General features: G+C 44.3%; 4 protein-coding genes and 1 non-coding gene across 9 annotated transcripts; 4 read left to right on the top strand and 1 right to left on the bottom strand.

Annotated features, from left to right (window-relative positions):
- Positions 1 to 14,525: 14,525 nt before the first annotated feature.
- Positions 14,526 to 27,686, bottom strand: LOC132836232 (zinc finger protein 229-like). Its single transcript, XM_060855570.1, has 2 exons — positions 27,610 to 27,686; positions 14,526 to 18,561 (listed from the first exon to the last, which is right to left on the bottom strand). Exon 2 carries the CDS (start codon positions 18,547 to 18,549, stop codon positions 17,503 to 17,505), a length of 1,047 nt encoding a protein of 348 aa, XP_060711553.1. The 5' UTR covers positions 18,550 to 18,561; positions 27,610 to 27,686; the 3' UTR covers positions 14,526 to 17,502.
- A 13,334-nt stretch (positions 27,687 to 41,020) lies between these two features.
- On the top strand, positions 41,021 to 51,151 carry LOC132836258 (zinc finger protein 239-like). 2 transcript variants are annotated; one of them, XM_060855616.1, is made up of 4 exons: positions 41,021 to 41,086; positions 42,780 to 42,969; positions 48,310 to 48,416; positions 50,047 to 51,151. In XM_060855616.1, the coding sequence occupies exon 4, from the start codon at positions 50,155 to 50,157 to the stop codon at positions 51,043 to 51,045; it is 891 nt and encodes a 296-aa protein (XP_060711599.1). In that variant the 5' UTR covers positions 41,021 to 41,086; positions 42,780 to 42,969; positions 48,310 to 48,416; positions 50,047 to 50,154; the 3' UTR covers positions 51,046 to 51,151. The 2 variants fall into 2 exon arrangements, with proteins under 2 accessions (XP_060711599.1, XP_060711600.1); XM_060855617.1 differs by lacking the exon at positions 42,780 to 42,969 and having other exon boundaries at positions 41,046 to 41,086.
- A 5,537-nt stretch (positions 51,152 to 56,688) lies between these two features.
- On the top strand, positions 56,689 to 116,816 carry LOC132836114 (zinc finger protein 239-like). Of its 3 annotated transcripts, none has more exons than XM_060855391.1 (2): positions 56,689 to 56,812; positions 111,701 to 116,816. In XM_060855391.1, the coding sequence occupies exon 2, from the start codon at positions 111,773 to 111,775 to the stop codon at positions 112,292 to 112,294; it is 522 nt and encodes a 173-aa protein (XP_060711374.1). In that variant the 5' UTR covers positions 56,689 to 56,812; positions 111,701 to 111,772; the 3' UTR covers positions 112,295 to 116,816. The 3 variants fall into 3 exon arrangements, with proteins under 3 accessions (XP_060711374.1, XP_060711373.1, XP_060711375.1); XM_060855390.1 differs by lacking the exon at positions 111,701 to 116,816 and adding an exon at positions 67,828 to 68,740; XM_060855392.1 differs by lacking the exon at positions 56,689 to 56,812 and adding an exon at positions 105,590 to 105,639.
- LOC132836113 (zinc finger protein 551-like) lies at positions 75,402 to 78,269 on the top strand. Of its 2 annotated transcripts, none has more exons than XM_060855388.1 (2): positions 75,402 to 75,881; positions 77,090 to 78,269. In XM_060855388.1, the coding sequence occupies exon 2, from the start codon at positions 77,192 to 77,194 to the stop codon at positions 78,155 to 78,157; it is 966 nt and encodes a 321-aa protein (XP_060711371.1). In that variant the 5' UTR covers positions 75,402 to 75,881; positions 77,090 to 77,191; the 3' UTR covers positions 78,158 to 78,269. The 2 variants fall into 2 exon arrangements, with proteins under 2 accessions (XP_060711371.1, XP_060711372.1); XM_060855389.1 differs by lacking the exon at positions 75,402 to 75,881 and adding an exon at positions 75,993 to 76,008.
- On the top strand, positions 103,063 to 103,135 carry trnar-acg (transfer RNA arginine (anticodon ACG)). The gene has a single exon. It is a non-coding gene; the product is annotated as a tRNA-Arg (tRNA).
- Positions 116,817 to 144,179: the final 27,363 nt, after the last annotated feature.

A 144,179-nucleotide genomic window follows, 5' to 3' on the forward strand; every position in this document is an offset into this window, starting at 1 on the left:
CCCCTTTACATAAGAGGTCATAGGTGTGTAGGTATACAAATCTCTTCATATTGTTAGGAACATAAATAAGGAGCCAATGGCACGAGCATTGAGATCAAGATCATCCAAAACCTTCATCAGTAAGCCACCGATTTGTTCAACATGCCCGAGTTCCAACTGCTAAAGCAAATCTTCGCCCATCTTCAGGAAGGCACTGGAACAAGAGGTGGTCAAAGGAAATGTTTTAAAGACTACTGAAGGCTTACCTCAAGGAATGCAGCATAGATACTGACACCTGGGAGATCCTTGTTCAGAGGAAAGTGAATTGGAGGAAACTCCCCTACACAGGGACAGGATTCTTTGAGAACATCTGTCAGTACAAGAAAGTAAGGAAAAGGAACTGGAGAAAGAAATGCCAGCAATCTCAAGGCCAAGGATCGCTTTGACTCGGAGGCGCCTGCCAAACCTGTGGTCAGAGATATCACCCTAGGATCAGGCTCTTCAGCCACACAAGGACCCATAGGACCCAGGACTGATGATAGAGAATTTCCCAAGGGGAGTGGTGGTGGTGGTGGTGGTGTGGGGGGGTGGGGGAGGGAGTGCATTCAGACTCAATGGTGACTGATTGCCGATGATGACAATACAGGGTATGCTCAGTCTAATGAATTATAATCTGACCTTCGATACAAAGTTTACATTTAATCAAATGCTGTACACTAACAGGTCAAGAAAATGAAACAGCTGTGGTTGGGAATTCTTGTTAAGGGCTACCTCTTACTTGTTCAACATTGGAAGCCTGGACGCTTAGAGTCATAGAGATGTACAGCACGGAAACAGACCCTTCGGTCCAACTAGTCCATGCCAACCAGTTATCCAAACCTAATCTAGTTTCACCTGTCAGCACCTGGCTCATATCCCTCCAACTTCTTCCTTTTCATATACCCATCCAGATGCCTTTTAATTGCTGTAATTGTACCAGCCTCCACCACTTCCTCTGGCAGCTCAATCCATACACGTATCACCCTCTGTGTGAAAAAGTTGCCCCTTAGGTCTCTTTTAGATCTTTCCCCTCTCATTCTAAACCTATGCCCTCTAGTTCTGGACTCCCCCACACCAGGGAAAATACTTTGTCTATTTAACCTATCCATGCCCCTCATGATATTATAAACCTCTATAAGGTCACTCCTCAGCCTCCGATGCTCCGGGGTAAACAGCCCCAGCCTTTCCCTATAACTCAAACCCTCCAACCCTGGCAACATCCCTGTAAATCTTTTCTGAACCCTTTCAAGTTTTACAACATCTTTCTGATAGGAAGGAGACCAGAATTGCACGCAATAATCCAACAGTGGCCTAACCAATGTCCTGTACTGCTACAACATGACCTCGCAACTCCTGTACTCAATACTCTGACCAATAAAGGAAAGCATACCAAACACCTTCTTCACTATCCTACCTAACTGTGACTCTACTTTCAAGGAGCTATGGCCCTGCACTCCAAGGTCTCTTTGTTCAGCAACACTCCCCAGGACCTTACTATTAAGTGTATAAGTCCTGCTAAGATTTGCTTTCCCAAAATGTAGCACCTCACATTTATCTGAATTAAACTCCTTCTGCCACTTCTCAGCCCTTTGGCCCATCTGATCAAGACCCCATTGTAATCTGAGCTAACCAGAGTCCTCTCAGCTGTAAGTCTAAAGCAATAGGTTGTTGCCTTCACACAGTTCACAAGCCCATAATGCACTTCTTTGATGAATAAAGCTCAGTAGTGTCACATGATGTTACCGTGCTAAGACCTGTGTTATACCTATGTAGAATAACACAATACTAATGAAGACACTTCAGTTCTATGATCATAACTCAACTAAGTCAATCCTAAAATATTAATTTCCCTACTAATCCTAAAACTGTGTGTGGAATAAACTGATACCTAGACTCTCTGAGAAAAAACTCGGGACAGACTTAGGAATTTGACAGTTCCACCTGTTTCAGATTTGGAGACGGAGTTACTGTACAAGAAAATCTTTGAAAAGGGTGGTTATTCCTTTAAAAAGAACCTGAATCAATCATTTTATTAACACAGATGTAGTCTCCGGTGAAATATTTAAGAAAACCATTGATAAAGTAAGCGCAGATGAAATTGAAGATATTAAACAATAAAGCTTTGTATTTGGAAAATTTATGAATTTGTACATTACACTATTGTGTTCATTTTCTGAAACATAGGAGGGCATGTCTGACCACCTGATTGAAATTTTGAAGAGGTGACCAGATGTTTGTTGATCAATGCAGTTGATTTGCAGGGTTCTGCATTCGAGATGGATCACAATGGTAAAAGCCTGTAGGATCCAAAGAAATTTGGCTAACAGATCCAGAATTGGCAGGAAGCAGGAATGAGTGGCAAGGAATGTTTTTGTGACTGGAAACTTTTAACAGGTGAGGTTCTGCAGGGGTCAGTGTTGGTGCCCTTGTTGTTTGTAGTGTACATATAAATGATTTAGACTTGAATGTAGGAAGGTTGGTCTGTAATTGGATAGATGATACAAAAATTGGTGGGGTGGCAAAAAGTGAGCAAGATAGCTTTAGAGGACAGGACAATATAGACAGACTGATCAGAGGCAAATGGAATTCCACTGGTCCCTTAAGGTAGCAGGAAATGTTGGTAAAGTGGTTAAGGCAGCATATGGATACTTGTAATTATTAGACAAGACATTGAGTTTAAGAACAAGGGTGTTATTCTGGATCCTGTGTTAAGCCACAACAAGAGTATTGTGAGCAGTTCTGGAATCCACATTATAGGAGGGAAGTGATTGCATTGAGAAGGTGCAGGAAACATGTTACCAGGATGTTGACTGGGCTGGAAAGTTTCAGTTTTGAAGGAAGATTGGATAAACTGGGATTGTTTTCATCACAGCAGGGAAGACAGAGGGTAACATTCCCTTTAAATCTCCCACCCCTTACCTGAAGTCTATTCATCCTGGTCACGGATCCCTCCCAAAAGGGAGAAATTCCTTCCTGTCTACTTTATCTATGTCCCTCATCATTTTATCCATCTCAATCATGTCCCCCTCAGTTTCCTCCGCTCCAAGGAAAACAATTCCAGTTTGTCCAATCCCTTTTCTTAGCAAACTCTTTTCAGAAAGGGGAACTATAACTGGTGGGATGCCACAGGGATCAGTGTGCTGTGGCCACAATTATTTCTAATGTATAAGGTCATAAGGCTTTTACAGCAGAGACAAAGGCCCTTTTGCCCATTCTTAGTTGTGCTTGAGAAGATGATAGTGAGTTGCCTTCTTGAATCACTGCAGACCATTTGGTGTGAGACAGACCTACAATGCCACTATGGAAGGAGTTCCAAAATTTTGAGCTAATAAAACTGAAGGAATGGTAACATATTTCCAAGTCAGCACAGGAGAGGAACTTGCAGGTGATAGTGTTACCACATAGCTAAATGCTGTTATCCTTCTAGAATGTTGAGGTTGTGAGTTTAGAAGGTGTTGTCAAAGGTGTCTTGGTTCCCTTATCTAAGGAAAGATATACTGGCACTGGATGCAATCCAAAGAAGGTTCACTATATTGATCCTGAGGATGGAAGGATTATCTTTTGAAGACAGTTTGAGTACATTGTGCCTTTTATCATTGGAGTTTAGAAGATTAAAAGGAGTAAAGATTCTTAGGGCCTGGAGGATGAACACGTCATCTTCCGCCTTGGGATTGTCCAACCACATGGGATCAATGTGCATTTCACCAGTTTCCTCATTTCCCCTCCCTCCATCTTATCCCAGATATAACCTTACAATTCTGCACCACCCTCTTGACCTGTTGTACCTGTCCATCCTCCTTCCCAGCTGTCCGCTCCACCCTCCTCTCTGACCAGTCACCATCACCCCCACCCATTTATCTCTCTACTCTCTAGGTCCGCAAGCCTCATTCTTGATGAAGGGCTTATGTCTGAAACATCATCTCTCCTGCTCCTGGGATGCTGCCTGACCTGCTGTGCTTTTCTAGCACCACACTCTCTTGACTCTGATCTCCAGCGGCTGCGTCCTTACTTTCTCCTTCTTAGGGGGCTAGACAATGTAGATTCATAAAGTTTGTTTCACCTTTGTGGGAAGGTCTAGGACTAGAGGGCATAGTTTCAGTGGAAGGAGTGACCCAGTTAGGCCAAAGATGACAAATTTCTTCTGTCTGAGGGTTGGGAATCTGTGAAATCCTTCACCATGGAGGACTATAGTGATTGGGTTGTTAAGTAAATTCAAGGTTGAGACAGACATATTTGTAATAAGTTAGGGAATCCAGCATTATGGGTAAAATGCAGGAAAGTAGATCTGTGGATTGTCAGATCAGCTGTGATCTAATTGAATAACAGAGCTGCCTCACTTGTTTAAATGGCCAATGTCTGCTCCTATGTCTTCTGACCTAATAGAATAATGTCTGCAGGGAATAAAAACTCTTGTGAACTTTCTCCAATTGACTTTTAGCAGAGACTGAGTTGAAGGTACAGAGCTGGGTGGGAAAAAGAGCTATGGAAACTGGATACCTTTCCCCAAAGTAACTTCAGATGGGATTTTTCTGTGCAGCCTGTTTCATGTCCTGGAGTCACCTTCACAAAGCAGTCTTACAGAAGTACTGGATTAATGCAGGGCTATTGTGTTTGCTGAGACTGTGGCAGGAGTTAATATTTGACACCAACTGTCCCAGATTAATAGAATCCAAGTGAAATGCTCACTCACGAAGGGTTATGAACAGAAATAAGCCAGTCTATGAATCCGGAGGGTTGTGGCAGGTTGCAATGGCTGTAAGAATAAAGAGAGCACTACTTGGCAGCAATATGGAGATGCCTCAGGCTCACATCAGGATCAGGAAAGAGGTGGAGAAAGGCTCCCTCGTGCAGAGAAAGGGACAAAACACCCCTGCTATTTGCAAGATCACTAAAGAAATCCAGGAGAAAATGAGAAAGAATATGGAGAAACCAACAGATAACTGACAGCTGGCCCATGCAGGTGTGATGGTCAAGAAGGCACAACAACATCTTCTTCCTCAGGGGGCCCAGGAAATTTGGCATGTCCATAATGACCCTCAGCAACTTTGACAGATGCACCATTGAAAGCACACTAGCCGGGTGCATAACAGCCTGGCATAGCAGTTGCTCTGCTCAGAACGTTAAAAATGACACAAGGTCATGGGCACAGCCCAGATCATCATGGAAGCCAGCCTTTCATCCATGAACTCAATTTACATGACCCGTTGCCATGGAAAGGCTGCCAACATCATCAAATACCCATCCCACCCTGGTAATGATCTTCTACAATCTCTTCCGTCAGGGAGAAGATATGGAAGCTTGAACACATGAACCAACAGGTTTAGGAACAGTTTCTTTCCAGCTGTTATTAGACTGATGAATGGAGTCTCTAACTTCAAATAATGCTGATCTTGCTAAGGTTGATCTTACTTAGTGCTCACCCTGTGCGATGTAATTTGTATGTCCTTGTTAGCTTTTTCATCACCCAATGATCTGTATGCCCTTACTTACTATGATCTGCCTGTACTCTATGAAAACAAAGCTTTTAACTGTATTTGGGTACTCATGACAATAAATCAATCGATCAATCAATTAATCAGACTAGAAACAATTATTGAAGTAAAACAATCTCTTGTCAGGAAATCTCCAGTCAGAAAAGCAGCAACATTGAAGAAATGTTGGCATAATTAGTAGGAAGGTGAAACTTACTTTCCCATGAGAAACTGGGAAAAGCACTGGGCAAGATAATGTCAAAACCAGCAAAGACCAAGCACACTTTCTTTATGTTATCTTTAACTTTCTTGCTTAGCCATTGTTGTTTCCATGGAATATATCACAGTTGGGAGGAATTGAATATCTCTTTAAACATTTACCACTGGTCATCAACTGTCCCACCATTTTGTTTTCCTGTTCAGTCCATTAGGACCAAATCTGTCCTTTTGCCTATGTATTTCCATTGTTTAACTCCAAAATGCTAGTTGACACTTCAGTTTATCATCCTCAAACTGAATTTGAAATTCTAACATGCTATGATCACTGTTCCCTCTTGGATCCTTTACTATGAGATCATTAATTAATCCAACCCCAAAGTAGCCTGTACCCGAATACATTCAAAGAAGTCTCCCTTGAGACAACCCATAACAATTTGTTTAATACAGTCTACACCCATACTAAAATTAGGTTGAATATTACTGATAGGAATATAACGGGACCATATTGAAAAGCTGCGGGTTTTTGAGAACTCTTGTCTTTGAAGTTGGGTTTTCTGGAGATCAACGCAAATCCCCAGACCCGAGCATCAAAGACCAAGACCGCCCTGTGATGCAGAAAGGCCCCATCTGTAAACAAGGGAAATCAATGGCAGGTTGTTTACCCAGACTGAGAGTGTTTTGCTGGAAAAGCACAGCAGGTCAGGCCACATCCAAGGAGCAGGAAAATGTATGTTACGGGCTGGAGTCATTCAGCAGGAATCATCAAATTCCTATTGAAGGGCTCTGGCCTGAAACGTTGATTTTCCTGCTCCTTGGATGCTGCCTGACCTGCTGTGCTATTCCAGCAACACACTCTCAACTCTGATCTCCAGCATCTGCAGAACTCACTGTCTCCCTGTTTACCCAGACTGCCTTGCATTGCAGAATCAGTGATTGGAGCTCAGTAGGCAGAAGCAGGCTGTGGTCTGAGCATGCTCAATGTCACTTATGGGGAAAATCTGAGGAGGGGCAGATGGTTCAGTTAGTGGGAGGCAATTGTGAGGCAAGATAGAACTGGAAACCACGGCACTGGGTTCTAGCATCTTTATCAACTCTGTGGAGGCCTGGGCCACGAATAAGAGCCTACTGTACCCATACTTACCCTGCGGGATCACTGAGGAATCAAAGTGAATTAACGAGGTGGGGTTTCCTCCCCAGGGAAAGCCCACATTATCCAAGCAACCTTACCCCAACCCTGTCACAAACCAGGCCTTGTTATCACATAGTCTGCTCTTACACCCACCCATTGTTCACCATTAACAGTCCCCACTAATAGCTATTTATCCTCCTAGCTGGATTGTTACCCATTCCTTTGTCTGTCCAACTGTTCTTCTCCCTCTTTTGCCTGTATTCCCATCTATAGTTGACCTTTATTCCCTCCGATCACCCTATCTTCTCCATCTAACCCAACATTTTCCTAGCTACCATCAGTTCTGAAGAAGGGTCACTCGACCCAAAAAGTTAACTCTGATTTCTGTCCACAGATGCTGCCAGACTTGCTGAGCCTTTCCAGCAGTTTCTGTTTTTACTCAGGCAACCGTTTGTACACCATCATGGGAAAGGAAGTGGAGTGAATATCAGGGCAAATAGGGAGCCATCTTGGTGAGGGAACTGGCTGTGGGCGAGGCTTAAGAGACTCTGGGAAGATAATCTTTGAGTAATGGGAAGTTAAACTATTTCCCATTTATTGGCAATAGGCATCACCTCTTGTGAGAGGAGAAAAAAAAATTAAGAGTCCTGAGGGGTCTGTTTCACACAGTATGTGGAATGACCTGCCAGAGGAAGTTGCAGATGCAGATAGTCACAACATTTAAAAGAGGTTTGGACAGGTACATGAATCGGAAAGGTTTCGAGGGATATGAGCCAAACACAGGCAAATGGGTCCAATTTAGTTTGGTAAACTTGGTAGGCATGGAGAGTTGGACTGAAGGGTCTGTTTCCATGCTTTATGAATCTGTGACCTACTGAATGATGACAGGATGAACCTTCTCTCTAAACTGGTCCTAACGATTCTGCCTGTTCATTTATGAAAACCTGGAACTTTTGTTCAAACCGTGGCTTTTTGTTTGCCCAGTTATTCCTCTTTGTGTAAAAAAATGAGGTCTGCAGATGCTGGAGATCAGAGCTGAAAATGTGTTGCTGGTTAAAGCACAGCAGGTTAGGCAGCATCCAAGGAATAGGAAATTCGACATTTCGGGCATAAGCCCTTCATCAGGAATGAGGAGGAGCTGGAGGAGGAGCGCCTCATCTTCCACCTGGGAACCCTCCAACCACAAGGAATGAACTCAGATTTCTCCAGTTTCCTAATTTCCCCTCCCCCCACCTTGTCTCAGTCGGTTCCCTCAACTCAGCACTGCCCTCCTAACCTGCAATCTTCTTCCTGACCTCTTAGCCCCCACCCCACTCCGGCCTATCACCCTCACCTTGACCTCCTTCCACCTATCACATCTCCATCGCCCCTCCCCCAAGTCCCTCCTCCCTACCTTTTATCTTAGCCTGCTGGACACACTCTCCTCATTCCTGATGAAGGGCTTATGCCCGAAACGTCGAATTTCCTGTTCCTTGGATGCTGCCTGACCTGCTGTGCTTTAACCAGCAACACATTTTCAGCAGTTATTCCTCTTGAATCAGCCCTTGAATTGTTTGTGCAGTCTGTGATCATGATCCTCCACTTCCATGACAAATGTCGAAATCTTTACTCCAAATCCACGAAATGTTATCTGTTTTTCTCTTGGAGTTTGTCAAAATCGAATTTCCAAATAAGAAAGAGTTTGAGCCAATGAGGGGAGACCCAGGTTCAGCCCCGCCCCGCCCCTCCTTTATTTCAATTGATTGGAGGACCAGCTGCAACGGGCCGGTCCTCCAGGCCTGCCCCATCCTCCTATTGGTCTAAACCCGCCATCAATCATTGGAGCGGTGTGAATGGAATATACGCAATGCGGAGGCTGAAGCAGGTCGAAGTTCCCGGCACATTTTTGGATTTAGAGCTGTATTAAAATCCAATGCAAGCTTCGAACGCCGAATAAGAAGTCACCCATTCCAGGTTGTGTTCGGCCAGTGGCAAGTTTTGACCCTTAGCGGCCGTCTTCCCGTGAACGGTACGTACGCGGGAGCCATCTTTATAAAGGACAATGTGCTGCCTGGTCGCCATCTTTATAAAGGACAATGCGCTGTCTGGTATGTGTGATCGCCATCTTTATAAAGGACAATGTGGATGAAGGGCTTATGCTCGAAACGTCGAATTCTCTATTCCTGAGATGCTGCCTAACCTGCTGTGCTTTGACCAGCAACACATTTGCAGTATGTAAAGGCCGTCTTTATTAGCACAATCTGCTGTCTGGGGGTGTGATAGCCATCTTTATGAAGGAGCAATGTGCTGTCTGGTGTGTGTTCGCCATCTTTATAAAGGAGCAATGTACTGGAAGAGTTCAGAGTCATCACCTACCTTTGGAGCAAGTAGGACTTGAGAACTGTCGTTCTGAAGAACGGTCATTGCACCCGAAGCGTTAACTCTGTTTCTCTCCACAGATGCTGACAGACCTGTTGAGTCTTTTCCAGCAATTTCTGTTTTTGTTTCTGGTTTCCAGCATCTTTGTATATTCAGTTCTTTGTATTTTTTTGAACTCAAGTTTTCTAGCTCAGAGATAGGGACAATAACACTGCACAATAAGGACCCTCTTGTATTTTGTGGTATTTTCAAGTGCTTATCTAAAAGATTCTAAAATGACTCTTGGTTACTGAGCCAGGAGTCCTGATAGCCACAATCCATTTTTCTGCTTAAAATCCCCCTGCTCCTTAACTTATGTTCTTGGTTATTAACCCTTTTACAAAGGGCAAATATAGGGAAACGTTTTCCTATTTATGTACCTCAAATATTGTACACTTCATTCAAATGGAGCAACAGGAATACAGAGTGCTGGGCTAATGGTAAGATTCTTGATCCCCCATGTAAATGAGCAGAGAGATCTTTGTGTCCATGTACATAGATCCCTGAAAGTTGTCACCCAGGTTGTCAAGAAGGCATATGATGTGTTAGCTTTTATTGGTTGAGGGATTAAGTTTCGGAGCCATGAGGTCACGTGCAGTTGTACAAAACTCTAGTGTGGCCACACTTGGAGTATTGCATATAGTTCTGGTCACTACATTACAGGAAAGATGTGGAAGCTTTGGAAAGGGTTCAGAGGAGGTTTACGAGGATGTTGCCTGGTATGGAGGGGGAGGTCGAATAAGGAAAGGCTGAGGACTTTTCATTAGAGAGAAGAAGGTTGAGAGATAACTCAGTTGAGATATACAAGATGATCAGAGGTTAGATCGGGTGGACAGTGAGAGCCTTTTTCCTCAGATACTGATGACTAGCATGAGGGGACAAAGCTTTAAATTGAAGGATGATAGGCATAGGACTGATGCCAGAGGTAGTTTCTTTACTCAGAGAGTAGTAGGGACATGAAATGTCCTGCCTGCAGCAGTAGTAGAATTGCCAACTTTAAAGGGCATTTAAATGGTCATTGCCTAAACATATGGATAAAATGGAATAGTGTAGGATGAATGGACTTCCGAATGGTTTCACAGGTCAGTGCAACATCGAGGGCCGAAGGCCTGTACTACACTGTAATGTTATATGTTTTATGTTCTATCCCACTCATCCTCCTTTGCTGTAAGGAAAACCCATCTAATTTCATCATAACTGAATTGTTCCAGCCCAGGCAACATCCAGGGAATCTGTTCTGCACTCTAATGCAATCAAGTCTTGCCTATAGAGTGGCAACCAAAACTGCAAACAGCACTTCAACTGTGAGCTAACTAATGTAATACACAATTCTATGATAACTGGGTGGTATGGTGGCTCAGTGGTTAGCACTGATGCCTTACAGCACCAGGCACCCAGGCTCAATCCCAGCCTCAGGTAACTGTCTGTGTGGAGTTTGCACATTCTCCATGTGTCTGCATGGGTTTCCTCTCACAAATGCAAAGGTGTGCAGGTTTGGTGAATTAGCCATGCTAAATTGCCCATAGTGTTCAGGGATGTGTAGATTAGGTGCATTAATCAGGATAGTACGCATCGGGTATGGCAATGGGTCAGGGTAGGTATCTCTTTAGATGGTCGGTGTGGACTTGTTGGGCCAAAGGGCCTGTTTCCACACTGTAGGGATTCTAATTCTAAAAACCTCTTGCTCTTCAATTCATTGCCATGAATAATGAAAGCAAGTATCCCATATGCCTTCTTTATTATCTTGTCATCCTGCCACCAGGGATCCTCTGATCATCTGTACTTGCTAGTATTCAACATGTTTCTTGCTTAAGTAGTCTTCCCAAAATGTATCACCTCACATTTCTCTGGATTAAATCCCATTTGCCAAAGTTAAGCCTGTCTGACTAGCCCAGCTATATGGCCCTGCTTTTCTTATTGCTACTCCACCAATTTTCATGCCATCTGTAAACATACTGATCAGACCTCCTACAAGCACATGGAATAATTTAATATAAGTGGTCCCACTCTAAAAGAGGAGCAGGAGCAATGCGACACTGATATATGTTTGCATTAGTCACTTAGTCTGGCAGGATAAGTAGACAGCGCTGTTGACAAGGAAAGAATTGGGCAGGACTCTTCATCAGGCTGGGGATGGGGAAGGGGGCTGAGAAATAAATGGAGGAGAGGGGTGGGCTGGGGGAAATGTTTGTGGGATGCCGATAGGTGAATTCAGCTAGTAAGTGATTGTGATAGGTCAATGGGATGGGTGGAGTGAACAGGTGGGAAGCAAGATGAACAGGTTGGTCAGGTCAAGAGGGTGGAACTGAGTCGGAAGGTTGGATCTGGGATGGTGTAAGAGGGAGTGGAGAGATTTGGAAACTGGTGAGTTCATTGTTGTGACTGTATGGTTGTAGGCTCTCCAGGCAGAAGATGAGCTGTTCCTCCTACAGTTTGCGGGTGGCATTGTTTTGGTGGTGAAGGAGGCCCAGAATGGATATATCATTGGGGGAGTTGAAATGGTTGGCCACTGGAAGGTGGCGTTGGTTGGTGTGTACAGACCAGAGATATTGCCTGAACTGTTCCACGAGTTTGCGCTCGGTCTCTCTGATGTAGAGGAGACCACATCGAGAGCAACAGATGTAGTAAAAGGGGTTTGAGGATGTGCAAGGAAACCTTTTGCTGGATTTGGAATGATCCTTTGGGGCCTTGGATGGAGGTGCAGGGGGAGATTTGGGCCCAGGTTTTGCATCTGTCACGGCAGTAAGAGGAAAGTGTCAGGTGTAGAAAGGAGGTTGGTGGGGAGTGTGGACCTAACGAGGGAGTCACAGGGAACGGTCCCTACGCAACACCGATAGGAATGGGGAGCGAAATATATTTTTGGTGGTGGAAGTGATGGAGGATGATGCGTTGGATTTAGAGATGAGTGGGGTAGAATGTGAGGACCAGAGGGACTCTATCTTTGTGGTTGGGGGTGTGGGGTTCAAGGGCAACGGTGCAGGAAATTAAAGTGAAGCGGTTGAGGGCAATGTTGATCACAGCAGAGGAGAAATCATGGTGCTTGAAGGAGGAGAATATCTGGGATGACCTGGAGTGGAATTGCTCATGCTGGGAGCAGATACAGCAAAGGTGGAAGAATAGGGAGTAAAAGATACTGTTTTTATAGGAGTGGGAGAAGGTATAGTCAAGATAATGAAAAGCATCCTAAGTTTCATTAATAGAGACATACAGGATAAGAAGCAAGGAGATAACATTGAATTTGTCTCAGACACAAATTTGGCCTCCGCTAGAGTATTGTGATCAGTTCTGGGTGCCATACTTTAGGAAAGATATTTGGAGAGAGTGCAGCAAAGAGACAATAATGTGGGTTCTGTTCGCCGACCTGGGAGTTTTTGTTGCAAATGTTTTGTCCCCTTTCTAGGTGACATCCTCAGTGCTTGGGAGCCTCCTGTGAAGCCCTTCTGTGATGTTTCCTCCGGCATTTATAGTGGCTTGTCTCTGCCGTTTCCAGTTGTCAGTTGCTGTCCGCTGCAGTGGCTGGTATATTGGATCCAGGTCGATGTGTTTGTTGTTAGAATCTGTGGATGAGTGCCATGCCTCTAGGAATTCCCTGGCTGTTCTCTGTTTGGCTTGTCCTATAATAGGAGTGTTGTCCCAGTCGAATTCATGTTGCTTGTCATCTGCGTGTGTGACGAAAGGGGACAAAACGTTTGCAACAAAAACTCCCAGCTCGGCAAACAGAACCACAACAACGAGCACCCGAGCTACAAATCTTCTCCCAAACTTTGAAAGACACAATGATTCTGTGGATAAGATGTTAGGGTTATGAAGTTAGATTTAAAAAGCTGGAACTGCTTCCTTTGTGGAAGAAATATAATAGAGCATATTCACTTGTGAAAGGATCGAGACCGAGGTGGAACGGATTTAAATGAATTGGAAAAATAAACAATAGTGTATGAGGAAAATCTTCACACAGTGAGTAGTGAGAGTTCAGAATGTGTGGTGGAGGCTGGTTCAATCAATGGATTTCAAAGGGATTCAGGATGTTAACAGAAAATTAGGAATTATATATAGAGCAGACAGGAGCATAGTATGAGGTGCCATGCTTATTTGGAGAGCCAGTTTTGACACAGTGGGATGAATGGCCTCCTTCCGTATTTTATTTATTCTGTGCTTCTTTCAACCCACTGTGCTCTCTTTCTGTAAGAGCAACTCACTGAATCCCACCGCCCTGGCTTTCCCCCTCCAATGTTAAGACCATAAACCCAGTCTCTTTGAAAGCTACAACTGAATTTGCCTCCACTACCCTATCAGGCTGTATGTTCCACATTCTAACCACTCACTGCATAAAGAAATAAAGCATTTTACTTGTCACCATTGCATCTTTTGATAATGGACTTAAATCTGTTCTCAGTTCTTCCACCAGTTGGATAATTTCCTTCCACTCTACTCTGTGCAGGCCCCTTCTGATTTGCCATTTAACTCGATAGTAGTGAAGGCCGATCTGTTCAGTTGAAGCCGGGTCTTTGTCTCCACAAGGTCTGTATGTAGCTGCTCCTGCCAATATGGTCATAGGTTGGTGCATCTGCAGTAGGTGGATTGGTGAGGACGAGGCACTTCTTTTGGTGCCTTTTGTTGCAGGGTCAGTCTGGTCAAAATGCCTTTCAGGATTCCAACACGTACTTCAATAATAGCTGTACTGCCCTTCTGTTTGTGTTGGACATCAAGTCTTCTATTCAGAGTACTTTCAGTGCTGTTGCCACCCTTGGTGCTTCTTACAAATGGTTTTCAACAAGGAGGAGAATGGATTAATCAACCTAGGAAGAGTAGCAGTCAGCACTTCCCCCGGCCATGTTTGACTGGGTGTTCTGAAATTTCCTATGGTTCACAATCAGTGTGCAATTTTCACAGGACCATTTCTTTGTGACTGTCTATCATTGTGTTACCACCACAGGGACATAACTTATTCCGAGTTGGTAATGGCGAAATCGGGGACAGTAAGGTATAATTCCTTAAGTCTATGATCCTATAGGATGCAAATACCAATTTTGGCACAAGCCTCTCAGCATTCACAAGGGGAATTTTTACGAGGTTGACTGGGCAGTGTGTATGTTTGTCATTTTCACTGCTACATGGTCTGTCCAGATATATGCTTTTTGATGTTTCTAAAGGTTATGGAGAAAATTATCTAATATGTAGTTTGGATTTCAGTCCAGGGAGAACACATGAAGTAATACTTCAATTCAGGTTGGCGGAAAGCATGAATACTTAATAAGAATTGCTATTTATTACAAACAAATAGATTCCAATGATAAATAATTATTCCACCAGGATAACAGGGTATTGGCGTTGTGTGTATATGTATGTGCATGAGATGTTTGTTATGACAGATGTCTTCCTAATTATTTGCTACTTGTAATGCCAGTTTTTACTACTGTAATGAACACTTTGCATACATGCGGTTTCTACCCTCCCATAATTTGAGAAATATTCTCCAAGACACCCAAAGTGAATTGTGAATCAACTTCAGCTAACAAAAGTTAAGGATTGCATTTGATCACCGGGAATAGCTTACAACATGCCAGAAAAAGTGGTCAGCCTGATTATTTGAAAGTATTACAGTACATTTGTTATCAAAGTTAAGGCACATGGAATTGGAGGGAATTTACAAAGATCAAGAACTGGGTAACCAACGGAGAGCAGAAAGTAAGAGTAAATGGGTTGTTCTCAAGATGGCAGGCTTGGTTATGTTATGGAGTTGAAAGCAGGTACTGTACCTTTTGAGAGAGAATGTTGTTATGAACTGAGAGCTTACAAGCACCTGTCATATGACTAGATGGCAGTCCCAGAGTGTATTGGGAAATTGAAAATATGTAGCATTTGGTTGTGAAATGGATATCTGAGTTTAGGTTGCTGTTTTGACAAGAAGTCAAATTTAAACTCTTGATTTAAATTATGCCCCAGGATACTAAAACCCAATCGAGTTTGAATTTACTGTTTTGCCAACATTGAACCAACGAGACAATCCAATGTTGGGGGTATAAGAATGCAGACAGTTTGAAAATTGGTCAGGCAGCAACTGCCGTAGAGAAAGAAACTCATGGAGAGCTCATTGCACGTTAAACATCTTGCTCAAAAGAAATGAGTAAACACTCTCCATCAAAGATACCTGTTCATGTGAAACATACTTGGAGTAAAAAGAAAGATGATGACCCAGGGGAAGCAGCAACCAGAGGAGTGAAGACGACAACAACTGTGAGGTTTTGAAATTAAGTTGATGTAGTTTTAGTAAGTTTCTTATCGGTTATTTTTATAGAGTTGGAGGCAGATAGTAAGCAATTAAGAGAAATGGATGGGGGGGGGGCTTAGAGTTGTGAATAGTGGTTGTTTAATGTTCGCTTTTAGAGTTAAAAAAATAAATTTGTTATTTTCTTTAAATAGTGGAATTTGGGAGTTGTCTGCCAGTCATACTTTAACAGATTGAGGCATGGTAAGCTTTTCTGGGTGTTTGGTTTAATTATCAGAGGGATTTACCTCTGTGTCGTTCCAGTTACCATCTGGTTACCACATTTGGGGACTCATTAGCTCAGTTGGCTGGACAGCTAGCTAATGATGCCAATGATGAGAGTTGAATTCCTGCACCAACTCAAGTTACCTTGTAGATTGCACCTTCTCAATCTCACCCTTTGCCTGTGATGTGGTAACCCTCAGCTTAAACTACAAGTCATTTCTTTCTAATAAGAGAGCAGCCCTATCGTCCCCGCCAATGTTTTTAATACAAAGCCAGCTCCCAGCCATTCACAATCAATAAAAGTGGCGGGACCGATTGTATTCGGAGACAGTGAGGACTGCAGATGCTGGAGGCCAGAGTCGAGAGTGTGGTGCTGGAAAAGCACAGCAGGTCAGGCAGCATCTGAGGAGCAGGAGAATCGATGTTTCAGGCAAAAGTCCTTCATCATGACCAACTGTGTTCCCTAATTTACTGATGACACCAAAATGGATGGCAATCTAAGTTATGGAGAGGGTGTAAGGAGGCTTCAAGAGGACTTGGAGAGACTGAGTGAGTGGCCTAGAATATCTCACACAGAACATGGACGGAGTGAGTGTGAAGCTATTCACTCTGGTTATGTTTAAAAAAAAACAAGGTGGTAGAATATTTCTCAGATTTGAGGTTGGAAACTGCAGGTGTCCAAAGTGTTCAAGACAGTCCTAAAAACTGACATTACGAGGAGCAAACAAATAGGAAGACAAGTGGTATATTGGTCATCATCAAGAAGGTCCAGTGTACCTTTGTCACAGTCCCAGATGGTGTCATTGGTGGCTCTGATTCAGGATAGCTGCAAGGGCAGAAACCTGACTGGAGAGATTCAAATGAGGTAGGCTGGAGTAAAAATGCTAAAGGAGTTCAAAATCAGACTGCCTATTTTTAAAAGGTGAGAGAACAAAGTTTTTAAAAGGACATGAGGGACAATCTTTTTTGATACAGAGAGTGGTTTGTGTTTGGAATGAACTGCCAGAGGAAGAGGCGGATGCAGGTACAGTTACGCCATTTAAAAGAGACTTGAATGTGAACAGTAAAGGTTTGGAGGGATATGGGACTAGTTTAGTTTGGGAGCATGGTTAGCATGGACTAGTTGAACCAAAAGGTGTATTTCCATGCTGCATGAATCTATGACTGTGGAAAGGAAAGGGAGGGTGGAGAGAGGGATATAGTTTCAAAGTACAATGGGGCCATCTTTATTTCTTCAGGAGAGTGTGGATATTGGAGGTTTCGGAGAGATTGATACTGATAACTGATCAATGAACATGGGGAGGTTGGGTTAGTGTGAATAGGATCAAGGGAGGAGAAGGGGATCTGATGGACAAGGTGCATTCTGATAGGGCATGAGGAAAGATTGGAGGGCAACTGGAGAAAGATGTGAATTTAATGTTGGGACAAAGAAGAACTTTAGAAACTCTATGACCCAGTGAGTTTGTACATAAGAAGAGGGAGGGAGCTGATCACATTATCTCAGTTTTAGTGACAAAACAAATCTGAATAAGCTCCTCACATGTTGTTGTTAGAAGTGAAGATGGAGAGATAAGGGAGAGAGAGAGACCCCTTCAAAAAGTAATAACTTGTGTTTGAGCCATTAAAAAGATTCAACACGCCATATACTGAGCACAAAATTAATTTGACTGTCTCCAAAATGTTAACGGCTATAACTGGGCTGGAGTTTAGCATCATCAGTAGAAACAGACCCCAATGAACATGGTTCAGGCCTGGATTTGATTAACAGCAAAATCCAATCACTGTGGTTTCTTGTGAACTTGTTGATGCGTCAGCAGATGCGATGACTGAGTGAATCCCTTCCCACACTGGGAGCAGGTGAATGGCCTCTCTCCGGAGTGAATACGATGGTGCATCAGCAGGCTGGATGACTGAGTGAATCCTTTCCCGCACACGGAGCATGTGAACGGCTTCTCTCCAGTGTGCGTTCGCTGGTGTACGGTGAGTTGAGATGACTGCCTGAACCCAGTCCCACAGTGAGAGCATCTGAACGGTCTCTGGTCAGTGTGAACCCTTTGGTGGGATGTCAATTCCTTGGAGGTTTTGTAGCGCTTCCCGCAGTCCGGGCATTTAAAAACTCTCTCGTCGGTGTGAATGCGCTGGTGGGTCAGCAGCTGGGATGACTGAGTGAACCTCTTCCCACAGTCTGGACAGGTGAACGGTCTCTCCCCGGTGTGAACTCGCTGGTGTGTCAGCAAATTGGAAGAACAAGTGAAGCCCTTCCCACAGTCGGAGCAGGTGAACGGTCTCTCGCCTGTGTGGCTGCGCCGATGCGTTTCCACCTCAGATGGGGATTTGAATCCCTTTCCACAGTCACCACATTTCCACGGCCTCTCCCCACTGTGTCTGCATTTATGCTCTGAGAGGTCGGATGGTTGGCTGAAGCCCTGTCCACAGATGGAACATGCGTACAGTGTCTCCCCCATGTGAGTGCTTTGGTGTCTGTGCAAGTTGAACAACTGAATAAATCCCTTCCCGCATTTGGAGCAGGTGAACGGCCTCTCCCCGGTGTGACTGCGGCGATGAGCCTGCAGCCATGACGGGTGAATGAATCCCTTCCCACACTCGGGGCAGGTGAACGGCCTCTCCTCCGTGTGACTGCGCTGGTGGATCTCCAGTTGGGACGGGTGACTGAATCCTTTCCCACAGTCCCCACATTTCCACGGCCTCTCCCCAGTGTGACTACGCTTGTGTCGCGACAGACCTGATGACTGGCTGAAGCCTCGCCCACACAAAGAACATTTGTATGGTTTCCCACCAAGGTGAATGCTACTTTTTCCTTCCATGTTCCATAGTACCTGAAATGACAGTTACTTTGAATCTCTCAGCTCCAATTTCGCCATCCTGTGACAATAATCTAAGGCAGAAGAAAGGGAGCGAGAGACAATCCACGTAAACATGAAGGCAGGCTATGAAACAGAGCCTAACATTTTGTGGGGTCTGCTCTGGGAAGAGTCGCCCAATTATCATTAAACATTAATGTCCTTCAGGAAAAGAAACCTGCCACCCAGTCTGTGCCTACAGTGTTAGGGCTGTCCCATAACATTACAGCATAAAAATGGCCGACAACAGCCGCAACAAGTTTTGCGGTACATGTTTAACAGAAATTATAAAGTGGGAGAGGCATTTATTTAACGTGTTCTCAGAACAGAGGACAATAGCGGTCTGTTTACTACAGTCAGATTGAATGTGCAACATTCTTTGCTATCCTAAAGATAAGAACATTTCATACAAGATAGTTAGTTATTTTAAGTATTTTTCTAATCCATTAGTTATAATACAAGTAGGTTTTAATTAAGGTTTGTCAACATGATTATAAATCTAAGATTATTTTTATAGGAAGATATATGAATAACTAAAATATTACTAAAGTTAGGTTTGCAACTAATAGGGTGGGGCCTCCCTATCTCTTATCAAGGACAGCAACTATGAGAATTGGAATGGTGAGAAATAAGACCATAAGACAAAGGAGCAGAAATTAGGCCATTCAGCCCATCAAGTCTGCTCTGCCATTCAATCATGGCTGGAAGTTTCTCAACTCCATTCTCCTGCTTTCTCCCTGTAACCCTTAATCCCCTTGACAATCCAGAACCTATCTATCTCTGTCTTTAACATATTAATGACCTGTCCCCCACAGCCTTCTGTGGCAGTGAATTCCATAGATTCCCCACTCACTGGCTGAAGAAGTTTCTCCTTATCTCCATTCGAAAGGGCCTTCCCTTTACACGAAGGCTATACCCTCGGGTCCTGGTCTCTCCTACCAATGGAAGCATCTTCCCAACATCCACTCCATCTAAATCATTCACTATTCTGTAAATGCCTATTAGATCCCACCTAATCCTTCTAAACTCCACCAACTATAGACACAGAGTCTTCAAACATTCCTCGTATGTGAAGCTCTTCATTCTTGGGACCATTCTAGTGAACCTCCTCTGAACACGCTCCAAGGCCAGTACATCCTTCCTGAGATATGCGGCCTAAAACTGTGCACAATACTCCAAATGTGGTCTGACCAGAGCCTTATAGAGCCTCAGACATACAAACTTACTTTTATATTCAAGTCCTTTCAAAATAAATGCCATAATTTCATTTGCCTTCCTAACTACTGACTCAACTGCAAGTTTACCTAGAGAGGATCCTAGACTAGAATTCCTAAGTCTCTTTGCACCTCAGACTTCTGAATTTTCTCCCCACTTAGAAAACAGTCCATACCTCTATTCTTTCGACCAAAGTGCATGACCTCACACTTTCCCACGTTGTACTCCATCTACCATTTCTTTGCCCACTTTCCAAACTTGTCCAAATCCTTCTGCAGCCTCCCTGCCTCCTCAATGCTACCCGTCCCTCTATCCATCTTTGTACCACCTGCAAACTTAGCCAGAATGCCCTTAGTTCCTTCATCTCAACCTCATAGGAGACTTACAAAATAGCAGGCGCAGACATCATAGTTGAGAGATATGAGGTCACAAGCAACCATGGAAAGTTCCGTTCCTCACATACCAAAAGGGACCCATTCAGGTCATAGCAACAAGATCACTATTGAATGATGTGCTGGGAATCCAATCACAGTTGAACAACCCAGCACTAATTAACAAATAGTATACATGGGGAGGGAATAAGTGCTGCCATGTTAATATTACAAGAAAAATGTATAGAAGTTATTTTACTTGAAGTTGAAATTAGACTGTCATTGACTTCTGATCAGAGCTGCAGATTAAGAGGGTAATTGAGCCCTCATGTCGAGGCCCAATTCAGGGGGCAGTCTTTGACCTCTCTTTGTATTGCACCAGTGGAATATATGAATAAAATTGCCACATACCTCAAGCTCTGCTGTCTCCTGATCTCATCTCTGGAAAGATTTGCTCCAACACATAGGGATTTGGAACTTAGGAACAGGAAGGCATTCAGTCTTTCGAGCTCTGCCATTCAATAAATGATGACTGGTCTGTTTGTGGTTTTAATTCCAGTCTCCCATCTGGCCTCAAATGCACTTGTCTATGAAAGATAAATTTAAAGACCCAAGATCCACTGTCTTTTGAGGAAGAGGATTGCATACACAAGCCTCCATGAGAGACAAAAAATCCTTGTGTCCAATTTAAAAAGGAGACCCCTTATTCTTAAAGTAGTTCTAGGCTCCCCAAGACAGGAAACATCCTCATGGTATACACTCTATCCAATCCCCTCACCTTTTTACATGTCTGTCATTCTTTTAAATTCTGTTGGATATAAGCCTAACTGCTGCTTAACCTTTCCTAAAAGCAACCTTCATCTTAGAAATGAGACAAGTGGTCCTTCTCTGAATTACTTCAAAAGTAAATACATCTAGTTCCAAATAAGGAAAGCAAAACTGTTTGCACCCACCAGATGTGGTCCCATCAATACCCTGTACAGCTGCAGAAAAATCACTCAGGTGGCATGGTGGCTCAGTGGTTAACACTGCTGCCTCAGTGATGGGAACCTGGGTTCAATTCCAGCCTCAGGGGACTGTGTGTGTGTGTGTGTGTGTGTGTGTGTGTGTGTGTGTGTGTGTGTGTGTGTGTGTGTGTGTGTAGTTTGCACATTCTCCCTGTCTGCATGGGTTTCCACCAGGTGCTCAGATTTCCTCCCACAAGTCAAAGATGTGCAGGTTAGGGTGAATTGGACATGCTAAATTGCCCATAGTATTCAGAGATTTGTAGGTTGGGTGCATTAGTCGGGGGTAAATATAGGATAATAGGGTAGAGGAATGCATCTGGGTGGGTTACTCTTCGGAGGATTGGTGTGACCTTGTTGGGCTGAAGGGCCTGTTTCACACTGTAGAGATTCTATGATTCTAATTCTTCTTTTCTAACAAACACCACACCACTTGCTTCCTGATGACTTGCCAGACCTGCATACTAACTGTAGGAGATATGTACCAGGACACCAAGATCCCTCTATACTGAAGAATACTACAATCTTTCAGTTCTAATAGCATTCCAGTTTTCTATTCTTCAAAGTGGACAAGTTCACATTTAGCCTTGTCACAGCCTTGGTTCAAACATGGACAAAAGAGCTGAATTCCAGAGGTGGACGAAAAGTCACTGCCCTTGCAATCCAGGCCACACTTGATCCAAGAGCCCGAGCAATGTGAATCAGAGGAAGTCTCTCCACTGGTTGGAATCATACCTGGCACACAGGAAGGTGGTTGTGGTTATTGGAGGCCAGTGTTCTCAGCTTCAGGGCATGTCTGCAAGAGTTCCTCAACGCGGCTGTCCTAGGCTCAACCATCATCATCAATGCTTCATTGATGACCTTTCCTCCATCATAAGATGAGAAGTGGGGATATTCAGCGATGATTGCACAATACCCAGCACCATTCGCAACTCCTCAGATACTGAAGCAATCACAAGATCTGGACAATGTCCAGGCTGGGTCTGAAAAGTGGCAAGTAACATTCAAGCCACACAAACGCCAGGCAATGACCATCTCCAATAAGAGACCGTCATCCCTTGACATTCATTAGTGTCACCATCACTGAATATCCCACTATTAACATCCTGGGGATTACCACTGAACAGAAACTGGACTGGTCATATAAATACAGTGGCTACAAGAACAAATCAGAAGCGAGGAATACTTGAGTGAGTAACTCACCTCCTTATTCCCCAAAGCACGTCCACAATGCACAAGTCAGGATTGTGATGGAATACTCCCCAGAAGCCTGTATGAGTGCAGTTCTAACAACACTCAGGAAGCTTGACACCATCCAAGACAATGCAACCTTTTTGACTGACACCACATACAGTCAATAGCAGCAGAATGCACAGTTGACAAAATTCACTGCAGTAATTCATTTTTAATAAGGCTCCTTAGACAGCATCTTCCAAACCTACAACCACTGCTATCTACAACAAGGGCAGCAGATATTTGGGAACTGGGAATATCTGCAAGTACTCCTCCAAGTCACTCACCATCCTGACTTAGAAATATATCATCGCTCCTTCAGTATTGCTTAGTCAAAATCTTGGAACTCCCTCTCTGAGTGCATTACAGGTTTACCAACAGCACTTGGGTTATCGTGGTTCAAGAAGGCAGTTCACCACCACTTTCTCAAGGAAACTAGGGATGAGCAGTATATGCTGGCTGACTGAGCGAAGCCCAAATCTTGTGAATGAATGAAAAATATATTCCATCTGACAAATTTCTGCCCACTCACTCAACTGCTCATGACCATTACAAGGGCATGGGTACAAGGAGATCACAGTTGGAGACTTGTATAATCAGGGTGTGGTGCTGAAAAGACACAGCACCACACTCTCAACTCTGATCTCCAGTCCTCACTTTCTCCTTATATATTCAGGGGTATGTGACTTTTCAAACGGACAGGCAGGAAGCAAAGGTGGTGTGGTAGCTTTGTTAGCCGTGGGATGGAATAAGTACAATAGCAAGAAAGGATCTTGAATCGGCAGGTGTAGAATCCATATGTGTGGAGGTTAAAAACTAACAAAGGGAAGGCGGTACTGGTGGAACACAGGAATTAAGAGCAGGAGAGGTAATTCAGCCCTTCAGCCCTGCCCCACCATTTAACATGATCATGGTTGATCTTACCCTGGTCTTCATTCTACTCTTCTACCTGCTCCCTGTATCCTTTTACCCTTCTTTTCAACAGAAACATACCTATTTCTTTCTTGATTAATCCTACCTCCATTGCTCTCAGGGGCAGTGAGTTCCACAGGTTCACAACCCTCAGAGAAGTAGCTTCTCCTCATTCAGTTTTGAAGCTACCTCCTCTCACTCTGAGAGTATGACCTGTTGTTCGACACAAGGGGGAACATCTGATCAACATCCACTTGATCAATCCCCCTTTAGCATTTTATGTACCTCAATTAGATCCCCCTCATTCTTCTGAACATCAGAGTGTACAAGCCCAAGCTATTTAACCACTCATTGTACAACAGCCCTTTCATCCCTGGAATCGACCTGGTGAGCCTCCTCTGAACTGCCTTCAGTGCCACCACATCCTTCCTCAATTAAGCAGACTAAAACGGGACAAAATACTCCAGGTGTGCTCTCACCAATGCCTTATGTAACTGTGAGAACACTACTTTAAGAGGATCAGTCTGTACGTCCCATTACAGTAGCTGCGCTGCAGGTCAGAGAATGCATCAGGGGATAATGACAGCAAGTGTATTTATTGTGGGTGTCTTTAATCTTCTCACACATTTGGAAATCAAATTGGAGAGGTAGCCACAAGGACATATTTATAGAGTATATTCAGGACTGTTTCTCAGGATGATGTGTTGTTTCTCCAAACAGGGATCAAGTTATTTTGAACCTGGTAACATGTAACAAGGCAAGTTTAATAAATGATCTTAGAATAAATTATTTCCTCAGGATACAGTGATCAAAATTTTCCATTTTCTTTCTCTTTCTTCTCGTGAATGATAGACAGCAAAATAAAATTAATCTGGTGGGACTTCATCGACTCTGGCCTCTAGTCGAGGAGAGTGTGTGTGGGAGAATCCAAGTGATGGAGAGGTTGGAGTGCCATAAATCATTAACCTCCACTGCCTAGGGTAGCATGGGGATGTGAATACCATCAGCTCCAAACTCTATCCCAAGTCACATGTCATCCTGACTTGTCTGACATCCAGTACTGGCTGAGCAGAAAATTCCTCCAATTAAATATCAGGAAAACTGAATCTGTTGTCCGTAGCTCCTGGTGGCAACGCCACTCCTGGCCATTGCCCTCACACCTCTCCCTGGGCAGTGACTCCCATCTCTCACCTTGGCAACTGTCCAAGGTGGATCAGATGGTTCACAACAGCGTCAAACCACAGATCATCATCTTCTTCAGCAAGATCTCCCATTTCCATCTCAACACCATCACCTGACTCCACCCTCATTCCAGCTCTGCTGCTGCTGTAGAAACTCTCGCCTCTCTCTCAGATGAAGGGATGCTTACTCAATTAACTTAAGACACGATGATAATTGGAAACGTAAATTGTGAAGAGGGCATAAGGAGATTGCAATGGCGATTATGTAGGTTAAGTGAATGAACAAATATTTGGCAGAGTTAGATCATTCACTTTAGCAGAAAGAATAGGGAAGTGATATTTATTGAAATGCAGACAGATTGCAGCATCCTTAAGCAGAGAGGGATCCAACCACACCAAAACTTGAATCACGAAAAGGTTAGAATGCAGGCGCAGCAAGTAATTTGGAAGACAACTGGACTACAGCTTATTATAGCAGGGGAATGGAATAAAGAAGTGGGGATATTTTGTTACAGGTGTATAGGGCCCTACACACACAAAAAAACAGTATTGTGTTTGGTTTGGTCTTCCAATTTTTAAAACAGCATAAAGATTTATTTGACTGGAAGAAGAGGTCTTTTCATGAGGAAATGTCTGACAATATATAAGATCCTGAGGGGACTTCAGTAAGATATTGACTCTTATGAGAGAGACTAGAGCTAGGGCACAAATTCAAAAATAAGAGTTCTCGCATTTAAGACAGAGAGTCATAGAGATGTACAGCACAGAAACAAACCATTCAGTGCAACCCGTCCAAGCCGACCAGATATCCCAACTCAATCTAGTCCCACCTGCCAGCACCTGGCTTATATCTCTCCAAACCCTTCCTATTCATATACCCATCCAAATGCCTCTTAAATGTTGCAATTGTACCAGCCTCCACCACTTCCTTTGGCAGCTCATTCCACATATGTACTACCCTCTGTGTGAAAACATTGCCCCTGAGGTCTCTTTTATATCTTTCCTCTCTCACCCTAAACCTATGCCCTCTAGTTCTGGACTCCCCGATTCTAGGGAAAAGACTTTGTCGATTTACCCGATCCATACCCCTCATAATTTTGTAAACCTCCATAAGGTCACCCCTTTGGCGAGAATTGATTTTTTAACTCGAGGATTGGAGATCTAACGTAGTCTCTTCCACAGAGTGCAGTTGAGGCAGGGTCATTGGATACTTTTGAGGCAGAGGTAGATTCTTTTATTTTGGGCCTCAAATACAAGTCCTGAATATAAATAAATATAATCTTAACACAGGGCGGAAGTGGGTACTGCAGATGGTGGAGATAAGAGTCAAAATTAGAGTGGTGCTGGAAAAGCACACCATACTCTTAACACAGCTTAGACCATAAAACTATTGGACATAGGAGCAGAAATTAGGCCATTTGGCCCATCGAGTCTGCTCTGCCATTTAATCATGGATGATAAGGTTTTTCAACCCCATTTTCCTGCTATCTCCCCATAACTTTTGATCCCCTTGGCAATCAAGAACCTACTTCTGTTTTAAATATACTCGATGACCCGGCCTCCGCAGCCTTCTGTGGAAAAGAATTCCAAAGATTTGCCACTCTCTGGTTAAAGACATTTCTCAAGTCCGTTTTAAAAAGAGTCCTCTCCTTTCTCTAAGGTTGTGCCCTTGGGTCCTTGTCTCGCCTGCTAACGGAGACATCTTTGCAACATCCCCTCTGTCCAGGCCGTTCAGTATTCTGAAAGTTTCAATCAGATCCCCCCCCATCCTTCTAAAATTAATTGAGTACAATCCCTGAGTCCTCAAACATTCCTCATATGATAAGCTTTTCATTCCTGGGATCATTCTCATAAACCTCTTCTGGATCCATTCCAGGGTCAATACATCTTTCCTGAGGTATGGGGCCCAAAATTGCTCACAATACTCTCAAAACCTCTGGTTTCAGCAAAGGGTATAATCTAGAAGATGGCGTTGAGGATACAATCAGATCAGCAATGGTCTTGTCAACTAACCAGAGAGGCAAAAGGGCAGCCTTACGCTCCTAATTTGCAATAGTACCATTACTATCTAGTTCTACTCTTCATACTTTTGGAAAGATGATGTTCATTGAGAAGGTGCAAAGATGGTCGGACTAAAGAAATTGAAAGGACAGTTAGTAAAATATACATGACAAGTTTAGATAAAGGTAGATAAAAAGTTTTTTTCCATTAGGTGATGGTACAAGGATTGGATTTAACGGTTTTTAAAGGAGAATTCCATTTACCTTTCCTAAGCTATGTTGCCCAGACCTCAACAAACTTAAGGGTGGCTCACGTCCTGGTGGTAATATCACTCAACCATTAATCCAGAAACTCAGCTAATATTCTGCGGACAATGGTTTGAATATCACCACGGCAGATACTAGAATTGAATTCGACAAATAAAAATCTGGAATTAAGAATCTACTGCGACCATTCCCGATTGTCAGAGAAACCCAATCTGGCTCACTAATGTCCTTCAGAGAAGGATCATTCTCACCTGGTCTGGCCTATGCTCCAACTCTCAACTTGCCCTCTGGGCAATTAAGGATGGTCAATGAATGCTGGCCTAACCTGCGACGCCCACCTCCTGCGAGTGAATGAAAAACAAGAAAGTTTATCCGGGTGTGATCTAAACAGGGTTGGAATAATTTGGAGTATTCTCTCGTCACAGGACACCTGAGATCCTTTCCCACAGACAGGTTTCCTCCACTGTCCAAGGTCTGTAATTCAGGTCCTAGAGGATCAAGTGTCTTTATCAGAGTGTTTTAAACAAAAAAAAATTCGTTCACAGGATGTGGGTGTCGTTGGCGAATTCAGCATTTATTGTTCAGCTGTGTGTAAATGCTCTTCCCCTAACCCCTCCCTGTAAAAAAAGAGAACACATATGGGGTCCTGAACCTTATTGCCCCCAATAAAGATGGCAGCCACCAAGGCGCCTTGCTGAACACCGCCCCCGATAAAGATGGTGGCGGTCACACGGTCTAGGCCAGTTCCTGCTGCCCAGCTTGGGCGCAAATTTGAAACGAGTAGTTTATAATTCAGAAATACATGACTCAATGGATTATTTATAAAAGGTCTCTTGCATACCCTAATTTCTGCTTCATTCTTCAGCTCAACTTTACCCTTCACCCGTTTCCACCTCCTCCGGCATTTGCGCCCGCCCGTAATCCATCACAACAATATCGCACGTGATCGTGGCGATAGTCACGTGGTTTCGGATCGTTTTTATCCGCCCCCTCTCATTCGTTCTGATTGGTTGGAGGACCAGCTGCCTCGCGTTCGGTCCTCCAACCTGCCCCTTGTTCACTGCCATTGATTGGAGGACCAGCTGCCCCGCGTTCGTTCCTCCAGCCTGCCCCTCATTCACTCTCATTGGCTGGAGGACCAGTTGTCACCGTTCGGTCCTCCAGTCCCGCCCCTCATTCACTCCCATTGGTTGGGGAGCCAAACGCTGTCGCTGCTGGTGAAAGAATCTGGCAGCACCTGTGGAGGTGAATCAGAGTTAATGTTTCAGGTCTAGTGACCCCTTCCTCAGAACTGATGGTAACTCGGAAAATGTCGGTTTATATGCAGAAGATGGGTGAGGGGTAAGGGGTAAAGGGTAGTTGGGGATAAAACCCAAAGAGAGAGAGACAGAAGTTCTGAGAAAAGGTCACTCGACTCGAAGCATTAACTCTGATTTCTCTCCACAGATGCTGACAGACTGTGTTATCACAACAATAAAGGTGTTCGACTCTTTAGAATCACGGAAAGACCATTTAAAAAATTTCATCAAATTTAAGACCAAGTATTTCAGGGAGAACAGTGCGACTAATGTGTTGGGAGGTTGACAGAGGACAGGGTGTACTCCATACACTAGCAAATAAAAAGCTTAGAAGCAGACTGTGAACACCTTTATTGTTGTTGCAACCTCCTTTGTGTCCTTTATGTTATTCTATTGTGATGGTCTTTGAATCACACCTGAAATGTGGAGCTCATACCATCCAGAAACATATGAGTTCGAAGCTTTGACAAAGGGTCAGTTAGATTCGAAACGTCAGCTCTTTTCTCTCCTTACAGATGCCGCCAGACCTGCTGAGATTTTCCAGCATTTTCTCTTTATGGCTGAGAGGATTGTTACCTTACCTCCACGTTTCCACTACCAAGAAAACATCTACCTCTGCCTTAAATATAGTCAATGAGTCTCACTGCCTTTTAAAGAAAGGAATTACAAAGGTTCACATCCTTTTGCAAAATGAGATCTTCTAATCTCTATTGTAAGTGAAAGACCCTTAATTCTAAACAGTGACCCCCTTATTCTAGGTTTTCTCACAAAAGATTTTTATAGGTGCATCATAGAAAGTATTCTTTCCGAATGCATCACAGCTTGGTATGGCAACTACTATGCCCAGGTCTGTAAGAAACTACACAGAGTTGTAAACACGGCCCAATCCATCACCCAAGACAATGTTCTATCCATTGACTCCATCAATACCTCTTGTTGCCTCAGAAAGGCAGCCAACATAATCAAAGATCCCTCCCATCCTGGTTATAATCTCTTCCAGCTCTTCTGTCAGGCAGAAGATACAAAAGCTTAAATACATGTACCATCAGATTTAAGAACAGCTTCCTCCATGCTGTTATTAGATATCTGAATGGACCTCTGAAATTTCAAATTTAATGTTGACCTCGCTCTATGAGCACCTTCTCTGCAGCTGTAACATTGTATTCCTCACTCTGTTCTATTACCCTTGTACACTTTGTATGTATGATATGCTTGTATTGCATGCACCTAGGTACATGCAACAATAATAAATCAAATTATTAAAAATCTCTACAATTGAAAGATAACCTTCCTACTTTTGAAATCAATTCCCCTCAGAAGCAATGATAATATTCTATTAACTTTCCTAATTACTTGGTCTACTTGTGTTCTAACCAGAAGGTCCATTTCCAGTACAGCCTGCCCTAGAGGTGTTACATAACATATCGAACAGATCGACTGAAGCTAATTTAAAAGGGGCCTATGATGCACTGGTTGTGTTCCTACCTGACTGTTTAAAAGAAGTACCAGGTTCATGTCCCACTACAGGATGCGATGGGCAGTGAGTTGTATTATAATATGTTCAAACAGATTTAAATAATATCATTCTCCAAGAAATGGGACACTCAGCTACCTCTTCATGACAGAGTTCTGCAATCTCTCAACACATAGATAATACACTTTTCTATTTTTCTTGCCAAAATAGACAACTTCACATTTTTCAACATTATTCCCTATTTACCAGACCTTAGCCCACTCATTTAACCTATCCACATCCTTATGTAGCCTCCTTATGTCCTCTTTAAAGTTTACCTTCCATAGAGAAGATGGTTGTCATGAAAGTGCAGCAGTTGAGGGGACATTTAGCGTTTGGCAGTTTGGCTGTGATTCCATCCTTCCTCAGCAACTGATGGCCTGCTTCAGCTCAAGTAATGAAGGGTCCTTCTGCAACTCAGCCAAGACAGAAAGCTGATGTAGTTGTGAGGAGATAAGAAGTTGTCTGTCTCATGGGGGTACAGTTCATAAGTGTTCTGTCACAGGGGAAACTTTGATCATGGTAGGACTGAGTGCCCTCTGATCCCATCATACATAGCACATAGATTTCCACCGTCACAAACAGTTTGGATTTCTAAATATGGTTGACCCAGTGTTTATTTGCACATTTATCTCTTTATCTTTTGTACAACTGACTGGCTCCTTTCAAGGGAATGCAATGTGCTAGCTATTAGATTTCTGTTGTGCATCAGGTAGACTTTGATTTTTGTTTCAATAACAGATTTCATCCTTGTGGAGTAGGTCTCAGACCAGTCTTTGCTGTGGTTCCAATAGTGTTGCTTCTACTGTTACAAATGATTACAAATGATTGAAATCAATGACTTCCAAACTTTATTAATACAATGTGAATGGATGAAACTTTTATTGATGTGCCTGTAAAACAATTCACTATGTTGTTTCATGTTCCTTAATAATTTAATTTCACCACAGAGATGCCACTAGATGGAATGTGCAAGTCCTGAAAAGTTGTCAACACATGTTAATTAGCACTTTCTTATTGGAGATGTTAATTCGAGGAACCTTTCAGGGACTAATTAAAGATTCTGTACCTACGAGGAACTTAGGATTGAAGTAAAACCACATAATTTTATTGTAAATGATGTCCTGATGAGAGTTCTCAATTTAAGGAGAAATATCACTCAAAGTCCTTTTTAAAGGGCAGCCCTCAAACTCAGTGTCACGTCCAGGATATCACATGCAAATATCACCTTTATCAATCATGGATGTGGTTAACAGCAGCAATAACAGCAGAATCCAAGCTCTGTGGTCACTTATGGATTCGCTGGTGTCTCTGCAGATGTTCTGCACTCTGCTGAGTGAATTCACTCTGCACTCTGCTGAGTGAATTCCATCCCACACACAGAGCAGGGGAATGGCTTCTCACCACTGTGGGTGCATTGGTGTTCTTTGAGGTCGATTGAATGTCCTCCTGCAGGAGGTGCAGCAAAATGGATTCTCCTTAGTGTGAAAATGGTGGTGTGACTGGACGGCGAGCAATGGCGAGAATCTCTTCCCATACACAACACAAGTGAATGGTTTCTGCCACCCAGTGTGAAATAGCTTTTGTTCAGTGAGCATATCTGAAGATCTGAAGCACTGTCCACAGGTTGTGCAGCTGAATGGCTTCTCCTCAGTGTGAACTTGCTGGTGTGAACAAAAGTTGGATGACCAGCAAATCCCTTCCCGCACACCGTACAGGTGAATGGCCTCTCCCCAGTGTGAGTGCAACGATGGATTTCCAGATGGGATGAGTAATAAAACCCTTTCCCACAATCTTCACATTTCCATGGTTTCTCCATGGTGCTGGTGTCCTCGTGTCACTCCAGGTTGGATGCTTCGTCAAAGCCTCAGCCATACACGGAAGATATGTAAAGTTTATGTTTATTCACATATGGAGATCCATCCTGAAAGCTCTTTGAAGAGACTTTCCAAAAATTCATCATTGTTAGCCCAGGAGGGAAATTCTGAACAGAGAATTACAGTTGCCCCTGGGACTCTGTTCACTTAAATCTGGAAATCAGTGTCCCTCCTCCCCGGGTTGAAATACAAATAAATTGTGGGGTTTTGTTTTATCCTTTTAAGAAAATTTTTTACAAGTGATGATAAACAAATTATTTCTGAAATAGTTCTTAGGCTGCAGCTACAGCCAAGATAGTGGCCGCACATGCGCGCTGTGGACCAGCGCTTCGGATCTGCACGACACATGTCTTAGCTCCCGAGTGATTGACAACGTGCGGAGGCCAATAGGAAAGGGGCAGTGGATCGCCCAGGAGCAAGTGGTCCTCGAACCAATCAGAGTGAAAGAGGGGCGAGGCCAAGTCAGTGATTGGAGCATGGGCAGTGGGGCTGCTGGACCCGGAAGGAGGAGGTGGCTTGAACGTCCATAGAGTGAGGTGGTCTTTGAGGGAATGGGAATTGGGAGGTTTCAGGACTAGATGAGCAGAAGTTTAGAAGAACATAGCAGGCATCAGGAGGTGGAGAAATCCACGTACGTTTCGGGTATGATCCTTCTTCAGGATTGGGGGTGAGGAGAGCTACAGGTAAAAGGGGAGAGGGACGGGATGGTGAGTCAGTGATAGGTGAACACAGGTGATTCTTGAACAAGGGCCTCTGCCTGAAACGTTGACTTTCCTGCTCCTCGAATGCTGCCTGACCTGCTGTGCTTTTCCAGCACCACACTGTCGAACACAGGTGGAGGGTATGACCTTCTTGGTCGCTGAGAGGAATGACATCCAGTTGGTGGCTGGAAAGAAGGGAAAAAGTGAGTTCTGCAGATCAGAGTCGAGGAGTGTGGTGCTGGAAAAGCACAGCTGGTCAGGCAGCATCCGAGGAGCAGGAGAATTGATGTTTCAAGCATAAGCACTTCATCTTCATTCCTGATGAAGAGCTTATGCTTGAAATGTCGACTCTTGTGCACCTCGGATGCTGCCTGACCAGCTGTGCTTTTCCAGTACCACACTGTTTGGCAGGAAAGAAGGGTCGTAAGTGGAATCGAAGGGAGGAGAAGGGGCTGGAACAGGAGTCGGGAGATGGGAAGTACCCTCCATGTATGTTCAACCAGGCTGTAACTTCCACCTGTGTTCACCTATCACTACCTCACCACTCTGCCCCCCTCCCCACCCAAAAACTCTCTCCCACACTCCCTTTATCTGCAGCTCCCTCACCCCCACACCACAGTCCTGAAGAAGAATTTGACAAGGTTCCTCATGGGACACTGGTTAGCAAGGTTAGATCTCATGGAATACACGGAAAACTAGCCATTTGGATACAGAACTGGCTAGAGGGTAGAACACATGGTGGTGGAGGCTTGCTTTTCAGACTGGAGGCCTGTGACCAGTGGTGTGCTGGGATTGGGGCTGGAACCACTGCTCTTTGTCATTTGTATAAATGATTTAGATGTGAACATAGGATTTATAGCTAGTAAGTTTGCAGATGACACCAAAATTGGAGATGTAGTGGACAGTGAAGGAGGTTACCTCAGATTACAATGGGATCTTGATCAGATGGGCCAATGAGCTGAGGAGTAGCAAACTGAGTTTAATTTAGATAAACATGAAGTGCTGCATTGTGAAAAAGCAGTTGGTAAGGTCTGAGGGAATGTTGCTGAACAAAGAAATCTTGGAGTGTAGTTTTGTAATTCCTTGAAAGTAATGTTGCAGGGAAATAGGATAGTGAAGAAGGCTTTTGGTATGCTTTCTTTTATTGGTAAGAGTTGGGAGATCATGTTGCGGCTGTACAGGACATTGGTTAGGCCACTTTTGGAATATTGCGTATAATTCTGGTCTTCTTCCTATCAGAAGGATGTTATGAAACTTGGAGGGGTTCAGAAAATATTTGCAAGGATGTTACCAGGATCAGAGGATTTGAGCTACAGGGAGAGGCTGAATAGGCTGGGGCTGTTTTCCCTGGAGCGTCAGAGGCTGAGGTTTATAACATCATGAGGGGCTTGGATAGGATAAACAGAGAAGGTCTTTTCCCTGGGGTGGGGGAATCCAGAACTAGAGGGCATAGGTTCAGGATGAGAGCAGAAATATATGAAAGGGACTAAGGGGAAATGTTTTCACACAGAGGGTAATGTATGTACGGAATGAGCTGCTGGGGAAGTGGCGGAGGCTGGTACAATTGCAATATTTAAAAGGCAACTGAATGGGTATATGAATAGGAAGAGTTTAGAGGGATATGGGCCAGGTGATGGCAGGTGGGACTAGATTGGGTTGGGATATCTGGTCGGCATGGATGAGTTGGTTCTGTGCTGTATATCTCTACGATTCTGAGTTATACCCGTAACATTGACTTCACCTCCTGATGCTGCCTGGCTTACTGTGTTCTTCCAACCTCCTGCCTGTCTATTTTAGATTCCAGCAACTGCAGATTTTTTTTGGTCTCTAACTAGGTTTTGGGAACACCCAGTGTCAGCTGTCCACACAAGGATGAGAAACTTCTGGAGCTGCATTTGTACCAAACTGCCAGAACGTCCTTTTACATGGGATTAGAAGGGCGTGATTTACATACAACAATCGCAAACAAAAAGAAATATTTATTCATACTAAGACAACAAACTGCACATGCTGGAAATCTCAAATGAAAATAGAAATTGCTGGAGAGACTCAGCAGGTCTGGCAGCTGTCAGTTGTTCTGAAGAAGGGTCATGGACTTGAAACGTTAACTCTGCTTTCCCTCCAGCGATTAAATAATAGAGTACGGAAAGAACCATTCGACCCATTGTGTCCACATCAACCCTTTGTAGAGTATCCCACGCAGACCCAGCTCCCCACCCTATCCCCATAACTCCACAGTACAGAAAGATCTGGATGCCCTGGTGCATACAGACTCCCATAGCTACCTGGACTACACCACATCACCCCCTCCTGTAAAAATGCTATTCCATACTCCCACTTCCTCTGCATCTGCTGTATCTGCTCCCAGGAGGAGAAATTCCACTCCAGAACATCCCAGATGGCCTCCTGTTTCAAGGACTGCAATTTCCCCTTCCGCAAGGTCAACAATTCTCTCTAGCACATGTCCTCCACTTCCTGCGTCTCTGCCCTCAAACCCCATCCCTCCAGCAGCAACAAGGATAGAATTTACCTGGTCCTCACCTTCCACCCCACTCATCTCCAGATCGAGTGCATTATTTTCTGCCATTTCCACTACCTACAGTCAGACACCACCACCAGAGAAATCTTTCCCTCCCCACCCCTCTGCAGAGACCAGTCCCTTCGCAACTCCCTCGTTAGGTCCACTCCCCCCACCAGCCCACCCTCTGCTCCCGGCATCTTACCTTGCCACCAGAAGAGGTGTAACACCTGTGCCCACACTTCCCTCTTCCTTTCCATCCAAGGTCCCAAAGGATCCTTTCATATCTAGCAGAGATTTTCTTGCACATCCAAATACCTCATCTACTCTGTCCACTGCTCTTGATGTGGTCTCCTCTACAATGGGGATGCCAACTTGTGGAACGTTTCAGAGAACATCTCTGGAAAATGCAACAAACAACCTCACTGCCCTGTGACGGACCACTTTAACTCCCTCTCCCACTCTGCCAAATCTTGGGCCTCCTACACTGCCAAATCCTAGCCACCTGACACTTGGAGGAAGAATGTTTAATCTTTCATCTTGGGACCATTCAGCTACATGGCATCAATGTCAATTTCACCAATTCCCTCATCTCCCCTCCCCCCCAACTCATCCCAGATCCAATCCTCCAACTCAGCACCATCCTCAACACCTGTCCTACCTGCCAATCTTCCTTCCCACCTAACTGCTCCACTTGCTGCTCCAACCTACCACCATCACCCCCCCTCACCATCTGCATCTACCTATTGCCTGCCCAGTTATCTTCACCCAGCCATATTCTCCCCCTCTTATGTATCTATCAGCCCCCTTCCTCCCCACATTTTTGAAGAAGGGCTTATGCCTGAAACGTCAATTCTCCCGCTCCTCAGATGCTGCATGACCTGTTGTGCTTTTCTGGTGCCAGACGTTTCAATTCTGAGCATGAATATCATGGAAGGTAGTACTGAAGAGCAGAAGGAGCAGAGCGTATCTCCAGATTGCTGGAGTTAGCAGGATAGATAGACAAGGGGCTTAAGAATTTAGGTGGTTACGGATGCTTGCCGGTATGAGCCGAGGCACAGAATACAAGAGCAAGAATATTAGGCTGGAACTGTATAAAACACTGGTTGGGTCACAACTGGAGTACTGTGTGCAGTTCTGACTACCACCTTTTCGGAAGAATGTGATTGCACTGTAGAGAAAGGTACACCAGGTTGTTACCTGGGCTGGAGGGGCTCCGCTATGTGGAAAGATTGGATAGGCTGGAGTTGTTTGCCTAGATGCAACAAAGCACAGTGGCTCAGTGGTTAGCACTGCTGCCTGACAGCGCCAGGGACCCAGGTTCGATTCCAGCCTCGGGACTGTCTGTGTTGAGTTTGCACATTCTCCCTGCCCCTGCGTGGGTTTTCTTCGGGTGCTCTGGTTTCCTCCCATAATCCAAAGATGTGCAGGTCAGGTGAATTGGCCATGCTAAATTGCACCATTGTATTAGTCTGGGGGTAAATAGAGGGTTTGGGTGGGTTACTTTTCGGAGGGTCGGTGTGGACATGTTAGGCTGATGGGCCTGTTTCCATACTGTAGGGATTCTAACCTAATCTAATGGTTGAGAAAGAACCTAATGGAGATGTATAAGATTCTGAGCACCATAGATTAGATGGATAGGTAGGTACAAGTTTAAGAGGTGGAAGGTTAAGACGAGAGTTGAGGAAAATTTGGTGGGAGTGTGGAACTCACTGCCTGAAAGCATGATTGAGTCAGAAATTCTTCTGAGCAGCATTTGGATATCCACTTGCATTTCCATGGCCTCCAGAGCTATGAGGCAAAGGCTGGAAAATAGGGTTGTGTAGTCAGATCTTTGTCAACTTGCACAGACATAAATGGGCCAAATGGCCTACTTCTGTGAAGTACAGGTCTATGATTCAAACACAAAGATGTTGTTTTCTACATATGGAGTGGATTGTACAAGATGTTTGCTGAAGTTGCAAATGGCATTGGTAAAACTAAATTGAGGGCACTATATATACTTTTGGTTCTTTCTGTTAAGAATGGATATAATTAGATTAGAAGTAATTTAAAGGGATTAATAATAAGCATGAAGGCTAACGAGAAAGGGTTGGACAGGATGGGCTTGTATCCATTGTCATTTGGAAGAATAAGGGGGCAATATGCAATCCAGGTGGATACTGAAAGGATATTTCCCCTTATTGGAGAGACAAGGTGACCAGACATTGATTAAAAATAAGGGGTATCTTTTAAGATGGAAATGAAGAAGACTTTTTTTTCTCTCAGAATGTTGTTAGCGTGTGGGAAATCTTGTGCATGGTGAAAAGTGGTGCTAAGGTCACTGAATATATTTTAGATTACATTAGATGGATTCTTGATTTTTTTAATTTCAAAACTACACTTCATTCAAAAGATCACGTATAAGTACAAAGGTTCTAAATTGGTTCAATATAGTCTTTGCAGAGACAAAAAAACACAAATGTTAGGATTTTAACATTTCTCAGAGCTTCACAAATAAAGCATTTTATTCTTATGCAGGAAACTATGTTCATTTTGAGGCAATGAGAGGGTCTGACAACTGAACAGATGATCGTCATATTTTGGCAGAAAGATCTTAGACAACAGTCTGTTCCCACTGCATTTTTGGTGACAGCTGTCCCAAGTGTTAGTGCCTTCACACAGACTGCAAAACCCGGCTGAGGTCAGCTGTTGATCAAGATAGTTAAAAGGTATGTGATACACCCATCCTGTGAAAGAACAGGTTAGGGGATGAGTAACATAAAAGTTGAAGAACTGCAGATGTTGAAAATCAGAAACAAGAACAAATTGCTGGAAAATCTCAGCAGGTAAACAATTTCAGTGGAAGGGTTCTGAAGAAGGCTCATTGGATCATAAATTTTAACTCCACTTTCTCTTCATAGGATGTTGCCAGAAAGCTGATTTTTTTCCAGCAAATTCAAAAACTCAGCAAGACCTCTTTGGAACTTTTCCTTCCCCCACATTTGGGGACATCACAGGCATCAGCACACCTGAGTGCAGTGGGCCACCTTGTCCTGGGAGAATTCCCCCTTTTAATTTAAAACATATACTTTATTCATAAAAAATATAATTGTATATATAAATAGTCACAAACACAGTTGGGTTCTGTACAATATATCAAGGAAACAAACAAACATTGGAGTTTAACTCTATGCAAAGGACTGTATTTACATGCATTTGAGGCACCAGAAGGGTCTGATAACTGAACGGACCCCCCATGTAGCTTCAGCAGAAAGATGTCAGAGAGTGGTCTTTCCCCACTGCACAATGGTGGCAGCCACAAGCTTCAGTGCATCCCTCAGCACGTAGTCCTGGATCTCGGAACGTACCAGTCTACAACACTCGGTCGAGGTCACATTCTTGTTCTGGAAGACCAATAAATTTTGGGGAGACCAAAGTGTCTTTCACCGATTTGATGGTCCTGTAGGTGCCGTCGATATTTTAGGCAAAATTGAGGACTGCAGATGCTGGAAATCAGAATCTAGATCAGAGCAATGCTGGAAAAGCACAGCAGGTCAGGCAACATTCGAGGAGCAGGAAAATCGATATGGGTGGCACGGTGGCACAGTGGTTAGCACTGCTGCCTCACAGCGCCAGAGACCTGGGTTCAATTTCCGCCTCAGGCAACTGCGTGGGTTTCCTCCGGGTGCTCCGGCTTCCTCCCACAGTCCAAAAATGTGCAGGTTAGGTGAATTGGCCATGCTAAATTGCCCGTAGTGTTAGGTGAAGGGGTAAATGTAGGGGAATGGTTCTGGATGGGTTGCGCTTCGGCGGGTTGGTGTGGACTTGTTGGGGCGAAGGGCCTGTTTCCACACTGTAAGTAATCTAATCTAAAATTTCGGACAAAAGCCCTTCATCAGGAATGAAGGCAGGGAGCCTCCAGGGTGGAGAGATAAATGGGAGAGGGTTGGGGCTGGGGAGAAGGTAGCAAAGTGTACATTAGGTAGATGGGGGTGGGGATGAAAGTGATAGGTCAGAGAGGAGGGTGGAGAGGATAGGTGGGAAGGAAGATTGGCAGGTAGGGCAGGTCATGAGGATGGTGCTGAGCTGGAAGGTTAGAACTGGGGTAGGGTGGGGGGATGGAAAATGAGGAAACTGGCGAAGTCCACACTGATGCCCTGGGGTTGAAGTGTTCTGAGGGGAAAGATGAGGCGTTCTTCCTCCAGGTGGTGAGGGAGTGGCTTTTGGTGTACGTCCCAGGCAACAAGCATTACAGCAATGTGTCCTGCATCATGGAGCTGTTCAGGATGACCATCTTTCTCCAAACTTCTCTTGCAAAGGCACATTCCAGAAGAAGATGTATGATCGTCTCAACCCCTGCACAGCTGCTTAATGGGCAATGTGTGGTAGGGCATACAAGAAAGATCTCATAGGGAGGTGCCCTTCTTACCCAACCAGGCGATGTCTTGGTGCTTGTTAGAAAGTTCTGGTGATTAGGCACTCTCTCCTTTTTCCACAGGGTCTCAAAAATGTTACATACAAAAGACAATGCAGCACTGGAAAAGGCCCTTCAGCCCTCCAAGCCTGCGTCACCATATTTTGCCCTTCCATACTAAAACTGTCCTTACTTAGAGGATCCATATCCCTCTATTCGCTATATATTCATGTATTCGTCCAGATGTTTCTTGAATGTTGCTATTGTATCTGTTTCTATCACCTCCTCTGGCAATGTGTTCCAACCACTCACCACCCTTTGTGTGAAAAACGTATCTCGCACATCTCTTTTAAACTTCCCCCCTCGCACCTTGAACCCGTGTCCCTTCGTAATTGACCCATCCAGTCTGTGGAAAAAAACCTCATACTTTCTACTCTATCCATGCTATTCACAATCTTATAAACTTCTATTCGGTTGTCCCTGAACCTCCTGTGTTCCAGTGAAAACAAACCCAGTCTATCCAACCTTTCGTTATAGCTAAAATCCCCCATACCAGGCAACATTCTAATAAACCTTTTCTGTACCCTCTCCAAAGCATTCACATCTTCTGGTATTGTAGTGACCACACCTATACGCACTATTCCAAGTATGGCCAAACTAAAGTTCTATAAAGTTGCAGCATAACTTGTCTATCCTGATACTCAATGCCCCTTCCAATGAAGGCAAGTATGCCATAGACCTTTCTTGCTACCTTATCCACCTACACTGCCACATTCAGTGATCTGTGGAACTGCACTCATATCAATACTCCTACGGATTTTGGCAGTTGCTGTATAATTTCCACCTGTAGTTGAACTTCCAAAATACATTACCTCACATTTATTTGAATTAAACTCCATCTGCCATTTTTCTGCCCATGCCTCCAATTGATACATATCTTGCTGTATCCTCTGACAATCCTTCTCACTATCTGCAACTCTACCAATCTTTGTATCATCCACAAACTTACTAATTAGTCCAGCTGCATTTTTCTCAAATCATTTATGTAGATCACAAACAGCAAATGCACCAGCACTGATCCCTGTGGAAAACCACTAGTCACAGCATTTCGTTCTACCGCTACACTCTGTCTCCTATCACTAAGCCAGTTCTGTATCCATCTTGCCAGATCATCCTTGATACCACATGACCACCTTTTCTACCAGTCTGCCATGAGGGACCTTTACTGAAGACCACGTAGGCAATATCAATTGTTTTTCACTCATCATCTTCGTCATCTCAAAAAACTTGATGTCTCGTCATCTCAAAAAACTTGATGTCATGCTGACAACTTCCTGATGGACTTGTGGTGAAAGGAGTTTCTCTTTGCAAATGTCTCCATGAAGGACAGGTGATACAGAATGGTTCGACTACTCAGAGCATTCCACAGCAACGAGGCCAGTCCCAACCTTTGCAACATCAGGGACAGTAAATTCAGGGAATGTGATGGCAGAGTGGCATTATCTCTAGATCATTAATCCAGAGGCCAATCTTCAGAACCATTCTTCTGAAATTGTTTTCCTGCTGAGTTTTTCCAGCAATTTCTGGTTTTGGTAGTGAATGTGTTACTAAGTATCTCTTTAAATCAGCCCTTGAATTGTTTGTGCATTATCTCATCATGTTCCACTGTTTCGGTAACAAATATTGGAACGTTTGCTTCAGCCCCACAAACCGAAAAGCCCACTTTACCCCCAAGGTCTGACACAAGTCAGATTTCCAGACAAGTGAGGGTTTTGGCCAATGGGGAAATGAATCCAACTCAACCCCGCCCCTCATTCACTCCGATTGGTTGGTATACCTGTAACGCATCCCATGCTCCGGTTCAGCCCCCTATTGCTATTGGTCGGGAGGCGCCGACAATCACCTGAGCCCTATTGTCTACCGAAACATGCGCATTGACAACAGGTGGGTGTTTCGAGCATGCGCGTTGTGAGGTCTGGCCGTGGAGAGACGTTAGTTTGTCAGATCGGCGGGCGGTAAGGCGGGGAGGGGCGGGAGAAGGGGAGGTCATCGTTCGGCTCTTTGGCTCAGCGGGAAACATTCATAAATGTCCAGTGCACGTCTCAAACCGCATTAGAGGGCCTATCGGCCTAGGCCGAGCGGCAAACAGATGCACGCTGCCCGCGGGAGACAAGGGGCCCAGCGAATGGCCAATATCTCTGGGGGTCGGAGAGGAGAGAGCGATGAGGGGGAGGTTTGAGCGGTGCGCATGCGCGACACATCCCAATGATATCAGATTGGGCGTGTCCGGCCCCTGTGACCACGTGACCCGGGGGGTATTCTGAGACAGAGCCACATTGAAATTGAGACACAAACTCATTCCTCGGTCCACACAGGCTACCAGTACTCCTAAGCTTCTGTGCCAGTTATCCCTTTCCGTCCTTTGTGGGCGGTGACTCAGTGATTAGCACTGCTGCCTCACAGTGCCAGAGACCCTGGTTCATTTCCAGCCTTGGGTGATCTGTGTGGAGTTTCCACATTCTCCCTGTGTCTGCATGGGTTTCCTCTGGGTGCTCTGGTTTCCTCCCACGGTCCAAAGATGGCAGGTCAGGTGAATTGGCCATGCTAAATTGCCCATAGGTGAGAAGCTTAAGGTGGATTGGCTAGGAAAAAATAGAGGGTTTTAGGCATAGGCAAAGCAGTGAGTCATTGGGTCGAATGGCTTGTTTCCACACTGTAGGGATTCTATGAGGTGGGCCTTCATGGAGTATGCTCCGGGAGATGGCGGAGCAGAAGTAGACCATTTGGTCCATTGAGTCCACTCTGTCATTCAATGAAATTGTGCTTGATCTCATGATTTTCAAATCCAACTATTTTGCCAGACTCTTAATATTCCTTACCAATTAAAAAGTCTCTCTCTCTCTCTCTCAACCTTGAGTTTTCTTAATGACCCAGCCTTAGCAGCTTTCTACCATAAATAGTTTCCCTAGCTCTCAATGCTGTGAGAGCAGAAGTTCCACCTCCACTGTCTTAAATGGGTGACAAGATTGTCTTCTGGTTGCAGACTCTCGTGATCTCTTCCTATCACCTTGTTACAGAGGTCAACAGCACAGAAAATGACCCATCAAGTCAATGCTAGTTTGTTTTTAAAACAACCTAATTCTTAAACTCATTTTCCAGGTCTTGTCTCATAGCCTTGTATGGTTCTTATCTAAACATGTTGTAAATGTTATAAAGGTGTCTGACTCTATGATCCTTGCAGATGTTAAGTATTAGATTCCCACCATCTCATGAAGTTAAAGTCAAGCTCTCTTAAAAATCTACATGTTACGATAAGGTGTCCCCTCATTCTTCTAAACTGGAATGAGCATAAGTCCAATCTACTCAACCGCTCTTAAAATTAAAATTCCTCCATATCTGGGTTCAACCTAGTTGAAGTTCTGTGGACTGCATCCAATGCCAGTTTATTTTTTCTTGAATAAGGGGACCAAAACCATTCACAGTATTCAAATTGTGGGCCCGGAAACATCAGGAGAGAATGTTGGGTATACCTATTCTGGACTGATTGGGATCAATTTTATGAATTGCTTTTACAGGGGTTAGAAGGGAAGAATTGACATGCAACAAACCTGACATATGCATCATATTTAGTTGCCATTGTTACTCAAATAATCTGGAAGTAGACATTAGAGTTACGTGTGAGCATTAAAATTTATTTTACTCTTTCAGGGGATGTGGGGTTAGCTGCCAATCCTTTTATTGCCCATCCCTGGTTTTCCTTGAGATAGTGGTAGTGAGTTGTCTTGCAGAACCACTGCTGTCCAATAGTTATGGGGTGCACCAACAATGCTGCACAGGAGTTCCAGGATTTGGTCCCAGCGTTGGTGAAGGAAATGCAACATAGTTCCAAGTCAGAATGGTGAGTGGCTTAGAAATGTAAAAGATTGGAGCAGGAACAGGCCATTCAGCCATTCAATCCTGCTCTCAATCAAAATAACTGTTATTGATCATCCAATACAGTACCTGGTTTGTGCTTTATCCCCATACCCTTTGATCCCTTTAGCTCTAAAAGCTACAGCTAACTCCTTTTTGAAAGTGTTCTATGTTTTGACCTCAACTGCTTTCTGTGGCACAGAATTCTGCAAACTCACCACTCTGAGTGAAAATATTTCTCTTCACCTCAGTCCTCAGGCTTAGTGGGGAACTTGCAGGTAGAGATACACATTGATGGTACACATTGTTGTTATTAAGTTGTTGGTGGAGGGACTGAATGTGGATGTAATCTTAATCAAGCGAGCTGCTTTGTCCTGGGTGGTGTCAAGCTTTGGGAGTATTGTTGGAGAGACAACCATTCAGGGCAAATGGGAGGATGCCATCATACTCCTAACTTCTGCCTTGTAGATAAGGATTTGGGGAGTCAAGAGGTGAGTTACTTGCTGCAGGAATCCTTGCTGCTGTCCTCCTCTTGTCACCAGTGTTTATGTGGCTAATCTAGTTCATTGTCTGGTCAGTGGTAACCCCAGGATGTTAATAATTTGGGAATTTAGTGATGGAAAAGCCATTGATTGATTGTCATGGGGAATGGTTAGATTCTCTCAATGGATATGATCATTGTCTGACAGGTTGAGTAGCACAGTGTTACTTGCCATTTGTAAGCCCAAACCAGAATATTGTCCAGGCCTGCTGCATTTGGACATAGAATGCTTCAGTATCTGAAGAGTTGCCTATTCTGCAAGCATGTTGACATCTGATTTTTTGATGGAGGGAAAGTCATTAATGAAGTAGCTGAAGATAATTAGATTGAAAAGTGACCTTTCCTGGCATAAGGACTTGTAGCACAGTGACAGGGTCTTTAATTCCAGGCCACTGGGCCTAGATTCAAGTCTCACCTACTCCAGAGGTGTGTCATAATGACTACACTAATGAACACCTCCAGCTCTTGTAGTTCAGTGGTAGTATCCATATGTCTGAAGTAGGAGGCCCGAGTTTAAGTCGCAGCTGTGCTAGGGGTGAGTAATAACATCTCTGAACAGGTTAATTTAAAAATGTCTGCAGTTGAAACTGCTGACCTCCAACAGTGATTGTCTTCTCATTTGCTAGCTACTAGCAGCACAGAGTTTCACTTGATTCTCACTGAATCTTGTTTTTTGAGGGCTCCTTGAATTCATGCTTGATCAAATGATGCCTTGCTGTGAAAGGTAGTCACTGCCTCTACAGACCAAAGGTATTGCCTGAGTCCTTGAAATGTCTCTGTAATCCTTTTATGATTAGCTACAATGTTTTCTGAATCCATGTCATCCAAAAATTCAAACATTTGCACACCTGTTAATTTTCCTTCTCGAGATTCTTACACGCTTGTAGTAACTGCAATACATCAACTTCTGTGAACAGCCACGATTTATTTCGGCAAGTACCAGCTTTTGGAGGATCACTTAACGCTCTTCGCAATGTTTGTGGAGTGTGTCAAGCGAGGCTCTCTGAATAAGGGAACCGTCCTCCCATTATGCAGGGTTTTACATCGCAGTCAGTGATGCAGACAAAACACCATCCCGCTGATGCTACCCCATAGTCACATGCCAGCTAAAGACAAAGTACCAAAATTAGATTATTTCTAGAAACAACATGTGGTTAGGTTATTCCTTAAAACAGAGTACCATTATCAGAAAAACACCCCTTCCCCAGAACATCGAATTTCTTACATGTCAGCAGAGCAAATTAACCCTTTAACATCTCATGCCTCTATCAAATCTCCCCTGCACCTCCTTTCCTTGAAGAAAGACAGTCTCCGATTTGAAAAATGTGTTGCTGGAAAAGCGCAGCAGGTCAGGCAGCATCAAAGGAGCAGGAGAATCGACGTTTCAGGCATACGCCTTTCCTGAAGAACTTTTCCAACAACACATTTTTCAGCTCTGATCTCCAGCATCTGCAGTCCTCACTTTCTCCCAGTCTCAGATTCCTCAACCTAATCTTGGAACTAAAATTGTTCAAGCCCTGCTGATATATCTCTACTGCATCCTTTCAAGGAAACTTCCCACCCTTCATGTTGTTTGCTGATCATGGGCTTGTGCAGACCCAGATGGTCTGTGTTGATGTGTTGTGTGATGGCATTGCGTGATTCTTCAAGTGACTACTTCATGCACCAACAGCTGCACAATGATATCACTGCATTCTTTGAGCTGTTTCTTCAACTGAGTTCTGACTCCAGGGCTTCTGAATCCTTTCCTGCAGTAGACTGCAGCAAGATATTTAAATATTCAAATTCTTTCAGATGCAAATCCTTTGTCCATTCATCTTCAGTTTAGAGCGTTTGTCAGTAGGCTCTGTTATCTGTGACATGTTCCATATCTCCAGAGCTTGTGTAATCTCTTTGCTGTACTTCTGAATTTATGTCCATCTGTTGCTCTGTTTCAAGTTTTTCATTCCTGGTCACCTCTGCCTGATCTACGTCTAATAATGGATGTATTTTAATTCTGTTCAGTATTTCACCATTAATTCTGCTGATCTTGTATAAATGAGGTTTCTCTTGCTATGCATCCCCTGACAACTGCTGGTGTACCAGATTTGTTTTCCCATTGTACGAGTGTAGGACAGTACAGTAAAGGAACAGGCTCTTTTGGCCACAATGTCTGCACCAACCCGATGCCACTCTACACTAATCTCGTCTACCTGCACATGGTCTGTATCACTCCATTTCCTGCCAGTTCACATGTCTAAATGCCTCTTAAATGTTCCTATCATATCTACTATCACTGCTCTTAAGCATGTTCCAGGCATCTATCACCCTTTTGTGTGGGGACAAAAAAAAACTGTGCGTCACACATCTTGTGAAGGAGGTTGGCTAACGTGGTGCCACTGTTTAAGAAAAGTGGTAAGGACAAGCCAGGGAATTACAGACCAGTGAGCCTGACGTCGGTGGTGGGCAAGTTGTTGGAGGGAATCCTGAGGGACAGGATTTATGTGTATTTTGAAAGTCAAGGATTGATTAGGGATAGTCAGCATGGCTTTGTGTGTGGGAAATCATGTCTCACAAACTTGATTGAATTTTTTTTGAAGAAGTAACAAAGGATTGGTGAGAGCAGATTGGTGGACGTGATCCAAATGGACTTCAGTAAGGCATTTGACAAGGTTCCCCATGGGAGACTGGTTCGCAAGGTGAGATCTGGATTACAGGGAGAACTAGCCATTTGGATACAGAACTGGCTCAAAGGTAGACACAGGGTGGTGATGGAGGGTTGTTTTTCAGACTGGAGCCTGTGACCAGTGGAGTGTCATAAGGATAGGTGCTGGGTCCACTACTTTTCGTCATTTATATAAATGATTTGGATGTGAACATAGGTACGTTTAGTAAGTTTGCAGGTGACATCAAAATTGGAGGGGTAGTGGACAGCAAAGGAGGTTACCTCAGATTACAATGGGATCTTGATCAGATGGGCCAGTGGGCTGAGGAGTGGCAGATGAAGTTTAATTTAGATGAATGCGAGGTGCTGCAGGGCAGCACGGTGGCACAGTGGTTAGCACTGCTGCCTCTCAGCACCAGGGACCTGGGTTCAATTTCCGCCTCAGGCGACTGACTGTGTGGAGTTTGCACGTTCTCCCCGTGTCTGCGTGGGTTTCCTCCCACAGTCCAAAGATGTGCGGGTCAGGTGAATTGGCCATGCTAAATTGCCCATAGTATTAGGTAAGGGGTATGGGTGGGTTGTGCTTCGGCGGGTCGGTGTGGACTTGTTGGGCCAAAGGGCCTGTTTCCACACTGTAAGTAATCTAATCTAATCATAACAGAACTTAAACAATTAGTGGTAAGGTCCTAGGGAGTGCTGCTGAACAAAGACCTTAGATGCAGGTTCATAATTCCTTGAAAGTACAGTCTGAGGTAGATAGGATAGTGTAGAAGGTATTTGGTATGCTTTCCCTTATTGGTCAGAGTATTGAGTACAGGAGTTGGGAGGTCATGTTGCGGCTAATAAGGACATTGATTAGGCCACTTTTGGAATATTGCATGCAATTCTGGTTCTTACTATCGGAAGGATGTTGTGAAACTTCAAAGGATTCCAAAAAGATTTACAAGGATGTTGTATTGTTCGAGGATTTGAGCTATAGGAAGAGGCTGAATTGGCTGAGGCTATTTTCTCTGGAGTGTCGGAGGCTGAGGGGGTGACCTTAACGAGGTTTACAAAATTGAGGGTCTTGGATAGGTTAAATAGACAAAGTCTTTTCCCTGAGGTGGGCTGAGTCCAGAACTAGAGGGCATAGGTTTAGGGTGAGAGGGGAAAGATAAAAAAGGGACCCAAGGGGCAGCTTTTTCACACACAGTGGTACGTGTATGGAATGAGCTGCCAGAGGATGTGGTGGAGGCTCGTACAAAAAGGCAAGTGGGACTAGATTAGGTTGGGATATCTGGTCGCCATGGACGAGTTGGTCCAAAGGGTCTGATTCCGTCCTGTACATCTCTCTGACTCTATCTTTAAACTTTCCCCCTCTCTCCTTAAACCTATGCCTCCTAATATTTGACATTTCTATCCTGGGAAAAGACTGATTAAATACCCTATTCATGCCTCACATAATTTTATATATTTATATTAAATTGACCTTCAGTCTCTGACACTGGCAAAAACAATCCAAGTTTGTCCAACACAAACGAGAACCAGGTTGCTGGTAAAGCTCAGCAGGTCTGGCAGCATCTGTGAAGAGAAATCAGAGTTAACATTTTGGGTCCAGTGACTCTTCTTCAGAACTGTTCTGAGAAAGCATCACCGGACTCGAAACGTTAACTCCAAGTTTGTTCAACCTCTCCTTTGGTAGCAAAGACATTCTAATGCAGACAACATCCAGGTAAACCTCTTTTGCAGTTTCTAAAGCCCCCACTTCCTTCCCATGGTGTGGCAACCAGAACTGTACACAATACTCCAAACGAGGCCTAACAAAAGTTTTGTATAGCTGCAACATGACTTGCCAACTTTTATCCTCAATGCTTTCCCTGCCACACACCTCCTTCACTACTTTATCCACTTTTGTGTTGTAACTTTCAGGGGACTATGGACTTGCATCCCAAGATCCTCAAATCAAATCAAATTTACTGTATACCTGTACTTTCCTCTGGCATTTGACCTCACAAAATGCATCACCGCAGACGTCTATTTTCATAGTCAGGCATTGTTTTGACTGTGCTATATTCCATTTGGCTGCAAAATTCTGCATTTTTTTTTTATTTCCTGCAATTCATTCTGCACTTGGAGTGTTAATCTTGTTTATCTCTCCACAGTTACCAGCAGATACTGCCCATCCACAGTTACTCGTGGAGAAGATGATGTTTGATTATCTTAAGTCACTGCAATCCATGTGGTGAGGGTGCTGCCATAGTGCTGTAGGGTAAGGAATTACAGGACTTTCATTAAGATGAAGGATCAGCAGGTCAACAACTAAATTGTATTTTTATCAGACTTTTAATGGAATAATATTTTCTAAGGCATTTCACATGGGTTTTACAAAGCAGTGTTTGACACCAAGCCACTCCAAGTTCCTGTGCAGCCCAGATGAGATATTCTGAATCCAAGCACCAGGTAGGCAGCACAACCATTGGGACTCTTTATCCTGGTCAGAGAGAACAGTGTCTGTGCCTCTAACTGTAGTGTCACCAATTACAACAACATTTATCTTCTCCCCCCACCACTTGAATGGCTTCCTGCAACCAGGTGCTGCAGTCAGTCGGCTCATCCTCCCTGCAGTCCCCATTCCCATCCACACAGGGAGCAAAACTCTTGAATCTGTTGGACAAGGATAGGGTCTGAGGCTCCTGCAACTCTACTTCTTGGATCCCTCCATGTGCCTCACTCAGAGCCACGCCCTCCTGTCCCTGACCACTGGCAAAATTTGCGTTAGTCAGTCTGAGGGTGTGACTGTCTCCTGAAACACAGCATCCAGGTAACCCTGATGTGTCGAAATGTTTGAAGGTCAGACTCCAGCTCATCGATCCTGAGCTGCAGTTCTTTCAGCAGCCAATATTTAGTACAGACAAGGTCATTGGGAGCCACAATGTGAACAGTCTAGTTCAGCCTCTGAGAGGAATGGAGTTGCTGGCTCAGAAATGGTCATAGAGTCATAGAGATGTACATCATGGAAACAGACCCTTAGGTCCAACCCCTCCATGCCGACTAAATATCCCAACCCAATCTAGTCCCACCTGCCAGCACCCGGCCCATTTCGCTCCAAACCCTTCCTATTCATATACCCATCCAAATGCCTCTTAAATGTTGCAATTGTACCAGCTTCCACCACATCCTCTGGCAGCTCATTCCATACATGTACCACCCTCTGCGAGAAAAAGTTGCCCCTTAGGCCTCTTTTATATCTTACCCCTCTCACCCTAAACCTATGCCCTCTAGTTCTGGATTCCCCGACCCCAGGGAAAAGACTTTGCCTATTTATCGTATCCATGCCCCTCATAATTTTGTAAACTTCTATAAGGTCACCCCTCAGCCTCCGAAGCTCCAGGGAAAATAGCCTCAGCCTATAGCTCAGGTCCTCCAACCCTGGCAATATCCTTGTAAATCTTTTCCGAACCCTTTCAAGTTTCACAACATCTTTCCGATAGGAAGGAGACCAGAATTGCACGCAATATTCCAATAGTGGCCTAACCAATGTCTTGTACAGCCGCAACATGACCTCCCAACTGTTTGTTACTGAGATTGAGACTTTGATCTTCCCAATATTTACAGGTAGAAAATGTCTGCTAATCCAGTAGTCGATGTCAGACATGTCAGGATGTTGTGTGATTTGGAGGGAACTTGGTGGTGGTGGTGTTCACATTGGCTTTCAGGTGCTCTCACTCAACTGAATGAGAGTTGTGATTTTTTTTCTTCTGAAAAGCAGCTTTCACAGTGATTTTGTTTTCCTTGTGCAGCCTCAACCTACCAGATTCATTCAGCCCCATTTCACAACATGCCCTTGTGTTTTGGTGGGTTCTCTCTCACTCCTTCTTTCTGTTATGTCAATTTCACAGGATTTTGAACAGGGACAATTTGCAGTTGGGAGTCTTGAATCAAACATCCCATCAAGATATTTGAGTCATTCAATTGAATGTAACCTTAAATGCCATAGAATTTTGAACATGGAAGAAAATAACACTATTCACCAGTGCAGTCACACCGAGGAGCAACTGTTGAAGTGTGGTGTCAGAGAGGAGGGATTCAGTTACCAACCTGAGCTGGACACTCATCAATATACTCACACAGGGGAGAGGCCGTTAACCTGCTCTATATGTGGGAAGGGATTTGCTCGATTATCTCAGCTGATGGCACACCAACGAGTGCACAGTGGGGAAAGACCTTTTAAGTGCCCAGATTGTGACAAATGCTACAAAAGCTCTGGGGACCTGAAGTCTCATTATCGTGTTCATACCAATGAGAGACCTTTCAGGTGCTCTCAATGTGGGACTGGGTTCAGGGGATCATTCCAACTCACTGTGCATCAGCGAATTCATACAGGGGTGAGGCCATTCATCTGCTCCATGTGTGGGAAGGGGTTCACTCAGTTATCCCACGTATTAAGACATGAGCGAGTTCACACTGGGGAGAGACCTTATAAATGTCCAGATTGTGAGAAGTGTTATAAAAGCTCCGGGGAACTGATGTCCCATCAACGTGTTCACACTGATGAGAGACCCTTCAGGTGCTCTCAGTGTGGGACTGGGTTCTGGCTGTCATCTGAACTCAATATACACCAGCGAGTTCACACTGGAGAGAGGCCGTTCATCTGCTCTGAGTGTGGAAAAGGATTCAGTCAGTCAACCCAGCTATTCACACACCAGCGAGTTCACACTAGGGAGAGACCATTTACCTGCTCTGAGTGTGGAAAGGGATTCACCCAATCATCTGACTTGCTGATTCATCAGCGAATTCACACTGGAGAGAAGCCGTTCAATTGCTCTGAATGTGGGAAGAGATTTACTACATCATCCCACCTGCTGAAACACCAGCGAGTCCACAAGAAGATGCCGTGATGGGATTTTGCGGATAGTTGTATCCTGAATGAACTGTTTGTTGGGATCTGTTTTTGCTGATGTTAACAAACTCCAGTCCAGTTATAGGTGTTAGTATTCTGCATAGAAGTCAAATAAAGTAATTTTGTGTTAAATGCTGTGTACTGAATCTTTTTAATATCTGTATCAAAAGTTAGTTTTTTTTAGTGGGCTTGTTTTCTTGACTTTTTCCTCCATTCTTGCCTCCAACAAGAGGTTTATGGAGCTTCTTTGTTATTAAGATTGAACACGGAATGTAAGATGTACAGCATGGAAACAGATCCTTCAGTCCAACTTGTCCAGGCCGAGCAGATATCCCGACCCAACCTGGTCCCACCTGCCAGCATCCAGCCCATATCCTTCCAAACCCTCCCTATTCATATACCCATCCAAATGCTCTTTAAATGTTGCAATTGTACCAGCCTCCACCACTTCCTGTCTAAGTTACTTTTCTAACCCTGACCTTGGTGCAGCAATCAAAATTTGAATTGTGCAAAATTTGTGGATATACTTTGAGCTGTTGAAGTCTCTGCTGTGTAGTTCCCTGCCCAAAGCACTCCATCTCTCAACATCAGGGACCCGAGTTCGATTCCAGCCTTGGGGGACTGTCTGTGTGGAGTTTGCACATTCTCCCTGTGTCTGAGTGGGTTTCCTCCAGGTGCTCTGGTTTCCTCCCATAAATACGATGATGTGCAGATTAGCTGAATTGGCCATGCAAAATTGCCCCTAGTGTTCAGGGATGTGCAGGTTAGATACATTAGTCAGAGGGAAATGTAGAATCATAGGGTAGTGGAATGGGTCAAGGTGGGTTACTCTTCAGAGGGTTGGTGTGGACTTGTTGGGCAAATGGCCTCTTTCCACACTGTAGTGATTCTATGATTCTCTATCTCTCCATAAGATGTTTCTAAAATTTTTAATTGTGCTTTTTTCCATTGGTCCTAACATGTGGCTGTGGAGTTTTGATGACATGTCCCATTGGGATATTTTACTATGGTGAATGTGTGATATAAAGGGAGAAATTAATTTGGAAGTGATGAATAGCAGCAAGAATGTTAGACTCTAACCATTGTAATCACTTGTGAATTATTTGGTGATCTAGCAGGTTCTCCTGAAGTGACTTTGGCTTTTGACTCTTACTGAGAGCTAGTTCAGACCAGGAGTATTTCCCTGAAAACTTATGTCTGCTGAACTCCAGCTTCACATCCCACATGGGAGAAGCTGCCAGAAAAATGGACTTGTCTCCAAATTAATTTTGATGAGCTTTAGCTATGCTATAAATGTCATAGATATTTGAAGGGTCTGGGATTTCTCTGTCCAGAACACACAGTGCTAACTTAAGTAGCTTGGTTCACTTCACTCGTAACCGAAACATAAATGAGACAGTTTACTAATTTTAACAATTATATTATGCAATATGTTTTGTAGCAGCTACCTGGGTGCTAAAACAGAGAGAGATTGCTAACTTGGCCAAACAGCAAGTGATGCTGGGTATATTGGCCAAGTAAAATGCTGAAATCTCAAAACACACACTCCAGATATGGTGCAAACACAGCAGACAGATGCTAATTAGCATAATGTAAAAGGCAACAATTATCCTGGACAAATATACCCCCAATAAATTTTCCACTAAACAAGTGAGGGCACAGACAGGAAGGCATTAGGTCTCACTGCACAAAGAAACAAGCAGTAGTATGGCACCTAAATGATTGACATTGTCAAACTGTTAACTGATTAGCCAGAGCTACAGAAAATTCCAGAAAACCATCTAAAAGGGTATAAAAACAGAGTTCACCTGCAGATGCTCTCCTGGACCTTATCCTGAGACTAGCAAGGCAACAGGCAGCACAGCTGACCATCCAGAAAGAGAGAGAGAGAGAGATAAAGAAAGCAGCTTCACAGAGCTAGAGAGAGTGTGACTGCGTATTCATAACATTCTGGTTGGAGATGTCTGACTTGTTTAAGTAAGAATTAGACAAGAGTTTGAATAAGTATGCTACTATACCAAAAAAAATCAAAAGATGTATCATCAAATCTAATAAAATCCAATTAGATGTTATTTATCATAAAGAATATCCAAGAACATCTAGAAGTATCTATAACAGCTAAGAATGGAATAACCATCAACATTTAAAGTAAACTTTTACCTGAAAGCCCTAAATAAAAAAGATATCTTCTGGTGGACGAAAATATATTTTGAGAAGTATTATCTGAATACTTCTGAAATTCCAGTGAAAGGCTTTTATCTTTGTATTGTTTGGACCCTTCTGGTTTTATACATATAAATGTTTATCCTCTGTAGAGCTTCCTTCCACTTTTATGTGATGCTGTATCACTTTGTTATTCCATAATTATTCAGTGATGATTCCTTGATGAAGTTGTGAACTTTTATCTCGTCAACTTGTGATATTTTATACTCACATGGATATTCTATTCATCTCCCCTCATTCTTTCTGTTAGAATTAAAAGGCTTATCAGCAAAGTCTAAATATCTGATCATTCTTTGCCATTTCTAAGCAGTTGGATGGTTTCGGTATTCCTACTGTAATTAACATCTTATTTTTATGTCTACGTGTGATGTTGCCATGTCTGTTTTTAGATCTTTTTCTCAATGATTAACCATTCTTTATACCTTTTTGTTGTCTGTATTGAGTAAGAGTCTATTAATTAATAACATATATGAGTCATATTTGTGTCCCCTTCTATATTAATTCTAACTTCAAAGTAATCCTTTCTTGTTTGCTGCAATTATATCTTTAATCATTAACTCCTACATGAATTTTTATTTTGCAATGTTTTGAACATCTATCCTACTTAATTAGTTATACTTATTTCTGAATTAAACTTGTATTTCTAAACAGGTGTCAATACAGTATGAAAGCAAAGTACAATCAAAATACTGCAGATGCTGCATATTTGAAATAAAAACAAATGCCAGAGAAACTCAGCAGTTTCAAGTTCAAATGACTTCTTAAGAACTGAATGTGTTTCTGAAGAAGTCATCAGGCTCAAAACATTAACTCTGTATCACTCCTGAGGGATGCTACCAGCATTGTCTGTTTTTATATAATGTTGAATCACTTCCTTCACACTGACCAAGTGAATGGTCTCTCCCCAGTGTGACTGCACCATTGAGTTAGTGCCTTAGCTAGGTAAATGAATTCCAATCACAGTCCAAATATTTTCACAATATCTTCATAGTAGAGCAATGTAGAAAATAGAAGCAGGAAAAGACCGTTTGGCTTACTGAATCCTCTTTACCATTCAATAAGAACATGGCAGATTCTCTACCTCAACATTATATTCTTGTTCTCTGAAGCCCATTTACTCTTGTATCTTCTTGAAATTTAGTGATTTTGTTTTAGAAGATATTCAATAACTTTGAATCCACAAGCTTTCATGGTAGAGGTTCCATAGATTCTTTACTTTCTCAGTAAGGAAATTTCTGATTTCAGTTCAAAATGGCTTACCATTTATGCAGATATTCTTTTGTCTCTCCTACCTGGGTGATCAGTTAAAGTCTCAGCTAAACATAAAACATGTATGTGGTTTCTCACCACTGTGGACCATGCATTTGAGATTATGCAACTTCATGTCAGTATGTTGAAACACACTCATTTAGGTGTGTGTCTCAGCGCTTTTCCAGTTACACTGATGAATTAAATATTTTTCTGTTTCGAGGTTCCTTGTGCAGTTTCCAGTTTTCTCAATTATTTCAACCATCTATTTTTTTTTTCTTTTTGTCTTTTCTCCACTACACTAAAGCCCTAAAAGGAGCATTTTTACATTGGTAATCCAACTATATCCCCTTTGGCTGCCAGTGAGAACATTTTACTGTACAATGATACAACTCTTGTCTAATTACAGGTGTGATCATGTGAACAATATAAGTCTGTCTAGGACAGCATGCACATTCCCCTGTGATTACATGGAACTTCTGCACATCCACCTACAGATTACATAAATACACTCAATGAAAGAAATAAATTCCTACAGATTGTGTTAAAACCCACGTGAAGAAGGCATATAGTTTGTTAGCTTTTATTGGTAGAGGGATTGAGTTTCAGAACCACAAAATCATGCTGCAGCCGTACAAAACTCTGGTGCGGCCACATTTGGAATTATTGCATACAGTTTTGGTCACCGCATTATAGAAAGGATGTGAAATCTTTGAAAGGGTTCAGAGGAGATTTGCTAGGATTTTGCCTGATATGGAGGGAAGGTCTTGAGGGACTTGAGGCTGTTTTCGTTAGAGAAGGTTGAGAGGGGGCTTAGAGTCATAGAGATGTACAGCATGGAAACAGATCTTTCGGTCCAACCCGTCCATGCTGACCAGATATCCCAACCCAATCTAGTCCCACCTGCCAGCAACTGGCCCATATCCCTCCAAACCCTTCCTATATATACCCATCCAAATGCCTTTAAAATGTTGCAATTGTACCAGCCTCCACCACTTCCTCTGGCAGCTCATTCCATACACGTACCACCCCGTGTGAAAAAGTTGCCCCTCAGGTCCCTTTTATATTTTTCTCCTCTCACCCAAAACCTATGCCCTCTAGTTCTGGACTCCCCCACCCCAGGGAAAATACTTTGCTTATTTACCCTATCCATGCCCCTCATTATTTTGTCAACCTCTATAAGGTCACCCCTCAGCCTCCGATGCTCCAGGGACAACAGCCCCAGCCTATTTAGCCTCTCCCTATAGCTCAAATCCTCCAAACCTGGCAACATCCTTGTAAATGTTTTCTGAACTCTTTATTGAGACATATAAGATAACCAGACAGTTAGATAGGTTGGACAGTGAGAACCTTTTCCTTGGATGGCAATTGCTACCATGAGTGGACGTAGCTTTAAATTGAGAGGTGATAGATATAGGACGGATGTCAGAGGTAGTTTCTTTACTCAGAGAGTAGTAGGGGCGTGGAACACAATGCCTGCAACAGTCGTAGACTCACCAACTGTAAGGGCATTTAAATGTTCATTGGATAAGCATATGGACAAGAATGGAATAGTGTAGGTTAGATGGGCGTCAGACTGGTTCCACAGACAGGTGCAACATCGAGTGTCGAAGGTCATTCTGTGCTGTATCTGGAAACTGGATGACTAAGTCGATCTACCCAGGCATGTAGCAAGTGAATGGCCTCATCCTAGTGCAATTTTACTGAAAGCTTTATAGCTTCATGGGGATTTTAAACTAATTCTCAATGTCCCCACTTTTCCACGATTTCTCCCCATTGTGAGTGTCCTACTGCCTCTCCAGGTTGATCAATCAGTTGAAACCTTTCAATGATTACACAGGACACGCAGAACAGAAACGGGCTATTGAATTCCAGAAGTCATTGAATTTGACATTTTCATTCTGTTTCTCTCGCCACAAATGCTGCCATACATGTTCTTCCAGCATTTTTAAAATTCAGATATTTAGCATGACAGTGTTAACAAAAACAGGGCATTCAGCCTGACCAGACCATGCCGGAGTTTATGCTCCAGGAATTTTCATTAATTCTCTTTCAACACATTTAAAAGTTTAATTTGGTCTATTTTACTCTGGTAGATTTATGCAAAATTAGATTTCCAAGGAACAGGAATCCAGTGCGCAGCCGCGGATCGGGCAGGACTCTGAGCATGCTCAATGTCAGTCACAGCGACAAGCTGAGGTGCGGACATTTCAGGCGGCGGTGGCAGAAGATTGAGACAGAGTAGGAATGGAAACCACGACACTGGGGCCTGGTAACTTCATCAATTCCTAAGGGTAAGCCTGGGACCTTGAATGAGAGTCCTTCGGTGCCGTATTTATCGTGCGGGCGGGATCAGGCCTCGGGGGAGCGGTCTCGCTGATCGCCATTTTGTGAGTGGGTGTCAGGGCGGATCAGGGAGGCGGGCCGTCCCGAGGTTACCCAGGCAACCGTTCACCCTCCCTCCATCTTGGGAAAGGTAGGTGCGGAGAGCACAGCGAATGGACAGCCATCTTGGTGAGGGAACTGGATGTGAGCTGGGCGTCAACACCCCAGTCACCAGGCGAGATGATGATTGATTTGATTGTCGCACTGCAGGACTAAATTTCCCCCCCCGCTTTACCTTTGCCACTGGTACCAACGTGGGCTTTGGCTGCTCACACCCACCCATCCTTATCAATGTCCTGCAACTGCCTGTGATAACCTTGATCCTGGCAGGAGAGAGGCAACATTAGTATTCTTGGAGTTATGTCTATAGCCATAGACATGTCTGTTTGTTCCCTCACCACGATTGCTCTCCCACTCATCTTTCTGTAGATCTGGACCATCAATGGTGCTCTATGTTTACCTCTTGCTGTACTACATGAGGAACCAGTGTCTTCATTGTTAAAGTTTTGAGAGATGGCCTCAGGGAGTGCTGCACTAGCTGTCTGGCTCTCTTCAACTGCCTGGTGGTTACCTATTGCTTCTCTACCTGCATGTGCCGAGCCTGTGTGTGACCACATATCTGATTACGGTACCAACAAAGTTCCCAACCTCATGGATATACCACAGTTAGTCCAGTTGCTTCTTGAGCTCTGAAACCCATAACTCAAGCTTGTTCAGCTGGTAGCACTTCCTGCTCTTGTGCTTATCCAAATCGTAAAGTGTCTATGACTCTCCACGTGCCATAGATGGCACACCTTCATCAGGCTTTTGTGTTACTTAGACTCAGAGTCATAGAGATGTACAGAATGGAAATAGACCTTTCAATTCTATGCTGACGAGATATCCTAAATTAATATAGTCCCATTTGCCAGCACTTGGCCCATATCCCTCTAAGTCCTTCCTATTCATAAACCCACCCAAATGCCTTTTAAATGTTGTATTGTACCAACCTCCACCACCTCCGCTTGCAGCTCATTCCATACATGAAAAAGTTGTTCCTTAGGTCCCTTTTAAATCTTCCCAGTCTCGCCCTAAGCCTATGCCCTCTCATTCTGGACTCCCCCACTCCAGGGAAAAGACCTTGTCTATTTACTGTATGATTTTATAAACCTCTATAACATCACCTCTCAGCCTCTGACGCTCCAGGGAAAACAGCCTCAGCCTCTCACTATAGCTCAAACTCTCAACCCTGGAAACATTCTTGTAAATCTTTTCTGAACCCTTCCAAGCTTCACTACATCCTTCCGAAAGGAGGGAGACCAGTATCGATTTTTTTAAAGTTTTTTTTCCTAAATGTATTTTTTCCGAAATTTATGAACTTTGAGACACAGGTCCTAACAGCAGTTTAGAAAGGAACAACTCCTTACCCCCCCCCTCCCCCCACCCAACTTCACTGAACTCTCCACTTAGCCAACTTAACTTCTTACATTAAACCTAACTTAAAACACTCTTTCCAACAATGCATTGAATTCCCATTTTGAATTAAATTTCAGGTATTCAGTATCTTGTCTCACTATGGCTCAGTCTGACTGTACATCCCTTACTGACCAAGTGATTTTAAAGAAAAAAAGTTTTTTTTAAGAGACACTCTGACGAGTAACCAGCTAACTTAGCTTCCTGTTACAATGATCAACATTAGTTGAGCAATGAAGATGATGGTATGTGAGTCTGGATTTCAGCCCAGGGAGAAGGGATAGAGTGTGGCATGGAAATTTATATTTGGGAAGAGGTGGGGGGTGTTGGGTCTAAAATGAGCATAACTAGTGATCTGCACAAGGGCAAGTCCTGTGCTCTTTTCTTGATTTTTTTCGGCCCTCTTCGTCAATCATGCGTCGGTCCCACATCAATATCAATGAACCACGAGTAATATAACTCTGAATAGAATACATGTATTGGTTTCCCAGTGCCTTCCTTGCAAGTCACAATAGACAATAGGTGCAGGAGTAGGCCATTCTGCCCTTTGAGCCTACACCACCATTCAATATGATCATGGCTGATCATCCTTGATCAGTATTCTGTTCCTGCTTTATCTCCATAACCCTTGATTCTATTATCCTTGAGAGCTCTATTCAACTCTTTCTTAAATGAATCCAGACACTGGGCCTCCACTGCCCTCTGGGGCAGAGCATTCCACACAGCCACCACTCTCTGGGTGGTGAAGTTTCTCCTCATCTCGGTCCTAAATGGTCTACCCCATATTTTTAAGCTGTGTCCTCTGGTTCGGCACTCACCCATCAGTGGAAACCTGTTTCCTGTCTCCAGAGTGTCCAATCCTTTAATAATCTTTTATGTCTCAATCAGATCCCCTCAGTCTTCTAAACTCAAAAGTATACAAGCCCAGTCGCTCCAGTCTTTCAGTGTAAGGTAGTCCCGCCATTCCAGGAATTGACCTCGTAAACCTCCGCTGCACTCCCTCCATAGCCAGAATGTCTTTTGTCAAATTTGGAGACCAGAACTGCACGCAGTACTCCAGGTGTGGTCTCACCAGGGCCCTGTACAGCTGTAGAAGACCCTCTTTGCTTCTGTACTCAATCCCTCTTGTTATGAAGGCCAGCATGCTATTAGCCTTCTTCACTACCTGGTGTACCTGCATGCTTACCTTCATTGACTGGTGTACAAGAACACCCAGATCTCTCTGTATTGCCCCTTTACTACCTAAATGGAATCAACTTAGGTAATCTGCCTTTCTGTTCTTGCCACCAAAGTGGATAACCATACATTTATCCACATTAAACTGCATCTGCCATGCATTTGACCACTCACCTAACTTGTCCAGGTCACCCTGTAATCTCCTAACATCCTCATCACATTTCACTCTGCCACCCTGCTTAGTATCATCAGCAAATTTGCTAATGTTATTACTAATACCATCTTCTACATCATTAACATATATTGTAAAAAAGCTGCGGTCCCAGTACTGATCCCTGCGGTACCCCACTGCTCACTGCCTGCCATTCCGAAATGGAGCCGTTTATCACTACTCTTTGTTTCCTATCAGCCAACCAACTTTCAATCCAAGTTAGTACTTTGCCCCCAATACCACGCGCCCTAATTTTGCTCACTAACCTCCTATGTGGGACTTTATCAAAAGCTTTCTGAAAGCCCAGGTACACTAAATATATTGGATCTCCCTCGTCCATCTTCAGAGTTACATCCTCAAAAAATTCCAGAAGATTAGTCAAGCATGATTTCCCCTTCATAAATCCATGCTGACTCTGACCTATCCTGTTACTACTATCCAGATGTGTCGTAATTTCATCCTTTATAATGTGTTTAAAGGAAAAGACTTCACTAAAAATCCTCACTCTTTGTCCTTTGAAGTTCCAAAACCTCAGTCACCAAATATTTGCTCTTTGTCATATTAGTGTGACTCGATGCATTTCTGTGTCCAGGTTTGCATGTCAGTGAATGTGTTTGTGTGTCTGTATGTATGCCTCCAAATGTGTTTTTGTGGCTCCCTACTATTTCTGCTCTTCCTTGGTGACATAAAGAAAACACAGTATATAATCATGCATGTACATCAACAACCCCTAGTTCAACCTCCCAACCACCCTTCTCCTCTCCACCTTTTCCTTGCATCTGAAAAAAAATCACCCTGCTTGTTCCACATCGAAATTGCATCTTCAGAGAGTCAGCTCCAGCTGGATGCGGTGAATGGCCGGCTCCTGGGTTGTAATCCTTATGAATCACACACAGGTTGTCATTTTAGTTTCTCTCAGGTCATGTTCTTTCTGTTATTTTAGGTTGCAGCATTTCAAATTTGTATCCAGCTGTTTCAAAGCTTTAAAATTATTCATTCATCAGCATTTATTGCCCATCTCTAGTTGTCCTTAAGAAGATGTGGTGAGCTGCAGATTAGGGTTTCAACCTCGACCAGCTTTTCAGGCAGTGCGTTTCAGATCTTCACCACCAGCATTTGGATGAAAAGATGCCAAAGTATCCATTCCTCAATCTTGTTTCTCTTACTTGGGATTGAAATATTGTGATTGGAGGGTAGAATGAAGATGTTGGGACCATCCTCCTTGGACAGGCAAAGAGTAAATCAGAGAGAGTTTTCAAAATCATGAGCGGGCTAGCTACAGTAGGTCGGGAGAAAGTGAGTAGAGTAGGTTCTTTCTTGATTATATATTTTTGGAGATATGTCTCTTGATTAAACTTAAAATATAAGCCATAACTATTAATTTAACCTGGGCCAGTGTTTGTAGAGGAATATGACGATTTCTGGGTCTGGAGATTGGAGAGACGGGTAGAAGCAATGAGGAATTTGCAACAGCTATAGTATGTGACGGATGGCAGTTACAGGAAGGGGGGAAAGTCTCAGATACAGTCACATAGATGGGTTAACTCCAGGAAAAATAAGAGAGGTAGGCAGATAGTAAAGGAGTCTCTTGTGGATATACCCATTTCAAATGGGTGGGCGGCACGGTGGCACAGTGGTTAGCACTGCTGCCTCACAGCGCCAGAGACCCGGGTTCAATTCCCGCCTCAGGCGACTGACTGTGTGGAGATTGCACATTCTCCCCGTGTCTGCGTGGGTTTCCACCGGGTGCTCCGGTTTCCTCCCACAGTCCAAAGATGTGCAGGTCAGGTGAATTGGCCATGCTAAATTGCCCGTAGTGTTAGGTAAGGGGTAAATGTAGAGGTATGGGTGGGTTGCGTTTCGGCGGGTTGGTGTGGACTTGTTGGGCCAAAGGGCCTGTTTCCACACTGTAAGTAATCTAATCTAATCTAAGTAAACTAATTTAAAACAGGTATGCTATTTTGGAAAATGTAGGATTATTGGATTCTCAGGGGAGCATAGTACAAACAGCCACGTTTCTGATATGGAGACTGGTTGTAATGCAACAAGGGGTACGTTGGGTTCCAAGAGATCAATTGTGTTAGGGGATTCTCTCGTTCAAGGTACAGACAGATGTTTCTGTGGCCAGCAGTGAAAAAGCAGAATGGTGTGTTGCTTCCCTGGTGCCAGGACCAAGGATGTCTGAGAGATGGTGCAGGATGTTCTCATGGGAGAGGGGCCAGCAAGAGGTCATTGTCCACATTGGAACCAACAACATAGGAAGGGAAAAGATTGAGATTCTGAAAAGTGATTACAGAGAGTTAGGCAGAAATTTTAAAAAGAGGTCCTCGAGAGTAGTAATATCTGGATTACTCCTGGTGCTACGAGCTAATGAGGGCAGGAATAGGAGAATAGAGCAGATGAACGCATGACTGAGGTGCTGGTTATAGGAGAAAGATTCACATTTTTGGATCATTGGAATCTCTTTTGGAGTAGAAGTGACCTGTACAAGAAGGACGGATTGCACCTAAATTGGAAGGGACTAATATACTGGCAGGGAGATTTGCTAGAACTGCTCGGGAGGATTTAAACTAGTAAGATGGGGGGGGGGGGTGGGATCCAGGGAGATAGTGAGGAACGAGAGCAATCTGAGATTGGTACAGTTGAGAACAGAAGTGAGTCAAATAATCAGGGCAGGCAGGGACAAGGTAGGACTAATAAATTAAACTGCATTTATTTCAATGCAAGGGGCCCAACAGGGAAGGCAGATGAACTCAGGGCATGGTTAGGAACATGGGACTGGGATATCACAGCAATTACAGAAACATGGCTCAGCGATGGGCAGGACTGGCAGCTTAATGTTCCAGGATACAAATGCTACAGGAAGGATAGAAAGGGAGGCAAGAGAGGAGGGGGAGTGGCATTTTTGATGAGATAGGATTACAACTGTGCTGAGGGAGGATATTCCCAGAAATACATCCAGGGAGGTTATTTGGGTGGAACTGAGAAATAAGAAAGGAATGATCAAGTTATTGGGATTGTATCATAGACGCCCTAATAGTCATAGGGAAATTGAGAAACAAACTTGTAAGGAGATCTCCGCTATCTGTAAGAAAAATAGGGTGGTAATGGTAGGGGATTTTAACTTTCCAAACATAGACTGGGACTGCCATAGTGTTAAGTGATTAGGTGGAGAGGAATTTGTTACATGTGTACAAGACAATTTTCTGATTCAGTATGTGGATGTACCTACTAGAGAAGGTGCAAAACTTGACCTACTCTTGGGAAATAAGGCAGGGCAGGTGACTGACGTGTCAGTGGGGGAGCACTTTGGGGCCTGCGACCATAATTCTATTAGATTTAAAATAATGATGGAAAAGGATCTAAAAGTTGAAGTTCTAAATCAGAGAAAAGCCAATTTTGATGGTATTAGGTAAGAACTTTCGAAAGCTGATTAGGGGCAGATGTTCGCAGGTAAAGGGACGGCTGGAAAATGAGAAGCCTTCAGAAATGAGATAACAAGAATCCAGAGAAAGTATATTCCTGTCAGGGTGAAAGGAAAGGCTGGTAGGGATATGGGATGCTGGATGACTAAAGAAATTGAGGGTTTGGTTAAGAAAAAGAAGGAAGCATATTTAAGGTATAGACAGGGTAGATCGAGTGAATCCTTAGAAGAGTATAAAGAAAGTAGGAATATACTTTAAGAGGGAAAATCAAGAGGGCAAAAAGGGGACATGAGAGATACTAAATGAGTATTTTGTATCAGTATTCTGTGGAAAAGGATAAGGAAGATATAAACTGTAGGGAAATAGATGGTGACATCTTGCAAAATGTCCATATTACAGAGGAGGAAGTGCTGGATCTCTTGAAACGCATAAAAGTGGATAAATCCCTAGGACCTGATCATGTGTACCCTAGAACTCTGTGGGAAGCTAGAGAAGAGATAGAGAGATATTTGTATCATCGTAGTCACCGGTGAGGTGCCGGAAGACTGGAGGTTGGCTAAAGTGGTGCCACTGTTTAAGAAGGGTGGTAAGGACAAGCCAGGGAACTACAGACCAGTGAGCCTGATGTTGGTGGTGGGCATGTTGTTGGGGGGAATCCTGTGGGACAGGATGTACCTGTATTTGGAAAGGCAAGGACTGAATATGGATAGGCAACATGGTTTTGAGTGTGGGAAATAATGTCTCACAAACTTGATTGAATTTTTGAGGAAGTAACAAAGAGGATTGATGAAGGCAGAGAGGTAGATGTGATCAATATGGACTTCAGTAAGGTGCTTGACAAGGTTCCCCATGGGAGACTGATTGGCAAGGTTAGATCTTACGGAATGCAGGGAGAACTAGCATTTGGATACAGAACTGGCTCAAAGGTAGAAGACAGAGGGTGGTGGTGCAGGGTTGTTTTTCAGACTGGAGGCCTGTGACCAGTGGAGTGCCACAAGAATCGGTGCGGGTCCTCTACTTTTTGTCATTTACATAAATGATTTGGATGCGAGCATAAGAGGTACAGTTAGTAAGTTTGCAGATGACACCAAAATTGGAGGTGTAGTGGACAGCGGAGGGTTACCTCAGATTACAACAGGATCGGGACCAGGTGGGCCAATGGGCTGAGAAGTGGCAGATGGAGTTTAATTCCGATAAATGCAAGGTGCTGCATTTTGGGAAAGCAAATCTTAGCAGGACTTATACACTTAATGGTGAGGTCCTAAGGAATGTTGCTGAACAAAGTGTGGAATGCAGGGGCATAGCTCTTTGAAAGTGGAGTCGCAGGTGGATAGGATAGTGAAGGCGGCGTTTGGTATGCTTTTCTTTATTGGTCAGAGTGTTGAGTACAGGACACTGGTTAGGCCACTGTTGGAATATTGCATACAATTCTGGTCTCCTTATTATCGGAAAGATGTTTTACAAGGATGTTGCAAGTATTGGAGGATTTGAGCTATAGGGAGAGGATGAACAGGCTGGGGCTGTTTTCCCTGGAGCGTTGGAGTCTGGGGTGTGACCTTTATAGAGGTTTACAAAATTATGAGGGGCATGGATAGGGTAAATAGGCACGGTCTTTTCCCTGGGGTCGGGGAGTCCAGAACTAGAGGGCATAGATTTAGGGTGAGAGGGAAGGATATAAAAGAGAGCTACAGGTCAATGTTTTCACTCAAGAGGGTGGTGGTGTATGCAATGAACTGCCAGAGGAAGTGGTGGGAGCTGGTGCAGTAACAACATTTAAGAGGCATTTGGATGGGTATATGAATAGGAACGGTTTGGAGGGATATGGGCCGGGTGCTGGCAGGTTGGACTAGATTGGGTTGGATATCTAGTCGGCATGGACGGGTTGGACCGAAGAGTCTGTTTCTGTGCTGTACATCTCTATGACTCTAAAAGGATATAGGTTTAATATGACCGCAAAAGAAGCAAGACTGAACGGGAGGAAAAACTTTTTCACTCAGTGAATAGTTAGGGTATGAAATGCAATACCTGGAAATGTGCTAGAGGCAGGTTCAAATGAGGCATTAGAGAAGTCATTGGATGATTATTTGGATAACAGGAAAGAGAACGGGTAGAGGGAAAAACTGTAGGTTGCAGTAGGTAATTACTGCATTTGAAGAGCCAGTGCAGGCACAACAGGTGAATGGCCACCTTCTGTGCAGCAAGTATCTTTTTGCAAGAGGTGGAGCGAAGCCAAGGTTCTGGGCAGACTGGACTGACGTATGAGGAGAGGTTGAGCTGGTTAGGATTTATTCACTGGCATTCAGAACAAAGGGTGGGATGGTGGGGGTGGTTTCCTCATATAAACCTATAAAATTCTAACAGCACTGGACAGGGTATATGTAGGAAGGATATTTTTGACTGCAGGGGATTTTAGAAGCAGGGTCACAGTCAAAGGATACAGGGGAAACCGTTTACGGATGAGGTGAACAGAAATGTTATCACCCTGGAGAGGGGCGAGCGTGTGGAATTAATTACCACAGAAAGTAATTAAGGCCGAAACACAGCATGGTTTCAAGAAGGAGTTTGATACAGCATTTGGGGCTAAAGGGATCAAAGGAGATGGGTGGAAAGTGGGAACAGTCTATCAAGTTGGAAGATCAGCCATGATGACAGTGAATAGTAGAGCAGACTTGAAAGGCCAAATGGCCTCTGGCTGCTCCTAAAATCTATGTTTCCATGTAACAGTTCTGTGATTCTGTGAAGTGATGCAATGGCACTACCTGCTGGTGGATGGGGCACCGCACAGGTTGGAAAATTTGCTTCCTTTTCTGGGCTGCTGCTAATTGGCAGATAAATGGCTAGGATGATTTCCCTCAAGTTCGGGCATTCTTTCTAGCTGTTGGTTCCCTGTCTCACCAATTGGCCTCTGTCATCCACGGCTATTGACATCAACTGGCCCTGCATCCAATGGAGCTGCACAGGGGCCTGACATAGGAGGGAGGATTCACCTGAAGTTAAAGGGAAAGTGAGGCTGAGGGTAATTTTTGCTTTTCAAAAACCATGATCTTGGTTTGAATTAAATAGTGAATCTGCTTTAATACACGATTTAAAATAAAGGACTGGTTCTTTGTATTCTCACTCTGCATTATCTGAGTTAAATGTTCCTGGTAAACGTTTGTGAGCAGCCAGTTAATGGAATAGTCATTTCCTCATCTCCTTCGGGCTCAAATCTGTCTCTAATTAATGGGGCAGCCTGTCTCACTGCATCAGCGTTTCATTGACCCTCTGTCTGTGCAAGAGGCGATGACTTGTCTGACAGCCAGTTGTGGATGAACAGATGATCCCTCCAATGCTCCCGATATTTAATTGAAGTCCCGGCTCCAAACTGCTGACTTTGTCCCTCTGCATGGCAACTTCTTGAGGCTGGGGTGTCACATTTGATCTCTGGCATTAAGACCACCCTAACATCATGTAGCTTCACCTCTGTTTCAAGTCTTCTGCTGAAACTCTCATTTGTATCTTTTTTAAAAAGCAATTCAGAGAAAATACATCTTTACTCGTTCTTGAGATGAAGGGGTTTTCTTTTGAAGATAGGCCTAAACCGTTCAACCTACACCCACAGGAGTTTGGAAGAATCAGAGGTGATCTTATTGAAATATACGACTTTCTGAAGAGTCTTTGTGTGGATTTTAAGAGGATGTTTGAACTTTGGGAGAGTTCAGAATTGGGGAGGGGGCAAGGTTTAAGAATTCTTAAGAGGTTGTAGGACAGAGACGAGGAAAGGTTTTTCTCTTTCAGAGGATCATACGTCTTTGGAAACCTCTTCCAGAGGAACGGTGTGGAGTGGGCTTGTTTAAGACTGAGATGGTTAGGTTTTTTTTTGACAGACAAGGGAGTCACACACGAGGGATAGAGCAGACAGAAATACAATTTACACCAAAACCAGATTATCTTGGATCCTACTGAATACAGGCTTCAAATTAAAAAGGCTATTTGCGTGTACAAATGTTCATTTTGTGCCTCATTTTCATTTATTATTTTGACACTATTATTCCAAGGTCCTCCTGGCTGATACCCACATTCTACTCTCTGAATCTTGATGTCATTCAAAATTCTGCTGCCCAGTGTCCTAGCTCACACCTTAGTCCCAATTCACCCATGAGCACACTCCAGGCTTGCTAACCTGCATTGACTCTTGGTTGAGCGGTGTCTTGATTTTAAAATATTTGATCGTATTTACAAATGTTTCCATGGTCCTCCTTCCTTCCTATCTCTGGGAGGTCTTCCAGCAATACATCTCTCTGACCTCTCCACCTTCCTCTGATTCTGGCCTCTTAGCACCCCAGGTTTTAATCATTCCACCGCTGGTGGTTGCAACTTCAGCTACCTGGACCCTAAGCATGGAATTCCTTCTCTAAATCTCTCTACTACGTGTTCTCTGTCTATCCTTTATAATGGTTCTTAAAAACTGGCTCTTTGAACAAGCTTTTGTCGATCAACTCTAATATACTTGATACAACATACACAAGTGCTATTTTATTGAAGCTATTATGCAAGTCTAAGCAGTTGTTCTTTAATTGAAAGGACAATGTCACTGACCATACATGTTAAGTGCAATTTGGAAGGAGATAAAGCAAAGGCTGAAAAGAGTCACTTCTGAATTTCTATCCTGTGCTTACAGGAAATATTTATGCTAGCTGCCTGGAATGAATGAATGATTTGCAGGCAGGAAACTCAAACCAAACTCGACACCAATATCCCAATCGTTCAGTCGATTTAGAACGAGTCTTTGTCAATGGAACGGGAAGGTAGCAACTACAGTTAGGGAACACCCTATGCCTGCTGCATTTGTCATCGCTCGTTCAGCTGATCATCCAATCTGCTGAGGCATCTGCGCAGTCATGCGAGGGAGCAGCCACATCAATATGGGCGCTGTGGGAAGAGCTTCAGTTACCCTTACCAGCTGGAAATGCGCCAGTATGTACACACTGGGAAGAGACCACTCACCTGCACAGTGTGCGGCATGGGATTCACTCAGTCTTCCAGCCTGCTGTCCCAGCAGCAAGTCCACACTGACGAGAGGCCCTTCCCGTGCACTGACTGCAAGAAACACTTCAAGAGCTCCTGCCAGCTGTTGCAGCATTGGCGGCTCCACACTGGGGAGAGGCCGTTCATCTGCCCAGAGTGTGGCAAGGGATTTGGTCAGTCTTCCAGCCTGATCAAACACCAGCAGCTGCACATTGGAGAGCGGCCTTACATCTGCTCCAAGTGCGGCAAGGGATTCACTTTATCATTCAACCTGCTCGTTCATCAGCGGATCCACTCTAACGAGATACCTGTTCAGTGCTCAGACTGTCAAAAGAGCTTCAAGAGTTCATGGGCACTGACCCAGCATTGGCGCAGTCACAATGGGGAGAGGCCATTCATCTGCTCAGTATATGGGAAGGCCTTCACTCGGTCATTCACCCTGCTAATACACCTGCAAATCCACTGATTGCTGCAAGGCCTGGTTGAGTCATTTCTTGCATCCAGGAGTTCCCACCTTAGGACTGGCCATTTGTGCTCCTCTTGCATTTTTAAATAAACCCTGTAAATGGAATCTTGATTCGCGTTCAATGAGACTCAGCGTTGATGTCTGTTAAAGGAAGACTTGTGTTCATTTTGCACGTTTCGTGACCAATGTCTAAAAAGCACATTATGACCAATTAAATACCTCTCAAGTGGATGTGCGTAAAGATGCGAACATGTTTGTGCATAGCAGGTTCCCACACACCAATAATAAAGGGCAGATGGTGGCATGAAAAACTAGTCTTTGTAATAGTGACCAGGGCGATTATCATGATTGTTGTGGAGATTCATCTGATTCACTAATGTCCTTTTCGAGAAAAATCTGGTCTAGCTGACATGTGCCTTCAGACCCACCACAATGTGGTAGGTCAGAGTTGCCCTCGGAACTGGCCCAGCAAGCCACTCATTTCAAGAGCAATTAGAGATGAGCAACAAATGATGGCCTTGCCAGCAATGCCCCCATCCAGTTAAAAATCCAGAATTGATATTAATGAGCTAAAATTTGGAACGTATGAATAGACTTACAGTGGAATACAACTGACATAAGTTAAACACACACTAATGTAATATAATGGAATGTCAATGGAATAGAAGAGCAAATGGGTATCGGGTACACATACGTCCTTTTGTGGCTGTGGATCTCGACGACAAGGTCAGCATTAGTCATCCATCCCTCGAAGGTGGAGGTGAACTGCCTCCTTGAACCACTGCCACAATGCTGTTAGTTAGGTCCAATCCAGTCCAGTTCCTGATTAGGGGTAATCCCCAGGATGTTGATTGTAAAGGATTCAGTGATGGTAATGCCATCAAATGTCAAAGAGTGGAAGATTCATAATTTGACTCTTGAAAGTATGGCTTTAATTTTTAGATTCTGCCTTTTCTCCCTAGAGATTCCAACTTACAGAAGTAGTTTTCTCTCTATCTACATCCTCTCTTGACCCTTGGGTACAATAATAGAAGGGTCTTTAATCTGTTCCCATTCATGATGGATGATCAAGGAGGATATGTTAGGGTAGTGTAGAGAGACAGTTTGTAACAGTATAACATAGTAGTCAGTAATGTCCAACCTAAAGCTGCACTTCAAGCCTCATAACCAAATACCAAGAGTCTACATTCATCTTAAAACAATTGCCCATTTCCATCCCAGCCTTGCCACACTGTTGTGCAAATCTTCACCTGAACTTTGGTCATCTGCACACTTTGTTCAGTTCCATCCTGATTAATGTCACCCCATCCTCAAATCTAATGCTCCCCTCCAGTTATCGACCTGCCCATCCAGCGACTGTCCACCAGCCAACCTCATGGTTACCATCGACTACCCTCAACACAAGTATAATCGAACAGGACATGGTCTGCCATTGTTGAAAACAAATTTTATAACAGCAGGGGGGAACCTGAGATGAAAACGTCAGCAGCCTTGTTCTCCACACACCTCTGTTCCATCTTTATTGCACCCCTTCAGTCAATGAGTTGCTATAAATACATTTCATCTTATTTTCAGCATTTAACATAAACTTCTTCAAAGGTTGAATGTTTTGCAGTGTTGAAACATAAATTGTTAATGAACAACAGCTCATGTGACTATGCCCAGGTGTCTTGAAGCATAGTCAGGTGCACACAACATTAACACAGCTCTTTCTGTCAGAGATATATCTATTTATTTCTTGAGGCCTTTAAATGTTATAAAAATGAACTTGAGCTCTCAATTAGTTAATGCTTCTTTTCTAGAACATTTTGTCCAATGTCAATACACAGAACTGCCTCCCATTAAATATGGGGGGAAATTATATTCAGTAAAGTTAGGATAGCTCAATTTCTTGGGGTTAAACTTCTGACCATTTTATCCAAAGCCAACTCAAATGAATAGGTTCAGTCTATCTTCAGAGTGAGAGAGGAGATTCAATAGGATGTAAATAAGCTGATGACTTAGAGTCACAGAGATACCTCAATAAAGAAGTAACTGTTACAGCCAGAAATTTTTCCCATCCTCCATCTTAGTTCATCTTGGAATTGTTTCCTCTTTGCATTAAATTTGGGCCAATGACAGAAAATGTTTTGCTCCAACAGCAGGACTAATGGAGAAAAATGCTCAGGAAACCTTTTGAGAGAAATAGAGGGTAAAAGGGGAAACACAAAGCTTTCTCTGAATGAATTAAGATCAGATGGAGGTCTCCCGAAGCTGTCATTATTTTATGAATAGCTCCCATGACCAAATCTGGCCCCACCCACCATTACTCTATCTTATGTTTCTCTAACTGCATTGTACCAGAATGTGTACAGATTTACATGAACATCCGATCACAATACATAGCCTGGGTGGCTGCATTTGGAAGAAAACAGCTGCCTGTCTACATCCTCTTCAAATTTCTTTCCCCCATGTCTGGGCCGTGCAAACATATTTAGCAGTCTTCAATTCCCACTGTTGAAAAGTCTACACCTTCACCCTCTGGTTTGTGTGATACAAGGTGATACTCTCCTCACAGAGAAATCTCAACTCATGGAAATCTAGAGAGTTCAGGAGATGGGCTAAGGCTTCAGACTTCCACATGGGTACTTCTGAAGTTTAATGGGCAAAATCCACATACTGCCAAACACATGGGAAATAATAATCTAACAGTTCAGCTTGTTGCAGCCTACCTACTTAGTCTTTTGCTGAACAAAGTGGTAAGATTGTCTGCCCTTTTCATACTAAGTCTATTCAAGGACATTTGGTACTGGAACAGAAGTGGAATGGGACCAGATGCAATGAAATCTGTCTAGCCTGTGATAAAACCAGAGTGTAGAGATGCCGGTGTGGCAATCTTGCATGGTCCAGACGCACAACACCCCTGACTATATAGAGACAGGACTGCTTCAGCTGATGGAGTCATTAACATTGTGCAATCAGGGAACATCCCCACTTCTAACCTAACGATGAAGGGAATATCCCCACTTCTGACCTTACGATGAAGGGAATGTCATCAATGAGGCGGCCTGAAGGTGTCTGGGACGAGTAAAAGTGATATCCTGGGACTGAAATGACTGACCGCCAACAAGGACAACCATCTTCCTTTTATGTTATGTCTGACTCCAAGCTGTGGAGATATTTACCCCAATTCCCATTAACTTCAATCTTTAATAGGCACTTCTCTGTTTTTTGTAAATATAATGAGTAAGAGACCACAGGGACCAAATTAGGCACAATTGAAGCAAGCTTGTGGATCTGGAAGACATGAGCACAGTCCTCAGTGAATACTTTGTAATGGTCTTCACAATGGAAAAAGGATGACACCAGGTGCAGACATTCGTGTGCAGGACAGTGAGATATTACAAGAAATTAACATATAAAGACAGGAAGACCTAGCAGGTATCGTAGCCTTTAACGTGGATGAATCAGTAGGCCCAGATGAAATGTATCCAAGGCTGTTAAGGAAGACAAAGGAAGAGATATCAAACATCTTTGCATTAATATTCAAATCCTCCCTGGTTACAGGTGAGGTTCCAGAGGACTGGAGGACAATTAACATTATCCATTAACTGAATAAAAGGCAGGAACTAACAGACCAGGAAATTACACACCAGTGAGTCTAACCTCGGTGGTGAGGAAGAGGGTCAGAATGTATCTTAGAGAGACACGATTAATCTGGGATAGTTGGTTTGGATTTGTTAAGAAAAGATTGACAAATTTGATCAAATACTTTGAGGAGGTAACCAGGAATGTTGATGAGGGTAATGTATTTGATGTGGACTTTGGCAAGGCTTTTGATGAGGACCCTCACGACAGACTGGTTAAGACTTGTCTTAATGAGAGGAAGCAGAGGGTGAGGTTTCTGAGATTGTCTACAGTGGGGTTCCACAGGACTCTGTTGAGGCCTGTGCTGTTTGTGGAGTAGATTAATGTTTTGGACTCGTGGAAGATATGATTAAGAAGTTTGCAGATGACATGAAAATTAATAAGGTGTTAGTTAGTAAGTAGGATAGTTGTCAGCTACAGGAGGATATCAATGAACTGATCAGCTGGGCACAACAATGGCAAATTGCATTCAATCCAAATAAGTGTCAAGTAATGCACTTGGGAGAGATCTAACAAGGCAAGGGACCCTAGACAGTACTGGAGATCAGAGGGACCTTTGGATGCATGTCCACAAATCCCTAAGATAACAGGACAGGTAGATAAAATGTTTGAGAAGTCATATGAGGTACTTGCCTTTATTAGCTGAGGCAGAGAATGCAAGAGTGTTTCAGTTATACTGGAACTGTATAAAATGCTGGCTGTGCCTCAACAGGAGTACTGCATACAGTTCTGTTCACTACATCATCAGAAAGATGTGATTGCAATAAAGAAGGATCAGAGGAGATTTACCAGGATGCTGCCTGGACTGGAGGCTTTGTGTTATGAGGAAAGATTGATCTTTTGCTTTCCTTGGCACAGCGAAAGTTGAAGGGGGAATTGAATAGAGGTATATAAGATTATGAGAGGCATAGATAGGAAGAGAGTTTTTTTCTATTATTAGAGGGCTTGACAACAAGGGGACACAGATTTAATATGAGGTAAAAGGCACACAGGAGTATTGAGGAGAAATTACTTATATCCAAAGGGTGATGGAAGTCTAGAACTCACTGCCAGAAGGTTTGGTTGAGTCAGAAACTCTTGTAATGTTTAAACAGTATTCAGATTCACTTTCATTGCATTAACCTCCGGGGCTGTGGAGCAAAAAACTGGAATAGAATTAGTGTCATCAGATTTTGTTGACTGAAATAGACATGATGGCCAAAATGCCACAAACATCTGAGTGTTTCCGCCACTGAGTTGCAGTGCTTCAAGTCTGTATCCAGGTGTTTGCAAAAATGTGAATACAACACTTAATCAACCCCTTTGATAACAAGGGTAGTCATTCTGCACACTTTGGGTGGCTCAGTGATGCTAGCACTGCTGCCTCTCAGCGCCAGGGACCCAGATTTGATTCTAGCCACAGGTGATTGCCTGCGTGGAGTAATTTCCTCTCTCGGTCCAAAGATATGTAGGCTAGGTGGATTGACTATGCTGAATTGCCCACAGTATTTAGAGATGTGTAGGTTAGGTGTGAGGAGTAGGTTAAGAGTCTAGGATGAGCAAGGTAGGTGGATTGTCCACATTAAATGCAGCGTTTAGATCAGAGTGGTGCTAGAAAAGCACAGCAGAGCAGGCAGCATTCGAGGAGCAGGAAAATCGACGTTTCGGGCAACTTTTGCCCGAAACGTCGATTTTCCTGCTCCTCGAATGCTGCCTGACCTGCTGTGCGTTTCCAGCACCCCACTGATCTAAACTCTGGTTTCCAGCATCTGCAGTCCTCACTTTTGACATGGTAAATGCAGGATTACAGGGTTGAGTAGGGGTCAGGACAGGATGTTGTGTGCAATCTCGATGGGCTGAATAACCTCTTGTTGCCTAGTAGTGATTCTATAATTCACTCCTGCCTTACAGTTTACTGTCCTGCTCGGTATATATCTCGAACATTTTCTATTTTGATTCAAGTTATGTTACAGTTGAACAGGACATTGGTGAGGTTGCACTTGGAATAGTGTGTTCAGTTTTGGTCACCTTGCAATAGGAAGGATGTTATTAAACTGGAACGAGTGCAGAAGAAATTTACAAGGATATTGCCAAAACTCAATGGTCTGAGTTATAGGGAGAGGTTGGAGAGGGCGGCACAGTGGTTGAGTAGTTACACTTCTGCCTCACAGCACCAGGGAACATGGGTTAGATTCCTGCCTGTATGGAGTTTGCACATTCTACCTGTGTGCCTGAGTGAGTTTCCTCTGGGTGCTCCAGTTTCCTCCCACAATCCCCAAAGATGGGCAGTTTTGGTGTATTGTCTATGCTAAATTGCCCACAGTGTTTAGGGATGTGTTGGTTAGGTGCATTAATCAGTGGAGATGTCGAGTAATAGGGTAAGGGAATGGGTCTGGGTGGATTACTCTTCGGAGGGCCGGGTGTGGACTTGTTGGGACAAATGGCCTGATTCCACAAACAATTGGGATTATATGATCTGTGCTAGGACTTCTTTCCTTTAGAGTCTAGGAGACTGAGGGGGATCTTATAGAAGATCATGAGAGGCATGGATAGGGTGAATGCACTCAGTCTTTTTCCCAGAGTTAGGGAATTGAGGACGTGGAGTGATCAGTTTAATGAGAAGGGAAAGAATAAAAAGAACCCAAGGGGAAATTTTTTACAGAGGGTGGTATGCATATGGAATGAGTTGCCCATGGTGTTGGTTGAGGCTGGTACATTAACAACATTTAAAAGTAATTTGGACAAATACATGCACAGGAAAGGTTTAGAAGAATGTGGACCAAGTGCAGGGAAATGGGGTTTGCATGGATGGACATCTTGGTCGGCATAGACCCGTGTGGGCTGTAGGGCCGGTGTCTGTGCTGTACGGCTGTATGAGAATTCCTGCGTGCTGCAGTAATTTAGCTTTCATGCTGAAGGCAGCAAAACCCAGCGCCTGTTGTTTGAAGGCAGTGCGGGCGTTAAGTAAATGCAAGTGTTTGTTGAATGAACGTGGGCGGGGTCGGAAAAGGATGTCACTGAAGCAGGCGGGGCCAGAGTTAGGACCGCCCACTTACCGTCACAATAGGTTGGAAAGGGCAAGTCCGGGCTCGCCCTCTCCGTCCATATTGGTCACTGTTAATGTCAATCAAAGTTCGTATTGTTGCAGTCACGTGGTCTGTCCGGCGCCGCTACGCAAATACGGTTGTCGCGCGCGACCTTCAACGTTTTCCGTCCGTTAAAACTCACGGGTTTGAAACGTTCGTCTTTTCGCCGATACGATTGAATTTCGAAACAAGAAACTTATCTCCAAAGATTCCTTCCCACTTCTAATCGCTGGCGGGCGGTCCGCCGTGTTTTCATCACCACGTACGCGAACGAGAGAGCGCTGCGGTTGGTGACGCCCCCATAGGATGATGGACGTGCGCTCTGGTCAATCACAGGCCTGGAAACCACTCGGAGGCCTTCTGGTCCTCCAACCAATCAGAGCACACGGTGCCCTTTGTCCGATTGTTACATCCCTCTGCCTGTAAATTAAATGCCTCTTGTGTTTCTCTTCATTCCGCCTGATGAAGGAGCAGCGCTATGAAAGCTTCTGGTTTCAAATAACTCCGTTAGACTCCAACCGTGGGACTTCTGAACTTGTGACTGCGAAGGTGGGGTCCTGAAAATTTTGTTGCCTTGTACCTTTTTGTTATCTGCACCCAGCACCAACATTCTCCTTTTAAATGACAGGGGCAGGCAAGGTGCAAATCACGTGAAAGGGACAGACGCCTTCCATTTGTGAGTTTAAAAAGCCTTTTCTTGCCTCTTTTGGTACGAACAGAGAGAGACGAGAGTATGGTGCTGGAAAAGCACAGCAAGTCAGGCAGCATCAAAGGAGCAGGAGAATCGACGTTTCGGGCATAAGCCCTTCTTCAGGAATGAGGAAAGTGTGCCAAGCAGGCTAAGATAAAAAGCAGGGAGGAGGGGCTTTGGGAATGCGATAGGTGGAAGGAGGTTACCCTCGCCCTAATAACAAAAAAAAGCGCCTCATCTTCTGCCCAGGAACTTTCCAACCACAAGGGATGAATGCTGATTTCTCCAGCTTCCTCATTTCCCCTCCCCCCCACCTTTTCTCAGTCCCAACCCTCGGACTCAGCCCCACTTTCTTGACCTGCGATCTTCTTCCCGACCTCTCTGCCGATCGCCCTCACCTTAACCCTCCTCCCTACCTTTTATCTTAGCCTGCTTGGCACACCTTCCTCATTCCTGAAGAAGGGCTTATGCCCGAGACATCAGTTCTCCTAATCCTTTGCTGCCTGACCTGCTGCGCTTTTCCAGCAACGCATTTTTCAGCTCTGATCTCCAGCATCTGCAGTCTTCACTTTCTCCTAGCAAACGAGAAGCAGAAGAATCGACGTTTCAGGCAAGAGCCACACCTTTTAAATAGCCCCTACAACTGTTCGTATCACTGTCACCTCCTCCAGGCTCAATAACCTCAATATCTCCCACCTTCCTCATGCCTGACATCTTCTATATCTCTCGCTTCCCACTTCCAAAGCCCTCACTGTCTCTCTCACCTCTTCTAGCCCCTACAATGCTCCCTGTCCCTGTAACCTCCTCCAGTCTAATACCGCTTTCTATCTCTGTAACCTCCTCCAGCCCCGCCACCACTTCCTATCTCTGTAACCTCCTACAGCCCTTCCTGTTTCTGTAACCTCCTTCAACCCTTACAGCCCTACACATTATTCAATCAGTTTTTTAAAAACAACTTGGTTACTTCATCGCCATGTTTTCCCACAAATTATCAAATTCACTCAATTCCAGTTCAGACTACTTTTGTGTTTTCGTGGTTCTCTCTCGCTTTTTTTCTTGTTTCCAGTTCGTTTCACACAGTATGTATGAGAAGGTGAAGTTTGATATTTGGAACTCGAACTGAAATGTCACAGCAGGATCTGCCCTGAATAGCTTAGAATATCTAAGCATGGAAGAGAAAAATGTCACATACAAGCAGAATCACACTGGGGAAAAACCATGGAAGTGTGGGCATTGTGAGGAGAGTTTCCATTATCCTTCTGAGTTGGAAATTCATCGACGCAGTCACACTGGGGAGAGGCCATTCTCCTGCTCCATATGTGCAAAGGGATTCACTCAGTCATCCCACCTGCTGACCCACCAACAAGTTCACACTAAGGACAGACCTTTTAAATGCTCAGACTGTGGGAAGTGCTATAAAAGTTCCAGCGAACTGATGCGCCATCAACGCATTCACACCGACAAGAGACCCTTTCAATGCCCAGACTGTGAGAAGTGCTTTAAAAGTTCGAGAGAACTGATGTCCCATCAACTTGTCCACACTGACAACAGACCTCTTAAATGCCTGGACTGTGGGAGAAGCTATAAAAGTTCCAGGGAACTGATGCGCCATCAACGTGTTCACACTGATGAGAGACCTTTCAGGTGCTCTCACTGCGGGACTGGGTTCAGGCACTCCTCTCACCTCGCTGTACACCAACGCACTCATACCGGGGAGAGACCGTTCACTTGCTCTGAATGTGGAAAGGGGTTCACTCGGTCATCCAACCTGCTTACACATCAGCGTGTTCACACTGGGAAGAGACCTTTCAAATGCCCAGACTGTGAGAAATGCTATACAAGTTCCAGTGGTCTGATGTCCCATCAACGTGCGCACACTAACAAGAGACCTTTTAAATGTCCAAACTGTGGGAAGTGTTTTAAAAGCTCTGGGGACCTTCTGTATCATCAACGTGTTCACACTGACGAGAGACCATTCAGGTGCTCTCACTGTGGGACTGGGTTCAGGCAATCATCTCAACTCACTGCACACCAGCGAATCCACACTGGGGAGAGGCCGTTCATCTGCATTGTGTGTGGGAGGAGATTTACTCAGTCATCCAACCTGCTAAGACACCAGCGACTCCACAAGTGACTAAAGTGAATGAATCTTGCTGTTCATCGCATTCAGGACTGAACAGTATTCATTTAGGTCTGTTGTTGCTGATGATGATAAATGCCAGGCTGGTAATACTGATATTCTGCGTAAAAGTCAAATAAATCAGCTTTGTGTTAAATATAATGTGTTGAATTTTCAATATCTCAAACACAAATCCGTTCCTTTTGAAAGGGTTCCTTGTCTTCACCATCCTTACCTCTAACAAGTGCAAAGGGCCCATTAACATCTTTGACACTAAGATCGAGACATCCCAACTAGCTGCCTCTGCAATATGTTTCCTTCCACTCGCTCACTCTGGTGAAAATGTTGATAGATTTATAGTTATACAGCACAGAAACAGACCCTTCGGTCCAACCAGTCTATGCCAACCATAATCCAAAACTAAACCAGTTCCACCTGCAGGCGCTTGGCCCATATCCCTCCACACATTTCTTATTCATATACTTATCCAAATGTCTTTTAAATGTTATAACTGTACCCACATCCACAACTTCCTCTGGAAGTTCATTCCACACATGAACCACTCAATGTTTAAAAAAAAATTGCCATGCATGTCCTTTTAAAATCTTTCTCCTGTCACTGAAAAATATGCCTCCTTGTCTTGAAATCCCCCAACCTAGGGAAAAGACACCTGCCATTCACTCTACCTACACCTCCCATGATTTTATAAACCTCTGCGAGGTCGCCTATCAATCTCCTATACTCCAGCAGAAAAAATCCCAGCGTGTCCAGGCTCTCCTTATAGCTCAATCCATCCATTCCAGTAACGTCCTGGTAAGTCTCTTCTGAACTCTCTTCAGCTTAATGATATCTTTCCTATAACAGGGAGACCAGAATTGGACAGTACTCCAGAAGAGGCTTTACCAATGTCCTGTCCAACCTTAACATTATGTACCAACTTCTATACCCAGAAGTCTGAGCAATGAAGGCAAGTATGCTAATTGCCTTTTCAATCACCATATGTATATGTGATACAAACTTCAAAGAATTATTTACCTGAAACCCTAGATCCCTCTTCTAGATCACTACCCAAGGCCCAACTTTTAATTGTATAGTCTTGCCTCTGATTGATTTACCAAAATGCAATATTTTGCATTGATCTTTCATGTCTGAGCCTTGAATCTGCAACTTTCTCCAGTTCCTCTCCTGTATCCTGTCCTAGCCTATCAGATCTTATCTTGTGTATGAGATCCACTCCCTGCTCCATTGATTCTGTTCCCAGTGAACTGCTGACCACAAACTTATCTATGTTCGCTGATATTGTTTAGGGTTCTCTTTTCTTGTCCCTCTTGCCTTTACATCTGCCATCGAAACCCAGCCTCTACGTGGTAACGTCTTCCGAAAACACTATTAGTTTTCACGTACACTGACAGTGGGTAGCTGGTCCTCACCATCATCCCTCTCCTTTCAGTCACTGTTGTTACACTATCACATTGCTTATCCAACATCAATCATAATGAATGTGGCTCTATGGTAATGTTCTTTCCTATGAACCAGGAGACCAGATTTAGGTTCCACCTGCTCCATAGGTTGTAATAATATCTCTGAACAGGTTGATTACAAAATATGTGAAAAATTGTAATATTCTGGGGGGTAGGGATACATACAGTGGCTTCTTGGGAGCAGGGAGACAGAATAGGAAGGAACTGCTATTAAAAATCATTTCTGCCTTATCTCTCCAAAGCTGCAGTGAATATTCCTGGTTGAGTTATGCTGGTTTTGTTGTTATTGGACACTGAAGATTGCTGGTCCATTGCTCTAAGGGAATGGTTTTAGCTTGGGGATAGGGAATATGTGAGAGATACTGGGTTCAAATCACAAATGAGCCCTGAGGTGTTGTCTCTCCGGGGCTCATTAGGGACCTAATAAGCAAGCTGCAGGTGCAATTGAAAGAACAGACGAGGTTTTAAATGAGTACTTTATATCTGTATTTGTGATAGAGAAATACAATAATGGTATAGAAATCATGGAAGAGAACTGTTACATCCTTGAATGAATTACGATTGAGAAAGAGGTGGGCGGCACGGTGGCACAGTGGTTAGCACTGCTGCCTCCCAGCGCCTGAGACCCGGGTTCAATTCCCGACTCAGGCGACTGACTGTGTGGAGTTTGCACGTTCTCCCTGTGTCTGCATGGGTTTCCTCCGGGTGCTCCGGTTTCCTCCCACAGTCCAAAGATGTGCGGGTCAGGTGAATTGGCCATGCTAAATTGCCCGTAGTGTTAGGTAAGGGGTAAATGTAGGGGTATGGGTGGGTTGCGCTTTGGCGGGTCGGTGTGGACTTGTTGGGCCGAAGGGCCTGTTCCCACACTGTAAGTATTCTAATCTAATCTAAAGTAATCTAATCTAATCTAGGTACTGATAAATTCCCCAGGCCCTGATGAGATGATTCCCAAGTTTCTGAGAGAGGTAAGAGAGGAGATCACATGGGTCCTGACATTAATGTTCAATTCCCTCAGCAGTATTGGGGAGACCTAGTGGTATTATCATGAGCCTACTGATCCAGAAACTCTTCTGATGTTCTGGGGACTGGAACTCAAATCCTGCCATGCCTGATGGTGGAATTTACATTCAATAAAGAATCTGGAAAGTAGAGTCTAAAGATTAACATGAAATTGTTATTGAAAGTGTTAGAAAAGCCCATCTGGTTCACTGATGCCGTTGAGGGAAAGAAATCTGTCATCCTTACTTGTTCTGGCCTACATGTGACTCCAGACCTTCAGCAAAATGGTTGACTCTTAACTGCCTTCTGAGCAATTAGGGATGGGCAATAAATGCTGGCCCAGCCAGTGACACTCATACCCCATGGGTGAATTAAAGAAAAGGAGAGGAGCTAAAAGAGTGGAGGATAGATAATGTGGTACCATTATTCAGAAAGGAAATATAGGCTACTGAGTGTGATATTAATAGGAGGGAAACTCAGTCATAGACTTGGAGACAGTAAGGACTGCAGGTGCTGGAAGCCAGAGTCAACAGATATGAAGCTGGAAAAGCACAGCAGGTCAGACAACATCTGAGGAGCAGAAAAGACAATTTGTCTGTACCTGCCAAATATTCTAAATACATCTAGTCCTATTTGCCAGCACTTGGCCCATATTCCTCCAAACTTTTTCTATTTGTATACCCATCCAGATGCCTTTTTAAATGTTGATGGGAGTGCAGCAAAGGTTTCCCAGGCTGATTCCCGGACTGACGTATGAGGAGAGATTGACTGGGTTAGGATGTGTTTTCGCTGGAGTTCAGATGAATGAGGGGGGATTTCATAGAGATTTGTAAAATTCCAACAGAACCAGACAGGCAGAGTAGATGCAGGGAGGATGTTCCCAATGGTGGGTGTGTCCAGAACCAAGGGTCACAGTCTGAGGATTCGAGGTGGGCCATTTAGGTTGGAGACGAGACATTTCTTCACCCAAAGAATGGCAAGCCTGTGGAATTCATTGCCACAGGAAGTAGTTGATGCCAGAGTATTTAATGTATGCAAGAGGTGGCTAAATATAGCTCTTGGAGTGAGTGAGGTCAAAGGTTAGGGGGAGAAAGCAGGATTAGACTACTGAGTTGGACGATCAGCCATGATTGTGACGAAGGGTGGAGCAGGCTGGAAGGGCTGAATGGCCTCCTCCTGCTCCTGTCTTCTATGTTTCTCTGCAACAGCAAGAGGTGAAACGCCTGCCCCTACACCTCACCTCTGCCTAAGGCCCCAAACAATCCTTCCAGATCCGGCAGAGTTTCACCTGCACTTCATCCAACCTGATCTGTTATATTGAGAATGTGTATAAGGTATGAGCAGGTAAGGAAAGAGTTATGCTTTGGGCTGTGTGAGACAAAAGGCTCAGCTTTTATGGCTCAGACCAGATAAGAATGTGCAGTGATCAATGAGGTGTTGGAGGCCAGGGCAGTGGTTTAACAAGGTGAACACACATTCATTATGTAAAGCTATTTAACAAGATGAAGCAGCAGTCAGTATGTACAGTCAGTTAACAAGGTGAAAAGTATCCATTATGTGAAGCCAGTTAACAAGGTTAAGAACATCATTGTGTAACAGCAGATGGCTTCATCTTTACTACTGACACTCACCGATTGTAACGTTCATCCAAACAATATGTGTGTTGCCTTATCTAGATGCTCCTCCCTGTAAAATGACTATATAATTCATTAAGAAACTGCTGTTCGAGAGAAGACCGTGAACTCATGTCCTCTGTGTACATGGGTGATTATTCTGGGACCTGGAGGGAGAGAGAATAAAGATGAAGGAGGTAAAACGATATTTAACCTGCTTTGACTGAGGGGTAAACGACAATATCCATTGCTCCCGATGTGATCTCTATATCGGGGAGACCAAACGCCGACTTGGGAACCACTTCATGGAGCATCTGTGTTCTACAGGCATCGATCAACTCAACCTTCCGGTTGCCATCCATTTTAATTCCCCCTCCTCACCTGGCGACATGTCCACCCTTGGCCTCCTCCACTGTCAGAGTGAGGCCAAATGTAAACTGGAGGACAAACACCTGATATTTCACTTGGGGAGCTTACAGCCCAGTGGCCTCAATATTGACTTCACCAGCTTCAATAACCCTCCACCCCCAGCCTTATCCCATGTCCAGCCCTCTCCCTCCTCTTCACCCTTCTGACCTGACATACCTGTCCATCTTCCTACTCATCTATCTGCTTCACCCTTCCCACTGACCAATCACAATAACCCCCCTACCTGCATCACCATCCCACCTACCTTCTCCCAGCCCCACCCCCTCCCTCTATTTGCAGCATCTGCAGTCCTCACTGTCTCCAGATAGTTATTCACTCCTTTATCTGTTCTTCTCTCTTTTTGGCTCTGTCATTTACTCCCTAGCCCCTTGCTTGGTCCCCACCCCCTACCCTATCTTCTGCATATACACCGATATTTGCCCAGCTACCATCAGTAGTGATCAGGCACATCAGAGTGTGACTGTAAGTGAGGCAGGCAGGGGGAACCTGAGTTCAGGAATGGAGGAGCCTCAGCCCTTGACCTTGTCCAACAGGTACGAGATTCTTGCTCCCTGCTCGGATGAGGAAAAGGGCTCTGGACAGGATGAGCTAACTGACCAAGGCACCATGGTGCAGAAGGCCATTCAAGAGGGGGGAGCTAATAGACAAGTAGAGGTTATAGGGGATTCTATAATTAGGGGGACAGATAGTATCCTTTGCAAGCCGGATCGGGAGTCTCGCATGGTGTGTTGCCTGCCTGGTGGCAGGGTGCGGGACATCTCCGACCGGCTTGAAAGGATATTGGAGCAGGAGGGGGAGGATCCAGTTGTTGTGGTCCACGTTGGTACTAACAACACAGGCAAGACTAGGGAGGAGGACCTGTTTGGGGATTACGAAGCACTAGGCAGGAAATTGAAGCACAGATCCTCAAGGGTCATAATCTCCGGATTACTGCCCGAGCCACATGCCAATTGGCATAGGGACAAGAAAATTATGCAAGTAAACACGTGGCTAAGGGATTGGTGTGGGAAAGAGGGATTCCACTTCATGGGGCATTGGCATGAGTTTTGGAACGGGGGGGGATCTGTACCGTTGGGACGGTCTCCACCTGAACCGATCAGGTACCAATGTTCTAGCGAAGAGGATAAATAGGGTGGTCAGTAGGACTTTAAACTTCTGAATTGGGGGGAAGGGAAAGTGAAAGCGACAGGGAGTATGGCATTAAATGGAAAGATAAGCAGCAGGATAGCATGTGTCCAGGCGGATTTAAAATTGAGGCAGACTGGGAATGCAGAAAAAAGCAAGGATAACTTAGGACATCATATGACTTCCAATATCTCTCATGATAAGAAAGTTAGCATTAAGGCACTTTACCTGAATGCTCGTAGCATTCATAACAAAGCAGATGAACTAATGGCACAGATCATAGTGAATGATTATGATGTGGTAGGCATCACAGAGACTTGGTTACGGGGGTGGTCAGGACTGGCAGTTAAACCTCCAAGGATTTTCAACTTATCGAAAAGACAGGAAGGTGGGCAGAGGGGGTGGGGTTGCCTTGTTAGTTAAGAACAAAATTAAATCTATGGCACTGAATGACATAGCGTCGGATGATGTGGAGTCTGTGTGGGTGGAATTGAGGAACCACAAAGGCAAAAAAACCATAATTGGAGTTGTGTATAGACCTCCTAACAGTGGTCAGGACCAGGGACGCAACATGTACCGGGAAATAGAGAAGGCATGTCAGAAAGGCAAGGTCACATTGATCATGGGAGACTTCAATATGCAGGTGGACTGGGTAAATAATGTAGCTAGTGGATCCAAAGAAAGGGAATTCATAGAATGCTTACAGGATGGCTTTTTGGAACAGCTTGTCATGGAGCCCACAAGGGAGCAGGCTGTTCTGGACCTCGTGCTTTGCAATGAACCAGACTTTATAAAAGATCTTAAAGTAAGGGAACCCTTAGGAAGTAGCGATCATAATATGGTAGAGTTCAGTCTGGAGTTTGAAAGAGAAAAGGCAAAATCGGATGTAATTGTGTTACAGTTAAATAAAGGTAATTATGAGGGCATGAGAGAGGAATTGACAAAAATAGACTGGAAGCAGAGGCTAACGGGGAAGACAGTAGAGCAAAAATGGCAGGAGTTTGTGGGTATAATTGAGGACACTGTACAGAGGTTCATCCCCAAGAAAAGAAAGATTATCCGGGGAGGGATTAGACAACCATGGCTGACAAAGGAAGTCAGGAAATGTATGAAAGAAAAAGAGAGATCCTACAAAGTGGCCAAGAACTATGGGAAATCAGAAGATTGGGAAGGTTACAAAAACAGAGGATAACAAAGAGAGTAATAAGAAAGGAGGGGATCAAATATGAAGGTAGGCTAGCCAGTAATATTAGAAATGATAGTAAAAGTTTCTTTCAATACATAAGAAACAAACGCCAGGCAAAAGTAGACATTGGGCCACTTCAAACTGATGCAGGAAGCCTAGTGATGGGAGATAAGGAAATAGCAGGAGAACTTAACAAGTACTTTGCGTCAGTTTTCACAGTGGAAGACATGAGTAATATCCCAACAATTAAAGGGAGTCAGGGGGCTGAGTTGAGTATGGTTGCCATTACAAAAGAGAGAGTGCGAGAAAAGTTAAAAAGTCTTAAAATTGATAAATCTCCTGACCCCGATGGGATACACCCTAGAGTTCTGAGAGAGGTGGCTGAGGAAATAGTGGAGGCGTTGGTTGAGATCTTTCAAGAGTCACTGGAGTCAGGAAAGGTCCCAGATGATTGGAAGTTCGCTGTTGTAACCCCCTTGTTCAAGAAAGGATCAAGACAAAAGATGGAAAATAATAGGCCAATTAGCCTAACCACGGTTGTTGGTAAAATTCTAGAATCCATCATTAAGGATGAGGTTTCTAAATTCTTGGAAGAACAGAGTCTGATTAGAACAAGTCAACATGGATTTAGTAAGGGGAGGTCATGCCTGACAAACCTGTCGGAACTCTTTGAAAAGGTGACAAGTAGGTTAGACCAGGGAAACCCAGTGGATGTGGTCTATCTAGACTTTCAACAGGCCTTTGATAAAGTGCCACACGGGAGGCTGCTGAGCAAGGTGAGGGCCCATGGTGTTCGAGGTGAGCTACTGGGATGGATTGAGGATTGGCTGTCTGACAGAAGGCAGAGAGTTGGGATAAAGGTTCTTTTTCGGAATGGCAGCCGGTGACGAGCGGTGTCCCGCAGGGTTCAGTGTTGGGGCCACAGCTGTTCGCATTATATATTAATGATTTGGATGAAGGGACTGGGGGCATTCTAGCGAAGTTTGCAGATGATACGAAGTTAGGTGGACAGGCAGGTAGTACTGAGGAAGTGGGGAGGCTACAGAAGGATCTAGACAGTTTGGGAGAGTGGTCCAGGAAATGGCTGATGGAATTCAACGTGAGCAAATGCGAGGTCTTGCACTTTGGCAAAAAGAATAAAAGCATAGACTACTTTCTAAACGGCGAGAAAATTCGTAAAGCCAAAGTACAAAGGGATCGGGGAGTGCTAGTCGAGGATTCTCTAAAGGTAAACATGCAAGTTGAGTCCGTGATTAAGAAAGCACGTGGGACGGCACGGTGGCACAGTGGTTAGCACTGCTGCCTCACAGCGCCAGGGACCTGGGTTCAATTCCCGCCTCAGGCGACTGACTGTGTGGAGTTTGCACATTCTCCCCGTGTCTGCGTGGGTTTCCTCCGGGTGCTCCAGTTTCCTCCCACAGTCACAAAGATGTGCGGGTCAGGTGAATTGGCCATGCTAAATTGCCCGTAGTGTTAGGTAAGGGGTAAATGTAGGGGTATGGGTGGGTTGCGCTTCGGCAGGTCGGTGTGGACTTGTTGGGCCAGAGGGCCTGTTTCCATACTGTAAGTAATCTAATCTAAAAGCGAATGCAATGTTGTCACTTATCTCAAGAGGGTTGAAAAATAAAAGCAACGATGTGCTACTGAGACTTTGTAAAGCTCTGGTTAGGACCCATTTGGAGTACTGTGTCCAGCTTTGGACCCCACACCTCAGGAAGGACATACTGGCACTGGAACGTGTCCAGCGGAGATTCACACAGATGATCCCTGGAATGGTTGGTCTAACGTATGAGGAATGGCTGAGGATCCTGGGATTGTATTCATTGGAGTTTAGAAGGTTAAGGGGAGACTGAATAGAGACATACAAGATAATACATGGCTTGGAAAGGGTGGACGCTAGGAAATTGTTTCCATTAGGCGAGGAGACTAGGACCCGTGGACACAGCCTTAGAATTAAAGGGGGTCAATTCAGAACAGAAATGCGGAGACATTTCTTCAGCTAGAGAGTGGTGGGCCTGTGGAATTCATTGCCACAGGGTGCAGTGGAGGCCGGGACGCTAAATGTCTTCAAGGCAGAGATTGATAGATTCTTATGTCTCGAGGAATTAAGGGCTACGGGGAGAATGCGGGTAAGTGGAGTTGAAATGCCCATCAGCCATGATTGAATGGCAGAGTGGACTCGATGGGCCGAATGGCCTTACTTCCACTCCTATGTCTTATGGTCTTATAGTTCTGAGGAAGGGCCTCCAGACCCGAAACATTAACTCTGATTTCTCTTCGCAGATGCTGCCAGACCTGCTGAGTCTTTCCAGCAATTTCTGTTTTTGTTTCTGATTTACAGCATCTGCAATCCTTTTGGTTTATATATATAAATTCAGGGTTCGCTCTGGGATCGGATTTGTCCAGTATTACCATCAGTTGGGATCAAAACACAGCAGTTAGATCACTGAAGGCATTGTGACGCAGCAGCTTGCACATTTACACAGCAGGGAATACAGTTAAAACAAAGGAAACACATGGAACAGAGAACACACCATCACAGAAATGATCATTCCTTCCAACTCAGTGTGTTGTAGGTTGGCTGGGCACTTTTATCATATTGTGTGTCCCGATGGTGACCTCCTGGTTTTTTATGTGTATCTCAGTTACACGCTGGACGGGACTGAAAGTTACAAATGCTGGATGAATCTAGAGTTGAAATGTTAGCTTGCTTTCTCTATGAATGCTGCCTATTCCTAGTTTGTAGTAATTTGCTCTTGCACTCTGGATGTTGGTCACGCAGTTGAAAACCAGTGGAAACCTCATAACACATGTAGTCTTTTTGAAAGGGATGAGGAAGTTGATATTAGTTAAGGTACTGTACATTGTATAGCAGAGCAGCACAGCAGAAGTGTGCTGGGCCTATAACCCAGAGGTCGATGGACTGAAACCATCCTCTGCTCTTTGTGCTTGTAGGTTTGCTGTTGCTTCTGACAATTGTTTCATTTTTTTTAAAAAACTGTCTCAATATTGTACACATTTCAATCTGTAACGAGGCCCTTAAAATGCATTTTATGTGAAGAGATCTTTTTATGTTTGGAAATGTTTTGATCATTCTTTATTGTTGGTTTATTAATTGAATTGTTTCTGATTTGCCACTCACTTTCACATTGACACTATCTTTCACTTTCCCCAGTAATCATGCGTAGTGTATCTTTTGCTTCTTTCTCACTGGGGTGCATCTTTTGTGAATACACTGAATTTGTAAAGGTCTGCCACTGCAGCTCTTTTCACTGTTACTGAAAGGGCAAAGCTCCCTTCCCTCTCCAGAGAACATATAGAGCATAGAAAGTTATGGCACAGAACAGGCCCTTCGGCCCACAATGTTGTGCCGAGGATTATTCCTAATCTAAAATAAAGTAATCTAACCAATGCACCCCTCAATTCACAGGTGTCCATGTGCATGTACAGCAGTTACTTAAATGTCCCTAATGACTCTACTTTGACTACCACCGCTGGCAATGCATTCCATGCATTCACAGCTCTCTGCGTAAAGAACCTACCTCTGACATCTCCTCTATACCTTCCTCCTAATATCTTAAAACTATGACCCCTCGTGTCAGTCAATCCTGCCCTGGGGAAAAGTCTCTGGCTATTGACTCTATCCATGCCTCTCGTTACCTTGTATACCTTGATCAGGTCACCTCTCTTCCTCCTTCTCTTCAGAGAGAAAAGTCCAAGCTTAGTCAACCTCACTTCATACGACAAGCCCTCCCGTCCAGATAGCATACTGGTAAACCTTCTTTGCACCCTTTCCAAAGCCTCCATATCTTTCCTATAATAGGGTGATCAACTGGACACAATATTCCCAGTGTGGTCTCATCAGGGTCTTACAGAGCTGCAGCAAAACCTCGCGGCTCTTAAACTCAACCCCCCTGTTAATGAAAGCCAAAATAACATATGCTTTCTTAACAACCGTATCCACCTAGGTGGCAACTTTGAGGGATCTATGTACTTGTTCCTCCACACTGCCAAGAATCTTGTCTTTAATCCTATATTCAGCATTCAAGTTCGACCTTCCAAAATGCAACACTTCGCATTTATTCAGGTTGAACTCCATCTGCCATTTCTCAGTCCAGCTCTCTACCCTGTCTGTGTCGTGCTGCAGCCTACAATAGCCCTCAATACTATCATCGACAAATTTACCAACCCACCCCTCAACCTCCTCATCCAAGTCACTTATAAAAACTACAAAGAGCAGAGGCCCAAGAGCAGAGACCTACGGGACTCCACTCAACACTAACCCCCAGACACAAAACTTTCCATCTACAACCACTCTCTGCCAGCTGACCAATTCTGAATCCAGACAGCCAAATCACCCTGTATCCCATACCTCCTGCCTAATGAATGAGCCTACCATGGGGACCCTAAGCAAATGCCTTGCTGAAGTCCATATACACCACATCTACTGCTTGATCTTTGTTGACCTGTCTCGTCACCTCCTCAAAGAACTCAGTAAGATTTGTGATGCATGACCTGCCCCTCACAAAGCCATGCTGACTGCCTTTAATCACGCTCTGCTTTTCCAAATAGTCATAAATCCTATCCCTCAGAATTCTTTCCAAAACCTTGTGACTACAGACATAAGACTGACTAGTTTGTAGTTGCCAGGGATTTCCCTATTCCCCATCTTGAAAAGAGGAACAATATTCACCCCTCCAATCCTCTGGTATGACTCCTGGGAGAGTGAGGAAGCAAACATTTTCGCCTGCGGCTTAGCAACCTCCTTTCTCGCTTCCCGGAGCAACCTAGGATAAATCTGGTCTGGCCTGGGGACTTACCAATCTTAATCTTTGCCAAAATTTCCAGCACATCAACTTCATCAATCTTGATCTGTTCAAGCCCGCTTCACAGCAAAGTTCTCATTCACAACAAGGTCCTTTCCTTCGTGAAAACTGAAGCAAAAAAACTCATTTAGGGCTTCCCCTATCTGCTTAGACTCCACACACAAGATCCCTATGTTATCCCTGTCCGGCCCTACCTCCTCCCTGATCACTCTCTTATTCCTCACATATAAGTAAAATGCCTTTGGGTTCTCCCTACTCCTTCCTGCCAAGCCTTTCTTGTGCCCCCTCCTGGCTCCCCTCAGTTGATTTCTGAGCTCCTTTCTAGTAAGTCTGTAATCCCCCCCCTAAAGCTGTGCTAGATCCATGCTTCCTCCACCTTACGTAAACTGCCTTCTTCCTTTTGATGAAAAGCTCCTCTGTTCTCATCATCCAACTCTCCTTAATCTTACCCTTGCCCATTTCAGAGGAACAAATTTGTGCATCACTCGTAACAACTGCTTCTTAAATAGTCTTCACATGTCTGTTGTGCCCTTTCTGTGAAAAAATTGTTCCCCATCTGTACTTCCCAACTCCTGTCTGAAAGCATCATCATTTCCTTTTCCCCAATTAAATATCTTCCCTTGGTAACTGCTCCTTTCCCTCTCCAAGGGTATGGTAAATGTGAGGCAGTTGTGGTCACTGTCACTAAAGTGTTCTCCCTGTCCTGGCTCATTGCCAAGCACCAAATCCAAAATGGCCTCTCCCCACGTCGGCCTGTGTACATACTGAGTAAGGAAACCCTCCTGAACACACCTGACAAAAACGGCTCCATCCAAACCATCTGCACTAAGGAGGTTCCAGTTAATATTGGGAAAATTAAAGTTACCCATAACAACAGCCCTGCTACACCTGCATTTTTCCAAAATCTGCCAGCCTATGAGTTCTTCAATTTCTCTACTGCTACTAGGGAGTCCGTAGAAAATCCCCAATGCGGTGGCTGTTCCCTTGCTGTTCCTAACTTCCACCCATACTGACTCAGCAGACAAACCTTCCTCGACAACCTTTGTTTCTATACTTGTGATGCACTCTTTGATTAGCAGTGCTACACCCCCTCCTCTTTCTTCACTCTCTCTGTTCTTCTTAGACGTTCTAAACCCTGGAACAGTCTGCCCCTGTGAAACCCATGTCTCCATTATGGCCACAACATAATAGTCCCAAGTGCTAATCCATGCTCTAAGTTCTTCACTATTATTTCTGACATTTCTTGCATTGAAGCAGACACACTTTAACAGATCCCTTTGTTTCATCACATGAAAAACTTTCTCAATACATTCACTACATCCTGCCACTGCCCCATCTTCAATTACCCTCCTCTCAGATAATAAGCTATGGTTCCCATCCCCTTGCCAAACTGGTTTAAACCCTTTCCTCTCCATGTCCTTGTAATTATTCATAGAGTGAAGATATTTTCAATTCAAACTTGTCACTTCCTGGACCCAGATAATTTCTGGGCCAGATTCTTGTGTGTCTGCCTGCCTGTCATTACACGGATAGAATTATGTGGCTCCAGATTCTGGATAATCCAAGATAGAGGATGGGGAAAAAAAATAGTGATTGTAAGAGCTGCTTCTTTTTTTTTGGGTATTTTAGGTGTTGGAGGTGATTCCCTCAAATTTGAGGAGCAGTAATTACTGTTTTATAAGCGGTTGCATTGTTTTGGAACTTTGGGGCAAAATGATCAAAACAACAGCATTTTAAGAAGGAGGAAGGGAGACTTAAAGGTAGAGACCACACGATCAGTGAATCAAACAAGAAAGAAACCTGCGCCGCTATCTGACACAGCAGTGAATCTGCACAGCTACTGCCTTTGCTCTTTGAGTTCAAGTACCTCTGGACATCGAAGTGCTTCTAAGAAAAATTAACAAGCAGCAAAATTCACAATTGCTGTTGGAGGAACCTGTGTGGGAGAGCTCACAGCACAAGAGCAGCTAAATGTACAGTTAATAAGTGTAAAAAATGAGGTCTGCAGATGCTGGAGATCACAGCTGAAAATGTGTTGCTGGTCAAAGCACAGCAGGCCAGGCAGCATCTCAGGAATAAGGAATTCGACGTTTCGAGCATAAGCCCTTCATCAGGAATGAGAGAGAGTAGCCAAGCAGGCTAAGATAAAAGGTAGGGAGGAGGGACTTGGGGGAGGTGCGATGGAGGTGGGATAGGTGGGATAGTTAATAAGTGTAACCTTGCTATTCTTTTTATTTCTAAATCTACAAAATTGAGTAGAGTGTGTCATTTTTTGATTATATGTTTTATCGAGATCTGTCTCTTAATTATTTTTTAAAAATATAAAACATAGGTTCTAAGTTAGTATATTTTAGAGCAGTAGGACTGTACTATTTTATGGGTCTGTAGATTGTTAAGGTGCGAAGATAGCCATTAGTAGAATGATGTGCTCTTCCTATCGAATGTATGGGATTAGGGAGAATTTCCATGTTATTGATGATTATGTCTGCAGTAAATGTGTTTGGTTGTGAATCTTATCAGATTGCATGGATCAGTAGGAGTGACAGTTAGAGGCAATAGGAATTTACAGAAACTAAGGGGTGTGTTGGATGGCAGTTATAGGATGGGAGAAAAACCACAGATACAGTCAGGTAGATGGGTTAACTCCAGGAAAGGTAGGAGAGTGAGACAGGTGCAGGAGTCTTCTGTGGCTATCAAACAAGTATGCTGTTTTGGAAAATATAGGGGCTGATGGACCCTCAGGGGAATGTAGCACTGAAAGCCAGGTTTCTGGTACTGAGACTGACTTTAATGTAATGAGGATTATGCCAGGTTCCAAGCAATCGATTGTGGTAGGGGACTCTCAAGACAGAGGCACAGACAGATGTCTCTGTGGCTGGCATCAAGAAATCAGAATGGTATGTTGCCTTCTTGGTGCCAGGCTCTAGGATACCTTGGAGAGGGTGCAGAATGTTCTCAAAGGGGGGTGGCACCAGCAGCAGTAAGTTGTACACGTTGAAACTAACAACGTAGGAAGGGAAAAGGATGAGATTCTGATAGGGAGAATGAAGAATGTGAGGCAGGAATTTAAAAAGGAAGTCCTTGAGGGTAGTAATCTCTGGATTATTCCCGGTGTTACGAGCTGGTGAATGTAGGAATAGGAGGGTAGAGCAGATGAATGTGTGGCTGAGGAGTTGCTGCAAAGGAAAAGGATTCACATTTTTGGATCATTAAACTAGATTTAAACTAGGAAGGTTGGTGGGGAGTGTGGTGGCTCCCAGGGAGATGGTGAGGAAAGAGATCAGTCTGAGACTGGTACAATTGGGAAAAGAGCAAGTCAGGCAGTCTGTGCAGGCAGGAGCAAAGCAGAGAACAAGGTAGAGCTGATGAATTAAACTGCATTTATTTCAATGCAAGAGGCCTAACAGGGAACGCAGATGATCTCAGGGCATGGTTAGGAACATGGGACTGGGATATCGCAGCAACTACAGAAATGTGGCTCAGAGATGGACAGGACTGGCAGCTTAATGTTTCACGACACGAATGCTACAGCAAAGATAGAAAGTGGGGCAAGAGAAGAGGGGGAGTAGCGTTGTTGATCAAGGCCAACACTATGGCTGTGCTTAGGGGGGATATTCCTGGGAATACACCCAGGTAAGTTATTTGGATGAAAATGAGAAATAAGAAAGAGATGATCACTTTACTGCGATTGTACTATAGATTCCCCTAACAATCAGTGGTAAATTGAGAAACAAATTTGGAAGGAGATCTCAGTTATCTGTAAGAATAATAAGGTGGTTATGGTGTGGGATTTTAACTTTCCAAACATAGACTGGGACTGCCATAGTGTTCAGAGTTCAGATGGAGGGGAATTTGTTAAGTATGTACAAGAAAATTGCCTGACTCAGTATGTAGATGTGCCTACTAGAGAAGGTGCAAAACTTGACCTACTCTTGGGAAATAAGGCAGGGCAGGTGAGTGAGGTGTCAGTGGGAGAGCATTTTGGGGCCAGTGACCATAATTGTATTAGTTTTAAAATAGTGATGGAAAGGGATAGATAGATTACCTACAGTGTGGAAACAGGCCCTTTGGCCCAACCAGTCCACACAGACCGTCGGAAGAGTAACCTACCCAGACCCATTTCCCTCTGACTAATGCACCTAATGCTATGGGCAATTTAACAAAGTCAATTCACCTGACCTGCACATTTTTGGACTATGGGAGGAAACCCACACAAACACAGGGAGAATGTGCAAACTCCAACAGACAGTCACCTAAGGCTGGAATTGAACCTGGGACCCTGGTGTTGTGAGGCAGCAGTGCTAACCACTGAGCCACCGTGCTGCCTTTTAGATAGGGTCTAAAAGTTAACATTATAAATTGGAGGAAGGTATGTTTGACAGTATTAGTCTGGAACCTTCAAAAGATGATTGGGTGTGGATGTTTGTAGGTAAAGGGACGGCTGGAAAATGGGATGCCTTCAGAAATTAGATAACGTGAGTCCAGAAACAGTATGTCCCTGTTAGGGCGAAAGGCAAGGCTAGTAGGTGATGGGAACACTGGATGACAAGAGAAACTGAGGTATTAGTGAAGGAAAAGAAAGAAGCATATTTCAGGTGTAGACAGCAGATATTGAATGAATCTTAGAAGAATATAAAGGCAGTGTGACTATACTTGAGAGAAATCAGGAGGGCAAAAAGGGGACAATGAGATAGCTTTGGCAAATACAGTTAAGGAGAATCCAAGGGTTTTTATAAATATATTGAGGACAAAGGGGTAACTCGAGAGAGCATAGGGCACCTCAACGATTAGAGTGGTGTTGGAAAAGCACAGCAGGTCAGGCATGTCATCATTCCTGATGAAGGGCTTTTGCCCGAAACGCCGATTTTCCTGCTCCTCGGATGCTGCCTGACATGCTGTGCTTTTCCAGCACCACTCTAATCTAAACTCTGGTTTTCAGCATCTGCAGTCCTCACTTCCGCCTCAAAGATCAGCAAGGCAGCCTTTGTGTGGAGCCACAGGAGATGGGGGAGATACTAAATGAGTATTTTGTAACAGTATTTACTACATGGAAGATATAGAATATGGGGAAATAGATGGTGACATCTTGAAAAATGTCCATATTACAGAGGAGGAGGTGCTGGATGTCTTAAAATGCATAAAGTTGGATAAATCCCCAGGACCTGATCAGGTGTACCCTAGAACTCTGTGGGAAGCTAGGGAAGTGATTGCTGGGCCACTTGCTGAGACATTTGTATCATCGATAGTCACAGGTGAGGTGCTGGAAGACTGGAGGTTGGCTAACATGATACCACTATTTAAGCAAGGTAGTTAGGAAAAGCCAGGGAACTACACACCAGTGAGCCTGACATCAGTGGTGGACAAGTTGGAGGGAATCCTGAGCGACAGGATGTACATTTATTTGCGAAGACAAGGACTGACTAGGGATAGTCAACGTGCTCTGTGTGTGAGAAATCATGTCTCACTAACCTGATTGACTTTTTTGAAGAAGTAACCAAGAGCTTTGATGAAGGCAGAGCTGTGGACTTGATCTGTATGAACTTCAGTCAGGCATTCGACAAAAATTCCTCATGGTCGACTGGTTAGCAAGGTTAGATCTCATGGAATATAGGGAGAACTAGCCATTGGATATAGAACTGGCTCGAAGGTAGAAGACAGGGTGATGGTGGAGGGCTGCTTTTCAGACTGAAGGTCAGTTACCTGATGAAGGAGCAGTGCTATGAAAGCTAGTGCTTCCAAATAAATCTGTTGGCCTATAACCTGGTGTTGTGAGAGTTTTAACTTTGTCCACCCCAGTCCAACACTGGCACCTCCACATCACGAGTTTAAAATAGAATAGCCTTCATTGTCACTTGCATTTAAATGAGTGCGGTGAAAAATTTGTAATGTCGCTGCTTTGGTGCCATCTTAGGTACAGGTACTTTGTTGCAGAATTGAAAGAGTGAAGAAAAGAGTCGAACATAGGAATACAAAGTTTAAAAAGTACTATGAATTACTCCAAGTCCAGAATAAGAATAAAAGTATCTTTAAAAAGTACTCAAATTGCAGTCCATTCCACTGAGTCCTCGGCTGTTGGGCTTCAGAACATGATGACTCGCTGTCTCTTCACGCTGGCCTCCAGCTTGGGACCCACCACCAGGCATTGTCTCCCAGTCCAGCCTGGCCTGCCTCTCGCGCTGGGTTCCAGCTTATAGCTTCTCCACCAGGACTTGGCTCCAAAACTCATCTCCCACGCAGCTTTGGCTTGGCACTGCCTCCCGGCCTGGCTCCAGCCTGTGACTCGCTTCCAGGACTCGTCCTCCTGTCCGGCCGAGGCTTTGACTGCGTCCTGGCCTGGGCTCCGGCCCATGACTCAGCTCCAGGACTCATCTTCCCATCCGGCTGGGGCTTTGATTGCCTCCTGGCCTGGGCTCAGCCCTGCGACTTGCCCTCCAGGCCGGCATAACCTTTGATTCATCTCCTGTGTCAGCCTGGACTTGGGCTCACCTCTTCCATTCTCCATTCTCTCCTGGAAAGTTTAAGAAATTAAAAGTTGTGGGGGCTGTGGGATCAGGATAAGAGAACCTGCAGAAAAGAGATGGAAAAAAGAAAGTTCAACAAAAGGAACCAGCAAGGCAGAATAACTCTGGCTTCAGCATATAACTCTACTGGGGTGGCATGGTGGCTCAGTGGTCAGCACTGCAACCTCACAGGACCTGAGTTCGATTCCAGCCTCAGGTGATTCTCTGTGTAGAGTTTATCCCACAATCCAAAGTTTTACAGGGTAGGTGAATTGGCCATGCTAAATGTATAGGTTCAGGGATGTATTGGTCGTGGGTAAATATTGGATAATAGGGGATTGGTCTGGATGGGTTACTCTTTGGAGAGCTGGTGTGGATTTGTTGGGCTGAAGCGTCTGTTTCCCCACTGTAGTGAATCTATCTTGCCATCAAAAACTTTTTTGAAGAAGTGAATAAGAGGAGTGAGGAAGGCAGAGCAGTGGACATTGTATGGACTTCAGCAAGGAGTTTGACAAGGTTCCGCATGGTAGACTGGTTAACGAGGTTGGATGACATCGAGTCTAGGGAGAGCTAGCCATTGGATACAAAATTAGCTTGAAGGCAGGAGACAGAGGGTGATGTTGGAGGCTTGTTGTTCAGACTGGAGGTCAGTAACCAGAGGTGTTGCTGTAGGGATCAGTGCTGAAACCACTGCTTTTTGTCATTTATCTCCATGGTTTGGATGTGAATATAGGAGGAATAGTTACTAAGTTTGCAGATGGCAACTAGGCTGGGGGAAGAAGGTTATCTCAAAGTACAATGGGACCTTGATCAGATGGGCTGATGGGGTGAGGAGTAGCAGATGGAGTTTAATTTAGATAAATGTGAGGTGTTGCAATCTGGTAAGTCAAATCAGGGTAGGACTTAGACATTTCATAGTAGGGTCCTGGGAAGTGACCTTGGGGTACAGGTTCACAAGTAGACAGGGTAGTGAAGAAGGCATTCGGTACACTTGTCTTTATTGGTTAGTGCATTGAGTGTTGGAGTTGTGTTGTCATGTTGCGGCTGTACAGGACATTGGTTAGGCTACTTTTGGAATACCACATTCAATTCTGGTCTCCCTGCTAGAGGAAAGATATTGCTAAATGTGAAAGGGTGAAGAAAAGAGTTACAAGGATGTTGCCAAGGTTGGAGGGTTTGAGCTGGGGCTATGTTCCCTTGAGCATTGGAGGTTGAAAGGTGATCTTATAGAGGTTTATATAATCATGAGGGGCATGCATAGGATGAACAGCCAATGTCTTTTTTCCCAGGATAAGGAGTGCAAAACCAGATGGCATCGGTGTTAGGTGCAAGAGGAAAGCTTTAAAAAGGACAAAAGGGGTAACTTTTTAACACAGAAGGTGATAGGTGTATGGAACCAAGTGCCAGTGGAAGTGATAGAAGCTGGTACAATTACAACATTTAAAAGGCATCTGGATGGGTACACATGAATAGGGGTTAGAGGGATATGGGCCAAGAGGGACTAGATTAATTTAGGGTATCTGGTCAGCATGGATGAGTTTCCATGCTGTACAACTCTATGACTCTACCACTTCCCCTGGTAGCTCATTCTGCACACACACCACCCTCTATGAAAAAAATTGCTCTTTGACTCCCTTTTAAATCTTTCCCCTGTCATCTTAAATCAACGACCTTTCATTTTGGACTCTCCTAGCCTTGGAAAAAGACCTTGGCTATTCACCATATTTATGCCCCTCATGATTTTGCAAATCTTTACAAGCTCACCCCTGATAGCCCAAGGAAAATATGTCCCAGCCTATCCAGCCTCTTCTTACAACTCAACCCATCCAGTCCCAGCAACATCCTTGTAAATTTTCTTCCATACCTGTTCTAGTTTAGCAACATCCTTCCGACAGTAGGGAAACCAGAATTGTATGCAATATTCTAAAAGTGGCCTCACCAATGTCTTGTACATCTACAACATGACATCTCAACTCCCATACTCAATGCTCTGATCAATGACGGCAAGCATGGCAAATGTAGTCTTCACCACCCAGTCTCCGTGCGATGGCACTTTCAAGGAACTATGTGCCTGCACCCCTAGTTTCCTGTGTTCCACAACACTTCCCAGAGCCCTTCAATCAACTGTGTAAGTACTGCCATGATTTGCTTTATTATTTGCTTTTTTCGTGGGCGGCACGGTGGCACAGTGGTTAGCACTGCTGCCTCACAGCGCCTGAGACCCGGGTTCAATTCCCGACTCAGGCGACTGACTGTGTGGAATTTGCACGTTCTCCCCGTGTCTGCATGGGTTTCCTCCGGGTGCTCCGGTTTCCTCCCACAGTCCAAAGATGTGCGGGTCAGGTGAATTGGCCATGCTAAGTTGCCCGTAGTGTTAGGTGAAGGGGTAAATGTAGGGGTATGGGTGGGTTGCGCTTCGGCGGGTCGGTGTGGACTTGTTGGGCCGAAGGGCCTGTTTCCACACTGTAAGTCTAATCTAATCTAATCAAACTACAATACCTCACATTTATCTAAAGTAAACTCTATCTGTCACTTCTCAGCCCATGGGCCCACCTGATCATTGTACTCTCAGATAACCTTCTTCACAGTCCACTATAATACCCATTTTGGTGTCATCCTGAAACTTGTTAACCATACCTCCCATATTCTCATCTAAATCATTGATGTAAATGATGAACAACAGTGGAACCAGAACTGATCCTTTCAACATGCTGCTGGTTGCAGGGTTCCTGTATAACAATCCTCGACCAATGCCCTTTGTCTTCTACCCTCCAGACGATTTTCTATCCAATTGGCTTTCTCTCCCTGGATCCCAAGTGATCTAACTTTGGATCCCATGGAGGGGGTGCAGAGGAGATTCACCAGGAGTTTGGGGATGAAGAGAGGCTGCGTAAGCATGGGTTTTATTCTTTATAGCAGAGAAGGCTAAGAGTTGACCTGCATGAGGGCAAGGACAGGATGCAGCTGCTACCTCCATTGAAGATTTTTTTAAATTCACTGGTGGGATGTGGGCGTGACTGGCCAGCCAGCATTTATTGCCCATCCCTAGAAGATGGTGGTGAGTTGTCTTCTTGAACTGTTGCAGTCCATATGCTGTGAGTTGACGCACAATGCCATTAGGGAAGGAATTCCAGGATTTTGGCCCAGTGACAGTGAGGGAACAGTGATTTATTTCCAAATCAGGATGGTCAGTTGGTTGGAGAGGAAGGTGGTGGTGTTTCCCTGTATCTGCTGCCCTTGTCCTTCTAGGTGGATGTGATCATGGGTTTGGAGGATCTTTGGTGAATTTCTGCAGTGCATCTTGTGGATACTACACACTGCTGCTACTGAGTGTCTGTGGTGGAGGGAATGGATGTTTGTGGATGTGGTATCAAGCAAGCGGGCTGCTTTGTCCAGGATGGTGTCAAGCTCCTTGAGTGTTGGAGTTACACCCATCCAAGCAAGTGGTGTGTATTCCATCACAATTATGCCTTGTGCCTTGTAGATGATGGATGGGGTTTGGGGAGACACAAGGTGAATTTGTTGCTGCAGTATTCCTAGTCTCTGATCTACTCTTACAGTCACAGTGTTATTGTGGCGAGTCCAGTTAACTTTCTGATCAATGGCAACCCCAAGGGTGTTGATAGTGGGGAATTCAGTGATGGTAACACCATTGAATGTCAAAGGGCAGTGGTCAGTTTGACTCTTATTGGAGATGGTCATTGCCTGGCATTTATCTGACACAAATATGAAAGGTCAAAATATGTCAGTGTGGGCTTGGAGGGCTGAAGGGCCTGTTCCTGTGCTATAATGTTCTTTGTTCTCTTTGTTTTTTTAATGTTACTTGTCACTTGTCAGTAGAAGCCCAGATATTGCCCGGATCTTTTTCACTTGAACATGACTGCTTCAGTATCTGAGGAGTCGTGAATGGTGCTGAATATTGTGCAATCATCAGCAAACATCCCCACATCTGACCTTATGATGGAGGGAAGGCCAGTGATGAAGCCACATGAAGATGGGCTCGGAGACTATCCTGAGGAACTCCTGCAGAGATGCCTTGGAGCTGAGATGACTGATCTCCAACAACCATGACCATCTTACATGCTGGGTATGACTCCAACCAGTGGAGAGTTTGCCCCCGATACCTATTGATTCCAGTTTTGCTCGGGCTCCTTGATGCCACACTTGAGTGAAAGTGTCCCTGATGCCAAAGGCTGTCACTCTCATCTCACCTCTGGAATTCAGCTCTTTTGTCCATACTCAAACCAAGGCTCCAATGAGGTCAGGAGCTGAGTGGTCCTAATGGAAGCAAACTGGGTATTAGTGAACAATTTACTGCTGAGAAAGTGCTGCTTGTTAGCACTGCTGATGACACCTTCCCTCACTTAATTGATTATCAAGCAGAGACTGAAAGGACCAAGGACTGGAAAGTGGAACTAGTGTAGATAGTTCAGTGCAGACTTAGTGGGCTGATGGGCCTAAACCGTACTGTATGACTCTATGGCCATCACTTTCCAGCTTCCCAAAAACCAGAGATAGTTTCCATCCCTATCAAATCTGTAGGTTTGACTTCAGTACTTCTCTGTTCCTATGGCTTGCAAAGTCTCGTCCTTGGACATTCACACAACGGATGTCTTCAACTTTCTCAGCTTTGAATAACCAATGTGGATTTCTAAACATACACTCATAGCTTATAGAGTCATAAGGCATGGAAATAGACCCTTTGGTCCAACTAGTCCGTGCTGGCTATGTTTCCTAAACTAAACTAGTCCCACTTGCCTGCATTTGGCCAGATCCCTCTAAACATTTCCTATTCATGCACTTATTCAAATGTATTTTCAATGTTGTAACTGTATCTGAATCTACAACTTGCTCTGGCACTTCATTTCATATATGAACCACATTCTGTGTGAAGAAGTTGCCCCGTGGTCCCTTATAAATCTTTCTCCTATCACCTTAAAATATGCCTTCTAACTTTGAACTCATCCATACTAGGGAAAAGACTTTTGCTATTCACCATATCTATGGCCTTTATGATTTTATAAACCTCTTTAAGGTCAACCTCCTAAATTCCAGTGAAAAATGTCTCAGCCTATCCAGCCTCTCTACATAATCCGAACTCTCCAGTCCTAGCAATGTCCTGGTAAATCTTTTCTGAACCCTCTCCATTTTAATAATATACTTCCAACATCCTGTACAACCTCAACATGATGCTCCAACTCCTATAATCAATGGTCTGAACAATACAGGCAAACATGAATTGGTTCTAGGTTGTCAAAATGATCAGATTTAAATTTAATTGGTTCTTAGTCAACAAATGCCTGGTTTAAGTAACTTGGCTAAATTTTAAAAGATATGTTGTCTTGCTAATGCTGCTTGTCCGTTTGATACAAAATGTTTCAATTTGGGCACTCCGTGCATCTGCACGTTAAAATGCTGTTCAGATATCCATTTTAACTCTAAGCACTGAGAAAAAACGTCTTTTAAAGGGACAACATAATGTTTTCTCCATATAATTTTACAAACATCAAATTCTAATATCCTGCCTTCAAATGCACAAATACTCTACCCAACTTCGCAACACCCTCCAAGCCACTCACCATGCTGACTTGGAAATATATAATCGTTCCTTCACTGTCACTTGGTCAAAATCCTGGAATTCTCTCCCTGATGGCATTGTGGGTCAACCCACAGCAGGTGGACTGTAGCAGTTCAAGAGGCAGCTCTCTATCACCTTCTCAAGGGCAACTAGGGATGGGCAATAATGCCCACATTCCAGAAATAAACCATTTTAAAAAATTCCCCACTTGTATTTCCCAACAGTGGAGTATAATCATTCGCAGAAGAGTGTACCAGTCAATTATCATGTTAGTCTCTTCCCTGACTGATTTCAGTCTGATGTATTCCCTAGTTTTATTGTTTGATTTCCTTGGCCCTGGCCTTCCTGAAGAAGGGCTTATGCCCGAAATGTCGATTCTCCTGCTCCTTTGGTGCTGCCTGACCTGCTGCGCTTTTCTAGCAACACATTTTTCAGCCCTGGCCTTCATCCAATATGTGCAACATAAGTCAGGATGAAGTAAAAATGAAACAAAAACTGAAATTGCTGTAGAAACTTAGTGTTATAAAACAAAGGGTGACACCTTCCTGAGAACTAAAACCAAAACACCCAAAGAGGAGCACCTCACCCTATAATCCGTGAAACGTTGTGTAACCTGCTGTTCAGCAGCCACTAGTGGTTGAATAAGATAAATTTCTGACACTCACAACAATTAACAATATATCCAACTAACAATGAACAAATTACCTAAACTATTAACAAACCAAAAAAAATTCCTTCTGACTACCCCTCAGCCTCCAACGCTCCAGAGAAAACAGCCCCAGCCTATTCAGCCTCTCCCTATAGCTCAAATCCTCCAACCCCGGCAACTTCCTTGTAAATCTTTTCTGAACCCTTTCAAGTTTCACAACATCTTTCCGATAGGAAGGAGACTAGAATTGCACGCAATATATGCGCAGTAGCTATCATGTACTGTGGTTTGTACTGTATGTTATTATAATGGTACAGTTAACCCTTCGCTTCCAGCACACCACAGCACAATACAATGGGCCACTGTAAAGTTTTGGGCACAGCATTCATCTTTGGTTTGGCTCCATACGTTTTATGTTTTGTGTGGTTTATTGGAGAATTGTGCTACAATATGCAGGCTCAAGAATGACATGCTTCTGGTTTTTAAAAAAATTCAATTTGGTCTCTGTTAAAATTGACCCCTAAAACATAGTGAGGGCCAGTGGCGCAATGGATAACGCGTCTGACTACGGATCAGAAGATTGTAGGTTCGACTCCTACCTGGCTCGCAATAAGTTTGTGGGTGGCACAGTGGTTAGCACTGCTGCCTCACAGCGCCTGTAGACCCGGGTTCAATTCCCGACTCCGGCGACTGACTGTGTGGAGTTTGCACGTTCTCCCCGTGTCTGCGTGGGTTTCCTCCGGGTGCTCCGGTTTCCTCCCACAGTCACAAAGATGTGCGGGTCAGGTGAATTGGCCAAGCTAAATTGCCCGTAGTGTTAGGTAAGGGGTAAATGTAGGGGTATGGGTGGGTTGCGCTTCGGCGGGTCGGTGTGGACTTGTTGGGCCGAAGGGCCTGTTTCCACACTGTAAGTCTAATCTAATCTAAATACCTCTGGCATATATGGTCCCTCTGTCAGAATGATATCCATTATGGTCATTTCCACTGGAACCAGCTGAGATATCCAAGGTAGATTCACTTCCACCAGTCTGTCTAATTGACATGAGTCGAATTTACTGATACCAATCAGCGAAGGAAGTGTTCAGCAGAAGATAGGCTCAAGCTTAAGAAAAGGGTGTTGGAGGATAACACCATCAGATCTGACACCAAGATCATGGTATACAGAGCTGTGGTGGTTCTGACTCTCCTATAGGACTCTGAGACATGGACACCTCAAGGGGCTGGAGTAGTCCCACCAACACTGCCTGCGCAAAATCCCGCCAACCCGCTGGGAGGACAGACGCACCAACAGCAGTGTCTGGGATGAGTTGCCAGAAGAAGTGGTAGAGGCTGGTACAATTGCAACATTTAAGAGGCATTTGGATGGGTATATGAATAGGAAGGGTTTGGAGAGATATGGGCTGGGTGCTGGCAGGTGTGACTGGATTGAGTTGGGATATCTGGTCGGCATGGACGGGTTGGACCGAAAGGTCTGTTTCCGTGCTGTACATCTCTATGATTCCATGACTATTTAATCATGAATAAAACAAGATTCTAACAGTATGCTATTCCAGTGAATACATTTCCCATTCATACAAAAAAATAGAATTTAGTTTCCTGAAATTACAGCTAGGTTACATGCCTTCCAGAATGTTCTGTGTGTCTTCCATCATTCTTCTGTCAGGAATGCTTCCTCCAATTCTTCTGTCATTTCATCATTGGTAACTTTTTAAAATGATGCTTTCTCTAATACATGGATGACTGTGAGAACCAATTTCTCTCTCTCTCCCTCGAGCTGAGGGCTGTTGGCTCTGGCAGTTGGCAGTTGGGTCTAGGGTCTTTGTCCAACTGCACCCTTGTTTTATACCCTTGATGACATAACAGTATTTCTTACATAGGATCGGTCCAATGTTGTCAAAACATCAGATTTAAATTTAATTGATTTTTGGTATCTAAGTGCCTGGTTTAAATTGATTGGCTAAATTTAAATAAGACTGTTTTCTTGATGCAAACTGCTGCTTGGCCTGCTAACTGTACAGCCTTTGGATACAAACGAGTTTGCACATTCTTGCATGTCCTCCATGTGCTCCGGTTTTCTCCCACTATCTGAAGGTGTGCAGGTAGGTGAATTGGCCATGCTGAATTGCCTACAGTGTTCGTGAATGTGTAGGTTAGGTGCATTAGTCAAGGGAAATGTTGCATAATAGGTAGGTGAATGGGTCTGGGTGGGTTACTCTTCGAAGGGTCAGGTTGGACTTGTTGGGCCAAATGGCCTAATTTACACATTGTAGGGATTTTATGATTCTATGAAATGTTTCAGTTTGTGTGCTCTCGGTTCTTGCAAACTTTAAAGATGCTCAAAACATCCATTTTAACCATGAGCACTGAAAAAACACCATCTTTTAAAGGGACCACGCAATACCTCCCCACCAAATTCTAAATTCCTGTCTCCCAATCTACAATTATTCTCCCCAACTTTACAACACTCAGCATCTGAAGAAGAGTCACTGGACTGGAAACTCTGTTTTCTAGGGGTGTAGGGTTTTGCTCGCTGAGCTGTCGGTTTGATATCCAGATATTTCGTTACCTGGCTAGGTAGCATAGAACATAGAACATAGAACAATACAGCACAGAACAGGCCCTTCGGCCCACGATGTTGTGCCGAACATCTATCCTAGATTAAGCACCCATCCATGTACCTATCCAATTGCCGCTTAAAGGTCGCCAATGATTCTGACTCTACTGCTCCCATGGGCAGCGCATTCCATGCCCCCACCACTCTCTGGGTAAAGAACCCACCCCTGACATCTCCCCTATACCTTCCACCCTTCACCTTAAATTTAGCATCATCAGTGGCGACCTCTAAGTGAAGCCACTGCTTTCTCTTCCCTGATGCTGCCAGACATCTCCAGCAATTTCTGGTTTTGTTTCAGAGATCCAGCATCAGCATTTCCCTTATTTAAAAAAACATAAATTTTTCATGGAGGGATATTACCCAGCATTCGCCGCAGCGGAAAATAGGCCCTATTCACAACTGGGAAAAGATGCGCAGGCGTATTGTGCCAGTGTCTGGGGAGCATGCGCGGACAAGGTGCTGCGAGGCGAGGAAGTTCTTTTCTCTGATCAGCAACGGTAAGAATAGGGCGTGGCGGAGCGAGCGATGGATCTCGCGATCGAACGGGAAAGATTCATAAACATCTTGTATTAATCGCAAACCTTCAATAAAGTGGGTTATCTCTCGCAATTTGCAGTGAGCGGGGTGGTAACTCTGTGTTCGGCCCCGGGTGACAACCGCCATCTTTATTGGGGTGGTTAGGGGGTATTTAATATGTGGTCTGCTGCAGCTCTGCCGCCATCTTTGTAGAGGGCAAAGATTTCACGAGGGAGGTTTGGGCAGGGATCAAGCTTGCTTCCAGCAGAGCAGAATAGTGACAACTTGTCTATCCAGCTACAGTATTTGGATCCCAAGGTCTTAATGATGAACGATTTGCAATATCGATATACACATGTATGAATGTATATATAAATGAACTTGTCCCACTTCGTCATCTGACAACAAATTCAAACCTGCTGTCACAGTGTGCCAGGCAGATAGTTGTGTTGCCTGTAGAACTTAAGTTCACTGAGGAATCATGAGCTGGACTTCTCCGTCTTCTCGTATTTTATTTGTTCACAATTTGATTTCTGACCTCTGAGTGTTCTTGAGTGAGGATCAGAATGGAAAAACATTTCCACCACCCCTACATTGTCACAGATTCCCTATCGATTGATTTATGGAGTGTTACTCATGCAAGCTAAGGTAATCTTAATATATTTTTTTCTTCATTTTGTGTTCTGTCAAGAAATTATTATCTCCAGGACGCTCGCTGAAAGCAACAGTGTTTTCCTTGATCAGTTATTCTCTGACTGGCTTCTTTTTGAATAGACTTTGCATAACTTGTTTCTTTTGATCTATTCACCATCTTACAGATCTACTTGAACATCATCCTTCTGATGCCTCAAGGATGTGTTTGCAGTCTTAAGAGTGAGAAGTGTTGATTGTAAATGATATGTAATTTCAAATCTGTTATGTTGTTTGTATTGTATGAGAGTTTTGCCAGATAGACCATTTAGTTGAATCTGTGGGCTGCAGCTTCTGTTCTTCAGCCTTGGTATTTAATTTTGTATCAAGACACTTGACCTGGCATTAATGTAAAAATGGATGAGAAAAATTGATTAAAAATGAATGATACAAATATAAGATTTGAAGCAGGAATAGGCATTTGGTCCCTGCCCACCATCCAAATAATCATGGCTGCTCTGCCCCAGGTCTCAACTTCGTGCCAGATAATCATAGCCCTCAGCTTCTCAAATCTATTTACTGCCTCTTTTAATATGTCATAGAATCCCTACAGTGTGGAAACAGGCTCTTCTGCCAACAAGTCCACACTGACCCCCTGAGGAGTAACCCACCCAGACTCATTCCCCCTACCATATATTTACCCCTGACTCAGGCACCTAACCTACACATCCCTGAACACTATATGCAATTCATCTAACCTGCACATCTTTGGACTGTGGAAGGAAATCAGGGCACCTGGAGGAAACCCACGTCGACACGGGGAGAACGTGCAAACTCCACACAGACAGTCACCCGAGGCGAGAATCGGACCCGGGACCCTATGAGGCAGCAGTGCTAACCACTGAGCCACTGTGCCACCCTTTGTGATCTAGCCTCGACAACTCTCTACAGTAAAAATTCCAGCCATGTGGTCCTCTGGACAAAAAAAATTCGTTCACATCTCAGTTTTAAATGAGTGTCCCTTTATTCTGTAACAATGCCCCTTGTTTGAGATTCTCCCACTGCTGGAAACATTTTCAACATATATCCAGTCAATTCTCTCAGAATTTTGTATGTTTAAAGTAAGATTACCCCACTGCATTCTTCTAAATTCTAATGAATAAAAGCCGATTTTAAAACTCCACCAGCTTTTGCCAAACTTAAGATGTTTGGATTAACAATTTTGCACTGCATCTTTTATAATGCAGGTGTTTCTATTGCATTAACAGCTCTGTATGAGTAGGCATTTGAGTTTTTGCTGCTTTGAAGCTACATCTTCTGTATATCTTCTGAAAGTGGCTTATACTTTTTGTCATAATAGGACGCTGCTTGTTCTTAGACATTTTTGTTGAACAGTGCTGACACCGACTCTGATGTTTAACGTACTCTTTGGACTGGCTTCTCAAACATGCCTATAGAACATTTCATACCTTATCAAGTGGATGGATTCTGTTTGCTCCTTGTTTGCTCTCCTCTCTTGATTTGTCTGTGATTCTTCCTTGTTTCTCCTCCCTGCACAGTCTGAATTGCTTTCTCCAAAGTCAGATCTTCTTTGGACAGTAATAACTCTGATAAAGACTCATTAATAACTCCTACAGCAAATCTGACTTTGATTAATTTTGACTTCAATGTTCCATAGCCACAGTTTCCAACTAATATACAAAGATTATTAATGGATTCCTTTGAATGTTATCATCCTCTGTTAAATCTTGCTCTTTCAAGAACCTTATTTTATCTTGGATTAAAATATTTGTCAAAAGCTTGTAGAGCTTCATAACAAATAACACCTTTCTTTATCATAGAATCCCTGTAGTGCAGAAGCAGCCCATCAAGTCTACACCAACCAATCAAAAGATCATCCCACCCTTACCAACCCCTCTACCCTATCCCTGTAACTCTGCATTTGCCATGGCTTATCCACCTAACTACACGTCCCCGGACACTATAGGCAACTTAGCATTGCCAATGCATCTAACTGGCACATCTTTAGACTGTGGAAGGAAACCAGAGCACCCAGAGGAAAGCCAAGTGCAAATTCCACACAAACAGTCACCCGAGGGTAGAATTGAACCCAGGTCCCTGGTGCTGTGAGGCAGCAGTGCTAGCCACTGTGCCGCCCCATTTTGACAAAGTATAACAACGTCAGTTGTAGCTCCTATATAAATATAGAAAAATAGAAGATAGGAGCAGGAGGAGACCATTGGGCCCTTCGAGCCTGCTCCATCACGATCATTATTGATTGTCCAACTCAATAGTCTAATCCTGCTTTCTCTCTGTAACCTCTGACCCCATTTGCCCCAAGTGCTACTTCTAGCTGCCTCTTGAATACATTCAATGTTTTGGCATCAACTACTTCCTGTGGCAATGAATTCCACAGGCTCACCACTTCTTGGGTGTTGGCGAAAGAAATTGAGGGTTTGGTTAAGAAAAGAAGGAAGCATATGTAAGGAATTGACAGGATAGATCGAGTGAATCCTTAGGAGAGTATAAAGGCAGTAGGAGTATACCTAAGAGGGAAATCAGGAGGGCAAAAAGGGGACATGAAATAGTTTTGGCAAATAGAATTAAGGAGAATCCAAAGGGTTGTTACAAGTACATTAAGGACAAAAAGATAACTAGGGAGAGAATAGGGCCCCTCAAAGATCAGCAAGGCGGCCTTTGTGTGTGTGGAGCTGCAGAAAATGTGGGAGATACTAAACGAGTACTTTGCATCAGTATTTACTGTGGAAGATATAGAAAGTAGCAAAATAGACTGTGACGCCTTGCAAAATGTCCATATTACAGAGGAGGAAGTGCTGGATGACTTGAAACTCATAAAGGTGGATAAATCCCCAGGACCTGATCATGTGTACTCTAGAACTCTGTAGGAAGCTAGAGAAGTGATTGCTGGGCCTCTTGCTGAGATATTGGTATCATCGATAGTCACAGGTGAGGTGCTGGAAGACTGGAGGTTGGCTAACTTGGTGCCACTCTTTAAGAAGGGTAGTAAGGACAAGCCAGGGAATTATAGACCAGTGAGCCTGACGTCAGTGGTGGGTAAGTTATCGGAGGGAAACCTGAGGGACAGGATGTACATGTATTTGGAAAGGCAAGGATTGATTAGGGATAGTCAACATGGCTTTGTGCATGGGAAATCATGTCTCACAAACTTGATTGAGTTTTTTGAAGAAGGTGGGTGGCGCAGTGGCACAATGGCACATGGGCAGCGCGGTGGCACAATGGTTAGCACTGCTGCCTCACAGCGCCGGAGACGCGGGTTCAATTCCCGCCTCAGGCGGCTGACTGTGTGGAGTTTGCACATTCTCCCCCTATCTGCGTGGGTTTCCTCCCACAGTCCAAAAATGTGCAGGTTAGGTGAATTGGCCACGCTAAGTTGCCCGTAATGTTAGGTGAAGGGGTAAATGTAGCGGAATGGGTCTGGGTGGGTTGCACTTCGGTGGGTCGATGTGGAGTTGTAGGGTTGAAGGGCCTGTATCCACACTGTAAGTAATCTAAAAAAAAACAATGAGGAATGATGAGGGCAGAGCAGTAGATGTGATCTATAAGGACTTCAGTAAGCCATTCGAAAAGGTTCCCCATGGGAGACTGGTTAGCAAGGTTAGATCTTGTACATCTCTATGACTCTAACTAGCCATTTGGATACAGAACTGTCTGAAAGGTAGAAGACAGGGTGGTGGTGGAGGGTTGTTTTTCAGACTGGAGGCCTGTGACCAGTGTAGTGCCACAAAGATCGGTGCTGGGCCCTCTACTTTTTGTCATTACATAAATGATTTGGGTGCAAGCATAAGGGGTACAGTTAGTAAGTTTGCAGATGACTTCAAAATTGGAGGTGGAGTGGACAGTGAAGAAGATTACCTCTGATTACAACAGGATCTTGACCAGATGGGCCAATGGGCTGAGACGTGGCAGATGGAGTTTAATTCAGATAAATGTGAGGTGCTACATTTTGGGAAAGCAAGTCTTAGCAGGACTTATACACTTAGTGGTAAGGTCCTAGGGAGTGTTGCTGAACAAAGAGACCTTGGAATGCAGGTTCATAGCTCCTTGAAAGTGGAGTCGCAGGTAATAGTCTAATGAGGAAGGCATTTGGTATGCTTTCCTTTATTGGTCAGAGTATTGAGTACAGGTGTTGGAAGGTCATGTTGCAGCTGTACAGGACATTTGTTCGGCTACTGTTTCTGGTCTCATTTCTGGCGTGCAATTCTGGTCTCCTTCCTATTGGAAAGATGTTGTGAAACTTGAAAGGGTTCAGGAAAAGATTTACAAGGATGTTGCCAGGGTCAGAGGATTTGAGCTATAGGGAGAGGCTGAATAGGCTGGGGCTGTTTTCCCCGGAGCGGCGGAGGCTGAGAGGTGACCTTATAGAGGTTTACAAAATTATGTGGAGCATGAATAGGATAAATGGACAAAGTCTTTTCCCTTGGGTGGGGGAATCCAGAACTAGAGGGCATAGGTTTAGGGTGAGAGGGGAAAGATATAAAAGAGACCTAAGGAGCAACTTTTTCACACAGAGAGTGGTACATGTATAGAATGAGCTGCCAGAGGAAGTGGTGGAGGCTGGTACAATTGCAACATTTAAGAGGCGTTTGGATGGGTTTATGAATAGGAAGGGTTTGGAGGGATATGGGCCGGGTGCTGGCAGTTGGGACTAGATTGGGTTGGAATATCTGGTCGGCATGGACAGGTTGGACCGAAGGGTCTGTTTCCTTGCTGTACATTTCTATGACTCTATGACTGTACCATCTGGTTCACTAACGTCCCTTAAGGACAGAAACCGCCATCCTTACCTCTTTACTATGTAGTTCCTGACCCACAGCAATGTGGTTGACCCTTAACTGCCCTCTTGGCAATTAGTGATGGGCGATGAATGAGGGCCAAGCCAGTGCCACCCTTGTCCTGTGAATGAATGTTTAAAAGCAGTCAGAGAATAGTTAACTAATCACACTTCAAAAAGATGCTATTTCACTTGTTATGTTTGTGCTGACTCTCTGCAATTCAGCAAGCTTCAAACAAGACCAGCTAATATAGTGTTGTCCATTCACAGTTATATGTGGAGAAGATGATGTTTGATCTTTTAGAACTGGTGCAGTCTATGTGATGAAGGTGCTCTTACGATTCTTTTGGGTGAGGAGTTTCAGGTTATTCACCCAGCAATGAAGAAGAAAGAGCAATATATGTCCAAATTAACAATAATTTGCGTTCATATAGTGCCTTTTGTGTAATAGATCATTCCAAGGTGTTTCAGAGGAGTATTATAAGGAAACATTTGCCACTGAACCACATTGAGATGTTAGGGTTGATGTCCAAATGTGTCTTTAAACTTTTTGTGAGTCCCTCACTCTTGCTTTTTTCTGTTTCATAACAATTTCGTAGGAAGTAGAAGGGGAGGATTCACATTTTGGAAACTTCAGGATCTGAGAGCATTATCCAATATATCATAACCACATGGAGGGGAAATGTGCTGTCCACAGTGAAGAGAAACCATACACATGTCCTGTGTGCGGACGGGGTTTCAGCCAAGCCTCTGGGCTGTCGAAGCACAAATGGAGCCACAAAAGGGAGAAACCGTGGAAGTGCGGGGACTGTGGCAAGGGGTTCCGATTCCCATCTGAGCTGGAAACACACCGGCGCAGTTACACTGGGGAGACCCCATTCGTCTGCTCCGTGTGCGGAAAGGGATTCACTCAGTCATCCCACCTCCGGAGACACCAGCGAGTTCACACCGGGGAGAGGCCATTCATCTGCCCTGACTGTGGAAATGGATTCACTAATTCCTCCAACCTGCTGGTACACCGGCGAGTCCACACCGGGGAGAGGCCGTTCACCTGCTCTGAGTGTGGGAAGGGGTTCACTCTGTCATCCAGCCTGTCGACACACCAGCGGATCCACACTAGGCAGAAACTGGAGAGTGATCGTTCACATGCTTCAAGTGTGGGAAGAGATTCAGTCAATCATCCCAACTGCTGAAACACCACCAAGTTCATTACTGACTGCAGTGATGGGATATTGCTGTCAGTCACTTCCATGCTCATTGGGATCTGTTTCTACTTATTTTAATAAACTCCAGGCTAGGGCAATGTTCTGGGGGGGCTAGGGGTAGGGGTAGTGTCCCCAGGTTAATGTTCTGGGGACATAGATTTGAATCTCTTCATAGCAAATGGTGAAATTTGAATTCATTAAATATTTGATTAAAAGCTAGCCTAGCAAATAGCATGTAACCATCAATCATTGTAAAAACCCATTTAATTAGTGACGAAAATCTGCCCTATTTATTTGGCCTGATATACATGATTAGATTAGATTAAGTTCTCTACAGTGTGGAAACAGGCCCTTCTGCCCAACCAGTCCACATAGACCCTCGAAGAGTAACCCACTCAGACCCATTTCCCTCTGACTAATGCACCTAACGCTATGGGCAATTTAGCGTGCCAATTCACCTGACCTGCACATCTTTGGAGTGTGGGAGGAAACCGGAGCACCCAGAGGAAACCCACACAGATGAGTGGGGGGGAGGATGGAGCGCGGATGTGCAAACTCCACACAGACATTCGCCCGAGGCTGGAATCAAACCTGGGACGCTGGTGCTGTGAGGCAGCAGTGCTAACCACTGAGCCACCATACCGCCCCAACACGCACAGGAATATAATTCATTCTGAGTCTTAATTGCTTACTGCAAAGACTCAACAAACCACTCAGTTGTATCAAACTGCGATGAAGGATAAAAAAAGAAATCGCACTGGATCAATCCACCCTGTCTTGATCTCGGCACTGGAAAAGACTAGGGCAAAACCAGCCCTGCGAAGTTCATTAGATATAGGAGCAGAATTAGGCCACTCAGCCCATCGAGTCTGTTCTGCCATTCAATCAAAGCTGGTCTGGTCCTCACACCCATTTTCTTGTCTTCTCTGCATAACCCTTCAACCTATTAAAAGTTGGCCTAACTCCCCCTTAACTTTACTCACTGTCGCAGCATCCACCACACTTTGGGGTAGCGAATTCCACGAATTCACAACCCTGTGGGAGAAGTAGATACTCCTCAGCTCGGTTTTAAATTTGCTACCCCATTGAATATGACATCTCGTGGAATGCCCCACAAGAGGAAGCATCTGCTCCATGTCTGTTTTATCCATTCCTTTTATCCTTGAATACCTCAATTTGATCTCCCCTCATTCTTCAAATCCAGAGAGTATATGCCTAAACTGTTCAATCTCTCTTCATACGACAAGCCCCTCATCTCTCGGATCAATCTATTGAATCTCCTCTGAACTGCCTCCAATACCACTACATCATTCCTCAAATATGGGGACCAAAACTCTGCACAATACTTCAGGTGTGGTCTCACCAATACTTGTATTATTGCAACAATCCTTACCTTTTCTATTCTATTCTTTTAACTATAAAAGTCAACATTCCATTCACTTTATTATCTGCTGTACCTGCATGCTCATTTTCTGTGACTCTTGAACGAGGACATCTAGATCCCTCTGCACCAGAGAACCCTGAAGACTCTCCCCATTAAGGTAATAGGTCGCCTTTTTCAATCAAAATTCATGACCTTGCATTTATCCACATTAAACGCCATCTGCCACATTTTGGCCCATCCTCCTAACCTATCTGTATCCATTTGTAAGGTTCCTGGTTCCTCAATGCAATTTATTGTCCTGCTTATTTTTGTGTCGTTGGCAAATTTGGCCTAAGAGCCTTCCATCCCTGTATCCAAGTCATTAATGTAGATTGTAAATAGCTGGGGTCCAAGGACTGAACCCTGTGGCACCCCACTAGTTACATCTTGCCATTCAGAAGAAACCCATTTATCCTGACTCTTTGTCTTCTGTCCAGCAGCCAGTCATCTATCCAGGTTAATAATTTTACCCCTAATCCCATATGATCCAACCTTGTAAATTAATCTTTTGTGTGGCATCTTATCAAATGCTTTCAGAAGACCAGATATATTGCATCCACAGGATCCCCATTATCCACTTTGTTTGTTACATCTTCAAAGAACTCTAGCAAATTAGTCAAACATAATTTGCTCTTCACAAAACTGGGCTGACTCTGATGTACAGCGTTTTGACTTTTCAAATGTCCTGGCATTGCTTCTTTGATAACTGATTCTAATTCTTTCCCAATAACAGATGTTAAGCTAACTGATCTTTAATTTCCCACATTTTCTCTCCCTTTCTGAATAAGGGCATGACATTACCAACATCCAGGGGCTTGTGGTAAAATTGGGAGAGTTGTCCCACAGATTAGCTGAGCAACAGTTTGATGTAGTCATTTTCACAGATTTGTACCTTATGGCCAACAGCCTGACACCACCATTGCTATCCGTGCTCATGGGACAGAGCTGATGCATGTCAGTATACACCCTGGAAGGAGTTGCAGTGTGAATCTTCAAAATTGATTCTGGGCTCTGTGAAGTTTCAGTGGGTCAAACATGGACAAGGAAGCCTCCTCTGATTACCATGTACTGTTCACTCGTCTGCTGATAAACGCCTTCATGTTGAGCATCAGTTGAAAGAAGCATTGAGATTGTCATGGTCGCAGAATGTACTCTGGGTGAGCTTCTGCATTGTCCATTACCAAGAATAGCTAAAGAGCACTATTATTAACTGGGTGTGTGGCTGGTGGCAGAGGCTTATGATAAAGAGAAGAATCTACTTCAGCTCATCTTCACCATCTACATACTGAAGATGAGTCCATGACATTATTAGCAAGAATGACCATAGCACAGTCCTTATGGAGACAAGATCCCACCTTCACATTGAGTATACCTCCTTCACATACTACGTGATGACTGGGACAGCCTTTCAACAGATCTAGCAACTCAAAACTGGACATCCAGGAGGTGCTGAGGGTCGGCAGCAAATTTGTATTTGACTGCAGTCTCTAACCTCACAGCCCAGCGTATTGCTCCACATTACCAGTACCACCAGGCTGAGAGATCATCCACAGTTCAATAAGGATTGCAGGAGGGTATGCCAGGAACAGCACCAGACATATCTTAAAATGGAGAGTCAATTTGGGGAAGCTACAGTATACAAATACTGGAATACCAAACAGCGAAAGAAGCATTCAATAGACAGGACTAACTGATCATACGTAAGCTTTCTAGACCTGCTATATCCAGTCGTGAATGATGGTGGACAATTAAACAGGAAGTGAAGGCTCCACAAATGTTGTCGTCCTCAAATGTGGGGGAGCTCAGCATATTGATGCAATAGACAAGGCATTTACAACAATCTTCAACCAGATGTTGACTAACGGATGATCCATCTCAGCCTCTGCCTCTAAGCTTCCCAACGTTGGTCTTCAGCCAATTCAACTCGTTCCCAGTGATATCTAGAAATGGGGGCTGACCAAATTGGAGTCAGTGGGCATTAGGGAAACCTCTGCACTGGTTACAGTCAGACCTAACACAAAGCAAGACAATTGTGGTTGTTGGAGGTCAGTCACTTCAATTTCAGGACATCTCTGTAGGTGTTCCTTCGGGTACTGCTCTAGGCCCAACCATCTTCAGCTGCCTCAGCAAAGACTTTCCTTCTGTCATAAGGTCAGAAATGGAGATGTTCGCCAATGATTGCACAATTTTCACTGCTGTTCTCAACTCTTCAGACACTGGAGTACTGTGTGCCTATAGGCAGCAAGATCTGGACAAAATCCAGAATTGGGCTGATAAGTGGCAAATGACATTTGTGCTACACAAGTGCCAGGCCATGACCACCTTCAACTTAAGAGCATCTAACTATCACCCCTTGACATTCAGTTGCATTACGAATACTGAATTTCCCCCATTATCAATGGCCTGGGTGTTACCCAAAAGAACTAGATGAGTTTTTTACATAGGTTGTCACAAGAGCAAGTCAGAGGCTAGGAATTCTGCAGCAGGTAGCTTGCCTCCTGTTTCCCCAAAGCCTTAATGCCATCCAAAAGGCACAAGCAAGGAATGTGATGGAATAGCCTTCACTTGTCTTGATGGGTGCAGCTCCAGTGACACTCAAGAAGCTTGATACCATCCAGAACAAAGCAGCTACTTCAGCAGCACCTCATCCACCACCTCCAAAATACAGTCCCTTCAGTAACAATGGGCCGTGGCAGCAGTGTGCATCATCGACGGGATGAACTGCAGTAATTCACCACTTTAACAAGACCTTACAAATATGAAACCTGTGCTACCTAGCAGGACAAGGGCAGCAGATACATGGGAACACCATTGGCTGAGATTTCCCCTAAATGTCTGTCACCATCCTGATTTGGAACCATATCCCCCTTCCATCGCTGTTATGGGTCAAAATCCTGGAACCCTCTGCCTAACAGGAAACTGGATGCCCCTACACCCCAGGAACAGCAATGTTTCAAGAAGACAAGCTCACCAACACTGACTCCAGGGCAATTACGGATGGGTAATTCATGTTAGCCTCACCACTGATGTTCACGTGATATGAATGACCTAAAATGTATTAAAAATAAATCAACCTTGTTGAACATACACTCTTGTCAATTCTTTTTAATATCGCACACACAAAATAGTTCCATTTGAAGGGCTTTCCCTGTAACCACCATCCTTCCCTCCAAGCAAAAGTGTGAGAGGCTCAGGGACTTCTTTCTAATATCAAGACAATTCAATCATCAGCCTTTGCTTTTCCCCACCTCTGTAATGCTCTTCTAGCCACACGTCCATGCCATTAGTAATACGACCCATCACAAACTCTATAATGCAACCTGCCTCCACTACACCCAAGCTGTGAAAAACTCTTCCAATGCCTATTGTACCTTTTAGTCTTGCTGATTCCAATGCAAACATGGCCACCCTTTCACATTCACCCACCCTCATCGAGAAATGTGTGATCATATGGGCAGCTGCATCCTGTGTGCTTTCTCAAGCCCATCATCCCCATGCTCATTGACAGACATTGGCTCATGATGCAATGCCTCTATTTAAAGGTATTATTTTTGAATCCCTCTGGGGCCTCCTCCCTCCCTATCTTGGTAATCTGCAATTGTATTACCTGCTGGAATATCTGTACTGTTCTCATTTTGACAAATTCAATATCCCTGATTTTAATTACCCCTCCTTGTTGCTTTACCTCATTGTGAAATTCCCTCCCACAACCTGTTTGTTCTCTCGTGATTAAAGGTTTGTGTTAAAATCTGCCTCTCCAATCTGTCTGACATAAAGCAGGCAATTCTGGTCTGCTTCCTATCGGAAAGATGTTGTGAAACTCGAAAGGGTTCAACAATGATTGACAAGGATGTTGCCAAGGTTGGAGGGTTTGAGCTGTAGGGAGAGGCTGTTTTCCCTGGAGCATTGGAGGCTGAGGGATGACCTTACAGAGGTTTATAAAATCATGAGGTGCATGGCTAGGATAAATAGAGAAGGTCTTTGCCCTAGGGTGGGGGAGTCCAGAACTAGAGGGCATAGACTTAGGGTCAGATATAAAGGGGAAAGATATAAAAGGGACCTAAGGAGCAACTTTTTCACACACAGGGTGGTGTGTGTATTGAATGAGCTGCCAGAGGAAGTGGTGGAGGCTGATATAGATACAGCATTTAAAAGGTATCTGGATGGGTATGTGAATAGGAAGGGTTTAGAGGGATTTGGGCTGGGTGCTGGCAGGTGGGACTAGATTGGGTTGAGATATCTGGTCAGCATGGATGAGTTGGACCGAAGGGTCTCTCTGTGCTGTACATCTCTATGGCTCTTTGACCTCACTGGAACAGCGAGCTACAAATTAATCTCCACTACTCCTGAAGTTGTCACAAAAGTTAAAGATTTTGTTCAAATAACCCCAATTTACCTGTCTTTTCAGACTTGTTTTAACAGAAAACACGGGCCAGGTTTCTGTGCTTAAGAATTACTATTTACAACAAATACATTGATAGTTCAATGTATAACTATTGGTTGAAACTGTAAGCCCAATATAATGATGAAGGGCTTATGCTCGAAACGTCCAATTCTCTATTCCTGAGATGCTGCCTGGCCTGCTGTGCTTTGACCAGCAACACATTTGCAGCTGTGATCTCCAGCATCTGCAGACCTCATTTTTTAGCCCAATATAATACTCCACCTACATGAACAAAAACCATTGGTGCTATAGGTGGAGGGGAAAAAAGGGAAGGCAGTTCAATGATCCTAATCCACAGTGGTTGCTGAGGTGATCCTTTGGATAATTAGATCTTGTTGTTGGTTGATTTCTCTGTTCTCCAGGTGTTTTTTTTCTCTTTCCTTGAAGGAGACAGGTTCACAAATTTAAGAACTCTGAGTCTTGAGTTAAAAGTCACAGCTTGTAACAGCTGGTGAGGGAAAGTAAACTGGCTTCCTTCAAGCTTTAAGTACTTCACACAACCGAGAAAAATATACTACCTCCCATTTGGGATCTCTGTAGCACCTGTCTACATCACTCACAGCAGATCCTCTATCTCGGAGCCAATCATCTTGTTGGTAGGCACATGGCTTCGACAACTGGTCACCACTTCACAGACCAATCAGCAGCTTGATGCCAGCCTAGTCTCACCTTGTACACGCTGGTGCCAGTTTGTCTGCAACAAGCTTTTTCACTACTGGTGAAATGGATGACAGTGTAAATGGTACTTCCACTAGGTTTGGTAGCTGGCTTTCAGAAAGTGCAGCAACCCCTTCTACAATCATAGAGCACTGACACAGGCCCTTTGGCCCAATTTGCCCATGCCAACCAGGTTTCCTAAACTGAACTAGTCCCATTTGCCTGTGCTTGGCCCATATCCCTCTAAACCTTTCCTATTCATATGCAAATGTAACTTACCATGGCATTTCATTCCAAATGTGCACCATCCTCTGCGTGAAAAGGTTGCCCTCAAGGCCTTTTCAAGTCTTTCCCCTCTTAAACCTATGCCCTACAATCCTTTTCCCATTTCAGTCCAGAGCCAAAACTACAGAAAAATATAAGGATACTATCTTTTAAAATAAAGCTTTTTGACCATTTACCACAATAGTTCCCTCTGTGGCTCAATATCAAACTTTATTAAATGCACCTGAAGCACTTTGCAGCATCAATTTATGTTAAACTTTTTATATAAATAAAGATTGTTACTTTTTCATGATGTCAATTGACATCAATTAAGAAACCACAAACAGCATCACTTGACTAATTAATCTAGTGTTTACTTTAAATGGTGGTTTCCACCACACCAGAATTCACCCCCTTGTGAAGTTGTTCAGGTCCTGAGCTGAAATTGGAATTGTCACTGCAATTGAAGAACCGCTATTGGGCAACTTTCCTCTGAATTTAACACCTCTGGGCCGCCCGAACCAACCAACCCAATCACCCCGTGGCTCAACACTTTAACTCCCCCTCCCACTCCACCGAGGACATGCAGGTCCTTGGACTCCTCCACCGGCAGAACACAACTACACGACGGCTGGAGGAGGAGCGCCTCATCTTCCGCCTGGGAACCCTCCAACCACAAGGTATGAATTCAGATTTCTCCAGCTTCCTCATTTCCCCTCCCCCCACCTTGTCTCAGTCGGTTCCCTCAACTCAGCACCGCCCTCCTAACCTGCAATCCTCTTCCTGACCTCTCCGCCCCCACCCCACTCCGGCCTATCACCCTCACCTTGACCTCCTTCCACCTATCCCACCTCCATCGCCCCTCCCCCTAGTCCCTCCTCCCTACCTTTTATCTCAGCCTGCTTGGCTCTCTCTCTCTTATTCCTGATGAAGGGCTTATGCTCGAAACGTCGAATTCTCTATTCCTGAGATGCTGCCTAACCTGCTGTGCTTTGACCAGCAACACATTTGCAGCTGTGATCTCCAGCATCTGCAGACCTCATTTTTTACTCTGAATCCGGAGAGGCTGGATTAACTCAGGTACGTTTCTTTGAAGCAAAGCAGGTTAACTGGGGGAACCTGATAAAGGTATGTAAGGTTATGAGGGGCGTGGACAGGTTGAATAGAAAGCAACCGTTTCCCCTAGTTGAATGGTCAATGAGAAAGAAGGGGGAGGAAGGGAGACAAAGGCAGACACCACATGGGCAGTGATTCAAACAGAGAAAGAAACCTACACTGCTGTCTGGCGTAGCAGTGAATCTGCACAGCTACTGCCTTTGCTGTTTGAGTTCAAGTATCTCTGGACATCGGAGTTCGTGGAAGAAAAATTAGCAAACAGTGAAATTCACAGCTGACCTTGGAGGAACCTGTGTGGGAGGGCTCACAGTGCAGGAGAAGCTAAGTGTATAGTTTTTAAAGTGTAACCTTGCTTTTTTTTTAAATAAATCTACAACAGTGAGTAGCATGTGTTCTTTTTTGATATGTTTCACTGAGATCGGTCTCTTGATTTAAGTTTTTTAAAAATATAAAACATATATGTACTAAATTAGGCTGGAGCAGTGCTTTTTGAGCAGTAAGACTGTGCTATTTTCTGGGTCTATAGATTGTTAAGGTGCAAAGATGGCCTTTAGGAGAGTGATGTGCTTTTCCTCTTGGATGTGGAGGATTAGGCAGAGTTTCCATGTTATTGATGATTATGTCTGCAATAAGTGTGTTTGGTTGTGAATCCTATCAGATTGTATGGATTGGTTGGAGGGGCAGTTATGGACAATAAGGAATTTACAGGAGCTAGGAGGTGCAATGGATGACAGTGTAGGATGGGAGAAAACCACAAATACAGTCGGGGGATGGGTTACCTCAAGGAAACATCGGAGAGGAAGGCAGGTAATGCAGGAGTCTCTTGTGGTTATCCCCATCTCAAACAAGTTTTGAAAAATGTAGGGGGTGATGGGACTCTGAGAGGAATTTTGCATGAACAGCCAGGTTTCTGGTACCAATACTGGCTCTAATGTAATGAGTATATCAGGTTCCAAGCAATTGATTGTGATGGGGATTCTCTAGTCAGAGGCACAGACAGATGTTTCCGCGGTTGGCAGTGAGAAATCAGAATGGTGTGTTGCCTCCCTGGTGCCAGGATCAAGGATATCTCTGAGAGGGTGCAGAATATTCTCAAAGGGGAGTGGGACCAGCAGGAGGTCATTGCACACATAGCCATTTTCCGTCCTATGTGTTTAGTTCCTAAGATTCTGAAGGGACAATATAAAAGGTTAGGCAGGAATTTAAAAAGGAGGTCCTCGAGGGTATTATCTGGATTACTCCCAGTGCTATGAGCTACTGAGGGTAGGAATAGGAGGATAGAGCAGATGAATTCACAGCTGAAGAGCTGGTGTATGGGAGAAGTATTCACATTTTTGGATCATTGGACTCTCTTCTGGGTTAGAAGAGACCTGTATAAGAAGGACGGATTACACCTGAATTGGAAGGGGACTAATATACTGACGGGGAGATTTTGCTAGAGCTGCTTGGGCGAATTTAAACTAGTAAAGTTGGGGTGGGGGTTGTTGGCTACTGGTGGTGGTGGTGGACCCAGGGAGATAGTGAGGAAAGTGATCAGTCTAAGACTGGTACAGTTGGGAAAAAGAGCAAGTCAAACAGTAAGGGCAGGGAGGAACAAAGCAGAGAACGAGGTAAGACTGATAAATTAATTGCATTTATGCAAGAGGCCTAACAGGGACGGCAGATGAACTTGACATGGTTAGGAACACGGGGCTGGGATATCATTGCAACTACAGAGACCTGATCAGGGATGTGCAGGACTAGTAGCTTAATTTTCCAACATGCAAATACTATAGGCAGGATAGAAAGGGGGTCAAGAGAGGACAGGGAGTGGCCTTTTTGATAAGGGATAATATTATGGCTTTACTTAGGGGGGATATTCTCAGGAATACATCCAGGGACATTATTTAGGTGGAACTGAAAAATAGATCCTGTGCTTTTCCAGCACCACACTCTCAACATGCCCTCCAGCACATCCCCTTCACTTCCCACACCACTGCCCTTGAACCCCAGCCCTCCCAACATAACAAGGACAGAAACCCCCAGTCATCACCTTCCACCCCAGTGCTATGAGCTACAGCAACCTCCGCGTACATCACATCATCTTCCGTCATTTCTGCCACCTACAAACCACACCCCCAGATATATTTTTCCCTCCCTACCCCTATCAGCGTTCTGGAGAGACCATTCCCTCTGTGACTCCCTTGTCAGGTCCACCACCACCCCCCCCCCCACATATCAGCCCACACCCCACTCCCAGCACCTTCCCCTGCCACCTCAGGAAGTGCAAAACCTGCACCCACACCACTTCCCTCACGTCTGTCTAAGGCCCCACAGGATCCTTCCACATCCAACAGAAATTTACTTGCACCTCCACCAATGTTATCTACTGTATCCGTTGCACCTGATGTGGTCTCCTCTGCATTGGATGCCTACTTGCGGATCGTTTCAGAGAACATCTCTGGGACACCTGCACCAACCAACCCCGCTGCCCAGTGGCTGAACACTTCAACCCCCCCCCCCCCTCCCAATCCACCAAGGATATGCAGGTCTGAGGCCTCCTCTATCGCCAAACACTTACCACCTGATGCTTGGAGAAAGAACGCCTTATATTCCACCTTGGGACCTTGCAACCACATGGGATCAGTATGGATTTCAACAGTTTCCTCATTTCCCCTCCTTCCAGATTGTCCCAGTCCCAAACCTCCAACTCGGCATTGCAGTCCTGACCTGTCCATCACCTTTCCCATCTATCTGCTCCACCCTCCTCTCTGACCTATCACCTTCTCCCTCACCTTCATCTATCTTAGGTGAATTGGCCATGCTAAATTCACCTTAGTGATAGGTGCATGAGTAGGGAGTAGGGAAATGTGTCTGGGTAGGTTACTCTTCACAGGGTCAGTGTGGACTTGATGAGCTCAAGGGCCTGTTTCTGCACTGCAGGGAATCTAATCAAATCTATTGCTTTCTCAGCTACCTTCCCCCTCAACCTCACTCCCCTCCCATTTATCTCTGAGACCCCCCCCCAGCCCACAAGCCTCAATCCTAATGAAGGGCTTATGCCCAAACATCAATTCTCCTCCTCCTAGGGACGCTGCCTGATCGGCTGTGCTTTTCCAGCACTACACTCTCAACCTTGTACTATAGATCCCCTAGCAGTCAGTGGGAAATTGTGAAACACATTTGTAAGGAGATCCTAGTTAACTGTCAGAATAAGTAGTGTGGTTATGGTCGGGGATTTTAATTTTCCAAACACGGACTGGGCCTGCCATAGTATTAAGGGTTTGGTTGGAGAGGAATTTATTAAGTGTGCACAAGAAAAGTTTGTGCTTCAGTATGTAGATGTGCCTACTAGAGAAGGTACAAAACTTGACCTCCTCTTGGGAAATAAGGCAAGGCAGATGATAGAGGTGTAAGGAGTACTTTGGGGCAAGCAACCATAATTCTATTAGTTTTAAAAGGATGATGGAAAAGGATAGACCAGATCTCAAAGTTCAAGTTCTAAATTGGAAAGAGGCCATTTTTGATGATATTCAGTAAGAACTTGCAAAAGTTGATGGGGGGGGGGGGGGATGTTTGCAGATAAGGGAACATCTGGAAAATGGGAAGCCTTAAAACATAGCAAGAGTTCAGAGACACTATGTTCCTCTTAGGGTGAAAGGCAAGACTGATAGATGTAGGGAACACTGGATGTCGAGAGAAATTGAGGTTTGCTCAAGAAAAAGAAGGCAGCATATGTCAGGTCTAGACAGCAGAGATTGAGTCAATCCTTGGAAGAGTATAAAGGCAACTTATCAGGAAGGCAAAAAGCAGACATGAGATAGCTTTGGCAAATAATGAGAATCCCAAGGGATTTTATGAATTCACTAAGGACAAAAGGGTAACTAGGGAGCTTGTGTGTGGAACCGCTGGAGATTGGGGAGATACTAAACGAGTATTTTGCATTAGTGTTAACTGTGGAGAAGGCTATGGAAGATATAGAATGTGGGGAAATAGATGATGACATCTTGAAAAATGTCCAAATTACAGAGGAGGTGCTGGATGACATGAAATGCATATAGGTGGATAAATCCCCAGGACCTGATCAGGTGTACTCTAAAATTCTTTGGAAAGCTAGGGAAGTAGTTGCTGGCCCTCTTGCTGAGATATTTGTATCAGCGATAGTCACAGGTGAGGTGCTGGAAGGCTGGAGGTTGGTTAACGTGGTGCCACTATTTTAAAAAGGTGGTAAGGACAAGCCAGGGAACTTTAAACTGGTGATCCTGATATCTATGTTAGGCAAGTGGTTGGAGGGAATCTTGAGGGACAGGATTTACATGTATTTGGAAAGGCAAGGACTGATTAGGGACAGTCAGCATGGCTTCGTGTGTGGGAAATCATATTTCACTAAACATAGGGTCATACAGATGTCCAGCCCAAAAACAGACCCTTTGGTCCAACTTGTCCATGCTGACCAGATACCCTAAATTAATCTAGTATATTACACAGAGTGGTAGGAGTCTGGAATGTGCTGCCAGGAATGGTGGTGGAGACAGATACGATAGGGACTTTTAGCTAAGCACATGAAAACGCAAGGAAGAGATGGATATGGACCAAGGGCAGGCAGAATGGATTAGTTTAATTTGGTGTCACGGTCAGCACAAAATCATGTGCCGAAGGGCCTGTTCTTGTGCTGTACAGTGTTCTAACAGTGACCTGGACAGAGCAATTGATCAAGATTTTATTTTAATATAGAAAATGTTTATGGAGTCTTCAGCTTTATTCATGGAGACATGATAAAGCTGAATCTTTTAAAATCAATCGTTATTGCCAAGCTAAAATATTGTGTTCAATTCTATGGACCACTTTGGAGAAAAGATGTCAAGAGGATACATAGAAAATTTACCAGAATGGATCAAGGATGAGGGCTTTCAATTCCCTGTTAACAGATTGAAAACGCTTCACCAACTTAAACACTCGAAGAGTCATTTAACTAAGATGTTGACTTTTATTGAGGATTTATTAAAAATCTATGTAGAGACAAATTCACTGAATCACAAAAGTGTCACTGTGCATAAAGAGGGAATTGGCCTAAAATATCTGCACCGGCTGTTGAAATGAGCATCATTACTGACCAGTAATGTTCTCTATTTCCCCTGTACCTTGCACATTAACAATAACCCAACGCCTTCTTGAATGCCTCAAATTGTTTTCCTTACTGGGATGGTTGGTAACCTCAGAACAAAACCTAGAAAAGAAATTGACAAAGAAAATCCTGGGTAAAAGATAGTGATTTTTCTCTCAGTGAATTCCGATGATCTGAAAAAAACACATCAGATTTCAAAAGTATTTCACTCAGTGAGGAGGATCCAGGCTCATGGCTCCAATTCATTCAGTTCCATTGTTCACACCGAATGGCTGGGGATGATTACGCCTCCTTCGGTCATCAGGTCCCACCTCCATTACTTGTGGGGACACTTCCCACCTTGTACATGGCAGGTACTCATGTGACTCAGCCAACGTTGTCTATCTTATACGTTGCAGGCAAGGATGCCCTGAGGCATGGTACATTGGGGAAACCGAGCAAAGGTTACGAAAACGGATGAATGGGCACCGCACAACGATCAACAAACAGGAGTGTTCCCTCCCAGTTGGGGAACACTTCAGTGGTCCAGGACATTCAACCTCAGACCTTTGGGTGACCATCCTCCAAGGTGGAATTTGGGACAGGCAGCAGCGAAAAGTGGCTGGCTGAGAAGAGGCTGATAGCTAAGTTCGGTACCCATAGGGAGGGCCTCAACCGGGACCTTTGGTTCATGTCACATTACAGGTGACCACATTGCACTATATACACACACACACACACGCACTCCTATACACAGACACCCACACACACACACTCCCACACTCTCAAATGCACCCCCTCACAGCCTTAAGACACTCTACACTCACTACACACACACACACACACACTTTATCACACTCGCAACCCCCAACCCAGACACACACACACACACACTTTATCACACACACACACAAAGACCCACATGCACACACATTTTGTGGGGTGAATTTGTATTTGCAGGGTTACATTGTACTTTGCTCAAAAACTGCATGCATTCATGTAGAACTCAGCTCAAAAACTGCATGAATTTATGTAAAACTCCGTTATCTCACTTTTTTAGATTAGAATCAATCTAAACATCATGGCATAGACAGAGAACACAGGGGCCAACACCTTCAACATATTGTCTAGCTATCACCATTGTTAACAGCTAATCTGAGAATGCAACTTTTTTAAAAAAAAGGTTTTGTGATTTACACATGAAAGAAGTGAAACTATCACTGTATTCTAACAGATGAAAGGCTTAACAATCAATTTTTCAACGTATAATTTCAGTTACATCACACTTAAATTTTTGCTATAAACCCTGTGTTAGGAGTGGGCCCTCCACTACCATCTGATGAAGGAGTGACGCTCCGAAAGCTAGTGTGCTTCCAATTAAACCTGTTGGCCTATAACCTGGTGTTGTGTGATTTTTTTAACTTTTTGTACAGCCCAGTCCAACACCAGTATCTCCAAATGATGACCTCCATTCACAACAGCGTGAGAGGAGAGCATGCGCAATATGGGACAGCATCGCCGTGGAGAGGAGCCTCTTGTCGTTTCTTCTAGGGTGGTAAGAATGGACCAGTGAACGTGTTAGATGCTTTATGAATACCGAGCCGAAGCCACGAGCCTTGAATAAGAAAGTCCGGTTTGGCGGTTCCAGCAGACACCATGATGGCTCCAGGCTTCCTCAGACACAGTCGTGTTGATGGCCGCCATCTTTTTTGGGGGCGATCTGCAACAGGGCGCAAGCGCGGCGGCCATCTTGAGACGTAACGGCCGCTGGACGCATGCTCAATAACTCCTGGAGCAGAGAGTGGGAAATGGGAGCAGGTGAAGGAAGATTTGCTTTCTGGGGTGTTTCCAATGTTTGCTCTTTTCATTTCAAATTCTACTTCCAGCATTTTTTTTTGTTTTATTACTTGTATTAACTGAGTCCAGAAAGACAGATGGATCAACTTAGAATCATGTAAAAGCAAAGTGTTGTGGATACTGGAAATCTGAAATAAGAACAAAGTGCTGGAGAAACTCAGCACATCTGGCAGCATCTGTGGAGAGAAACCCAGAGTTAACATCTTGAGACCAATACGCCTTTTTCAGAATTAAAAGTCAGTTTGTATCACAATGGGTGAAAAGCTTTGTCCATGCTTTGAGGCATAGAAACATTGGGTAATTCTCATCTGAACGGAGAGTATTTGGTCTGCTGTGTTGTTGCCACTCTCAGCGAGAGCAAATGAACGACTTCTGTTCTCCTCCTTATCATTCGTAGCCCAGCCTCTTCAGAGGCTTATCCAATACCCTTTTGTAATCCTTTGTTGCATCACTCTGAGCTGGAATGGAGATAGCAGATAAACTGCTGCGTTTATTCCTGAGAGTTTTGGAGCCCAGTTGCCCCCAGCAGTTCCTGCTGTAGAATGTCGAAGAAAGTTGCATTCCAGGGAGATCAGTTTGCTACATTTTCTGTCCGTCAAATGTAAAAGAGTGTGCTTATGGGACTTTTACCTGTATGATTTCTAAAAATTTATCCTCTGGCATTGAGTGTCACCAAACTGACCAAGAAGTATTGCTGGTCCCCGGCTGCCGGTGGAGAAGATGGAGTTTGTAAAATTGCTGCAGTCTGTGTAGTGAAGGCGCTCTCCCGATGCTGTTAGATAAGTAATTTCACCCTGTAGTAACAGGACAATAATACATGTCCAAATCACTCAGAAAATAAAAACTTTGAATCGATCTTTAGAGTAAAATCATAGAGAGATACAACATAGAAACAGACCCTTCGGTCCAACTTGGCCACGCTGACCAGACAGTCTATGTTAATCTAGTCCCATTTGTCAGCATTCTATTCATGTACCTATGCAGATGTGTTTTAAATGTTGTAATTGAACCTGCCTCCACCACCTCCTCTGGAAGCTGATTCCATACAAGCGCCACCCTCTGCATGAAAAAGTTGCCCCTCGGATGCTGCCTGAACTGCTGTTCTCTTCCAGCACCACTAATCCAAAAAGTTGCCCCATAGGTCCCTTTTAAATCTTTCCCTTCTCACCTTAAACCCATGCTGTCTAGTTTTGGACTCCCCTCCCCTGTAAAAAAGACCTTGATTATTCACACTATACATGCTCCTCATGATTTTATAAACTTCTATAAGATCATCTCATCCTTGGATGCTCCAGGGAAAATAGCCCCAGCCTGTTAAGCCTTTCCCTGGCGCTCAAATCCTCCAACTCTGGCAACATCCTTGTAAATCTTTTCTGAAGCCTTTCAAGTTTTACAACACCTTTCCAATAACAGTGAAATGGGGTGAAATGTTTTGCCATTGCTTTGAAATTGAAAAATATGTTGCTAGAAAAGCGCAACCGGTCAGTAACACCCAAGGAGCAGGAGAATTGACGTTTCGGGCATAAGCTGTTCTTCAGGAATGCCATTGCTTTGAACAGTCTGGATCAACCTCAGACAGTTGTCATAAGTAGCCTAACTAATGTCTTGTACAACTGCAACGTGATATCCCAACTCCTATACTTAATGCACTTACCAATAAAGGCAAGCATACCAAACATCTCTCTCACTACCCAATTAGGCATTTCAATTGTATATTTTGAAGCAACATTGATAATGTGCCAATAAGGAAATATTTGGGGCATGGGACCAAAAAATTGGACAGATTGGCAGGTTGTAAAGGAGTATTTCAAAGTTGGAAAGTGAGGTAGAAAAGCAAGTAGGTTTGGGGAGGAAATTCCACACCTTGTAGCTATGAAACTTGAAGGTGTGAGAGTTAAAATCAGGAATGCTCAAGAGGTTGAAATTAGAAGGGCTCAGATTGGGATGGGAAGCTAGATGAGGTTACATAGTCAAAAATGGACAATGCCAGAATTTGAAAACGAGGTGAATTTCCAAGTTTTGGCTCTTCTTCAGAAGCTGTTGATGGTCAGTGAGTATCAAGGCGATGGGGGAATAAGCCTTGGTGAAAGGAAGCAAACAGGCTCTGGAATTTGGGTGAACACAAGCTTGTGAAGAGGTTGATTGCAAGAACCTAACAGAGATACTTGAGTCTTCAGGTGACAAAGGAATAAATTTCAGTGTTTCAGCAGCAGATGACTCGAGACTAGGACGAAGTCGGGCAGTGAGGTGGAAATAGATGGCCTTCGCAATGATGGGAGATGTGATTGAAAGCTCAATTTGGGGTGAAATGTTTTGCCATTGCTTTGAACAGTTTGGATCAGCCTCAGACAATTATCAGAAGATGGGATAGAGTCAATGGCTATGAAACAGCGTTTGTAGGGGGGAGTGAAGCCAATAGTTTGTCTTCTCAATATTTCATAGAATCTTAAAATCCCTACTGTGTGGAAGCAAGCCATTCGGCCCATTAAGTCCACATCAACCGTCCGAAAAACATCCCACTCAGATTCACTCCATCTCTGTAACCCTTCATTTCCCACGGCTAATCCACCCAACCTGCACATCCCCTGGACACTATGGGCAATTTAGCATGGCTAATCCCCCTAATCTGCACATCTTGGGACTATGGGAGGAAACCGGAGCACCCAGAGGAAACCCACGCTTTCATTGGGAGAATGTGCAAACTCCACACAGACAAACGTCTAAGGGTGGAATTACCCCCAGGTGCCTGGCACTGTGAGGCAGCAGTGCCAACCACTGAGTCACCTTGCTGCCCATTTAGAATGAACAAAATTCAGAACATAGTGTACTGGATGTCAGCTAAGTCAGGATGGTGTTTGTGGCTTGAAGGGGAACTGGGAGGTGATGATATTTACATCCACTTACCTTGGGTGGAGGTTGTAAGATTCTGTCAAGTTCTGATTGAATTGTAGATATATGAGATCACTCTCCTGTCTCTCCCATCTCTCTGTCTATCTCCTCCCATTGATGCTAAGGTTTTATCAAGGTTCAGTCTTGATATTCACGGAAGGTTGAGAGGAAATCAGCTTTTAAGACAGTCGCACCATTTTCATGTCCACTTCATCAAATACCGGCCCCACACATTACTGGGTTTCAGTAAGAACAAAGAAGATGATAAAAGAGGTGGGGGGGGGGGCGGGGAGCAGGGGTATGGCATTGTTAGTCGAGGACAGTAATACAGTGGCAGAAAGGACGTTTGAGGACTCATCAACTGAGGTAGTGTGGGCTGAGATTAGAACCGGGAAAGGAGAGGTCACCCTGTTGGGAATTTTCTATAGGCCTCCGAATAGTTCCAGAGATTTAGAGGAAAGGATAGCAAAGATGATTCTGGATAGGAGCGAGCGTAACAGGGTATTTGTTATGGGGGACTTCAACTTCCTAAGTATTGACTGGGACCAGGGTCCCAGGTTCAATTCCAGCCTTAGGCAACTGTCTGTGTGGAGTTTGCACATTCTCCCTGTGTCTGCGTGGGTTTCCTCCAGGTGCTCCTGTTTCCTCCCACAGCCCTAAGACGTGCAGGTTAGGTGAATTGGCCGTGCTAAATTGCCCCAGAGTGCAAGGTATATTTTTCAGAGGGGAATGTGTCTGGGTGGGTTACTCTTCAGAGGGTCGGTGTGAACTGGTTGGGCCGAAGGGCCTGTTTCCACACTGTAGGGAATCTAATCTAATCTAATACTATGGTTCAAATACTTTAGATGGGTCAGTTTTTTTCCATTGTGTGCAGGAGGGTTTTCTGACACAGTATATAGAAAGGCCAACAAGGGGCGAGGCCAGATTGGATTTGGTACTGGGTAGTGAACCCATCCAGGTGTTAGATTTGCAGTTAGGTGAGTTCTGTGGAGATAGTGACCACAATTCAGTTATGTTTACTTCAGTGATGGAAAGGGATAGGTATACACTGGAGGGCAAGAGCTACAGCTGGGGAAAAGGCAATTGAGATGCGATTAGACGAGATTTAAGATGCATAGGATGGGGAAGGAAACTGAAAGGGATGGGCACAATAGAAATGTGGAGCATATTCAAGGAGCAGCTACTTCATACTGAGAAATATGTACCTGTCAGGCAGGGAGGAAGTGGTCCAGCAAGGGAGCCGTGGTTTATGAAGGAAGTTGAATCTCTTGTCAAGAGGAAGGCTTATGTTAGGATGACACGTGAAGGCTCAGTTAGTGTGATTGAGAGTTACCAGGTAGTCAGGAATGATCTAAAGAGACAACTAAGACGAGTGAGGAGGGGACATGAGAAGTTGTTGGTGGATAGGATCAGGGAAAACCCTAAAGCTTTCTATAGGTATATAAGGGATGAAAGAATGATTAGAGTAAGATTAGGGCCAATCAAGGATGGTAATGGGAAGTTGTGCGTGGAGTCAGAGGAAATAGGGAAGTGCTAAATGAATTTTTTTGTCAGTATTCACTGGAAAAAGACTGTTGTTGAGGAGAATACTGAGCAACCGGCTACTAAACTAAATGGGATTGAGGTTCACAAGGAGGAGGAATTAGAAATTCTGGAAAGTGTGAAAATAGATAAATCCTCTGGGCCGGTTGGGATTTACCCTAGGATTCTCTGGGAAGCCAGCGAGGAAATTGCCAAGCCTTTGGCTTTGATTTTTATGTTGTCATTGTCTATAGGAATAGTGCCAGAAGACTGGAGGATGGCAAATATTGTTCCCTTGCTCAAGAAGGGGAGTAGAGATTACCCTGGAAGTTATAGACCAGTGAGCCTTACTTCAGTTGTGGGTAAAGTGTTAGAAAAAGTTATAAGAGATAGGAGTTATAATCATCTCGATAGGAATAAGTTGATTAAGGATAGTCAGCACGCTTTTGTGAAGGGTAGGTTGTGCCTCACAAACTTTACTGAGTTCTTTGAGAAAGTGATCAAACAGGTGGATGAGAGTAAAGCTGTTGATGTGGTGTATATGGATTTCAGTAAGGCATTTGTTAAGGTTCCCCATGGTAGGCTATTGCACAAAATATAGAGGCACGGGATTGAGGGTGGTTTAGCAGTCTGGTTCGGAAACTGGCTAGCTGAAAGAAGACAAGAGGGTGATGGTTGTTGGGAAATGTTCATCCTGGAATTCAGTTACTAGTGGTGTACCACAAGGGTCTGTTTTGGAGCCACTGCTGTTTGTCATTTTTATAAATGACTTGGATGAGGGCATAGAAGGATGGGTTAGTAAGTTTGAGGATGACGCTAAGGTTGGTACAGTACTGGACAGGGCCGAAGGATTGTGTGGGTTACAGAGGGATGTAGATAAGCTGCAGAGCTGGGCTGAGAGGTGGCAAATGGTGTTTAATGCAGAAAAGTGTGAGGTGATTCACTTTGGAAGGAGTAACAGGAATGCAGATTACTGGGTGAATGGTAAGATTCTTGGTAGTGTAGATGAGCTGAGCAGAGAGATCTCGGTGTCCAGGTACATAGGTCCCTCAAAGTTGCCACCCCGGTTGATAGAGTTGTTAAGAAGGCATATGAAGTGTTAGCTTTTATTAGTGGAGGGATCGAGTTTCGGAACCATGAGGTCATGCTGCAGCTGTACAAAACTTTGGTGCGGCTGCACTTGGAGTATTGCATGCAGTTCTGGTCACCGCATTCTTGGAAGGATGTGGAAAGCTTTGGAAAGGGTTCAGAGGAGTTTTATTAGGATGTTGCCTGGTATGGAGGGAAGGTCTTATGAGGAAAGACTGAGGGACTTGAGGCCATTTCGTAAGAGAGAAGAAGGTTGAGAGGTGACTTAATTGAGACATATAAGATAATCAGAGGGTTAGATTGGGTGGACAGTGAGAGCCTTTTTCCTCAGGTAGTGATGGCTAGCATGAGGGACATAGCTTTAAATCGCATGTTGATTGATATAGGACAAATGTCAGAGGTAGTTACTTTATTCAGAGAGTAGTAGGGGCGTGGAATGCACTGCCTACAACAGTAGTAGACTTGCTAACTTTAAGGGCATTTAAATGGTCATTGGATAAACATATGGATGATAATGGAATAGTATAGGTTAGATAGGCTTCAGATTGGTTCCACACGTCAGCGCAACATCGAGGGCTGATGGGCCTGTTCTGCGCTGTTCTATGTTCAATTCAATTTCACAGTGTGCATTTTTTCTGTTTTAAATTAGTTTTCTAGGTGGTAGAAGGGGTGGACTTGCAATCTGGAAGCTGAAATCAAACATCATGTCAGGATCTGACAGACACCCAATTTATCATGACTTAAATATCATTGGATATAGAGTCATAGAGAAGTACAGCATGGAAACAGACCCTTGTTGAGGATGGAAGGAGAAAGTACAGCTCACAGTGAGTAGTGAGCGTACACGGGTTGTGTGTGTGGACAAACAGCCTCCAAGCATTCACCTGGCCCTGCAGTCACAGCCAGGAGAAGCAGCTGAACTGCGGGAAGGGGGTCTGACTTGGAAGGGCATTGGCGCAGTCACACCGAGGAGGAGCTGTTTGTTTTTTCCAAGTGTGGGAAAGGGTACAGTCAGTTATCCCACCTGCTGGGAATGTGTCTATGCAGAAGAAGTCTGAAGAGGAATGCAGTGGTGTTTGTCGAGGTTTGTCCTGAGCAGTGCCGTGACGCAGGCCTCTGTGCTCTACGGCCTGTTCCCCGGGATGCACACCGAGACGAACATCAACTGTGCCTGGAGGATCATCAACTCGGTGAAGGACGCTCTCTGGGTGGTCCGAAACCTGTTGATCTTCCAACTGAAGGAGTTGACCCCGACTGAGTGTTGCAGACTGGCACATTCCAAGGTCCAGGACTACGTGTTGAGGGATGCGCTGAAGCTTGGGGCAGCTGCCGCCAAGGCGCGATGGGGAAAGACCACCATGTAACATTTGCCTGCCTAAAGAAGAACAGGGGGCCCATGCAGTCATTAGGGCTCTGCTGATGCCTCAGCTAAAAAAAATGTAATTGTACAGACCTGTAAATAGGAACGATTACTCTGTTTCGGTATGCAAAGAAATGGAATGTTTACATATGTATAGCATGTCCAGTTGTATAGATCATCAAAGTATTTTATGAATAAAGTATATTTTTGAAATTTAAAAAAAACCTGCTGGGATATGAGAGAGTCCACACTGAGGAGCAAGCTTTTACTTGCTTGGACTGGGGGAAGTGCTTCAAAGGTACCGGGGTGCTGATGTCCTGCAGTGGTGTCCACACTGACGAGAGGCCATTCCAGTGCTCCCACTGTGGGACTGCCTTCGGGCAGTCCTCTGAACTCACTGCGCGTCAGTGGAGTCGCACCGGAGAGAGACTGTTCACCTGCTCTGACTGTGGGCAGGGATTCAGTCAGTCATCCTGTTGAGCCACTATTGGGTTCACACTGGGGTGAGTCTGTTCACTTGTTCCGTGTGTGGGAAGGGATTCACTCAGTCATTCGCCCTGTTGAAACAGCAACAGGGTATGCACACTGAGAGGCCCTTTAAATGTCTGCAGTGTTGGGGGAGGGAGGGGTGCTACAGAAGTTCTGGGGACTTGATGACCCATGCTTAGAAGAAACCGTTCAGCTGTTGTTACCGTGGAGTTGGGTTCAAATGATAGTCTCAACTCACTGTGTACCAGTGGACCCACACTGGGGAGAGGCCGGTCACAAGTGTGGGAAGGCATTCACTCAGTCATCTGACCTGCTGAGACACCAGCGAGGTCACGAGTAACTACAGTGGCGGGACTTTGTAGCCAATCACAATCCTGTTGGAACCGTCAAGCTCAAACGAAGAACTGCAGATGCTGGAGCTCCGATCCAAACAAAAACGTTAAATAGCTGGTGAATTACAGCAGGTTGGCAGAGAGCAAGAAAGAGAGTTGATGGTTCATATCTCGTGACCCTTCTTCAGAACTAGTCCTGGTAGCTGCCAGACCTGCTGATTTTATTTCAGCCCCAGCCGAGTGATGCACATCATTACTCTGAACAAACATCAGATCAGTCAGCTTTGTGTTAAGTGCAGCGTAGAGAATCTTTTTGACATCTCCAGTCCGAGTCAGTTCCTTTTTGTAGAGCTCCCCTGGTTTCAGCCTCTGCACTGACAACTGTAAGTGTAAGGAATTAATGGATCTTCTTTGTCACTAAGATTGAGCTAATCCGGTCAACTGCCTCTGCTGCTTCCCTGCTATAACTGCTGGGTGAAACTGTACCCATACATCCCTCTCGCTCAAGCTTTGAACAGTTTATTTAAATGTCAGGATTATAGGGTGTTAAAGTAATAAGCATTCAATGCAACTGACCAGGTGCAGGACAGGATTCTGTTGGTGTTGTGAGCTCCATGACCACCAGTGAGCTCTCACCAGTGGGAGGATGTTCACCTGTTCTGAGTAAAAAATCACACAACACCAGGTTATAGGCCAACAGGTTTATTTGGAAGCACACTAGCTTTCGGAGCGACACTCCTTTATCAGGTGAATGTGGAGGGCTCGATCGTAACACAGAATTTATAGCAAAAATTTGCAGTGTGATGTAACTGAAATTATACATTGAAAAATTGATTGTCTGTTAAGCCTTTCATCTGTTAGAATACAGTGATAGTTTCACTTCTTTCATGTGTAAATCACAAAACCCTTCTTTTTAAAGTTGCATTCTCGGGTTAGCTGCCAACAATGGTGATAGCTAGACAATATGTTGAAGGTGTTAGCCCCCTGTGTTCTCTGTCTATGGCCTGATGTTTAGATTGATTCTAATCTAATAAGTGAGATAAGTGTTTTACATAAATTCCTGCAGTTTTTAAGCTCAGAGTTCTACATGAATGTATGCAGTTTTTGAGCAAAGTGCGATGTAACTCTGCAATACAGATTCACCCCACAAAATATGTGTGCATGTGGGTCTTTGTGTGTGTGTGTCTGTCTGTCTGGGGTAGGGGTTGTGAGTGTGAGAAAGTGTGTGTGTGTGTGTAGTGGATGCAGAGTGTCTTAAGTCTGCGAGGGGGTGCATGTGTGAGCGTGGGAGTGTGTGTCTATAAAGGTGTGTGTGGGTGTCTGTGTGTACGTCTGTGTGTACCTGTGTCCGTGTGTATGTGAGAGAGTGTGTGTGTGTGTAGTGCAATGGTGATCACCTGTAATGTGACATGTTCTGTGTGTGGGTAAGGTTTCACACAGTGATGTACCTCACTGCACATTGTCCAGTTTGCACAGATATAAAGGCTTTTCAAAGTTTTGTGATCAGAGATGTGATAGCTAACCAGATATGCTGACCTAAGTGTGCATTACAATTTTGGAAGGTCTAATTCATGTTTGGAAAGATAGTAACTCAGTCACCTCACCTAACGAGTACCAATGAATTCACAAGTGATGGCAGGAGTTGGAATCTGGTGTTCAGACCCAGCCCAGAATGAAAGAGGTCATTTGAACTGTTGCCTCTGCCCAAGTTTAGGTCTGGAGTTTGATATTCCGGATATATGGCTAATAAATCGACTTTATTAAAACACATTGTGATGGATTTTTGTCTTGCCCAGTTCTGTGTGTAACATTACAGTTTTTTGAAGAAGTGACAATAATGATTGATGAAAACAGAGTGGTGGACATTGTGTACATAGACTTTAGCAAGGCCTTCGACAAGGTTCCGAATGGTAGACTGGTTAGCAAGGTTTGATCACATGGAATCTAGGGAAAGCTAGCCACTTGGATACAAATGTGGCTTGAAGGTAGAAGACAGAAGGCGCTGGTGGAGGGATGTTTTTCAGACTGGAGGCCTATGACCAGCGGTGTGCTGCAAGACTTGGTGCTGGGTCCACTGCTTTTCCTCACTTATATAAACGATTTGGATGTGAATGTGGGGGAATGATTAGTAAGTTTGCAGATGACGTCGAAATACACACGGATGAAAAAAAACCCCACCAATTCAACTGGGACAACACATCAATCCTGGGACAGACTAAGTAAAGACATGCCAGAGAATTCCTAGAGGCCTGGCACTCCAACCACAACGCCATAAACAAACACATAGATCTAGATACCATCTGTCAACCCCTCAGAAAACCAACAGGAAATGACATCACCACAAACTCCAGGAACCCCATCCAGGAGAAAGATATAAATAGAAAGTAGGAGACAACAGCTTCGCTTCACTTGGAGGTCACCACTGATGATGTTACCTAGCCAGGTAATGAAACGTCTGAATATCAAACCTACAGTTTCACCCTAAAGCTAAGGTCTATTTCCCAGGGCAGGGGAGCCCAAAACTATAGGGCGTAGATGAGAGGGGAAAGATATAAAAGAGACCTAAGGAGCAACTATTTTACACAGAGGGTTGTGTGTGTATGGAATGGTTGCCAGAGGACGTGGTGGAGGCTGGTACAATTTCAACATTTAAAAAGCATCTGTATGGATATATGAATAGGAGGGGTTTAGAGGGATCTTGACCAAATGCTGGCAAATAGGACCAAATTAATTTAGGATACCTGGTCGGCATGGACGAGTTAGACAGAAGGGACTGTTTTCGTGTTTATGACCTGGCTAAAGTTCAGAAAGGACATTCTTAGGGGAGGATTATTTATGTTGGGGAAAATGAGCCTTTTGCTGGATTGTTTAAAACAAAATAGTTAAGAGAGGAGACCTTGAGCAATTAACTAGCTTTTAACCATGGCCTTGGGGAATTATATCTTCACTTGGAGAAGTCCAACGCAATTCTGACAAAGTACAGAATGTTACAAGTTACATAGTTAATGGGCAGTGGGTTTGCAATATACTATGTGACCTAAGGGCAGTCTTAAGGTCTACCTACATTGTCCAGATCTACATTTCTTAATGCCTACAAAGCTGAATGTTATCTTATACTGCAGGTTCAGCTCGGCAGAAACTGACTGATCAGGGCTGATTAAATAGTACATCATCTATGAAACAGAACTGTGTCTCAGGGGCCAGAGGGATGGAGATAGTCTGTAGCTGCAAGGTCTTGTTATCAAATTGCTTTGTGACAAAAATGGCTTCCACACAGTTTTGTGTCAATTCTGGTCAAATTCTTCCACAGTATAGAAGGATCACAACTACAACCTGGACACATTGAGCGGGGTGGGCATGAGTCTCGCTCATCTCTCTCTCTTCACTGACAGCAACATCCTCATGTGGATCAATCTTGAGATTGGTAAGAAAGCTGTCCCAGTCACTGTCCCAGAGTTCAAGTCCCGAGACACTGAACAAAAGTTCATCTACAACAACAGAAAAACACAGGTGAATACTGAAAATGGGTTGTTAAATCAGAAATTGGTGTAAAACTGGTTGTTCCTAACTGGAAGTGAAATGACGTTTCTAAAGTATCGGGTGTTTTGAAGCAAGTATTAACCACTTTAAAATAAACGTGTTCAAAATAAATTGTTCAAATTCTACATTAAAATAGCAAGTGGCAAAGTTCACATGAGCCTGTTTACCAGTGGCACAATTATAAACTGGAGCACCTAGAAGAAACCCACGCAGACACGAGGAAAATGTGCAAACTCCACACAGTCAGTCACCCGAGGCTGGATTTGAACTTGGGTTCCTTGTGATATGAGGCAGTAATGCTAACCACTGAGCCACTGTGCCAGCCTTAAAAAAAACCAAAATGGACCACATGGTGGCTCAGTGATTAGCACTGCTGCCTCACAGCGCTGGAGATCTGGGTTTAATTCCATTCTTGGGTGACTGTGTGGAGTTTTCATGTTCTCCCCGTGTCTGTGTGCACTTCCTCTGGGTGCTCAGGTTTCCTACTACAGTCCAAAGATGTGCAGTTTAGGTGGATTGGCCATGCTAAATTGCCCATAGTAGCCAGGATGTTCACACTAGGTGGGTTAGCCATGAAAAATGCAGGGATAGGGCAGGTCTGGGTGGGTATGCTCCTGGGTTCAAGGTGGGGCCAGGCACTTTACCAGGTGCAGGGAGCAGAGACTTGTAGAGTAAGCAAACATATGGGGATGTAAAGAATCTAGGGTTAGAAAGGACAGAAATGGAATGCTCAAAGAACATCAATTGATCTCCACTTATCACGGAAGAATATAGAACATGAGAATAAAACTGAACTGTGGATGCTGGAGATCTGAAACAAGCAACCAAAACTGCTGGTGAAACTCAGCAGGTCTGGCAACATCTGCGAAGAGAAAACAGAGTTTATGGGCTGTCTTCTGATGACAGAATTGGGTCTACGTTCTTAGGTTTAAGAGAATGAAGTGTAGTCTGATCAAAGCATGCAAGGTTCTGATGGGGGTTGATAAGGTAGATATTGAGATTACTTCCCTTGGCTGGGGCGTTTAGATTATGGGGCTCTCAGTCTGAGGATAAGGAGCGGATAAGTTAGGACTAAGAGGAAGACAGCTTTCTTCCAAAAGTTGTGGATCTTTGGAATTCTCGATCCAGAGGTTTGTGGAGGCTGCATTGACAAGATTTTTGCTCTGTCAGACAATCCAAGGATATGGGAGCAGGTGGGAACGGGGATTGAAACCAAAGATCAACCATGATCGTACTGAATGGTCAAGACAGATTCGATGGGTTGAATGGCCTACACCAGTGTCATGTGCTTCCACACAAAAATCTGAAACGTTTGGCAGATATCAAAAACGTTATGCTGCGGCTTAGTTACACAAGTAATTTAACAGCCAAAACTGACAGAAGATGCAAGGAGCAGTGGAATCTAATAATGTGCCAGCAAGTGAGATGGGTGGCATGATGGTTGGACTGTGTGGACTTTGCACATTCCCCTTGTGTCTGCGTGGGTTTCCTCTGGGTGCTCCAGTTTCCTCCCACAATGCCAAGACGTGCAGGTTAAGCTGGATTGGCCATGCTAAATTCCCCATAGTGTTCAGGGATGTGTCAGTGAGGTGGATTAATCAGGAGTAAATATAGGAAAAATAGGATGGGGGAAATGGGTCTGGGTGGGTTACTCTTCAGAGGGTCAGTGTGGACTTGTTGGGCCGAAGGGCCTGTTTCCACACTGTAGGGATTCTATGATTCTTTATGATTGTGCAAATCTCTTCCCACACTAAAGCAGGTGAAGGTCTCTTCCCAGTCTTAATGTGGTGATGTTTCAGCAAGTTGTAAGATTCACTTCAAATCCTTACCCTGCACAGTGAGTAAGTAATTAAACTGGATGAATCCAACCCCCTTCCTACACAAGGAGGAGATAAGTCTCTCCTGTGTTAAAAAAGAGGGATGATTGGATCATTTCCCACTGAGACAGATTTCTTCCAAGGGCTGTGAACTTTTGGAATTCTCAGTCCTGAGGGTTGTGGATGCTTTTTCATTGAATATTACTTGAAGACTTGTATTGACAAACTTGTCAGTGTGAATGAACTGATATTTAACCATATCCTGTACCATTTACATGTGCAAAGCTATACACATACTGTAAATAGTTACAGACAGCCAACGGGCTGTGACATTTTCCATCAGATGTATGAGTTGTTAGTTTATTTTGTGTCCCCCATCTCCCCTTCTAATACCCTGTAAAATAAACACCGAAAAGTCACAGTAAATGTTAAATTGCCACTCTCCAATTTGAACTTGCTGTGTGCCAACACATTGAATAAATCCCTTCCTGCAGGTGGAGCAGGTGAATGGTCTGTCCCAGTGTGACTGCAATGATAACATTCCGGCTTTGACAGGGAAATTAATTCCTTCCCACAGTCCATAACCTTCATGCTTTTTACTTGGTGTAGGTATCATTCTGTCTCTGTAGGTTGGACAACCTGTTGAATCCTTGTGAACAGAGAACTTATGCATAAGACCATCCGATGTAGGAGCAGAATTAGGCCATTCAGCCAAAGTTTCTCAACCCCCCTCTCCTGCCTTCTCCCTGGAACACTTCTCCTAACCAATCCTATCTCTGTCTAACCCACACACCATGACGATGGGTTCCACACATTAACTCCACCTTCTGGTTGAAGAAATTCCTCCTCATCTCAGTTATAGATTCACACAGCACAGAAACAGACCCTTTGGTCCAACTCATACACGCCAATCAGGCAACCCAATCGGACTTAACAGTCATAGGGTTGTACAACATGAAAACAGACTCTTCGGTCCAATCCGGCCATGCTGACCACATATCCTCAGTTAATCTAGTACCAATTGCCAGCCCATATCTCTCGATTCATATACTCATCCAAATGCCTTTTAAATGTAATTATACCCGCCTCCACCACTTCCTCTGGCAGCTTGTTCCATACATGCACCACCCTCTGTGAGTACAAGTTGCCCCTTAGGTCCCTTTTAACTCTTTCCCCTCTCACCTTAAGCCTCTGCCCTCTAGTTCTGGACTCCCCTACTCTGGGGAAAAGACCTGGCTATCCAGCTTATGCATGCCCCTCATGATTTTATAATATCTACAAGGGCACACCTCAACCTCTGGCTCTCCAGGGAAAGACTTCCAAGCCTATTCAGCCTCTCCCTATAACTGAACCCCCCACCCAGTCCTAGCAGGAGGATCCTTTGTGGGGACCTCCAAGTCTTGGGTCGATCCAGACCTGAGTAAAATGTTGACGAGAACATCGGGCCTCATTGGTGGCAGCTGTTCGGAAACCTGTTCTGCTCCCAGCATCAGTCGAAGGTGCCCGAAAAAGAGGCCAGGGAGGAAGTGAGAAGGCCTACTCCTTCATTATTACCGTCCAGGGTGCCCTCAGGATAACTATCCCCACTGCAGACCCCAGTCAGCGTGGGCAGCACCTTGGGACCTTCCAGTTCCTGGGAAATGGGTGTGTCCCCAGTATCGTTACTCTTTACCTGAGATAACTGTGCAGGCATGATGCACAGCAGCCTTGGCAGGGGGAGGCAGTGCCCCCCTGACACTGCAGTGAAGGTGTACGGGAAGGCCTCCATCATGCGGGATTGAGGGGGCAGGGTTTGTGTCCTCTCCGAGTGAGGTGGGAGAGGGGATTCCAGGGGATGCCACTCCCTCATCCCCATGTGAGATGTTGTCAGTACAGGGTGACTCCTATCCCTCTGGCCCCGAGCAGTGACGTCTCTTCTGGGAGGGTGGGGGGGTGGGATAAGAGACATCTCTGTCTCTCCACCGTTCCACTACTCTCTCTCAACCATGTACCCCTTTGCCCTTGTTCCTCATGGGTCATGGGGCACGTGAGGGGCCAGGGGAAGTTGGGACTGCAACCTGCTCCCTCGCAACCAATGGGGCCTGGGCAGGTTCCAAATCCCGCGCTTATTCAACCAGCCCACAACGCTATCCCTGGAAGGGATTCCTCCCCAGACTGGGGGCCTCTTGTCTCAGGGCCACCCAGGGGACCCTCCAAGTGTCTAGCTTTCTTCTGAGTCTTCCTGCACTGTCGACACTCTCCACCCAGCCGATTGGTATCCTTAGCCAATGCAGGGATTGGGGGCGAGGTGTGAGGGCAGGGCCAATGGTGCCAACTGTAGCCCCGTGGAGACTTGGCATTTCCTCCAGAGGTTCCCCACCCCTCCACCCGACCAGAAGACCCAGTAGGCAGTACTCTTGAGCTCGAACCCTACCTCCTGCTAGGGCCTGGCTGTCGCCAGAAAGAGTAAGTGTGTCTGAGGCGGCATCACGCCTGACCTCATCTCCCTGCACTGGGGGAGATGGAGCTTAGATGGGGTGGGATGTTCGATTAAATAACCTTTTAACGACGACCTGCAGAGGGTCGACAGACAAGAAGGTCCTACTGATGGTCAGCCCCTTGACCAGGAGCACTGCCTACTCAATCTTCAGAAAGAATACCACCTTCCCGTACACCTTCACTGCATTGTCAGGGGGGCACTGCCTCCCCCTGCCAAGGCTGCTGTGCATCATGCCTGCACAAATCTCAGGATAAATGTAATGTTCCACCCCGTGCTTTCTAGTCAGACGAGTAAATTTGATTGGTGATAGTCAACACGGTTTCGTCAAGGGCAGGTCATGTCTCACAAACCTCATTGAGGTTTTGAGAAGGTCATCAAGCATGTAGATGAGGGTAGGGCAGTTGATGTGGTGTGCATGGACTTCAGTAAAGCCTTTGATAAGGTTCCACATGGTTGGTTATTGGAGAAAATGCAGAGGCATGGGATTGAGGGTGATTTAGCAGTTTGGATTAGAAACTGGCTCTCTGTGAGAAGGCAGGGAGTGGTGGTTGATGGAAAATATTCAGCATGGAGTTTGGTTGCTAGTGGTGTGCCACAAGGATCTGTTTTTGCACCACTGCTGTTTGTCATTTTTATAAATGACTTGGATGCAGGCATGGGTGGATGGGTTAATAGGTTTGCAGATGACACTAAAGTTGGTGGAGTAGTGGACAGTGTGGAAGAGTGTTACAGGTTGCAGGGGGACTTGGATAAACTGCAGAACTAGGCTGAGAGATGGCAAATGGAGTTCAATGCAGCTAAATGTGAGGTGATGCACTTTTGGAAGAATAACAGGAAGGCAAAATACTGGGTCAATGGAAACATTCTTGGTAATGTGGATGTGCAGAGGGATCTTGGAGTTCATATATATAGATTCCTGAAAGTTGCCACCCAGGTGGATAGTGCTGTTAAGAAGGCAAACGGTGTGTTATATTTTATTGGTAGAGGGATTGAGTTCCAGAGCTGTAATGTCATGCTACAACTGTACAAAATGCTAGTGCGGCCGCACTTGAAATCTTGTGTGCAGTTCCGGTCACCCCATTACAGGAAGAATGTGGAAGCATTGGAAAAGGTGCAGAGAAAATTTACCAGGATGTTGCCTGGTCTGGAGGGAAGGCCTTATGAGGAAAGGCTGAGAGACTTGCATCTGTTCTCATTGGAAAGAAGAAGACTAAGAGGGGATTTGATTGAGGCATACAAGATGATCAGACGATTAGATCGGATAGACAGTGAATGTCTTTTTCCTAGGATGATGACATCAGCTTGTACGAGGGGGCATAGCTACAAATTGAGGGGTGATAGATTTAAGACAGATGTCAGAGGCAGGTTTACTCAGCGAGTGAACGCCTCTGCTGCAGCTGGGGAGGGTGGGGGAGGGGCTCCTGCCTGTTGAGAACTGCGGGCTCCTTTCCCCCTAGTCATTTTTACAGGAGACTGAACTGTTTAAATTAAGTACTAAACCACTAATTGCATT

Source organism: Hemiscyllium ocellatum, chromosome 46 (assembly GCF_020745735.1).
Source record: "Hemiscyllium ocellatum isolate sHemOce1 chromosome 46, sHemOce1.pat.X.cur, whole genome shotgun sequence".
Taxonomy (NCBI): Eukaryota; Metazoa; Chordata; class Chondrichthyes; order Orectolobiformes; family Hemiscylliidae; genus Hemiscyllium; species Hemiscyllium ocellatum.

What these genes read in the sequence shown, in the direction of transcription:
- LOC132836232 (XM_060855570.1), bottom strand. Translation starts at nt 18,549, where the DNA reads ATGGAAGGAAAAAGTAGCATTCACCTTGGTGGGAAACCATACAAATGT.
- LOC132836113 (XM_060855388.1), top strand. Translation starts at nt 77,192, where the DNA reads ATGGAAGAGAAAAATGTCACATACAAGCAGAATCACACTGGGGAAAAA.
- LOC132836114 (XM_060855390.1), top strand. Translation starts at nt 68,116, where the DNA reads ATGCGCCAGTATGTACACACTGGGAAGAGACCACTCACCTGCACAGTG.
- LOC132836258 (XM_060855616.1), top strand. Translation starts at nt 50,155, where the DNA reads ATGGAAGAAAATAACACTATTCACCAGTGCAGTCACACCGAGGAGCAA.